The sequence below is a fragment of the Carassius auratus genome, unplaced genomic scaffold (genome assembly GCF_003368295.1).
Source record: "Carassius auratus strain Wakin unplaced genomic scaffold, ASM336829v1 scaf_tig00215962, whole genome shotgun sequence".
NCBI lineage: Eukaryota > Metazoa > Chordata > Actinopteri > Cypriniformes > Cyprinidae > Carassius > Carassius auratus.
The window spans coordinates 5,357-149,535 of record NW_020528337.1 but is presented as its reverse complement, the minus strand read 5'-3'; the positions used below and the strand labels follow the sequence as shown (position 1 = coordinate 149,535).

General features: G+C 37.3%; 3 protein-coding genes and 3 long non-coding RNA genes across 40 annotated transcripts in view; 3 read left to right on the top strand and 3 right to left on the bottom strand.

Moving 5' to 3' along the window:
* LOC113096513 (hypoxia-inducible factor 1-alpha inhibitor-like) overlaps nt 1-7,509 on the top strand; it is an 8,020-nt gene extending 511 nt beyond the window's left edge. The window contains exons 2-9 of one of the 2 annotated variants that reach the window (XM_026261940.1): nt 1,360-1,610; nt 1,790-1,938; nt 2,349-2,494; nt 3,071-3,177; nt 4,643-4,706; nt 4,801-4,911; nt 5,357-5,439; nt 7,148-7,509. In XM_026261940.1, coding sequence (XP_026117725.1) covers nt 1,360-1,610; nt 1,790-1,938; nt 2,349-2,494; nt 3,071-3,177; nt 4,643-4,706; nt 4,801-4,911; nt 5,357-5,413 — 885 coding nt within the window. In that variant the 3' untranslated portion in view covers nt 5,414-5,439; nt 7,148-7,509. Of the gene's footprint in view, nt 1-1,359; nt 1,611-1,789; nt 1,939-2,348; nt 2,495-3,070; nt 3,178-4,642; nt 4,707-4,800; nt 4,912-5,356; nt 6,891-7,147 lie in introns of those variants that run through there. The other variant, XM_026261939.1, reaches the window with a different exon arrangement.
* A 56-nt stretch (nt 7,510-7,565) lies between these two features.
* LOC113096514 (CUE domain-containing protein 2-like) lies at nt 7,566-10,694 on the bottom strand. Of its 2 annotated transcripts, XM_026261941.1 has the most exons (9): nt 10,528-10,694; nt 9,841-9,915; nt 9,605-9,748; nt 9,407-9,468; nt 9,175-9,299; nt 8,916-9,086; nt 8,360-8,424; nt 8,215-8,275; nt 7,566-8,130 (listed from the first exon to the last, which is right to left on the bottom strand). In XM_026261941.1, the coding sequence occupies exons 2-9, from the start codon at nt 9,912-9,914 to the stop codon at nt 7,984-7,986; spliced, it is 849 nt and encodes a 282-aa protein (XP_026117726.1). In that variant the 5' UTR covers nt 9,915; nt 10,528-10,694; the 3' UTR covers nt 7,566-7,983. The 2 variants fall into 2 exon arrangements, with proteins under 2 accessions (XP_026117726.1, XP_026117727.1); XM_026261942.1 differs by lacking the exon at nt 10,528-10,694 and having other exon boundaries at nt 9,841-10,519.
* A 38,247-nt stretch (nt 10,695-48,941) lies between these two features.
* On the top strand, nt 48,942-50,811 carry LOC113096510 (uncharacterized). The gene is made up of 3 exons (XR_003288531.1): nt 48,942-48,996; nt 50,232-50,388; nt 50,477-50,811. It is a non-coding gene; the product is annotated as an uncharacterized LOC113096510 (long non-coding RNA).
* LOC113096511 (uncharacterized) lies at nt 50,809-52,244 on the bottom strand. The gene is made up of 2 exons (XR_003288532.1): nt 52,186-52,244; nt 50,809-51,100 (listed from the first exon to the last, which is right to left on the bottom strand). It is a non-coding gene; the product is annotated as an uncharacterized LOC113096511 (long non-coding RNA).
* Nucleotides 52,245-69,481: 17,237 nt separating this feature from the next.
* LOC113096507 (paired box protein Pax-2a-like) lies at nt 69,482-96,887 on the bottom strand. 31 transcript variants are annotated; one of them, XM_026261906.1, is made up of 13 exons: nt 96,222-96,871; nt 94,413-94,593; nt 94,133-94,153; nt 93,454-93,651; nt 90,292-90,377; nt 90,032-90,202; nt 89,162-89,206; nt 83,432-83,607; nt 81,406-81,526; nt 76,351-76,560; nt 74,350-74,451; nt 71,909-71,995; nt 69,482-71,556 (listed from the first exon to the last, which is right to left on the bottom strand). In XM_026261906.1, the coding sequence occupies exons 1-13, from the start codon at nt 96,262-96,264 to the stop codon at nt 71,435-71,437; spliced, it is 1,563 nt and encodes a 520-aa protein (XP_026117691.1). In that variant the 5' UTR covers nt 96,265-96,871; the 3' UTR covers nt 69,482-71,434. The 31 variants fall into 31 exon arrangements, with proteins under 31 accessions (XP_026117691.1, XP_026117692.1, XP_026117693.1 ...); XM_026261907.1 differs by having other exon boundaries at nt 94,413-94,590; nt 96,222-96,866; XM_026261908.1 differs by having other exon boundaries at nt 94,413-94,578; nt 96,222-96,866.
* A 77-nt stretch (nt 96,888-96,964) lies between these two features.
* LOC113096509 (uncharacterized) lies at nt 96,965-112,791 on the top strand. Of its 3 annotated transcripts, XR_003288530.1 has the most exons (5): nt 96,965-97,088; nt 106,193-106,333; nt 107,967-108,280; nt 108,919-110,166; nt 111,640-112,791. It is a non-coding gene; the product is annotated as an uncharacterized LOC113096509 (long non-coding RNA). The 3 variants fall into 3 exon arrangements; XR_003288529.1 differs by having other exon boundaries at nt 108,984-112,791; XR_003288528.1 differs by having other exon boundaries at nt 108,919-112,791.
* The last annotated feature ends 31,388 nt before the right edge of the window (nt 112,792-144,179 follow it).

Genomic DNA, 144,179 nt, shown 5'->3' with positions numbered 1-144,179 from the left:
TTAACCAAACTCAAACAGCAGGCTATTAAACACATTTGTCTAATAGGACAAAACACAGATCGTGCTGGGATTATTGCTGCAACTTCTTAATGTTTTTGACAGAGATCCTTTAAGTAACTTAGGTCAGATCCCAATAAGCAGACAAATTTGATCAGTTATAAATAAGTTTATCCCTTAGTTACAACATAGTTCGGTTTGAAACTGCCATTTTAAGTTATGTTTTAAATGTAGATTAGTAAATTAGTAAACGGTTCGGTATTTATAATTTCTACATAACGTGAAAAGTTCGCGTTAACTTACATTATCTCAGTTAGATATCGTAATTTAGTGCATTTCCTAAAACAATTTGTTAACGTTTTAACTAGATGTTATAATATATATTGCATTTATTTATATTATTTAATGATAGATCAGACGTATACACATTTTATAGTGTTTTTACACGGCCTAGGGAGGGAGTGGTTTCCGAACCAAACAGAAAGGAAAAGTATTAAAACAAAGTAGAAAAATATCTTATCTTATAAATTTAAAGTATAATCAAAGTCTTAATCTGTACACAGAAACTACTGTGGTAGTGGGCTGTAATGAGATCAGTCGAAGCACGTTGTTCATGTTGTGTTGATTGCTGTCTCCTGTAAACAGTGACAGTGAACAATTTTAGCTGTTTACGAGAGCAATCGTTAGAATTCTTTTAGAATGAATGATTTTTTTAAAAGAATGTTTTATATATATATATATATATATATATATATATATATATATATATATGAACACGAGATCAGGATCATTCCTGAATCATAGTTCAATACTAAGTTGTTTAATAATTTTTATTTAATACCATGTATATATTAGTAATTTACATTTAAAAGTCTTTGGCGTTGCATGGTGGTTTGTTCCTGTAAGTTAGCGGTCGTCTGGTGTAGCTGCAGCGGAGCGCGAGAGCGTGGATTGTTCAATGCGCGTGCTGGAACAGTCTACGTTCTTCTGGTCACGTAGCACTTGCCACTTTTTTTATGCTGCTGCATCAGGATAATTCTGTCAAATAAACGGCGAGCCTTGGAGGGGTCACTGTGGCTGCACGACTCGGAGCGTATTTTTTGCAGTTCGGTTTAATGTAGTATTTAAGATGTTGTATAAATATTTGCGTTTGAATGCAACCATGAGTGTGATAGTGTGTTTGGGTCTGCAGGAAACATGCAGCAAAGTTAAAGGTGATTGCGCTTACAGAATGATGAACAGAAACTAAGAATGACTCACCAAAAATAGCATTCATATATATTACATATCTGTTGTTTTTAAAACCATTATGTCTGACTGATTAATCTTCTAAGTAAATTAATTTTTCTTTTTCTTTTGTAGGAGCCTGTTGTATTAACAGACACCAATTTAGTATATCCAGCTCTAAAATGGGACATACCCTACTTGCAAGAGAACATTGGAAATGGGGACTTCTCTGTTTACATAGCAGAAAATCACAAATTCTTGTATTATGACGAGAAGAAAATGGCAAACTTTCAGGACTTTGTACCCAAATCTCGTCGAATAGAGATGAAATTTTCTGAGTTTGTGGACAAGATGCATCAAACAGAGAAACAAGGTGGAAAAGAAAGGTGAATTTTTTTATTTTTTAAAGTGAAGGCACATTGATTTGTAACTATGTTTGCCATAAAAACAAAGACGGTTGCTCTGTCTTTTTTCAAAAATTCTGATAGGTAGAACTGCATTTTGAAGTTAGATTAAATTTGTGACATTTTTAATATGTGAAATGAAATTGCTGTGTAATTTGTAGAGTGTACTTGCAACAAACTCTGAATGATACAGTCGGCCGAAAAATAGTGGTGGATTTCCTTGGATTCAATTGGAACTGGATTAACAAACAGCAAGCTAAACGAAACTGGGGACCGCTGACCTCAAATTTGCTGCTCATAGGCATGGAAGGTATACAGTTTCAGTGCAACTTATTCTCTATATCATTTATTGGCATGATTAGTTAAAATATAATGATTGGCTTTTCCTCTTGAAAACTGTCAAACAAATCCCTTTTCTTTTTTTTTTTGACTATCCCGGTTTTAATGTCAGTAGAAAGCTCTTTTATGAAGTTAATTCACTTATTCAGCAACATTGTAGAATTTAGAATTTTTATTGTTAATTATAAAAATCTTGTGGTGTTTATTTATTTCCTTGGTTTTTGTGTTTGTTATTTGTATTTTTGAAATTAAGTTTTTGCCTTGGAAAAAAGCCCACAGATGCTGACATGACATTAAATAAAATGATACATCTACTACTACTTGAAAATTGTCTACATTTAATTTGGTGCAGTAACCATCTAATTTTTTGTGTCCCACCAGGCAATGTGACACCAGCACACTATGATGAGCAGCAGAATTTCTTTGCACAAATCAAAGGACATAAGAGATGCATCCTCTTTCCTCCAGACCAGTTTGACTGCCTCTATCCTTACCCAGTTCATCACCCATGTGACCGACAGAGTCAGGTAGTGTATGTTTGATAAAACTCTAGACCAGCAGTTCTCAATTTTTGGTATGTGTGATTACCCCAGAAGTTTAGTCTGCTCTAATTTTTTTTTTTTTTTTTTGCTGTATTATGTTTAGTAATCTATTGCATAGCCTACTTTGTACTTCAGCAATACAGCATGCAAACTAATGTTCAAGTTAACAATATTGACAAAAAAAGCTAAATATTATATTCATCAGTTTGTCACATGACTTTTTCCACTCCTCTACAATGAGTGGGCTGATTTGAGAGCAGTGAATGCAAAAACATTAAACAAACAGAGATGCCAGAAAATATGCTGATAATTGTGTTTGATTTATACTAGGTCCCAGAAAGCATTTTTTACAGATCTCAAATTAGCAATAACACTTCACAAATATTAATCTGCAGTTCTTCTCTCTATGTTGCTGGGATACCCAAATGGCCTCTAGACCGAATGTTGTACAAATGTTGTTTTTGGTATGAAAGGTTTGAGAACCATTGGCTGAAAAACTTTTTTCATACTCTTTAAGACTAACAATAAGATTTTTTTATTTTATTTTGTTTGCATTCATAGGTCGATTTTGAAAATCCAGATTATGACAAGTTTCCTAATTTCACAAATGCTGTTGGATATGAGGCTGTTGTGGGACCAGGTGATGTCTTATACATCCCAATGTACTGGTAAGATTGCTTTCAAATACATGGAAAAGATTGGTCACAGTGATTACTTTAAGATGAAATGTGTAATTTTGCCAGTCTGGCTCAACCAAATGTGGAGTTTGATAAGGAATTATCTGTTTGACCAACTAAAGGCAAACAGGATGAGTGCTTGGGAAAAGCTGTTAGGAATATTCAGCAGGCCTCTGGCTCTCTTCCTCCATGGGCTGCTGACTTAGTTTCAAGCCTGTGAGAGTGACTCAGCCATGACGGCTTGGTCTTCCAACTCCTTGCTCCCCCTAGTCACTGGAGGGCAAAATGATGCCAACCAGCTGTGTAATTCTACAGTCCATCCTTTTTCCTCATGGCTGCCTGAGTGTGAACACCTTTCATCTTCTTTTAACCTAGTGTTACAGAAGGGCCTCCGTTTGAATTAGAGAGTGAACACCAGAATGTTGTACTGTTTTTCAAATGTTCTCAGACTTTCCTTGTGTGTGTATATCTGAACTCTACTCTGACACATGGACAAAGAGTGGTGCACGGGGCATCATGCTGCATATGTACTTAAAATCAGGCAAACGTTTCAAAAGTGAAGCTTGTTGCTATGTAATGGTTTAAGTCTCTCAAAAACTTTCCTAGCAGGTTTTCATTAGCTGTGTAAGAGTGCAGTTTATATGTGTAAAGTGCACACTTTGTTAAGAGAACCATCACAGTTTGGCAGGTGTGGAAGGAATGTCCGGTGTGGGATTTGAATGGTTTTTCAGTTTGACTTTCCTGCAGGCATGCTGCTCTTATCTAAATAGTCTTAAACATAAATAGCAAAGGAATGTTATTGTATGTAAAAAAAAAAAAAAAAAAAAAAACTATTCATTTTAGAATAGTTTTAGAATATTTAGTTCTAAATGCATTTTTATATGATTAAGGAATGATAAAGCAATCCAAAAATGGGTGAACATATTTAAAAGTCAATTATTTAAATTCAGAAAATATATTGTTGTCCCCTACTGTTTAAAGGTTTGGCTCAGTAAGATTTAAAAAATGTTTTCGAGGGAGGTTTATGCTCTCTTAGGTTGCATTCATTTGATTATGAATTACAGTTAAGAACAGAAATTCTATGAAATAACTATTCAAAATAGTTTTTTTGTCTGTTTTTATTTTTATATCATTTAAAATGTAATTGAATCCTGTTATGGCAAAGCTGAATTTTCAGCACCTTTACACCAGAAATCCTGCAGAAATCATTCTAATATGCTGATTTGGTGCTCAAGAAACATTTTCTTTTCTTTTCTTTTTTTTCAGGATTCTTTGATGAATAAAGAGTTCAAAATAACATAATTATTAGATATAGATTTATGCGTTTTTATAATTAAGCATTCTTGCTGAATATGTTTTTATTATATCTTAATGACCCCAAAAGTTTTGCATAATACTGTATTGGTTTATGAAATTATCTTAAATGATAAATGTAGGCATTTTTCATTTGATATAGGTGGCATCACATTGAGTCCCTGTTGAATGGAGGAGTGACCCTCACAGTAAACTTCTGGTACAAGGTATGCTTTTGCAGCACCATCTCATCCACTGTCTTATTTGTAAACATGATATATCTTAGCACCAATCAACCAATATTGTACAAAATATTTCCAGGGGGCACCCACTCCAAAGAGGATAGAGTACCCTTTGAAAGCTCATCAGAAGGTGGCCATAATGAGGAACATAGAGAAGATGTTGGGAGAGGCCTTGAGGGACCCGCATGAGGTACAGAGAAGTAGAACAGTCAATCAAAGCCTTTTCCGTTTTTAGGTCCTCAGATATGAATAATGCATTAAGGAATTCCCTGTGTATTTTGACCTTGACAATAACCCAATTACACGTATATTTGTGGCTAACCTGCTTTAAACCTGAATATAATTGTGCACGCCTACATTTGACTGTGACTAGAGCAAAAATGAATAACCTTTTTCTTCCACTACTTTAATTGTTAAATGTATGTTTGTTCAAAGACGGGGAATTCGCCTTTCTACAAATTAAATGAGAGCACGAATTCTTAAACTTTTAAGGTCATGCCTGGCAGCTGTTGTTTTTTAATCATTAAATATAGTTTTATGAAAAAAAGGCACAAAAAACATACTGCGTGTCATTTTGCTTCTCATATTCTAATGAGGTATTCAAGATTATTTTTTTAAATCCCTGTTTTCAACAGGTTGGTCCGTTGCTGAACATGATGATCAAGGGCAGATATGATCATGGACTGAGTTAAAGGCCACTCTTTAGTGTGCTGCTAAGGTCTGTTTATATGTGTGTGTGGATATGAGTATATGCTTGTGTGTACATTCAGGCTGTTGAAAGAGGCTGTTGCCAGTGCATGGCAGTATTTTGGAAGTATAAAGACTCCTGCCTTTTGTCTGCTTTCATTTACTGGACCCATTATAGCTAGTTCTGTGTTGGTGTTAAGAGGGAAAACCACTGGTGAGGAATCTTGAGTGGATCTCTCCTGAACAAGTCCTTAAATTCGTATGTGTGCAGCATTACATGCTAAAAAATAGACGAATGCATTAGCAGAGACTGTAAAGCACTTTTGCACCACCCAGAGCGCCTGTTGTCAGGTTTTGTCCCATGTTGGGACAAAGAAGGTGCCATATGTCACGATTTAACTCCTGTGGTTCAGAGTCCGTGCAGTGAAACTGGCAGAGTGCCTCGAGCATATCCACAGAGGAGGATGATTTACAACTTGAACCCTACCATCAGCTCATTGACGGTTTTAAACTGTTGATACATTTTATGATGTTTTTTTTTTTTTTGTGAGTTTGCTTTTGAATTTGATCTCATGGCTTAACCTTGTTTCTGTTATGATAGAGGTAATGCAGAATACAACGGTCAGCCACAATATGTTTTTACAACAAAGGATTTCTTATCCTTTGGTAGCTGACTCGCTGAATTAAAATGTTGAATTTTTTTTTTTTTAGGTAAGTGTACTATAAGGCAATTGTTTTAGTTTCTGTGGTACCATTTCTGTATGGATTGTAACTTAGAATGAACTACACCTGCCAAGTGTTAGCTGTCACCATGAATTGAAAGGAAATAAAAGATTTGGAATGATTTGGTCTAGATTTAAGTCTTTGAAAATGCAGTTCAACTCTTTGGTTTTATCCTGTTAATTTCTTTTTTGTTGTTAAAATTTGTGCTTTTAAGATACAATTTCCACTTTTGTTCAGAGAAGAAAGCAAACAACACAAATGGCCACTTTAATTCTTTAATGAATATACAGTGTTTCAAAGTTTTCTTCATTACATACACATATTGGTATTTCATGGATGTGTATTAGCTGACTTTATATTTTGCCAAATTGTCAAACAGTGTACCATCAATGATAGTAGTCATCTTATATAAATTGCCTGTCATTAAGAACACACAATATGAAATTAATTCTAACTCTTGTTATAGGCATTCTTACAAAGATTACATAGGAATATAACATTTGGACAAGATTATTTGTTTAAGTGTTTGGCCTTTCACAGACATGTCTTTTAAAATAATTAACAAGTGTTCTAATATTGTTTGACGTGCTTTAGAGTGTGATCCAAGTAGTGTAAAAATAGAAGAGAACCGAACCTGTTACTTCAGACTATCTGCATGATCTTTAGATTTCTGTAGTTCTCCGTACTGATTTCTGAGTGGCTTAAAGTGGTTTTGTCTGTTCAAGTTTTTAAATTAAAACATGTTGTTTTTTTTTCTCACCTTTGTGTCTTTCAGATGTGTATATTCCTCCACACTAAAATTAATTTATTCTTTAAACACAACCTCATTATTCTCTTTAGTATACTTTAAAGGTAGAAAAATCAGTTTCAAAACCGCTTTTAGTTTAAAATCATTTAAAGTAGACAAATGAGGAATGACAACTTTCGTAAAACAATTATTTACTAGTTATTCTCAAAAACACCAGTACTTGAAAAATAACGCTAATATTTATTTGAATCTAATCACTGCACTTCAGTTTCAGGGTCATGGTGGTGGTGGGTGGAGGTGACCGCTAATGTTGACAGCGGATACAGCGATTCAGTGGCAAAGACAACATGGAGTACATCAAGCACAAACAAATCTTAAATACTGGTGTAATGTGGATATGACAATACAATTGTTAATAGTGAACACAAAGCACGTCCATTTCTAAATCTATGCATAGCAACTGCACAATAAATATAGAAGAAAAAAAAAAGTAACTAGAAAATATGCAGATGAAGCTTTGGTCTATCCAAAGCTTGTCCAGTGTATATGTGGAGCTGAATCCCGAATTAACAGGCAGACATTGTTAGTGAACTACATCTCAAATCAACTGTCACACAGACCCTGCTATTCTATAGTCTCTGTACGAACATTTATGGAGTCTTTTTATTTCTGTATATGAAAATAAACACATAATGCAAACACTGTTGTTCAACCGTTTCCTGCCACCGAAAATAATCATAACTGGTTGATTTTATAACAAAACAACCACTTTGCAGAACATGTCAATGACTTTCAGTAAAATTATGTATGTCATATGTAAACACCATGTTTTTAGGTATAGCTTAAGGCTTTAGTAAAAAGTAGTTAAAAAAAATAGAGTAAGATAAGGACTCACTGGGAGATTACACAGATCAAGTCAATTCAAACATCTAAACTCCCAAGAACCAAAACCTCCAGCACCATCTATGTAAATGGACACACATTTGGACCAAGATACATTTAAATAAAAACTAAAACATCTGTTTCCAGTCACAGATAACCAGACACAAATATCAAAAACACGGAGGGCTGACTCTGAATGGTCCATCAGCAAAATGCCTTTTATCAATGAAAGCGATATTTGCGTGCTGGTTTGAGACTAACGTAAGTCTTCTTCATGTCATCCGGTTCTTCTTTCTTGACTAGATGGTAACGCTCTCCCTTTGTGGTGACCACCTGACTGCCGTGATAGCGCACCAGTTTCTTAGGAGCCTGCAGATGACCATATAGGAAGTGAAAAGAATTAATATCTACATAATTCATCAATATTATATAATGTTATCACTGAAAACATACTTCTTTAGGAGTGACTGGTCTGTGCACTATCTTGTCTTCTTCACTATCAACCAGCATGTACCTGCGGGTCCAAACATTTGATTAAGCTTTTTTTCAGCTGGCAGTGATATCCAATATAAAAAGTGAGATCAAGGTAACAACTCACTTTTCTAAAATGCTTGCTTTAAGTTTCTGATCAACTTCAGCAGAAACCGTCTTCCCTTGGTTTGCCTGAAAATATACAACTTTAAGGCATCAGTGTTATTTTAGTATTATCTATATACTATTATAGTATACGTTCATATTTATATAATAAAATTTTTATTGTAATTTTTGTTAAAGTCAGAGTACTTTTGTGCTTGTTTAATTTTTTTTTTAAACTTTTTTCTTTTTAGCTTCGATTTATTTTTGTTATTTTAATACTTAAACTTTTTCTTTTAACAAATATATGACTAAACATTTAATTTTCTTAAAATTTAAAACGAAGTTTTTCGAATATTTATGTTATTTTAGCCTCATTTCAATTAACAAAAAATATTTTTTAACAGTTTTATTTATCATCACTGAACTGATTTGCAACAAAATATCCCTATAATACCTTTCAAATATATAAAAAACATTAATCTTGAATAATAGTTAAGAGGCAAAAAAAAAAACATTTATAGATCATTTTATCTATAAAATTATCTATTAAAGTTTTATGATGTACAAATTGAACTTACATCGAGAGACATTGAGCACTTAAGCTGGACATCTCCCTCAATAATGAGACGAACAGCTTCCTCCATGTCTCCTTTAGCAATCGACAATGCACTTCTGGCCTCAGTCACACTGCATTTAGGAAACATTTCAAGAAGATGTTGCTCCTGTTGGTCCCACGATGATTCAGTAACCTGAAAACATATTTCCAAACACTTATTCACTTGGCAACCAGCTGGCCAGCATCTTGTACATTGTGAATGTGCTTGAAAGGCCCATTACCTTAGCTGTGGCTCCCTCTGCCTGTACTGTGAAGTTGTGTGTCTTTTCTCTTGAACCTCCATGGATTAAAGAAGAGCTTTCTGAGAGGGGAAATTTACTTTCCTCTATTTTCATCTCTCCAGATTCTTTAACAGACAAGAATCATATTTCTTTCTTTTTTTTTTTTTTTTTTCAAAACAAATGCACCTAATACAATATAATAAAAAATGCAATGTTATGAAAGGAAAATGACCTGTATCTCGGGCTGAGGCCAACTTTGATGCCAGATTAAACATCATCTCACAGACTTTGACACTATAAGAAAAAAAAGTATAACAGTCAAAAATGCATGAAAATATGATACAATTTTAATACAAATTGAAAATAAAAAAATAAAACAAATTGTAAATCTCAGTAGGAGAAAACTGGAGAGACATCAGCCCACAGTTACCTGTCAATATCTGAGAAACCAGGAATGTAGGCCTCCAACATTTCAACAAACACCTCTACATCAAAGTTCTCCTCCACACTTTCTTGAAATCCCAAATCTTCTAGCACCCCAGTGATGTAGGACAAAATCACATCATCTAGCGTACTAATCAAAATAAAAATAAAAAAGGTCAACGATATATTTTCATGATTGAGGAGAATTTTAAATATTAAAGGTATGAAGTGACACGCCTTCACCTCAGATCCGCGTGAGGAATATATGAAGAAATGAAGTCGTGCAGCGCGTGGTGGATTATTTTTTGAAGATCCATCCTTCATGTAACGTTAGTCGGATTATAAAGGTGAAGCGATAACAAAGAAGAAATTACAATTTATCAGAGAACAAATACGAGAAGCTTTAATGCAGGTATGTTTCAGAAAACAAACACGATGCTAAATAACTGGCAGAATGCTGGAGATTGTGCTCAACATCAACTGACATCAAAGTGAAGGTTAAGAGTCTGTATCATTTGGTGCTCAAAAGTTAAACAAGTTACAAAAAGTTGAGACAAACGCATTTTTTATGCAAGGCCTAAATAGTCCAAAAACTGATTTTTGTTTTGCGTGCTTCGACGTGGATACGCGATTCAGTGCACCTCTTTAAATTAACGTTCCCAAATAATTTTATTACATTTGTTGGAAAACGTTTGCAAAACGGCAACGCTTGCACGCAATCTCTACACATTATTACGGCGTTTAATCATACGATGGTACAATCAATCTTATAGTTAACATTTTATAAACACGGTGGACAAATGATAAACATTTGATTCATGTCATTTGATTCCGATGTCATGGTTTGTTTATCTGTGCCCAGTTGGTAGCCGATGGCTAACTAGCATAGACCTATAACATGCAAAAAAGGCCTTTAGATGTTCATCTCACCTTTGGATCAAACCACACGGCTAAAAGAATGAAAATATAACAAAACTCAGCTCGTAAAAATGTATAACTTGTGTTGGCAAGCTGGCAATAAATCGTAAAATGTTTAGCTAATTCACTAGCCCTGCGCGCGGTCGCCGAAGTTCAAAACATTTGACGTCACGTCCATGTAATGTCACGTCCGTAATGTAAACACACCCGCGTGTCACTGTTTAGATTGCATTTATAGAGTTACAAAGGCATTTTATTCTCTTTATTCACTGTTCTGCTGTATGATACAGTTTATTAATCATTCAGTGTCATAGTACAGATTTACGCTTGGAGTTCAAATGTGACCCTACCTGTTTTGTTCTGCAATAATTGACTGATTTATTATGATTACTGTGATTCCAACATTTTTGTTGTGATATATTTTAATGGAACATTTCTTTTGTCATCATCTCATTCACAAATAAAGGCCAAGGTAAGTCACCCGTAACCAACACGTTTTACTCAACAAGTAGAGACTGAACAATGTTTTGTATAAAGATACTGAGGAATTTTAGGTTTAAGTGTCAGATAAAAATGCAATTTGTGATAGTTTTATTTCTACAGTACATTTGTCACTACATTTGTCACAATAATAAATTAAAATCAGACTACATTAATAAAAATGTAAATAAAATATATGATGGCTATTTTATGTATAATAATAATAATAACAATAATAATAATAAATAATAATAATAATAATATAATAATAATAATATAATAATAATAAACCAAATATGTTATATAACTAATAATATAAAAAAAATATTTTATATAAACTAATACATTTAATAAACTTGCATTAGAAATATTTTTATTTACAGATACATACACACTTGTTTTTTTTTGCTAGCATAACTACTACTATAATAATAGTATTGTTATTGTCCTCATCATTATTGTCATTTACATTTTTTTGGTTGTACATGGGAAATAATTTTTCTCTGTTTTGAGCTCTTTTAGGTCAAAATGCTATGGGTCTCTCACTTGAGAATGAATAGCTATAATGTGAATTGAGAAATGTATGCAAATAATACAATGAATTAGCTACTTTACCTGTGAAACTCTTGTTTTCTGTCAAATATGATCAAGCAAAGAATGTCACTTATTGGTAGACCCGATACTGATTAAGAATATCAACAAATAAATACAAATAAATCCGTTATTGATCCGTCTCTAATACCAAGTACTGTCTGTGGAGTTTTACTGATCTTTTATAAGACCCTTCCGCACATACATCAGCATCTGTTAGCGGACATACAATATAAGGGGCAAATAGAGCTCCAGTTTTATTACACTAGTGTATGTTGTCACGCCTACTGATTACAAATTGGTTTCATAGATGTTTAGCGTTGCGTAATTAATGCTTTATCGAGTGTGTGTTTTATTCAGCTGCACTGTGTCATTATTAGTACAGGAAATACAGTACATGAGGCTGATAATGAGTCTAGGAGAAGACGTCTCATCTTGGTTGTACTCTATTTAACCCTCTCGGTTCAGTGACATGTAGAATTGTCTTACAAACTGAGTGCATGAATGAAACCCATCCCTATTCCTTATATGTACACAGGCAGTATATAATAAGAATTTAGCAATGTATATATTGATTTTGACTTAATTCCGGACTTGTTAATTAAGCTGATGACAAAAACAAAGCCTAATCATATGGATAGTAGATGCTAGCTTTTAATGTGCATCAGATAATATGCATTCTTAATTATAAATGCATATGACTTATTCATAGGAAAAAAAGGCTGTAGGGTAAGATCATGATGTAAGTTACATGGTTCTAGAGGTGAATTAAAGCAGTACATTTGTGTTTTTACTGCGTGAAGGGAAGTAAATAAAGAGGTTAATAATCACTTTAAATTAGAGAAACATTTCATGAAACAGTAAAAAGTACTATTGTGCTCTATTGTTACATAAGCTATAGAAAAATATCACGATGCTTTCATTTTAGTTTGTGGCATAAATTGTAATATAGATTTGGAGATATTGAAAATGTTTGGTGAGATTCACGGTGTGAACACTAGGTGGCTGCATTGAGTCATGATGCACTTTTGCATCGTTACCCTTGACTTTAACAGAAACACAGAAGCTGTTCATAGATCGGAAAATCAAAAAATAGTTTTCTCAACAGTATCGCATTTAGTTTTTATGGGGTTTGCAGCAAAATGTTTATTTTCTAGTTTCTGCATGTTTGTTTTGTATTGCATCTAGAAATAGACTTTAGCTGATTTTCCTACAGAAACATCTTTTAATAATTAATTTAATATAATATTGCTTATTTATTAAATTAATTGATATAATTTATTTAGCATTATATATATATATATATATATATATATATATATATATATATATATATATATATATATATATATATATTTCCTGTTAATGTAAAAATGCTGTTTTAATTATGGATCTAGAAAATTATTTAATTTTGTAAAAGACAAAACATTAGATTGTACTAGTTTATTTTTTAAACATTTATACTGGTACTGGAGGGAGGCACTGTTATAGTTGGCCTAGTCTTGATTTGCATTCTTTCATTTTACTGGCACTAGAGAACTATTTTCCAGTTGAAGGCACGGTGTGTCCCATCTGCCAGTGTGCCAGAACCCTTGAGCTCAAGGTGGGTCACAGAGACCCTGTACTGAACCTGCAGGGACCACTGTGTCATGAAGCACATCCCATAACATAGCTTTAACATACTGTATGAAGCGCAATGCATTTACATATGTTCAAATGTTCTGGATGTTTGTAAAACACACCCGGTTGTTGCTCTGTGCGCTCAGAAACCAGATGAGAAATCAAGAACTCACAGCTGTATTGTGAAAATCTGTGTTATGCATTTAGTATCGAAATTTTAATTTAGGTTTCCCTCTAAAAATAGTTTTTACTCTGTTTTAAAAAGATTAATTTGGTAGTTTGTATTATATTATTATTATATCAGGATAAATATATTTTAGCTTGTCTTTCTAAAAATACACAGATCACTTTTAGTTTTTATATGTTTTATAATTGTATTATCTCATTTGTATGTTATAAATGAATAACTACATCTAAAACATTTTGCATTTAAAATATTAAAGGCCAATTAAAAGGTTTTCACTCATAGTTAATGGTATGCTCAATCATGTCGTTCAGCAATGGAAGGCCAGGATACACAATGTGCATATTTTGTTAAAAGAGAGAGATTTCCATTTGATCAGACACAATGGAGGAAGACTTGATCTCCGCTTTGCAATTTCCTCTCCTTCGTTAGAGGAGCCAAACAAAGTACGAATAAATTTACTGCCAAATTAATTACCTTTCCCCAACTTTAGACAATAATACCAGAAGCTGTCTATCGGAACACATCTCTAATTATTTTATTAATATTTGATTCACAGTTCAGGCACAGCGATTTCACATTTTTTATTAACTTTATTATACTTTGAAGTTAATGTGTATTATTATATATTAGACGATCTGAATTGAATTACCCAAGTGCCAAAATCAAATCAACAGATTTTTGTTTTCATCTCACAGATATGTTAAAAATGTAACACCTCTATTGTGCTTTTGAAGCCACCGAGTTTTATTAATGAGCTTTTTCAAGCTTTCATAATTTGCCTCCTAAACCACAAATGGTGAAAGAAATGAATAGAATTTAATCACACAGTCATAGTGCATGAAACTGTTTTCCATCAACGCTTAAATGGGAGGGAAAAAATCTGATTCAGTTTTTTTTTAAGAATATGTATACACACACACACACACACACACACACACACGTACAGTACAATACACATGCAGTTTATTGTTAAGTTTTAAAAGCAGTTTTTCCATATATATATATATATATATATATATATATATATATATATATATATATATATATATATATATATATATATATATGTACTATTTTATGTTATGTTTATGTTTTTATGTTTATTATTATCGTTTATAAATTAGTATTATTGTGCATTCAAACTTGTGTTTTGCCGGGGGATGATCTCTGACACTTATCTTTATGAAAGACTAGTAGCAGGAAACTCAATGTCAAACAGTAGCATGCATTCTGCAGGCATGACAAACATTATTTAGACCCGCTTCTGTGGCCAGGGTATCAGGCTTGGGGGTCTGGAGCTGTATCAAGCCATCAGAGCTGGCTTATCCGGACTCCTGCAAGGCAATGCTTGCCTTCCCGTCTGGCTCCTGCTTAGATCCTGTCTCAAGGAAATGGGCACCAGACTGGCCACTGCTCCCTAAGACCCGCTGTGAACAAGAAGTGTAATGCGGTTTTGTGCAGTGGATCTTGTCCTACTCTAATGTAGATGAGTTTAAATGCTTGAATAGACCACTTGACTCATGGTAAATGAGCATGTCTGAATTTGTTGATTCTGAAATTATATTTATTAGTTAAGCCACTACCATAGCTTGTGCAAAGCAGCATATTTTCTTCTTTATTAAGTAGCTTCCCATTTATCACAAAGGTCTTCTTGTCCTACAGTGAAGTCGTCTCTTCTCTTCTGAAAATCTCCTCTGGAATCGAGTGTACAGTGTATATGCATGCTACAGCATCTATATATGATAGATCTTATAGCTTATAATGTATGAAGTGCTTCATATCAAATGAAGACCTTGTTTCTGGCTCATACTTTTTATCAAGCCCGTTTGTGATATGACCCCAGCACTTAACTGGTTAAAATGTGTCCGCAATCCATCTTCAGGACCCCCTGCATATTAACATTGATCTGTTGGAAATAAAGAACAGACGTGTGTTATGGTTTACAGTGGGAAAATGTTTCTTTTCATGATAGATCTGGAGAGCAACATTTCTGACAAATGGCCTTTCTAATGCATTTTGTTTCCCTTCGATATTGAGGCTCTTCGCTGGATCGTGGATCAATTGAAGCAAACGCTCTTTGTGGAAGAATTTAAAGCGATAGTTCAGCCCAAAGCGAAAATTCTATCAGTATTCACTCACCTCATGTAGTTCCAAACCTGTATGACTTTAAATTTATGTAAAACAGAAAAGGAGTCATTTGGAAGAATGTTCAAGCTTCTCTTTTCCATATAATGAAAGTGAGTGGTGACTATGGTTTTGCCGGGGGAAAAAAATACCATCATCTTTTGTTTTCCATGTAAGAAAGAAAGTCACACAGGTTTGGAATGATAAGAGGGTTCGTGAATGATGACAGAATTTAAATCTTTTGGTGAACTGTCCTTTTAAGATTGCTCTTCAGTGATTTCTTACTTGCCTTTTTGCACAAACTTTGGCAACGGTACTTTGCTTTTTATGTGTTAATACCCCTCTGTGTTTTTGAAAAAGTCTGGAATACTCAATGGTGGGTAGTCCGTATGGGAGGGGGGGTGGTGCGTTTTTACCAGTGAACATACATTTTCAGGACTGTTTCCAGAGCTTTTGGGTGTCTCTCATGTGTGAGACTGCTCAGTGGAGAGTAGACTCCCCTCGGTAGAAACATCTGTTGTAGAAGGGCCTGTCACTTTCCCTTTTGTAGGCTCTGTCTCTTCCTCAGACTGAGACTGTCATCAGGTTTGATCACTTACGTGGCTCAGAGAATAATGTAGCAGAATTGGGCATGCGTTCATGCAGTCGAGTAACTTTGAGCGTACACGGGTTTCCTCCATCACACTCTTGTTTTGAGAGGAGATGTTGTTTTTGTCACCCAAACCAAAAATCTGAAGAGAGATGTCTTTTTTTATTGTTATTTTTTTAGAATTTTTAAATTGTAAGATTTTTGACAAGTTTTAACAATATACTTCATATGTTTATGTGATGAATTCAAGAAGCCAACAAACTTGACTTTAATCCTTCTTTATTTAGGCATTTGTTGTATTTTATGTCATGATTTTTAGGCATTAACATCATAAATAACAGACTTAAATATATGCACAGACAGACAGGCTCGTTCATTCAGCCTTATCTCAAAAGTTTTTCAAAGATGAGATGTGTCTGTATCTAAAATGGCCCGAAGGTGTTGTGTCTCTCAAGACAGACAGGAAATGTTTTGCCACAGTGCCACAAGGCTCTTCACCTCCAGGTGTCTTCAGGTCAACTGCCATTTATCTTGTGTCAGAGATCACCTTGAAGTGATTCTTCATCTTATCTTGACATTAGAGCCGTGTCAAAACATGATGTCTGTGCCACTGGAGGGAATTCCTACTCAACCTTCATCTGCATTTATTCATATACTAAGGTTCCGCCATCGCTGTGCGTACGCTGAAGGGATTCAAGTCTAAGGCAATAAGAATGAAATATGTGTCATTTTGGGATAGCTCATTCATGAATATTTAGCTGTGGAATTGAAATCATCCCTCTGCATCCCTTTTTCAGCCTAGTTACTGAAAAAGTATGTTTGTATGTTGTCGCTCACTGTTTGTAATGGAAGTCATTAGATTTAAAAATATTATACAATTGTCATTTGTAAATTTGACTTTTTTGCAACTGCAACTTTTTTTCTTGTAATTGCAATTTTATTCAAGTATGCCTACTTTATTTGTTACTTGTGGCTTTATTTCTCACAAAGTGGCTTTAATTTCTAACTTTATTTCATTATTACCTGTTTTATTCTTGAAATAGAAAATGGGGCTTCCATACTTTGTCAAGTGATATCTCTAATGAACCTTTTGTAAAGTTTAGCTCAAACAGGCGTCTGATTTCTGTTGGGAACATTTTTTCACTTCAATAAGACATTGACAAGGATTTCATTGTTACAACAATTATTGACACTTTAACAGTTACTTTATTAATAGCTCATGGCTGTCTCTGCACAGTTTGAGTAGTTTGAGTTGCCATAATTGGATTTGATTTTTTGCTCCTTTGTTTATTATCATTGTAAATGCTGGCACATATTTTTTCAGCACAAAAAGTGCACGGCAAAATACACCTTTCACAATTAGATTAAGCTCAGCCAGACCTTTGCAGCTGGATGCACAGGTGATTACAGGGTTCACCTGACCTCTGTAGAGATTGTCTTGCTTATGAAAATAAAGGTTATTTCAGGAAAACATGCTTGGATTCAGTCTAAGGGCCCTGTGCCACTCTTGCCTGTCACCATATTGCTCATCTTGCACAGCGAGTGGAATTCCAGCCCCGGTCTGCTCGCTCTCTCGCCAATGTGTGCGGTTTGTTCAGAGACTGTATTCCATTCTTCTAACTTTGTTCCATTGACTGAGTTGCCCCGAGTGAGCTATGAGAGACCCTGGCTTTCTGTGCCAAAGGTACGCTAGCATTACTGTCTGAAGAAAATAAAGCTTGCTGTTTCGCTTTGCTGCCACCAGATGCAATTCGCAGCATGAAATACGGGTGGTAGTCTCTGCGCTTTGCAAAAAAAATTGCAGGGTGCTTTCTACTCTAAACCCACCATTTTCATTTTCAAATGATAGAACAACGGTAGTCATTGTTCTTTTTTTTTGTATTTGTCTTTAACTCGTGGTGAAGCTCTGTATATTTTCTGCAGATAGTGTGATTTAATTAATTTATTTTTGTTTACTATAAAAGTGTCAATTTTGGGGGAAAATGATATAATTTGATCCCAACTTTGTGTTCCCATAATTAAAGATTTTGTCATCCTAATATAGAATGTATGAATTAGTTCAGCTCCATGATACTGTGTCTTTGGTGTGTTCTGAAGTTTACGCCCATTTAAGTGCATTGTTGCTGTAGATTGGCAAATAATTATAATGAAAAAAAAAATCCTGTCGCTTTTCTACCGCAGACAATCCCTTGACATACATACAGTCTTTTTCCCATGGCCAGTTAGACTACCAGATCAACTTTCCAGGCTTCTGGTTTGTGTTTTTCCACATCTGTGCTATAAAATGCTGAAATGTTTTCTCTTCACCCAGGGAGACAACACACAGTTACTTGCAGTTATTGTGAGTTATAAGAGTGTTTGTCCTGCAAGATATTTTAAGAGGTATAGTTGTTTTAGCCTCACTTTTATTGACACTAACCTTTACAATATTTATTGTTATTTGCAGTATTTTTGCTAAGGGCATTTGAACATTTTAAATGTTATTTTTGAGCTTTTTTTCACTTGTTTCTGAGATATACTGTATAAAAATGTTTTTTTTTTTTTTTAAGTAAATAAAACATAACTTTACAATAATATTCTACTTGAAAATTTCATGTTTAATATGGTACTTTGCCATTTGTCTTTCAATTTGTCTTTGCAATTGTGTAATTTACTAGCAATTCCTGAGGAAAATTGTTTTCTACACCATTTGTGCACATGTAAATATTGTGGACATGTAAATAATAATGTAATAGACAAATCATTTTATTGCAAAATAAATCATATAATTTTTAATTGACCTTTGTATTTTCTACATGTGTGTGTATAGACACACAGACACACACATGCACATTGTTACATTACAAGGTCAGTATAAATTTGTAAGCAATGTAACATTGTATTTGCCCCCCAAAATGTTCCTATGTCTCCATGTTGCCATTTTTGTTGTTTTCCTCAAAAATAATTAATATGGAAGCTTCCTCAAGGTGCAAGAGGCAGATCGGAGAGGCTTTTACATGCTTCCGATTTTCAGTGGAGCCCATGTCATTTTCATATTGATTTAATTATCTCCCCCTCTGACGTTCCAGCAATGAACTGGCCCCTTCTCTATCTTGGAGATATATTTTATCTTCCTCCACCATTCATGTACACATTTATTGAATGTGGAGACCTCGGGATTCATCTTTTGGCCACCACAGAAGCATAACTAATGGCAACATTAGAGTGGTTTTGTGAAAGAGGCGACCGGATGCAGGTTAACCAAGCAAGAAATAATCTAGGATTTTATATCCTGCATGAACGAGCTTAGGATACGCCAGGAATAAATTCATCCCCCAAAATAATTTTGGGGAGGGTGCGTTTTCAATGGGACGGTTTTTGGGGAGTCGGATTGCCGCCGCTGATATGAAAGGAAGGGACTCGTATACGCATGTGTGGCATTTCTCAAGCGATAATCGCTGTCAGTTTAATGTTTGGTCGAGGTCAAATAATCTATTTTGTCTCAGACCACACGTCTAGACAGCTGCCATTTAGAACTTCACAATTTCTTTGTGTGCATTCGAGACTTGGCCCGTTCTACTTCTCCTGCCCAAACAAGGATCTTTCGAGCGGTTGACATTGCCACACAAGCTGTCTGTGGAATCCCCTTTAATTAAAGTGACATTTGAAGCTTTTCTTGGCCACTAATAAACCTGGAAACCCATTAAGATCTTCCTAATTACTCAGTTTTGGAGGAAGGAGAAACACATGGGCAGACAGCACAGGGGTTAGCCCGCTGGCATTTGGCCCCAGAAGCTTAGAGCCACACAAAAGAAAATGTCCCCTCGGTTACCCATCCCTCCCTGCGGAGCTCTGCTCCCCCTTGTGTTTTTGCTCACGATGAATGGAACTATATGACATGTCAGTCTTAGAGTGTCCATTCATGGAGTTTAGGGAATGTGTGAATGAAGCCTCTTAATTAGAGCGGCCTCGGCAAGTCACCTGACTCGTCATTAAGGTGGCATTAAGTGAGCTCTCTGTTTTAATATAACCAGGGGAGGGAGCGTTCCTCTTTGTGTGCGTGAGTCAAACATGACTGTGAAGCGCTTTGAAGGAGATGAATTGAAAGGTAGTTGAATGGATAGTTCGCCCAAAAATGTAAGTTCTTTCGTCATGAACTTACATTCATATTGCTGTGTGACTTGCTTTCTTCTGTGCACCACAAAAGAAGATATAGATGTATTTTTTTATTTTATTTTATGTTTCCTATACAATGAAGTCAGTGGGGTTCAGTGTTTTTTTTTTTTGTATCCAGCTAATTTCATTAAATGGCAGCCATATTTCTCAAAATTAGTTTGTTTGAGTTCCATAGAAGAATGTTAGTCATAAAAGTTTGGAACAACATCATGGTGACTAAATGATGATAAGACTTTGGTGATCTATTCCTATAAGGCAAGGTTTCCCAAACAACATTTTTTTTAATGTGCGTTTGGGCACACAATGTGTGCTATGTTGACTTTACTTACATTCACATAATTGACAGGATTTTACAGAATTTCACCAATATTCTGCCAAAATAAAAGCTTAAGGATTTGTAACGTAAAAATCTTAAGTGTTCGGACATTTGAAACGGAATCATTTGAGATGTAGACAGTTGTATCGTAACTTGTAGTGGTATTTCTTGTAAAGAATACACTGTTTGGTTTGTTACATTTTTATAAAAAAAAATATAAAATCTCATAGTTCTTCAAGAGTTTTACATTTAAAGGGGTTTTGCTGACAAAAAAAATGAAATAAATACATTTGGGAACCCCTGGTTTAAGGAATTCTATATCCGTTGGAATTAGAAAATGATACTAAAACCATGTTTATATAAAAAAATAAAATAGTGTGTGTTTTACCTTATCTGATGTTTTTTTTCCCCTCAGGTTAAACTGTAGAGCACCAAACGTGACTCGTGAACCCACTTGTCTCCTAAAAATGGCTGCTGCACAAACAAATAAAGATGATGAAATTCTCTTATTGTCATTTCTCCGTGTGAAGCTGGAGTCTGAACAGCCCTCTGGTGTTTTCTGGTACAAACAGGCTGATGTGTGTTTAGTACATGTCCTAGTCGGCAGATTAATGACATTAACGAAGTTTCCATTAGGCCAGCGATGGGGGGAGACATGGGCGTCCATGCGGAAAGCCACATGACTGAAGCACTGATAAGAGAAAATGAAACACATCTCCGTGGGCCAAGAGGGGCCAGGAAATGCCACTCCAAATTAGCCGCCGGCCCAGTTTGTTGTTACTTCATTAGCCCAACAGCCTTGGGAAAAATAAAGAGGGAGGTTACGACCTCTCCCGTGTCCAAATGGGAGGCCCATAAGAGAGACTCTCCAAAGTTTGCCTCTCTCCCTCACCCTGCTGCCGCTCTCTTTCTCTCTTTCTCTATCTACAGACAGGTGGCTGGGAGGGATGTTACTGGCACCAAACCAGAAATGACAAAAACCACACTAGATAACAATTTATTTAGCGCTCAAACACAGGCCTGGGGATAGCCATCAGGTAGCGTGCCACCCAGCGCCAACACGGAGCAACAAGGCCATCGACGCTGAGCTAAGAGCAGAGCCGAGCCGAGCTGCTTGCTTTTTGTTTTTTTTTTTCATTTTAAAAAGCTCAAGGTCCACAACTAAGCTCTTTGGTGTTGCTTGTACAAAACCACTCTACACCAGCTAAAACCCGAACAACCTTAGCCTTGAGTTGTGATCAGGTTTCTGTGTTTTTGGGTCTGCATTAGCTTAGCATATTTGTGGAAAACAGAACCCCTTGAGGCATAGTGCGGCCCTTGTTGTTGGTAACGTGAGTGCGATAGCAGCTCCTCATTTAGCCGTTGGTGACTTTATTAAAGTGTATAGTTTCAGACCCCTGGTGCCTTAGCTATTGTATTCTCACCCCTCTATAGCAGGGTTAAGTCCTCCGCTGCCTGTGAATACACAAAACACCTCTCAGCCACATTGACTGCGTTCTAATGCATTCAACTCACACTGAAGGAGAAGTGATTGTTGCTCTTATTTGTCCTGGAGTTAAACGACATAAATGAAAGTCTTGATACCGGTCTTCTATTGTGTATGTTTCAAAATTCACTTACATATAGGGTTGTCAGTTTAACATGATTTAACAGGAAATAACGTGCTCCTGAAATGTTCCAAGTTATTGGTTAATTGAAGTAACACCATTAATGTCTTTGCAGGTCTGCCATCAGCACAGGCTGATCAAAACAACAGAATGCATGGGGTCTTGAAGTGTTTTTCAAAGTAACTACTTTTAATTTGACATGGCGTGAAAAAAATAAGGCACCCATGGGGCAAAATGATGAGACGCAATGTAAGAATGTGTACATAAACCAACAACAAATCAAACAATTTCTTTTCAACCAGAACAACATACTAATATGTGATTTGATTTAGTTCGCGGTCAATACATTTAAAAAAATGTTTTTAAAAGAAGACTCCCATGCTCACTAGGGTGCATTTATTTGAACAAAATATAGTAAAAACTGTATTTGTGGCCTACATTTCAATATGATTTTCAATTGTAATATATTTTAAAATCTAATTTATTGCTTTGATGACGAAGCTGAATTTTCAGCAGCCATTTCTCCAGTCTTTAGTGTCTTTAGAACTCATTCTTATATGATGATTTGGTGCTTAATAAACATTTTGTATTATTATCAATCTTGTAAAAAACTGTGCTGCTGTTTGCATGATAGGACTGAGTGTTACTAGGTGATTCTTTTTTCCAAGAATTCTTTGATGAATAGAAAGTTCAAAAGAATTATTTGAAATAGAAATATTTTTTTGTACATAATAACCTGTATTGATCAGTCATTTTTAATCAATTTAATATGTCTTTGGTGAATAAAAGTATTAATTTCTTTAAAAAAAAAGTTAAATCTTACCCCGAACTATTGAACAATTGTGTAAATCCTTTTATTTGAAATACAATTTTATAAAAGCTCTAATTGCATAGAAAATAAAGTTAGATAATTTAACATACAATTAAAATGTGAGTCTGGACGTCTACACTCAGACATATTGAACGAATGTACATGTTTATCTGTTCTGCTCACAGATGTGGTTGTCTGAGGTGAATGAGGTGTAGTTTGTACTATGTTTGCAGAATTTTGCTTTTTGGAGGGGAAGACGCACAGCATGTCTGATCTTAGGTGCTAAGTGAGCATGTAATGTTCACCTCTGGGCTGAAAGGCAATCAGCGGCCAGCAGTTGGGAAATTACAGTGATGAACATAGCAATAACACTCTGTAACACTTGAGTGTGTGTATGCTTGCTGTATAAGTCGTGCACTATACTTAAATATGCTGTGGATGAGTTGCTGCACTTTATGGTTTTTATTAAAAGGTGATGATATAACTGTAATTCACTCTCTGCTCATAAATTTGTGGTATTGATAATGCTTAATTCTTTGAGGAATCAGCTTTTAATGATGATTTTGGGTGTTTGCATCTATGTCAGTATATTGTTTATCATACACAGTGATTTGGGAGTGTAAATGAGAAGTGTGAAACACTCGCTGTGTTTTAAGCTCTTGTGTCAAAATGATCATGACTCTATATTGTTTTTAATGCAAGATATATTGAGCTTTTTCAATTCACTGTTGATTTTCAATGTTTTGCATCCTTTAGAGGATTGCTGTAGAGTTGGAATTTAAGTATTAAGACGCAGTACATATTAATATGCCAGAGATTTCGAGATTCAGTCTAAAAATATCTGATGTTTTGATATGTGATATATTTGGTGGGTTTGTTAAATTGAGGAAGCCATTAAGAGTTGTTTCCAGGAAGTGCATTTGCAGTGATGTAATATGCAATCTTTCTTTTTTAATGTTTTTTTTTATCTTTGCTATTGATTTACTTAGTTTACCAACATTTTTCTGATGAAAAATGTATTTCAGATGAATTGTATTATTAAAAGTACTTATTTTGCAAACTAAAATCTGTTCATTTTTCTAAAAAATAACAAGGGGATTCAGATGGCAAATTTGTCATCTGTTACCTCGAAAGAGGCCTTTACCCTGAAACATTTCTGAATCAAAGCAACTCCTAATTGTCAAGGCCATTTTGTGCACCAGTGCAAGTATTAGTGCTGTTTCCTTTTAGTTTCATTAGCTCCCCACTGGAGCCAAAAAGCTCTTTAGTGGTGATGGCTATTGTTGGTGCCCTGGTTAGAGCTCCACTGAGCACGCAATAACATTTTATGTGCTTGAGACGAGACTCACTTCTTTGAGTGTTCCTCAGGAGCCAGTGAGGAGGTCATTTATACCCACCGCTCACTCTGGAGATCTGTACCTCTCCAACTCAGCCTTCCTCAGCATTTTGTTGAACAAAAGCAAAGAAAACAAGTTATTTTAAAGCAGACATGGTCCTCAGACAATATCTTGAACTGAAGTCTAAGTCATGGGAATGGCGCAAATTAGATAAGTTTCATTCTTCAATTTCTTTCTTTTTTTTTTTTTTTTAAATGAGGATCTTATGAATAAAGCAGTTTTGGACTAACACCCAAGCAATGCATTTTGAAAAGTGCACAAACAAACAACAACAACAACAACAGATTTTCCATGTTAAAAAATATTGTTGTTTTCTCGTCCGCCCACTGTGTAAAATGGCTAATGCTGATTTACAGAGTGCTTACCATGCTGTAATTTCCAGACACAGGTAAAGACGACTCCTTAGAATACATTTTTACATTTCTTATAAAATATATAATATTATGCAATCACTATTAATAATTTCTTCGAAAACGGTTATTTTAAACTGTAATAATATTCCACAGTATTACTGTATATTACTGTATTTTTAATTGACTATATGCAGCCTTGAACATTGCTTCGTTCAGAAACATACAAAATCTTACTGACCGCAAACTTTTGAATGCTATTTCAATCATTGTTCACTTGTTTACCCAACAGCTAAAGCAAAAATATTTTGTTTTTGTAAGATGTAATTTTTAAAATGTAATTACAGCATACAAAATCACTGCTAATGAAAACAAAGTTTATAACAACTGGACTTTTGACTTAACCTTAACCTAATTGATGTAAGGCTCTTGTGATCTTTCCCATGTGCCAGCTACACTCAGTTTCACTATTAAAAGAATGTTACAGAATTATAATTACTATGATATCAAGTACAATCTTAAAAACCCACCCAAAAAAGTAGGTAAAGGTTTAAAGAGCTTGATAAATCTGGCCGTGAGTGGTGTGTGTTAGCTCAGGTCTGGCGTGGTGTGGGTGAGACTGCGATTTGAGCGGCAGCGACAGATGCTGTATGGTCGGTGGTATTCCCAGCAGAAAGAGACGCCCCTTGGGTCTGCTGACATCTGACAGTACATCAGGGATCAGCAGTGACACTCTCATGTTCTGATGCCACCATATACAGTATGTCAGTGATCACATGTACTGGCCCATGCTGAAACACACAAGAGTTGGTGTCATCTGTCTCCTGATGTGATTGGCTCTTCACTGTTTAGTGCACACTGAAGATGTGTTATTCTGGAGCTGTGAGGTGTGGACTGAAACCTCTAATGTGTCTGTAGCAGTGATGGGCTTGATTCCTGCCAGAATGGAAACACGAGCATGAGACATCCATGATTTATGGAATTATAGCAGTGTACAGTAGAAATGTAGTACTAATTTCAGGTGTGAAAATCAGTTTTCATTGAATTTGCTAACAAACCAAGGTGTAAAATCTTTCAGTGTCATCTAAAATAATGTTTAGGCATGAGTATAATGGCTTGGTATAAAGTGAAATATTTTAGAGGGCAGTGTTTAAGGAACTGCATTGCCTATGTTTGACCAGTTGAGGCCATGCTTTCCCCAAATTGGGCAGACACAGTGAGACCGGAGGACAGGGTAGTCTACATCTGTTCTTCTCAAACAGAGAAAGCCCCTTTCTGTCCTCCTCTTCATTCTCATACAGAGCCACTGTGTTCCTGTATGCAGTCAGGTATAGTCAATCACATTATTTATGCAGATTAAAAAGAAAAACAAAACAAAAAAAATCATAATTTTATCTTATTTTGTCAAGTTTAAATGTAATTTTATTTATTGATTTATTATAAATGAAAGTATTTTTTGATCAGCCATGCATCAATATTATTATTTTTACGCTATATTATTTGTTTTTTTATTAATGATTATCCATGATTTTGTTTTGCCTTTTAGTCAATCATGAATCAATTTCGTTTTTTTTAATTATTATCAATTTAATTATTTACATTTTTATTTTTGAGGATTATGAATTATTTTATTTTTTGGTGAGTCATGCATTTCTTAATTATTATTATTTTTTATATTTAATTTTATTTATAATTTTTTCCCCCTTTTGGCCGATATCATTCATCAATTTAATTATTTTCATTTAATTATTTATAATTTATAATTTTATTTATTTAAATTATTTTATATGTTGATTATCAGAAATGACTAATTTATTGCTTTTTGGTTTGCCATAAATTCTCAGCTATGGCTGAGGTATAGGACCCCCATGCAGAATAGAGGATTGGAGACAATTTCCATGTTGAAAGGTGGTCTACCTGTGCATGCCGGGGCAGGGGCAGCTGCATGTAATTTTTGTCCCAGCCAGCCAGGGTCTGTCAATTAAGGGAACACAGGGCAATCTGTGGCCACTGAAAGAGATCCCCTCACCCTGCTTGCTGGCAGAGAGATGGGCCTTTGTTCACTGGCATGTCTCACATACTTTCTGAGGCCAGATAAGCCTGGGCTTCATGAAACCCGGCTTTATATTTGGCCACTGTAATGTCCCCACGAGGGCAGAGCATAGTTAAGAAAGCACAGGCAGTGAAAAGGTAATATTCTCCTCCTCATTACGGGGTCAGCAATAAAAGCCACAGGTTAGGTGGTCCTGAAGTCTGGCTCGGAATATTTGCTGAATGATGCACCCCCGCCTCACCTCCTCCCCCTGGCGGTGTAGAAATAAGCTGGGAAGCTAGAGGGCGGCTTGGTTGTTTCCTGAAATCGGATTAGCAGCTACTCTACACTTAGATCTGCAGGGAAAGGGGCTTTATTTGAGCCCCGGCTCAAGACCACCCATCAGGTAAACAGGTACGTTAACGTTGGCCTAAAGAGAAAGAACAAAAGTCAAGGGGAAAGAGAGCGAGCGAGAGAGGAAGAGAGGAAGACTGAAAGAGTCGGTCAGTGATAGGGGGGCGGACTCCATTGAGGCTAATACTTATATTTTTCCCGTTGATTTCCACAGAATGTTTTTAATCCAGAGGGACTGCAGAGGCAGGTGCAAATGTCGTCTGATTTATAGAATTCATAAAACAAAGTTTAGAATTTTAGTCAGTTTTTTATTACAGAAAAAGTTCACCCAAAAATGAAAATATACTCACCCTCAGGACTTTCAAGATGTAGATAAATTAATTTTTTCATTGGAACAGATTTGGAGAAATTGGTATTATATCACTTGCTCACCAGTGGATCTGCTGCAGTGAATGGGTGCCGTCAGGACCAGAGCAACTGATAAAAACATTAAAAGAAATCACAAGTTATAAACACAACTCCAATGAAGTGTAAAGCGATCCAGTCATCTATAAAAGTCATATATCCATAATATTACCTTCTCCAGTGAAAAGGCTTCTAGTCTGAGTAATGAGAGAAATATGCACAGATCAAGCACAGTTTACAAGTCTAAATCCGTTCTAAACAAATATGACAGTTTTTTTTTTTTGGGGGGGGGGGGGGTTCATTAGTTAACTGTTATTATGGATTATTAACTTTTGGCCATACGTGAGGGTTTAAAGTTGTATGTGCAGTAATGATGGATTTGTTTGTTTCATTAATAAATGGACTTATGTCTTATGGATTATTATGATGGTTTTATCAGCAGTTTGAACTCTCATTTTGATGGTGTCCATTCGCCTTTAGAGGATCCATTGGTGAGTAAGAGATCTAATGCGAAATTTCTCAAAGCCTGTTCCGATGAAAAAAAAAACTGACTCTTATGGTGAACAAACCTTTAATGTTCTGAGGATGAGTATATTTTTTTGGGGAGAACTATTCCTTTAAATTTAAAAAAAAAGATCAAGCATTCTGGATTTTTCTCTTGTCAAATTTCAGGCTTTTATTTTGGTCATTTCTATGCGATGCACCCCTAGATCCCTCATGCGCCATGATATCTAAAGCCTGCCATGTCGTAGCACCACAAAAGCATCCTAAGGAAATCCCTGAGTGCTCCTGAAAATGAGTTTTTGGCAAGTAGCTTGAAGACATGCTCTTCCCTGCAAGCCACCCAGGCTTTGTTAGCATTGCTGGCCTGAGCCTGGAGCCTTCAAGACACCTATTATGCCTGATTCAGTGGGGCAGAAAGCGCAAGAGCCTTTTCTGCAGTCATGTGGCCACAGTGGCATTATACACAGTTGAGTATTAGATATTTTGTGAATCATATAAACAGTGCAGAGGACTGTGAGGCTGCCTGGAGAGGTTTTGATAATTGGGAGTTATATAAGTGCCCAAATCCTCAGCGGGGGTTTGGAAGAATTTTCCCCTCCCCCTTTCTTTCCTCCTATTATGTATTTTTGAAAAGCCAAGACGGCCTCACAGTGGAGGTGACAAATCCTTTGACATAAACTGTTGTGTAAAGGTTAGGGGCAAAGCAAAGTCCTCAGGAAGAACGCTGCTAATTGCCTCGTCCGATTAGAATTTTTTTTTTTTCTTTTTTTTTTTTTTTTGTGGTCTGTGTTTTACAAATGAAATTGCCGCTTGTGTTCACTGCTGAGCCTTGTTTGGTACTTAATACTATTGTATCCACGCTGAATGGTTCACTCACTGATGTTGTTGTCAACATCCACAGACGAGGTATGTGCCGGTTGGGTGCCAGCAGGGAGAATGGAGATTTTATTAATCAGTGATGGGCAAACTGCAGCACGGTCAGCTGTCAGGAGGGGTTGTGTGGGGGGGCTTCCTTCAGGAAGCAGACAAAACACTCTTATTTTTCAAGATACTGTTGCTACAACATGGTACTCAGGAGCTTTTGTGTTTGAAATGCGGATATACGCTCTGTCTCCCTTGTGTGTTAATGCATGAACTGTTAGCAAGACCTTGCTCTTGCAATATGTGATAATGAGATTCAGATAGGTAAAGAATGCGGGTGTAATTTAGGACAGTTTTGTTATGTTCATAATGTCTCACTGGAGACGGAAGCCCCTGGTAGACATTTGAAAAACTTTTTGCATGAATCAAAATGTACTTTTCTAAAGTTCTAAAGAGCTGAGGTGGTATATTAATTGAAAACAAATTTGGCTTTTGTTGTCTGTACTTTTGTCCTATAGAGCTACTTTTAAAACATTCAGTGTATATTCTTAAAAATGTAAAATAAAATATTTTAATTTTTTTGTTATTTATATTTTATTTAAACATATCTATCTATCTGTTTGTCTGTCTAGTATATAAAATATAAAAAATATTCTAAAATAAAAATGAATTTAATTTTTAATAGATTTTAAACTTAATATATACTTTTAAAATATGTAGTAAGGTTAACATTTATATTTTTAAATATTCAGTGTAATAAGATTTGAATAAATTATGTTGTAAAATGATTATGTGAGTGTGTGTTAATATAATATAATATAATATAATATAATATAATATAATATAATATAATATAATATAATATAATATAATATAATAATTTTCCTTTAATGTTCACTGTCTTGTCTTGTTGATTTTCATTTCCCCTTTTCTTCATCCCCCTTCGGTTGTGGCCCCAATTATAAACAACAAGAATTTTTCCCAAAGCGGGTGCATCCTCCTGCCCTGTACAGCTGGCCGGTGTGAAGCTCTGCTCTGTAGCTGTCTATCCCCCTGCCACCCAGCTGTGAGAGAGGAGAGTGGCTGGAAAAGGACGGCAGGCCGAGGCACTCAGGCATGACCCTGACCATGTCAGACCGTGTGTGCCGGGGGCATAGAACTGAGTGCCTCCAGCAGTGTGTTTTACCAAGCCCACAAACAGGGATTTAGTTGCCAGCAGAAACCTCTCCACCTTCTTTCATATACAGCCCTGAGAGATCTGGTTATCTCTCACACAGCTTTGCATCTCTAGCCTTTGGGATGTGACCGACAGCAACAACAGAGCCTGTTTTAAGTCCAGTATCTCTCTAACCAAGTTTTTTTTTTTCTTTTTTTTTTTTTTTTACATTGACCGTTGAACATTTTTAGTACTTTACTCATCCACATGTCGTTTCAAACCTGTCTTTTGAAAACAAATGGATTTTTATCTAATTTAAATGCAAGTCTTTTCTATACAACAAAAGTTCATAACACTAATCGTCAAATTACACAAAGGGCAAAAAACACCAAAAAAGTGGTCAATATGACACATTTGACTATATTTTGAAACTTCTTAAGATGGCTCAGTGTGAGGAAAGCATTGGATTTAAGCCATTATTGACTAATTAATATCCTCTTTGTCCTCTCTGAAGTCACTGGCTGTATTAAGGGTTAAATACAGCAGTCTTTACACACCTTCCACACCAGATAGTGTAGAAGTTTTTGGTCATTGTCCATTTTAATTATCTGCGATTTGTGCAGTTTTCACCCAAAAATGAAAACACTGTCATCATTTACTCACTCTCAAGTTGTTCCAAACGTGTATGCTCTGTTGAACACAAAATAAGATATTTTGAAGAATGTTGGTAACCAAGCAGTTGCTGGTAGCCATTGACTTCCATAATATTTTTTGGTTGCACTTTATTTTACAGTACGTGTACTAACATGTACTTATAGTGTACTTACAGTGTATTTATCTAAGAAAATTCTGGTAATACAAGGTAACTACATGGGGTAGGGTTAGGTTTAGGGGTAGGTTCAGGGTTAGTACCTAGTTATTACATAGTTATTGTTATAATTATAATAAGTACATAGTATGTACATGAGGAACAGGACTGTAAAATAAAGTGCTACCTATTTTTTCATACTTTAGAAGTCAGTGACTACTAGCCTGAGGATGAGAAAATGATAACACGGTATTCAATTTTCTATGAACTATCCTTTTAAGGCTTGGATTCCATTGTGATACACGATTGAAGCATAACCGATGCCTAACTTGCTGGTTTTCATATAACTTCTTTGGTTTTTGTAATAATACATCTTGGTAATAATTTAGTGAGTTTTATGAGGTTTATGAGGTTTTTTCTCTGTAGACTTGTCTCTGCGGGTGGTTTGTATCACCCGTCTTTGCTTGGCACGCTGGAGAGGAGGCCAGCCTGGGGCAGAGGCTACTGGTTAAGCATTTTCATGGTGGATTTGAAATCAGATTAGATATGGGTCCGCTCAATTGACTTAATGGATTTTAAGAGACTAGATCCTATTAATAACAGCGCCGCCCCTGAGGCCACTCTGCCACCAGTATCACGATAATCTAGCATGCAAATTAAATCCTACCTCAATATGCTTGTCTATTTAATGTAGTCTGTTACTTCCCCTTTATTTGTTTCGATGTAATATTGTTTCAGATAAGGGGCCCTGTAGCTTTAGCCAACCCAAGGAGCAGCAGTAATTGCTCAGGAAAATGAAGTGTGTTTTTTGGCTCAAGACGCCGAAGGACGAGCCCTGATCATCATGTAGGAGCCAGTCATATTCTGTCATTTCTCTTTCTTAGATCGACTCTCATTTTCCTTCTATTCACCACCGTCTCTCAGTGGGGATTAGGAAACGCCAACCACTTAGGACTCTAATACAAGCAAGTGCCACTGTTTGCTCTGTAACTGATCTTATCCTGTTTTTTTCTCCTTCTTCTCCTTTCTCACTCTCTCTGTCTCCCCCGTCTCGCTCTCTCTCTCTCTCTCTTTCTCCTTTTTTAACTAATGAGTGTACTTTGCCTTATTTCTTGTTACTCTCCGCCTTGTTAGGAGTCAAAGGTACACAGCCTCACATGTGGCATATACGTTAATCGGCTTTGGTCTTAATGATGATGGAGATTATACAGCGTATAGAGCTTTGACTTTCAGTCTTTGGGTGGTGTCCCAGACTCACCTGCCTGGGGTTTGAGCTACAGACACATACTCTGATCAGAAATTAAAGTTTAACTCGGCCGGAGGAGGAAAATCCACAGAAATGGTAGAATAAATGGCTGCACATTATCTTCCTCTTAGTGAAATGCCTGGTTTGTGCGCAATTTATTTGCTCCTTATGGCTGGGAAATTATTTCTCATGTTTTATCTGCATCACAAAGTAAGGGGTTGGTTTTTCCTAAAACACTGTTTTAAGATTTTATTCATTACATTGAATAGAGAGGTAAAAGTTAAATGAGTTGAATTGGTTCTTTAAAAATAAATGCTTAATGACTTTCATTTTGAGGTGTAATCGAACCATGTTCCTTTTGTCATTAGCCATTAGTAGAAAGTGACTGTGATAACACGTTTTGCCAATTAAGTTCTTAGAGACGTAGATGAGAACTTCAGATACATTTCAAGTATTGACAGATTGAAACTGAATAATCACAGCTCCTGCACTGGTTAAAAAAAAGAAAATAATTATTATTTTCCTGTTTCCCAGATATCAACATCCGGCCAAATAAAAATAAAGAACCACCTTTCAAACAAAGGTATGCTCGAGAGTGTGCACCTCATTTCAAGCACAATTAACTTGAAATGGAGTGCTGTAGGATCAATAGTCCCCAGTTGATCCAAGGGGGCTGTCACTCTGTGGAAATGGCACACGTATGGTAATACCCCAGCTTAACAACAACTTAGAGGATTTACTGTTGCCGTTTTCAGACCAACATGAATAGCAAACAGTCGTCCACCCCCTGGGAGCCATTTTGTTTTATCCCAGCTTCAATTAATCTTTCTGGGGGAGGATACCATTTAAAATAAATAACAGGGGGAGCTAAGGATGATGTGTTGAGGAACTGAACAGTAAAGTATGCTAATTATGAAAATGAAAACCTTTTTTATGTAAATGAAATACTTTTCTTTTAAGCTGTACTGTGCGTCCTAGTAAGAGAACGAGAGAGATTTTTCCATTGTTATGCAGGAAATAATTATTTGTAGCCTAAAGCCCTCCTCAGCATAGGGAATATTTATACCCAGGTCAGCTTATGATAATGTTTGTATATAATATTGTACTCTTGCACTTTCCGGTCGCATTGCTTAACAAGATCCTGAATGTTCAGCAATTTAATAGCGAACAGTATTCAAAGCATTTTAAAGGTGCATTCAGTAGTTTGTCGCTAATTGAGAGAGTTTTACAAATTAAGAAATAAACTGTATATTTGTGAAGACTGAAAGATGTACACTCATTTGAGACTCTTGGAGATTTCTGTAAAAAGTGTTTTAATTGTAGGTCACTCCTAAGTGTAATATTTCATGCTGCAATTACATGACACACTACATGTTGGAGAGAATCTTGAAGCTTATTGACTGCCGCATAGATCCATTATTAGCATAGTGTTGTTTAGTAATGGAGCATAACTCCTGAGAAAGAAAAGCATGCTTAACCACGATAAATGGCGGTGTAGAGTCTAACACCTTTGTGGTACTGCTACGTAAAGTATGATTAGAACAGTGATGCTAATGCTAACTAAAGACCTACTGAATGCACTTTTAAGGTATCATACAACTGCCTCAAGTGCAAGCATAATTAAGATACCTTTTAAGATTTTAAACTGTGTAATTACGTTTCCTATAGAAAAGACATTCCCAAAATGCATTGTGACAAGCTCAATCAAAAAAAGTTAAACCAGGATGAGATGACAGAAATCTACATCTATACCCAACCAATAACCTGCCAACACAAGAAAGCTTTTATAAAACTTTTTTAAAAAGCAGCTTATTTCCCATTATTGACATTGAAACACAAACATTTGTGTATCTGACTCTGATTATTCCATTTATTATGTGAAAAAAAAAAAAAAAAACAGTACATGCATGTACTTTCTGAAGAGCATTCCTAATCATTTTTGAGGTTCCATTTTGCTTAGTATGTCTCAAAAGGCAGCGGTGCAATTCACTGGGTTTTGTAAAGGAGCATTGCGTAACCCAGACTGATTCTGTGTGATCTTGAAGCCAGCCCAATTCCAGTACTGAGCTGTGCTGATGAGTGCAAAAGCAGACAGGCATATAAAGAGGGAATATCACCCTGGATGATGAGAGAGCTGAGGTCAATTCCAAATTGATTTCCTTCAAGTGCTGAATTGATGCATTCCATTTGATCATGAAACTTTGCCATTGCGATTGAAAATCTGCTTCAGGGGCTTGTATTAGAATTGACTATGGTGTGTCGAAGTGCTCTCAAACCAGGTGTGCTATTGAGCCACGTAGTGTGTATGATCGGCTATCAGCCAATGTGCCTAACTACGCTGTCACTTGGTTTTAAAGTCATTATGTTGATATTGAGGTACTTTAAGGAGCTCAATCTAGACTGAACCAGCGAAAGTGCAGTTTTCCCTCTGTGTTTACCTGAGGCTGAAGGCCACTCTGATCTGAGGCAATTCCCTGTCTTCTTTCCCTGGGAGTATGTTAAACCAAATCTGAATTGCTACTATGATTTCCTCAGTAGCCCCTGATGGAAAGCAAGTGATGTTGGTAAAGAAATGAATAAATGAGGAGTGGTTCATCTCTGGGGCCAGTTCTCCGAGCCCTTGCCTTTCTCATGTAAATCAGAAGACCGGGAGTGGGTTAGGAGGACAATTCCCAAGCTGCCACTTGGGTGAAATGCAACTTCCACACAATGAGGAATTTATTTGGAAGATTCAGTTTTAATTTAAAAGGAGTCAGCGACTCGAGGGAACAGTTGTGGCGTATGTGCGTTAAAGACAACTAGGGCAGCCACTACCGGTTTCTCCCTAGTGCACCACCTCCAGTCCATCTATTGTGTACATGTGCACATATACAGTAATACATCTGAGGTTTTTCAGGAGGGGGAATTTATAAGGATGAAGAAGTGCATCGGTTTTGCTTATTATGTTTTTAAAAAATCATCTCCAGCTCCCTATGAGGCAAAAAAAAAGGGAAAAAATTGCTCCACTAGAGGAAGTACCTTGAAATTGACAGCTGTTATCTTGCTCCATTGTGCGGCACCATCTGCTGCTGATGCCAGACAACAAAAAGGGTTAATATTCTATGATGTTTTCTGTTGGCACTGCCACCACAACCAGTCAAAGTGTTGTGTTCTGTGCCAGCAGATTGTATCAACCAATAGAATACAACTTCTATTACCTGCATGCTACTGTTGAGGATGTGGTTCACTTAAAGGGTAAGGAATGCTTGGGATGGTGCCAGAAATATACCTGAAGGTGCTATTTAGATGTCAAACATTATATTATTGGGTCTTTGCATTGGGGAACCATGTTTGAAATCTTTAATATTTGTAATATGAGTTACACAGAAAGTTATCAGCCTATCAGTGTTTATTGGGCGCAGATACACCTATATTAAAACAATGGCACACAAGCTCTCTTTTTGATAATTTACAGAGAGGATGGAGCCTGCTGACATTAATAGGCTTCCTGTAGCTTAATAAGCAGTGGTGAAATAACACTAAATGTCCCCAGATAGTTTGATAGACAGGAACGGAGACTCAGAACAGCGGGTAGTTATTATACAGTGTTCTAGAGAGGGACATATTGGAGACCTCGGGTCCCACGTCAAACCCATTACAATACAGGGAATCACTTAGAGAGGGCCGAGGCCAAAGTCAAAGCCTTCAGTGTGTAATCATTTGTACTGTTTTGACTCAGAAATTGGCAGTGTAAACCCAAATTGTGAAAGAACTCCAAGACAAAGTTGAGCAGAACTTTTCTTTGAGCAGAAAAAAAAACACATATGGACACTCATTTGCCCAAAGGTTTAATGTTTGACAAAATGCTAACAAATATGTCCATAAATATGTGGTTTAGCTGGAAGACAGGCTTTTTTTAACGAGTTGCTCATTTAGCATTCTGGGGGACCGTTCACAAAATGGTCCAACATAGAAAGTGAGCAGCAGGGGGTAAATTGGAGCTCAGAGATGAATTATCATATAATCAAAATTCCAGACTGCGCCAAAAACAAAATACACAACATAGAGCGAATCACATTGCTGTTTCATTGCTCTGTTCCTCACTTTTAGATTGTAAGTTAATTTTTTTCTCCTATTTGTTGTATTTATTTACATATAAAATCTGAGGAGTGATTTGCACTCAGAATTGCTGATTTTCAGTAATCATGTTAAAGTTATTGTTCTCGTAGCACTGTTGCTATGTTACAATTGAGTGAATTCAAATCCAGACATTACAACCAACAATAGCTTTGTTTAAATTTTTTTTTGGTTTCATTGGTCTCACTTTCATGTTGTCAGTGTGCATGTGTACAGTTAGACCTTTACAGAGGTCGATAAACCTAGAAATGAAAATAATAATAATAATAATAATTATGGTTAGGCAGATATATTTAACACAGTAAAATATAATGTAATCCCACATTACCACATTATTTCTAGTTTCTATTTAATCACAAATTAATGTTTAATCAAAACCAGATTATTTAAATGTCCATGACACACTGAAATGTTTTGCTTTAATCTTTATTTGTTTGTTATTACGTTCTTTGTTCTAGATATACATGAATAATTTTCCCCTCAGTGGTTTATAGTACATGCTTGCTGTGAGCATTTTCCTTTTGTAATCAGTCTTAGAAATAGCAGACTGATATTTTAACATAGGCCAATAAATGGATCATTGTTTTGAAATATAAAGCAATATCTGTATCAGTCAAAATTTACATATAGTTTTGAAAAGTTTCTGTTTTGGTTACGTAAACACCAAAAATATTGATGAAATATTGCTCATATTTGTCATTTGTCACTTTTCTCAGCACATCATGAAGGATGGTTTGGTGTTTTTCTGTACACTAAAGGTCGATGTACTGTAGGTTTTAGAAAATGACACACATCTCAGATAGTAAGTAATGTATTTGGCAGTCAAAGGGCATAATTAGTAGCCTACTCCTACTTTATTTAGAGAATAGATTAGAAATTTGCAATTGGATTACCGTTTTTGATCAGTTTTCTGTATTTACATAAAAAAGCCATAGCCAAAAAGAGACAGCGAGGTTAAATTAGTCAAAAGCAGCAAGTAAATGTGTCCAGTGATGCTAAAAGAAGCGTTACCTGATAACTAAACATGATGTCCGTGTTTCTACAGAGTCTTCTTTATGCTATAGCTACTCTGCATTATGTGTGTAATTCGGCATTTGAAGTGTAAAATGTGGATTAGGTGCTTCTCTTCATGGCTGCAGGCTTCCGTTCTGGTGATAAAGAAAACAGCGGGGCTCGGGACGCATGGTGAGATGAGACTTGTGAGATGGTCAATAATCTATTACCACACATCGGCCTCCACAGAGTGACAAATGCCCATCGCTGAAATAGGACTGCAAAGGTCAGTGTTGGTCTGGTGACCTCAGCCCCAACTACAAAGAATGGAGGGGTTTTACATTTGCAGCCACAGTCTCCAGGGGCAAAGACAGACACACAAACAAAAGAGCTCAGTCTTTTGAGTCTGAAATTGGTGGAAAAATCAGAAAGGCTCAACTCATGTACATTATATACTATATATGGCACAATTAATACAGTCTGTTAACATTGATCATAAATTGTTTCTACGGGTTATATCACTTGCTATTTTTAGCATCTTGCGTCACAAGTGCACCAAGACACCATGTCAAGTTAAAAGCTTTATTCTTTTTTGCCTCCATCTGTAACATAAGAACACATCCTATATGAAGGTTTGTTATTAATAGCTGTCTGTGGACTAACAGAAACCTTTGTTTAATAATCGGAAATAATTTCAGTAAGAATTTAAAATAAGGTTCAATTCATTAATGGCTTTAATGGCCATCAACATCATTTTTGTCTTTATTATTATTTCAGGCATTCACTGATCTTAGTTAAGGTATTATGAACAAATATGAATTATCAATAATTTATTTTATAAAACAGCATTGAGTTAATTTATACACCTTGCAATGTTGTTTCATGTTAGCTATGAACTAATATTATGAAACAGAACTATTGTAAAGCCTTACCATAATTGTTAATTATTATTCCCCCCCCAAAAAAATATAACAATAAAAGATTCATCATTAATGGCCCTCATGTTGTTCCAAACGTGTATGATTTTCTTTCTTATGTCAAACATGAAAAGAAGATATTTTTTTAAAAAAATCAATAAGTCATTGAGCACTAAAACTGTTTGGTTACCAACATTTTTGTGTCCACAGAAAAGAGAAAATCACACAGGTTTGGAACAACATGAGGGTTAGTAAATGATGAAAGATTTTAAATGTTTAGTGGGAACTTTTCCACCATTGACGAGTTGAGTTAGGAGGAGCTGTGGCAGATTTATATTGAAGGGAAATCTTTAAGGCTCAGTAACAGGTAGAACATCATTCCAGTGCTCGTGTACCAGTCAATGTGTGCTACTAATTCTAATTCACAGCCACCCACGCATCACCCACTGCCTCATCTTCTCTAAAACACACCCCCTTCTCTCACACACTTGCTCATGTCCCCTCCAGTGCTGTTCAATAAACACTACAAATACGAAATATTTGCCTGCCAATGTTGCATGTGCAACAAATCACAACTGTTGATTATAGTTAGCATCCATTTAGTTTTTTGTTTAGAATTTAACCGCAAGAAGTATGTGGTCAGTTAGGGGGCGAAAGAGTAATTAACTTACCAGGTAACAAACTAAGGCTTAAAAGTGAGATGATGCATGGATTGAAGAAACTAACAATATTTAACGGCAACCTGCAACTCTGAGCGAGATTAGAAAGGGTCAGTATGTTTTTAAATGCATTTCAAAAATGTAATGTGTAATTAACATTAGTTTCAGTTCCTCAAGCTTCAGCGAACAGAATATGGTGCAAAAGTATTGACTGTTTAAATGGGTTTCCTTGCCACTTACTTTGTCAGCCATTGGTTGAGCCAGTGTTGTGTTGAGCTGGTTGGGTTACAGAGAAATGTTTAAAAAACATCACAGAGGCACAGTGTTTCATTTTTGGGGAAATCAGATATTTACTATAGGCTTACTTCTATTGTTAAGAAATTATAAACTTAAAATAAAATTAAATATAAAACAGTATAAAACAGTAATATTGTGAAATTTTGTAAATGCAAATAAGTATTTCTATTTTAATATATTTTACAATGTGTTTTATTCTTGTAATGTCAAAACTAAATGTTTAGCTGTCATTTCTCCAGTGTCACATGATCCTTTAGAAATCATTATAATGTGCTGATTTGGTTCTCAGTAAACATTTATTATTACTATGTGTTAATTTCTTCAAAAACTTTTTCTGACTCCAAACTTTTGAATAGTAGTTTGTGTGTATGTACGGTGTATAATGTTCATTTTATTTTATTTGTATTTTTGGTTTTCAACCTACCCACTACAATAAAAAAGGCTTTAATTTATATAAAGGTATTATATTCTTTAGCTCATGCTACAATGTACCATTCAGCTTGTTTTTGCTTTGTATATATGGCAGGTTTATGAGGGGGTCTTTCAAAAACAGGATCTCAGCGAATGTAGTCCTATATATATATTCATTAGCTTATTTTCTTGTCCCAAAGAAACAGGCTGACAGAGGTCTTGAATCCAGGGGGCAAGTATAAAGGAATTAATCCAGTGTTTCATGTTGTTTTTTCCCTATGCTAAAGAGAGCACCTTGAGCCTGAACTTGTACTTTGATGTGTTGGGTCTCTGCATATTGGCATTGTGGCTTCCATGTAATAATGATAAAAATGGACGTGAGGCATTTAAGTAGCAAATCAATAGCAAATTACATTTTTCGGCTCTAAGGCACACTTTCACAGTCACGTGTAATTAGCCCTGACAGTCCATCCCGGGCTGAATTAGATTGCTGCCTCTTGTCACGTAACCCCTTTTTTAAGTCTACTTTGGAAGGGGGCACGTAGATGCTTTATGGTGCATTTCAGTGCCTCACGACAAAAACAGTGGCATGGGTGTGTTGTTTATCAAAGCTTCAAGGCAAGAACATTTGTCCCAGTGTAAGGCATCTGCCAAGAGAACATTGACATCAACTATCAGCATACTGTAGACCAGTGATCCTCAAATCTGGCTCACGAGATCCAGTTTCCTGCAGAGTTTAGCTCCGACTCCAATTAAACACACCTGCCTGTGATTTTCTAATGATCCTGAAGACACTGATTAGCAAACTCATGCGTGTTTGATTAGGGTTAGAGCTAAACTTCGCAGGAAAGCGGATCTCGCGAGCCAGATTTGAGGATCACTGCTGTAGACTCTTAATTAAAGGGTAATGGACATATAATCCCACTAAGATAGCTTGTTTATAAAAAGAATCGTCTTACATTTGGTGAAATGCATTTGTCAGAAGTTTCCGAACTGCATGTCTTTGAGATTTTAAAAAAACTGAAGAGACAGATTGTTCTCATTGTCATATCACATGACCCAGAATGATCACGATAGCTCTATATTCTCAAGGAGATCGCATTGGAAGGGCAAGTCTTGAAGACTCCACATGAAGTAGGTTAATCAGAGAACACATGGCTCTTGCCTGGTGGTATTGGGGCAAAATGGGCTATAACCTGATTTAGATAAAGCATGATGACCCACAGGCACTCCTATATAATGAATAGTGTTACGACAGTGTCCTCCAAAATGCACTGCTTGCTGGAGACCATTCTTCATCTTGGAACTCCATATGAATAAACAGGGTCTGTCTAATTTATCTTTCCTTCATCTGTTTGTAGGGCATATGGTCCAGACTGTGCGATTGCTGAAGTGCTCATTCATTCAGTTGTTTTTTGTTTAATTGTACTCATTTAAATACATGGCTGTGCATTTACGATCTTCAACAAGCAACCAAAATGATCTTATTTTGTTTTCATAATCTTTATGCAGTCTATCGATGCTTTTTGAATTAACTGCACCTGACTGACACGACAAACAGCCTCAATGGGCTTGAAATCTGCAGACAAACCCCCTTTTAATAGACTTACACCTCATTTGGCCTCTAAAGCCCATTGAAGGGTCCCAGAGGAAGGGTGAAGGCAGGTCCCCTCAGAGACCGAAGGCCGCCTCTCACTCCTCTGTTGCAGGAGTGAAAAGGGGAGAGTCCTGATTAGAGCATGCATCCCAGCCAGAGGAGACTACAGCAGGACAATGCCGCATTTTCCCTTTCAAAACAACAGGCCAGCCCATCTGACCTCTGTCACCGCCAATGTGTGTCACTGTGAAGATGACACATGCACACACACATACAGAAACAACAGAGCAGAGGTAGGCCTCACTCAGTAGTTTTTGTATTATGGTAATGTGTTTTTTGAGTATACTTTGCACATTTTACTTTGCATTCGCTGCATGGTACAGTGTTTGATCCTTTTCTTTTTTGAAGTCTTCAGGCAGAAAGTTCAAACAAATGTCCCACAAACACTTACAGAGATCTTATTAATCGCAAATTACATTTGGCTCTGAAAATACCCCAAAATGTTAAGGGGGGGGTGGGGGGGTGAAATGCTATTTCATGCATACTGAGTTTTTTTACATACCACATTTAGCTCCGTCCACACGTCACACCTCCAGCCACTCGTGTTTTTCCGGGAAAAATCGGTACAGACTATATTTCTCTTATGAATATAATAAAACTAAAGACTTTTTGGAGTTATGAAGGATGCAGTACTACTCTATAGGTACTCAAGATTAACAGGATATTGAGTGAAAACGAGCATTTCACCCCCCCTTTAAATGAGATAAAATATCAAGTAGCTATTACAAAAAGTAGCTTTATAAAGAGACATTTTATTTGATTTAACATAAAATTTATTAGACATAAACCTTTAGGCTAAAACGGCCTAATGTAATCTATGCAGCATTATATCTCGAAAAACATCAGTATTTTTTGTTCAAACAATGAAACTCATATGTAATTAAATCAGTTTGGTTACCACCAATCTTCTTTTTCTTCTTGTTTATAACGTTGGAAACACATTCCATAAAAGTAACTGATACAGGTTTGAAATGACATGAAGGTGAGTAAATGATGAAAGAATTTTTATTTTTGTGTGAACTATCATTATATTATTTTTATTTATTATTGTTATGTTTTTTAACAAAATTATACTCTAAATAAGAACGTAAAACTGCCTGTAGGAAGAGGTGAATGTAAAAAGTCATTGATTCATTCACTCTTTCAATTTGTTGATACTGCTGATTCATTCAGTTGGCTCTTGTTGAAAATTCGTTTTCTATGTGTCTCTCCACATCATCGTAGCATCATTTTGGGGAAGATCCGCTGAACGCAGGCAACGTTCGCTCTTCTGTGTCAGCCGCGCTGCACGGATGTGCTGTTTTCATTCAAATCAAAGCATAAAAACACATAGAAAACGTATCCTTGTGTTATGGCTGACACAGAAGAGCGTACACAGTTTGCGTTCAGCGGATATTCTCCAAAATGGCACTACGGTGATGCGCAGAGGCTCAGAGGAGACGAATTGTTGAATTTTTTTTTTCTTCACAAACAAAAAATACTTTTGTTGCTTCATAACGTTACGGTTGAACCACTGATGGCAGATGGACTATTCTGACAATGTCTTTCATACTTTTCTGGACCTTGACAGTATAATTTACTTGCAAATCTATGGGACAGTCACAGGCCTCCTGGCTTTCATCCAAAATATCTTAAATTGTGTTCCGAAGATGAACAAAGGTGGAATAACCCTTGAAGCTGAATTTCTATACAAGTAGCAGTTAGAGGAAAATGCTTTGCGGGAAAGACTGCAAGGAAAAGCCTCAGCCTGGCTTCCTCCTAAAAGCTCTTCTGTACAGATGTGTAGGGAATTCAATATCCATGGTGTGTGCAGTATATCACTGAGCTGGACAGAGATAGGAAACGCAGCTATAGCACTGCCGAAGAGGCTTTTGGGGGCTGAGAGTCTTGGAGTGTCACTCTGTATTCAGCCCCCAGCAGAATATCTGATAGAACCATGAGCTTTCGTCGCTACCAAACAGAATACTAATGCACACTCTGTGTGGGCTTTAGCCACAGAAATCCACCTTAGATAAGGTTAGAACAGTTGTATTTTTTTATTTAAACCAACAACATGTAGATAAAACAAAACAACCAAAATTATAATAATAATAAAAAAAAGCATTTGTACATTTATCAGACTCAACCAATGGCTGAGGCGATTGCCTCACTAACCCTGCTGATGTGCAGCAATATGGCAAGTTTCCACAAGTCAGGCCTGGGTGAAGTGGTCATTAGAAACAAACATTGTCATTTGGAATGGATCGTTACTCATCTGAGTATTGTTCTCTCGTATTAATATGGAGATGACCTTCTCAGGAGGGGGCTTTGCTTAGCTGCAAATTATGATGAATACCAATTGCTATTTATGATATGCCGCAAAATACTTATGCATCATAGTGTCATATTCAAATTGGTGCCCATAACCTTGCGATCCCTAAAAAGTCATATGTTATGAATTTGGGTTGGTGGCATTGTTTATGCTGCATTAATCATGCAAACATCTATTTGGAAAACAAATGGCTTGTGTGTTTTTGGAAATGATTCAAAAAGGTCTGGCTCTGGTATCGCTTGCTCAAAACACGCAGAGAAAAAAGAAGACGTGGCCGTGGAATGGCTCATATAGACACTTTATTTTTGATTCTATTTCCTTTAAAAAAACAATTTTGTATTGATAGAATCTGCTTCATGCTTTGCTGACACAAACGTGTAAGACAAGCTGTGTGAAAGACCCATCAGCCTGCTGTAAGTATAAAATAGAGTAAAGCCTGAAAGTGTGGTGAAAGTTTTTTTTTTTTTTAAAGGTCTGATGGCTTCCTATAAATATAAAATAGTACAAATCTGTCACTTTAATCTAAATCAATACTCATAGTACTCAAAGGCTCTGAAAGTGTGAAGAAAATGATTCCTATAAGGCTTAAAAAAAATGTGGACTTCATTTTACAGTGGTCTTCTCTGAATTATTTTTTTTTTTGGCTGAAGATTATTATTGCTGACATTATGCATGCTGTCGATTATGGGACGGCTTGACCTTAGTTACCTAGTTACCCATATTGAATGCAGGTCAGTAATTGAATACCCACAGCAGACGTGCTGCTATTTTTTAGCGAGCTCAGCTGCTGAATGAGCTGTACCGTCATTGCCGTCCAATGAATAGGTTACAGAACGTCTGAATGAAGGTTATTCTTGGCTGGGACAAATAAAAGGATGCTGGTGATTTCATGAATCATAATGAATATGTGATGTGCACATTTTTGAGAGCTTAACCAAGCACAGCCTCGGGTTCCTTTCTCTCCGTCGCTCCGAAAGGTGACATCCAATGTTCTGATAAGGCACTTAATGTACATGAAGAGCCCTTGCATAGCTCATTTATTCATTGGCTGTTTCAAAAGCATCCTTTGTCTACACACGGGGCTTATTGTCTCCATATTAACTGGGGTTCTGTGAAGATTTGAACAGCATCTTGACTCCCCTAAGTTGAAGTGCGGCCGAGGTTAAGTGGTCTCCGTGCTCACAGCACCCATCTCCACTCCTGCGTGACAGCTGGGGACTAGGCCGTTGCTATGGTTATCGCTCCTTCTGTTGCATTGCTGTGCCCCAGACTGCTCATTTGAGACAGAAGCAGTCCACCACCCAGATTTTCAGATCCGTAAACTTCCAGACGGGCTGATTTCTTGCCATTTGCCTCCCTCTCTCTCTCTCTCTCTCTCTCTTTACTTTGCTTTTGGCATTTGGCTGTAACTGTACTTGCTTTGTTTTCACGCGTTTGCAACTTTTAATTGCACACAAATGAAAGCAATCGCATAAAGAATGGAAAGTCATTTTTGGAACACTAAAAGTAAATTCCATTCACTCGAGACATCCTTCCTCCAGTTTATATTGCTCTCTCTTAAAGAGCACAGTATTGCAGATGGAAGCTTTCCAATTGATAGTGAGGCCACTGATCAGGAAAATCATTTCAAATAGTTTTCACCAGTACTCTCCCCACAGCATTGGCCTTTGTAATGGAGCAGGAATAGTGAGCGTGTTTAAGGATGTTCTGTGATGGGAATTTATTAAGATAATTATAAATGTAGGCATATATATTCTAGTGAAGTCCTATATAATAATATTGATAATTTGTATTATTAGTCTTAATACGTATAATATGTTTTAATTTGTTTTTATTATACTGTGACTTAGTGTATGATAATAATAATAATCATTTATTATTATTATTATTGCTGTAATATTTATAATAATATGTTGTTGTATTATTATTATGATGTATGTATGTTGTATTTTTGTTTTCTTTTGTGTGAATTAATTTAAATATTGTTTTGTAATGCAATATATTTTGAAATGTATTATATATTTGATTTGCATTAAAAGAACAGTGACAAATTAAGTTTGTCCTATATATATATATATATGTACAATATTATAAACATTTCATTTTTATTTAATTTTTTAAATAGTTTTTTTAGGTTCAAACTCAATGTGTGAAGTGCAAATGCATTCCACATTTTGCGTAATAAAAATCCAGTCTGGATTATGTATAGGGATCTATGAACAAATGAGTAGATATTAACTCGTTCTGGCATTTTATTTCTAGAAACACTGTTATTTCAGGGGGTACAAGAACATATGGATTAATTTTTGTCACAGCTGTCAAATTTAGCTCCAAATTAGTACATCCAACCTCTGTTTGTTGGAAACCCTGAGAGAGACGGCACTCCTTATCTCAGAATCTTCTCAAATCGCAGAGCAACACAAGCAGACAAACAAAACCATTTCCTCTAGTGAGAGGCTCGTCTCTTGCAGGGTGAACATTAACAGCTCCGTATGCAGCTGTGCTTGTAATTGTGTTTTTTCTTCAGAGAGTAATAAAAATTAACTTCAAAGGCTTGGTTTAGTGCTTTACACTAAACGAGAAACATTCCGATCCCAATGCGCTCCTCTTTCTCAATTACAGTCGGTTCATGACTAGATACTTTTTAAACTGATAGGTTAGATGAGGGTTACTTTGATCTTAAGTCTCAAAAGTACATTCCAAACCTGTCCCACTGCAGACGTAAATAGAGCAAGTGGACATCATTCTGGCAATTTATAGGTCTTCAGTTACCCCAGATAGTCGTTGGCATGCCTAAACTCTGAGCCTGGCTCTAACTGTCAGCACCTGTTTGTTGCTGGGCCAAAGTGCCTGGGCCGTGGAGCATCTGGAAGTCCCCACAGCATTAACCTGCCTTTAGCACCTCCTCCGTCATGCTGCCGGCCGGCCTGCGTGAAGGGTAAATTCAGGCCGTGTGGCGGCAGGCCCCACTGGAGCCTCCGACCAGCAGGCTCACATTAGAGGACATTTGTTCCACAATATTGCTGCCTCCTGCTTTCCCTAGGCTGGGCTCGGCGCAGAAGGTAGAGGCAGATATTTGGGTTGTGGCCAAAGCATCTCCATAGCCACCTCGCTAGCACTGCAGGTGCAGAGCTGGGCTCCCCACTGCTAGCGCTCAGGGTCTAGAGCCCACACCGCCTGATGGAACAAATGCAGGCCGCACGCCGAATAAACTTATCTTGCTTGCATGACAACACACACCCTCGGGTTAGAGCACTGCGCTAGTTTTGCAAAGCAAGCGGGGTCAGGAGCACATCTTCAGCGCTAGGGGGAGGAGGAGGAGGGGTTCCTCCGCAGTCAGAAGAGAGGATGAAGGATGGCGTCCTTCTTGCTTTCATATTTGGCTCCAATATGCATTTTTGATAAATGAGCAGATACAAAGTGGCTCTTTTTAAAGGAATAGTTCACCTAAAATGAATATATGGGCATTGTTTATATCCTTGTGTCATTCCAGACTTTTATGACTTTCATATGTGAAACCCAGAAGAAGATATTTTTTAAATATTCCTCAGTGTTTTTGCCAATACAGTGAAAGACAGTGGGGTCCAAAATGTGTTGGCTTTGAATGTACATGCTCAGGAAAAAAAGCTAGAAAAACTGCCACTAGGGTGATACGCTTTCAAAAGTACACCTTTGTACCTCACTTACCCCTAAAAGCTGTGTATTAGTATCTTAAATATACATATTCGTACCTAAAATGTACATATTAGTACTTTATCAAAGGGTAATTTCTCGGTGAGAGATTTTGTACCTTTTTTATGAGAGTGAAAAAACAACAACAACAAAAAAACTTGAAACATTCTTCAAAATATCTCTTGTGATGATTACATAATTTTAGATTACAATTTTAGATTATTTTTTGGGTGAACCAAACCTTTTAAAAGACACCTTGTTTCCAATGCTCCCCTGCCAGAAAACAAATGTGCACAAATTGTACTTCTCAAAGTATAATAGCGTGTCACTCAGGAAGTTAAGGGGTTAAAAAGAAAATGTTGTACCTTATCTGCCTATAAAATGTGCTTATTAGTACCGCAGAGTGATAATAAGTACTCCTTAAGGTGCTACTATGAACCTTTTAGTGGCAAATAAAGTACAAAGAAAGATGTGCTGCGTCAGTGAGTGACAAGAAACACATTTTGTACATTTTTGTGTATGAAGTGTATTTTTTAATTACGGAAGCCCTGAACCGCATGGTGGAGAAAAAAAAAAAGGAAACTTATATCGTTATTTCGAGTTATTAAGTCGTTATTTCGACATAATAACTCGTTATTTCGACTTATTAAGTCGTTATTTCGAGTTATTAAGTCGTTATTTCGACATAATAACTCGTTATTTCGACTTATTAAGTCGTTATTTCGACTTATTAAGTCGTTATTTCGACTTATTAAGTCGTTATTTCGACATAATAACTCGTTATTTCGACTTATTAAGTCGTTATTTCGACTTATTATGTCGTTATTTCGACATAATAACTCGTTATTTCGACTTATTAAGTCGTTATTTCGACTTATTATGTCGTTATTTCGACTTATTAAGTCGTTATTTCGACTTATTATGTCGTTATTTCGACTTATTAAGTCGTTATTTCGACTTATTATGTCGTTATTTCGACATAAGTCTCATTATGTTAAGGCTTGTGTTTAGTTCAGTATGAGCCACTAGAGGGCAGAATAAGACCGCGAATCAAAGAACGCATTGTAGTTATGTTGACCTACGGTTAAGCACTTTTACAGGTGGGTGCTCCAAAATCCCAGAAGTTTATCATTGGAAATTGCATTCATCCCAGGAATATGCATTAATTTCAGGCTAACATATATTGAGGTGAAATTTATGTAGCCCATAAATGCAATATTACCGTAAAAGTTTGCCATAAATACACTAGGTATAGGCGTTTATTCTATGTAGTTTTCATAACACTGGATATTCTACTAATTCATACTTTTCTAATACATTGCCTAATGGGCAATTAACTTATTTAATAAGTACATATTTTGTGCTAATTGCTAGTATTGTATGGGGTCAGAATTGTTGCATTATTCCAAATAAATAGATTATTATCCATAAATAAATGTACCGAGATTCACAAAAATATATCAAATTCACAAATAAATAAAATGAGATTTGCAAATAAAAAAATATATATTTACAAATGTGTTTAATGTCACAAACCCAACTCTACCTGGCATTTATTTGTGCACCGCTGTCTGTGCATTTGTAAATTACTGCACGCATTTGTGGATCGCTTCCTGTGCATTTGTGGATTTGAAACACTTCTAGCGTCGACGTGCAGATAAATCCACAAATAAGTGGACTCCACCCACCGTCTACTTAACCCAATCAGACAACGCCCATGTTGCACTGACCAATCGCAGCACGCTCTCTCTCCAACCAATCACGTTTTGCCTAACAACCAGGGCGGGATCAGACACATGAACGCGAGTCACTCGCTACAGTCTTCAACATGGCCGATCAAGAGGAGTAAAGACAGGTGAGTGATGCTAACACAGTAATTAACTGAAGTTTTACCAGGTTCTTGATATGTCATCATTTGTCATAACTAGTGAGGTAGTTTGACAATTTACACCATGATTTAATAAGTTATTATTTGCTCTCAAGCACCATTTCGAAGACTGTCGCATTTGTCTGCCACATACATCAAGGGTGTCTTAATTCTAAAATGGACCATTATTCATTGTGAGGTGTAAATTGTTGTAATTTCTTTACTTTTGAATTTCTTTACTTGTGGCCTACAAAATGCGACCTCCTTGAGAAAGCAGCCATCGAAACAGTCAGCGGATTTATTTTACATTTAGAATTACTGAATTAGTTTATTAGATTAAATAAACTATTACTTAATATCGAGTTTAAGATGAAGAATATGTGAAGCTGCGGGTAGATTCGATGTGCGCCTGTAGTAAGGTTGCCAACTGCCCTAATTATACAGATATACGTTTGGGGTAAGATCTTCCACTGCATATTACATGAGACTCGGTTTTATTCCCCCTTGTCACCCCCCGCAGTGGCATCGTCTCAGATACTACGAGTATGTGTGAACTGAGGGTCATAAGCTGTTGTTACGTTACCTGGAATGCATGACATGTTAATTGAAATTAACTGTCGAAAAGAACCAGTTTTCGAAAAAAGAACCTGACTTCCCATCACTAGTGAAAAGTTGGCTTTCCTCATTATTATGTTCCCTTGTATATAACTGGAACGGTTACTCCATGCACCTTTAAACTACAGTCTGTTCAGTTAAATATTTGACTGCAGTTTGTGTTTACTTACTGTTTGTTCAGGGCCTTTCTGCACAAGGTGAAAGTGCTGCTCGGGCATTAGTGCAGATCATCGCCAGGGATCTGACACCAGGGCCAAGCCGCTCCACTAATTACTATTATATATAATGCTCATTACTGTAGTAACATCCAAAATAAAACTATAACGTTATTTGTAATTTAACTAGTGTTTCCCAGTTTTCTACCTCTCTGGTGTTTTCTGAACCCATCCGTCCGTCTGTGTTATTAATTTTTTTTTTTTTAAGGTAATTAAATGACCACTTGGTCATGTAGCATGTTACATTTAAAAATATTGTTGGAATATTTGCTATCTGCTAAAAATAAAAAAATCTAAAGTACTGTGCTGTATTTACCAATTAGACTAATATTTCATTGTGAACAAGGTTTATTTCATTGATCAAAATGTTCTGTTTGTTATTATGCATTTTAGGACAGTGAGGCAGCAAATGACAGACTAATCCACTTTCTGAAGCTTGGATTACCCCAGGAAAACATCAGTAACATTTTAGGTGTCACTCATACAACTATCGTTCGTCGGATGAGAGAATGTGTTTGGCCAGAGAGAGAATCCAATAATTAACCCTGAGGTAATTATTTCTTCTTACAATGCTTTATTGGTTTTGCTCTGTTAGATTAACCCCCCATATTTAAAATGATTTATTTGTTTACCTTTAGATGGAGTATTCAGACTCAATGGCAGTTGAACAAGATGGTGGAGATGCTGACCATGTTCACTTTGCAGTCAACGTGCCTGTAATTCACAGGCCACAACTCACAAATGAGCAAATTGACCCACTGCAAGTGTCTGATTCATTTGGAGTAGATGTATACCTCAAGACTCTCACATATGTACAGACTTTGATTGAATAAAGGGATATTTGAAGTTTTATTTCTGCTGCTCTAATTTTGACAGCAAGGTTGTAAATGTGTATATATAGTTGTATCTTAAGTAAAACTTGTGGAAACAAACTTTTAAGACATGTAAAATAATTAAATTTATTTTAAAATGTTATTGAAGTACTTTTTTTATTATTATTACTTGTACATAGAATTTTTTTTTACATAGAACCAGTGTCCAGAATTAAATGAGTCCAAATCCAGTGGAGGATGTGTTAGCACAAGCTTGCAATGAAGATGCAAAGTTATCCATTGTGGTTATTTCAGCTGGTATCATCAGGGTCCTGCTGCAGGTAGAAGCCTTGAAGTATCTTCCATTCCAAACATTTACCTGGAGATTCTTGGATGGGACTTCCCATCCAGTCCAAAATGATGTAAGCTTTTGTAGCTGGTCTGTAGTAACTGTGTGGAAAAATAATCAGAAGATGCATACAAACAACTCTTAACATTTTATGGAAGGTTGTATGCATTAAAACTGTCAAACTGCAATGAGTCTTAGAATGAGAAGTTTGAAAAATACTTTTTACAGGATTTATATTGTAATTAAGCCATTTATAATACATATTAAAACAATAAATATCGCTAATTTGATTTGCAAAGTATTAATAAAAAATATAATCTCAAGAACATCTAAGTGTACTCAACTGTGCTCTTTTGAGACACCATAAACTAAAATGTGCTTTTAATATACTACCTCTATTTAAAACAATATGTATTTAGTTACCACTTGTAGTACAAGAAGTTCAGTTGGACTATAAGTGGTAACTAAATACATGTTATTAATACTTCCAATCATAGTAACCTGAACGACATACCAATTTTTCCTCAAATGTGCTTTATAATAAATTACAATAAATCTATGAACAGGCTGTGGTCATGTCATGCATTCCAGGTAACGTAACAACAGCTTATGACCCTCAGTTCACACATACTCGTAGTATCTGAGACGATGCCACTGCGGGGGGTGACAAGGGGGAATAAAACCGAGTCTCATGTAATATGCAGTGGAAGATCTTACCCCAAACGTATATCTGTATAATTAGGGCAGTTGGCAACCTTACTACAGGCGCACATCGAATCTACCCGCAGCTTCACATATTCTTCATCTTAAACTCGATATTAAGTAATAGTTTATTTAATCTAATAAACTAATTCAGTAATTCTAAATGTAAAATAAATCCGCTGACTGTTTCGATGGCTGCTTTCTCAAGGAGGTCGCATTTTGTAGGCCACAAGTAAAGAAATTCAAAAGTAAAGAAATTACAACAATTTACACCTCACAATGAATAATGGTCCATTTTAGAATTAAGACACCCTTGATGTATGTGGCAGACAAATGCGACAGTCTTCGAAATGGTGCTTGAGAGCAAATAATAACTTATTAAATCATGGTGTAAATTGTCAAACTACCTCACTAGTTATGACAAATGATGACATATCAAGAACCTGGTAAAACTTCAGTTAATTACTGTGTTAGCATCACTCACCTGTCTTTACTCCTCTTGATCGGCCATGTTGAAGACTGTAGCGAGTGACTCGCGTTCATGTGTCTGATCCCGCCCTGGTTGTTAGGCAAAACGTGATTGGTTGGAGAGAGAGCGTGCTGCGATTGGTCAGTGCAACATGGGCGTTGTCTGATTGGGTTAAGTAGACGGTGGGTGGAGTCCACTTATTTGTGGATTTATCTGCACGTCGACGCTAGAAGTGTTTCAAATCCACAAATGCACAGGAAGCGATCCACAAATGCGTGCAGTAATTTACAAATGCACAGACAGCGGTGCACAAATAAATGCCAGGTAGAGTTGGGTTTGTGACATTAAACACATTTGTAAATATATATTTTTTTATTTGCAAATCTCATTTTATTTATTTGTGCGTTTTATATTTTTTTGTGAAACTCTTTACATTTATTTGTGAATTTGATATATTTTTGTGAATCTCGTTACATTTATTTATGGATAATAATCTATTTATTTGGAATAATGCAACAATTCTGACCCCATACAATACTAGCAATTAGCACAAAATATGTACTTATTAAATAAGTTAATTGCCCATTAGGCAATGTATTAGAAAAGTATGAATTAGTAGAATATCCAGTGTTATGAAAACTACATAGAATAAACGCCTATACCTAGTGTATTTATGGCAAACTTTTACGGTAATATTGCATTTATGGGCTACATAAATTTCACCTCAATATATGTTAGCCTGAAATTAATGCATATGCCTGGGATGAATGCAATTTCCAATGATAAACTTCTGGGATTTTGGAGCACCCACCTGTAAAAGTGCTTAACCGTAGGTCAACATAACTACAATGCGTTCTTTGATTCGCGGTCTTATTCTGCCCTCTAGTGGCTCATACTGAACTAAACACAAGCCTTAACATAATGAGACTTATGTCGAAATAACGACATAATAAGTCGAAATAACGACATAATAAGTCGAAATAACGACTTAATAAGTCGAAATAACGAGTTATTATGTCGAAATAACGACTTAATAAGTCGAAATAACGACATAATAAGTCGAAATAACGACTTAATAAGTCGAAATAACGAGTTATTATGTCGAAATAACGACTTAATAAGTCGAAATAACGACTTAATAACTCGAAATAACGACTTAATAAGTCGAAATAACGACTTAATAAGTCGAAATAACGAGTTATTATGTCGAAATAACGACTTAATAAGTCAAAATAACGAGTTATTATGTCGAAATAACGACTTAATAACTCGAAATAACGAGATAAGTTTCCCTTTTTTTTTTCTCCACCATGCGGTTCAGGGCTTCCGTATTTAATCATCTGAAATGATTCAAAATCACAATGGTGACTCCATCCTGTCAGGTTGCAGTGATTAAGTAGGTTTTAATGTGAGATCAATGACTCCAGTTGAAGTATAACAGTGTTGGCTTGGCATGTGTTGAGTTGAATGGCTCACTTCTCCCATGCTTTAGAGCCCAATAAGATTTCATCAAGACCCTGATATAAGGGTGCCACAGGCATGATTGATCACCCCCAGCAGATTGACCCCCTAGTCCCGGCTGCGACCACCAGAGGCCAGCCGTGTTTGGGCGTAATGATTTGCGATGATCAGGGGTGAGGAGTTTGATGATGGATGAAGCTTTCTTAAGAGGTCAGGCGGTCACAGGAAAAAGAGCATTGACCATACGGGGTATTGACACGGGCCGGGGAGACTGAATAGCACTGTGCCGTATGTCTTTATCATAATTAAGTGGGGATACTTAACCCTGGAATGATGTGGTTCCTCTTGTCCATTGGGAGGCATGAGCAGGCCTCCTCAGGGGAAGCTCTCCCACAAAAGCCAGCCATATTGTCAAATAATATGCTAATGGCAGTGACCCCTGTTTCGGAGAGACTATTCCCACATCTGAGAGGTTACTCTCATGAACTGAGCCCACTTAATGAAGTTTAGGATGCCTTTTTATTATTTTCCATTTGGTTAATTTGTGTAATGGAAAATGAAAGCTATCAGTAAGATTTTATTTTGTTAATCATTGACTATACTGTTCTAAAGAAAGTTTAGGATCTTAATTTGATAAATTCCTCCCAGATCCATGTACAGATCTACAATTAAAACATCTCTTAAAGGCTTTCAATTAGCTCTCTCTCTTTTTTCACTTTATATATATATTTAACACACACACACACACACACACACATACATATATATACATACATTCATATACATACATAAAAATGCACAAATATATTATTATTATATTATAAATTTCATTTATACTTATTATAAATTGCATTATTATAACTAAAATGCCAAAATAAGCCTTCAATCTGAAACAACATAAACATCTTTTTTTTTATGTATCCTTGCTGTTCCACATAATTCATTGATTTTCTCAATTCATACATCATTCATCATAGTTTCATTTCTGGTTTTTGGTTTAAAAAGTCATGCAGATAGCAACTGATATTGATACAGTCTGACTGTACGAGTTTTATGCAGCCGATGCCTAAGAAGAACCTTGGATTTGGAAGGGTCGTCGCTGGCACACACGAGTGCATGCATCAGAGAGCAAGAGTGCTCAGCCAGCTCCCCCAAAAAGCCTGTCCCTCGGTACGGGGAATTACACGACCTCTCTCAGCTCACCGTAACCTCCTCATTATACACACACCAATGAACTCGGATCATATTTTCCTGGGCAGTGGGAAAAAAATGGAAATGGGAGGGAGGGTGGTGCCATGCATTTGAACAATGCTTTGCTGATTTTTAAAATGACTCCGCGGAGAAGTTCAGATCTCGTGTTACCGTACAGACATTCCCATTTGCATTTTCAGTATTTTTAGAGTGCTTTTATGCCCCCAATTCCTAAACCACAGAGAATAGTGTAAAACTGGCTCTGATTAGGCAAAGTAAATGTTGCCTTTTTTTTTTTTTTTACCAACTTTGACTTAAATCAAAGAAAATGCTTCTAAAATACTTCTATGTTTGTATTTTTACTTAGGAATATTTCTCAAAATAATATGATTATTTCTTTATTTTTTATTCTACATGTAAAATAGCTTCAAAATAATTAAGTAGTAAATGATTATTTCTTTATTTTTCATTCTTAATTGCACATATAAAGTAGCTTCAGTTTGAAAAGAATAACTGAAAATCATTCATCTATTTTATTTCAAATTTATTTTCGGTTTCTGAAAAGCGTGTTTGGTCATTTGAAAGCAAGAAGGCTCATTGTAGTGGACACTGTTTATGAGCCTCCTGTGCTGTCTCTGTCTGTGGTCTCTCTCTTTCGGTCCCTCCATTCATTTTCAAATTAACCTCCTAATAGACCTCATCTGTCCTTGGAGAGCCTATTAACTAAAGATCTGTTTTCATCTGCTGGACAACTTAGGACAGGAGAGACCCCTGCCACACAGACGTCCGCTCCCATGCAGCGAGCAGCGTCAGAAACCAAAATCGAATAAAAATAAAAGAGGTAATGAAAGGATTTCATTACATATAGTTAATTACCTCCCAGGCCTGGGCCAACCCTTTCCTGGTGAAAGAATTAGAGAAACTTAATTGCTTTATCACCCGGCCTGTGATTTCCGGCAATCAGGCGGCTTTCATTTAATTCGGCTGCCAGGGGACAATGGGGTGAGCTCTACTCTCTACCTGCCCTGGAGCACAGCTGCACATGGGGTGGAGTAGTGCGAGCCCCAAACTGGCAAATTTAGTGTCTGTGAATTAATGAAAATCAACAGCGGCATTTGACGACTGCCCCTGAGGTGCGTGTCAGTGGAGGACGCTGTGCTTGAGAAGGAGATGACTAGTGAAGGCCTGTTTCGGTGGTGGTGAGAAGGCAGGGAAAACCTCACACTGGTCGCCTGAGGATAAACTAAGTAACCGGGGGGAATTGGACAGCTAACAATATCCATGCAATTAACACAGTCTGTAAGAGGAGGAGGAAACCTGACAGTCTGTTGAATGTCAGTATGATTAAAAGGTATATATTAATTAATTAAAGACGTGTTGCTTCTTTATAATAAAAGGATTATCATGTTATGTCTATGAATATGTTTTACTCTTAGGTCTAGTGGGAAATTATTTTATGTCTCTGTTACTGTCATAAATGTAAAGACATTTAAAGGTTTTCAAATGGCTTGACGAGAATGTTTTTGTTTGTATTTGCTGATGAAACAAGTCGAAAAATGTTTAGTCACTTTCTGAAATATTACAATAGCTTTTTGTTTAGCAACTTATAGGACAACATTATAGAATTCAACTTCATGTCTTCAGTTTCCTGTTTAGTAGCGATAAGATGTAAATACAGTCCGGCTGGTGTTATCCTGCACGTCTCCATTTATCCCTGTGGTGATAATAAGGCCAAATTTAAATACGAAATCCCTGACAGTACATTTTTCTGACACTGCTACCTTTAGGTTCTGCATGGCTGTTTGAATCAAAGAGTGGTTATCTCTTATATTGAGCTGTTCTAACCTCTGTCCAGTCTGATTAAACACAACGCTGTGGATTTTCTTGTTATTCAGGACCAGGTTTCAGGGTCACTTACTATCGAAAACAAAAATGCATAGGCTAGTAAAAGACATTACGCATGGTAAAACAAATATTAGTCCTTACAAAGTTTTGATTCAAGTTTATGGGTTGGCATTTCTATTAAAACTGGACTTTTGGAGTTACTGTTTTGTTTTAATTAGAATGTATTGCAATAACACTCTCTCATGATGTGCTCAGGGTGAACTGTTGTTACATTTATTGGATTTTAATTTATTTATTTGTGGGACGAGGCAAAGGGTTATAATTGTGTTTTTGTGCTCCTAGTACACCTCCTAGTACACTATATATATATATTGTGGAAAAAAATATTTTAAATGTAACTGTTTTCTATTTTAATGTATGTAATTTATTCCTGTGATCGATTATCATCTTGGTCACGTGATCTTATTTAATATACCATACAATTTAATTTACATTTTGCATATTACATTTATTTATATAGTAGTTTATACAGTACAGATTATAATTTTATTATAATATATTACATATTTTATTAATATAATAATAATAATAATAATAATTATTATTATTATTATTATTATTATCATTATCCTGTGGAATATATACATAAATATTTATTTACTAATCTTTTGAGTAGTACTAAATAAAAAAATTACAAATAGTATTCTCCTAATACAATAATATTTTTTTCTTTCACTCTCTGTATATCTATTGCTTGTGGTTGTTTTGTTTTTTAATTCACATTTAAACAGAACTCATTACCCACTCTCTTCATTTACTATCACCTTCTTTGTCACCGCACTAGATAACCTTAGATTGTCAGTCCTTGATTAAAACGTTGACTTTTTTACTCCGAATTAACCTGATTATTGTAATTGAATGTAAAAGCGTGTAGCTCAGCACAGAGCGTGATCAGTGGAGATGGATTAGGAGAGAAGGCTTTCAAATTGAATGCAGTTTTCCCCTCTCAGTCCAATAATTGTGCCGTTTACCACTACCTGAGTAAGTGACCAGTGCTATTTAGTTTCTCTAATGATGATGCACAGTGGGCTTGGGTTAGAGATAATTAAAAAAAGCTCTGCCTCTCTCTCTCTGCCTTTACTTTTGGCACATTGACAGCTGAGCACAAACAAAATATTGAGCTGTCCTCTTGGCAGCATCCTGAATGCCAGCATCAAGTTCTTCAAATGGTCTTTCGTTCTATTTCAAGAGATAAAAAAAAAAACATAGGGGTCTCTGGTCTTTTACTCATGACTGACAGAAGTCTGTATATGCATTTTGGTTTTTGGCTGTGTACCTTTCACTCAAATCCCATGACAAAGTTTTCAAAGTTTTGAGTATATTTTTTCTTTTTATTTAAAATGTTCTTCAGAACAATACATTTTCTGCCCATATTATACTTTTTTTCAGCTGTATCCTTTTTTACAGTAAATTTTTTTTATGGTAAACATAAAAAATATATATTTTTGCCGTTTGTAACATAGTTATCCTTCAAGTTAAAAATTGCATGATAAATAAAGATATTGTCCCTCAAAAAAAAACATCAGGTCTAGAAGACGAGGTGTTCTGTGTTGTGAAAGCAAGTTTGTATTGTTTTCATTGCCGGAAGATGATGACGTGAAGACATCACGTAAAGTACAACTTACTGTACCAAGTTTACCAAGACTGCATCATTATCATCCTCGGACTTGGGCTCATATTGATAAGTTAATATCGATGCCATTTTTGTAAGCTTGAAGCAGCTTATGGCATCTTTGTTTACAAGTAATCTTTTTGTTTTCGCATTGCGTTGCATACGGAAAGACCAATCACAGCAGTTGGCCAGCTGACCAATCAGAGCAGAGTAAACTTACAATATGGAAGGGAAGAGTTTACAGACCTTAACGGGATACTCCATCTCAAAATGAAAATTTTGTCATTAATCACTTACCCCCACTCGGAACACAATTTAAGATATTTTGGATTAAAACTGAGATTGTCCCATAGACAGCCAAGTAAATTACAGTGTCAAGGTCAAGAAAAGTATGAAAGACATACATAGGCGTAAGGGTACGTAGTTTGCTTTCAGCTGATGACAGATGGACTATTCTGACGATGTCTTTCATACTTTTCTGGACCTTGACAGTGTAATTTACTTGCTAGTCAATGGGACAGTAACAAGCCTCCTGGTTTTCATCCAAAATATCTTAAATTGTGTTCCGAAGATGATATTATGCAGCATAATAATGTGATAATGAGATGCATTTTAGGAGATTGTCTGCCAACAGTAGTGACAAACTACACTCATAAAAATAAAGATCCTAAAACGGGGATTTTCACAGCAATGCCATAGAACCATTTTGGTTCCCCAAAGAACCTTTTAGTGAACAGTTCTTAAAATAATAATTGTATTTATAGTGTGAAAAACAATTTGATGAACCTTTTTCCTCTCTTAAAAACCCTTTGTTCATCAGAAAGATTTCTTGGATGTTAAAGTTTCTTCATGAAACTATAGAAGCCAATAAAGATCCTTTATTTTCAGAAGTGAATAGGAAGAAGAGAAGAATCTCATTTCCTGATGACCCTTCTGAAATCTCTCTCAATCTTTTCCTTCCGTCTCAGCAAGTCTTTTGCTATTCCACACATGACCACAGGCTAAATGACATCAAGCCTCATTATATTCATCACATGCCACATTTGTAACCTGTTAGGCGAGTAAATTGTGCTAAAATCAGCTGATGCCCCATCCCTATACCCACTCTCACAGAGATGTTCTCTGTTCTGAGAAGAGCAGCACAGGGTTAATTGGATGGCTTTGGCCCTGTTATATTCTCTGCCGTTTCTGCCATGATGCCATATCTTACACATTTCAAAGCCTGACATGAGAATACATTGCATCTGGATGAAAACTGCAGTTCACTGATCTTCTTTGCAGCAAAATGTAGAATGTGACATTTATTTGGAGAGGGTGGTCGGAGGTGCTGAACCTGATCTGTAGTAAACAGATAACATGAACGGATGAGTCTGTTTAATGAACTCATTTGGATTTCAGCAGAAATGACTTTTTAACCTGCTTTCTCTGGAGTTCTTCTCAGTGAGGGATACATCTGCTGCTATCATGTCTTCTTGTTGTTTTAACCTATAGCATTTTGTGTTTTGCTGTTAATAGTCTTTGTGTCAAGAGAAGGCCATAATTAAAATAGACTAGTATAAATGCAACCGTGTTTACCAGTGTGTTATATACATAGATCAGTAAACAGCTACAAATAACACATTTTACTACACATGAAATGCACATCAGTAATGCAACACTTTGCTTAATCTTGCCTGGTTCTACAGTAAAAATCTAAACATCTTTGAAGCATCTTTAAAGTGTGTGTGTATGAAATAAAATAAAATATTATGCTACTGTAATTGATTATAATATATTCACTGAGACCCAGTCTTATCTTTGCTATTCTGCTATTTATGTAAGATAAGATAAATTTTCAGAGAATGTATCAGATTTTTCAGATATTTTTTCATACTCCACTGGAATAAAAAAAAAAAAAAAAAAAAAAAAAAAAAAAAAAATTGTATATATATATATATATATATATATATATATATATATATATATATATATATATATATATATATATATATATATATATATATACATTTATTTATTTGTATTTTTTTAATAAATAAATACACATTAAGTATAATAATTTGTATGTTCACTGAAAGCAAATCTTATGCTATGCTGCTTCCCAAGAAAATGCATCTTGCTCTAAGAATGTTTTGATATAATTACTGGAGCACCCGTGCGCACACACACCACACACACACACACACACACACACACACACACAAACAAACAAACAAACAAACAAACAAACAAATAAATACATGTTGATTTGATTATTTTAATATAAAATAATAAATGTAAAATTATACAACATCAAGAATAGAATAGAATGGATGCATTATTCATTTTATTAATATTGTATGTTTATTTTAATTTTAATATTAAATTAATATCATGCCATGATAATCTCCATATTCAGGTGTGCTGGAAGCACACTGTGTTTCAGTGAGTACAGGTGGGCATAAAAGTAAGAAAGTCTTGTCATCTTGATTTTTAAATATGAAATCTCACTTAAGTTCTCCAGAGGGGAAACATGCTTCACCCATTCTCTGCTACAGCAGAAGAGAGAGAGAGCAAGAGAAATTAATGCCGCCACCGGTGCAGAGCATATGCTGGAATAATGAGGGGGGGGGGGGGGGATCTTGCGCTTATGCAAACTTCCAATTGCCAAAAAAATAATCTGTCTCAAACAAAGGAAAGACCCCTATGGTGCTGAGGTCTATGGTTTCTGTCATACCTATTCCTTTGGGGTTTCACATGACAAAATGCAGAAAGTTGTTTTGTCCCTCTTCCTGTCATGTTACACCCCTTAACCGGAGTATTTTCCCCCTCTCTTTCTCTCTCATCCTCTCTCTCTCTCTGTCTCTCATGTTGTCTTGCTGTCTGTGCTGTCAGCCCATAGCCTGGCACCTGCTCTCATGTTCCTAATTAGTCTCATTTAATTAATTATATTCTGCTGCACATCTCCTTATCTTCCTCTCGGTTTAGTCTTTTTTTTCTTCATTAACATTATGCTAAGAAATGAGCTGCCCAGCTTTGTGTGGAGAATTTAAAGAAATGTAGCCCTTGTAACACCACTTCAAATATAAGGAAGTCTAGTGACTTTTTCGACAGTAACCCTCTGTTGCATGAATTATTAAAGCACTTGGGAATAAAATGTCTTAATGTTTCTTTGTACTTTGAAACTATTAACAATACAGTATTACATTGCACAAAATATTACTTAAACATGCATTTATGAACTATGACCCACATTACTATTTTGTTTTGCAGTGGACATATATAATTATGAGAAATACATTTTTACATATGTTTTAATTTATTTATTTATTTTTCAGTCAATAATATATTTGGAGAGTTTTCTGTCGACTGCAATATAAATTAGAATAGAAGAATATTGGTAAGGGAAACAACAAATTTTTTTTTAAAACAAAAATATTTTAGCAATGAATGACATCCAGGGGGCAGTTGCATAAACTTAACCTCTATGTTAAGACAATGTCTTAAAGGGTTAGTTCACTCAAAAATGAACATTAGCCCATAAATTACGCATCTTGAAGTCATCCTAGGTGTATATGACTTTCTTTTTTCATATGAATCCAGTCAGAGTTATTTTAAAAGTTTTCTTTGATCTTTCAAGTTGTTTGATGCCACTCAGCAGGATTTGCACTGCATCGGTTCACAAGAAGTTAAATAAAAAGCACAGCCATTTAAAAAAAAGTGTCTCACATGGCGCCGGGGGGTGAACAATGGCCTTCTGTAGTGAATCAATGGTTTTTTTTGTATGACCAAAAAATCCATATTCAAAACGTAATAATCACTTTAATCTAGCTTGCATTCACTGATGTAAAACGGAAGCAGTTCCGGGCGAATGAGGTATGAGGTCAGCGTTGCGCATGTGGTGGTGATTCTCGTGAAAACCAGTGTTTGTTAACAGGAGCATAGGAAGCAAAGCTTCCTTACTTTAACTTAGTCTCCTCTCTGCTTATATCAAAATCCTTTGACATTCTTCTTTACAAATCCACATTTTGTACATCTAATTAGTAACTGTTGTTTTGTTTTGATCTCTCCGCTGTGTTTCCACGTGTGTTACTTTCACTTTGCTCATCCCCCGGAGTCATGTGAGAAACTTTTTTCTGTTATCAAACAGCTTTAATGAACAAAGACAATTTTTTAAATAACTTCCAACTGAATTCGTCTGAAAGAAGAAAGTCATATACTCCTAGGATGATTTCAGGGTGAGTAATTTATGGCTTAATTGTTATTTTTGGGTGAACTAACCCTTCAAAGAATGAGTTTGACCAACTAGCTGTCAGCCCAGGGGTAATCAGTCTTATTTTGGCCCCAGATTGAATTGTCATTCAGCTCAAATCCATACTGATAATGCTGTATTGTTTTGTACTTCTAAGCCTTTTTTTGGTCCCTCTAAATTTTCCGTGCCAGTTTATTCATTTGCCCATTTGCCAGTCACTTAGAGTCAATCTGATATGTGCCCTCCGTCAGCAATCCCCGTGCTCAAGGCCTCAGTGCTTCGCATTTAGTTACTGACACACTCATCCGCCAGCTCTTTACCTTACCTAAGAAAACAAGTCAACTTTAAACACGGCAAGTGAGCCGCAGTCAGGAGCGCACTTCAGCAAAGACAGTTTACCTAAACACCTTCTTTCTTCTCGGTTAGTTTCTCTATTTCATTTGTCAGATTCACTCAGCCTGCATGCCGATGTTGTCTATCAGGTTTACCGAAGGAGTAATAAATAGTGTTTTTTTCAGTGGACTGGACTGTAGAGGAGCCAGAATTCAGCCGGGCCTAATGTGCTGACTTAGATTGGCGAGGTGCCTGGGTGATCACTCATCATTTGATCTGTAAGGGATTTTGGTTAAGTTCCAGTGGAGTTAGAGTTCAGACAGATCTCAAGATCAGTTGTTGAACTCCGTTGGGAAAACAATTTCTCAAGTTACTTCATTAAACTCATAAACGGCTTGATCCCGTGCTGTTGTTTTCCTGATAATCTCTATGTTTTCGACTGTAATAATGTCTTCTGCATATGGTGAAGATAAACCACAAGAATTTCATGTGGTGCTTCCATATTAGACACACAAAATAAATGTACTCCACTTTTTGGCAGATAAGTCCTCAATATTTTCATTTAACTGATGGCTATGGAAGACCATCCAAGGTACCTGGGTTTTCATTCTGGTGGTGGAAAAAGCTTCAAATTTCACTTCCTGCTGGTTGAGATGGGGTGTTCTACAGATGCCTGAGTCCCAGCGCCTCGGGTAGAGAAAGGGCACCATCAATAATTCAGCCTCTGATCAGACCTTCCACAATGGGCAAGAACAAACTTTTGGCATGACGGCAACCACGACACACTGGTAGTATTTCCCATGCTTCGATAGCTTTGCATTGACCATATGGGCATCATAATTACCAGTGGGATGAAGCAACAGTCTCTTGATCACCAGGCCAAAAATCACACAACAACCTTAATCAGTTCGGGCTGCTTCAGATCCCATCCTGAGCTAATCTGGTGCTGTAATGATGTTTTCTGATAGGCAGGATACCATAGGTACTAATTAATTCTAATCGATTTTTGGAAATGTGCAAAATGAAAATGAAAATGTGAGTGGAGAAATTTCAGTCTGTGACCTAATTTGAATTTTTGTTTATCATGTTTTAAGCTTTAAATTGTTTAATACGTAATTACTGAAAGTCATTTGAAAGTCAAAAAGTAGGTGTTTCTTCAGTCACAACATATATGAATAATTAAATGCAATATTTGGAATTTTCTACCAAATTTTTTTAGTTTTTCTAAATTTTAAGTTTACTGTAATGACTCCTCTACCGTTCATGAATTCTGTGCAGGTGTGTAGTATGAAAGCATTCCAGGGCTCCAGATTGTGGTTAAAATATCGCCAATTTAAAAAAATAGTTACAGTAAAATAAAATCTAGTCACCAAGGTGATAGTCAGTTAAGCTTTGTGTGTGTCTATAACAAACAACACAGCACAGGGCAGGATATCCGATTCACAAACAACTGACTCTTATGATTCTTCAAACAAACTCTTGAGTTTTGGTTTGAATTAGGTACAGAGCATGAACAACTTACTCCATGAATGAATCATTATTTGGTTCTGTCCGAAAAAATAATGAATCGGCTATAAGGGAAACTTTTTTGTTTTTCAACGGACAAATATTCTTTTCAAAACATTTTTAAATGGCATCATTTTAGCACAGTACTTATCAACCTAACTAATTTTTCAACTTTTTAAATCTGGCATCTCCTCATGGAATAATGAAGTTTCTCAGCGGAAGCAGTAAAAGTCATTTGGGTATTTTTCACCTACTGTTTCATGAATCCTGTGTAGTCAGACATTCTACTCATTTGATGTGCTGCTTTTCACATACTAACATGGTATGAAAGAAAGCCTACCAATATGTTTATATATCCTGCTGTTTTCCCAGACCTGTGATTAATCATGAAATCGAAACAATCAGCATGTAGAGTAAAAGGTTCCTCCTCTCCTCCATAAAGACATTTACAATACATATGGCAGTGGCTGTATACATATGTAATAAATCAAAGCCTGTTTTCCAATAAAAGAGTAGTTAAAGTATTCAAAACGATGGGGTGGGATTCTGTTCTATTAACCTGGGTGCAGTGTTAAAGGATCTGTTATGGAGAGGAAATGACAAGAAATGGGGTTGACAGGCCTGGAGTGAGACAGTTAAATGCCCCTCGCTGCTTTGGATAATTAATAAATAAAGCACCAGGGGAGCCCTGCCATGCCTTTCTCTATGACAGGGGCTGTCTCCAGTGCGCTTAAGCATTAAATGACCAATTTCTGTCAGACTAACTTCCACCACGCACTCTCTCTTTCTTTCTTTCTCCCTTCTCTCCATGGCTTCCTCCTCCGGCTCTCTCTCTCTCTCTTTTCCAAAGTAAGCTACTTTGCTCTCTTTGCACTGAGTTTTTCAGCGACTGATGGCTCTAGTTCATTTCTGCTGAATTAATTGGTCCCTGAATGAATTCTGTTGACAGGGCAATTCATCATGTGTTTGGCCTGACAGTGACTGGGTGTTGGGGAGGGGGTGGGGGTGTAGAGAGGAACACTGAGCCAAGGGGAGGTTGGGGTTAGGAGGGACGTTGGGGGTTTGGTGCTTCTTCACTTTCTCTCCTTTTTCTGTCTTTCTCCATCTCTGTCTCGCTCTCTTTCTCTACTCAGACACTTAACGGGTGAGATGAGCCTCTGCGTGGAGTCTTGAGGACTGTAAAGGGGGATTTTGTGTTGTTTTAGCCTCTCTCTCAGACGTTAAGTGTGCCCTGGGGTTGCAAACACACAAACCCCCTTAGGTAAGGCTTTCAGAAGATCTTCACTTGATTGGACGGTCAGGTCCGAGGAAATCTCTCCACTCTAGGCAGTCTGATTTCTCATTTCCTTACGGGCTAGGTGACATAATCCCACAGAGAAGCAGATTGCATTAGCATTTAATTACATAATGTCTCACACAATGGCCATTAGAAGTGATCATTTAGCCAATGAAAGAAATGAGATGTGGCTGCCGATGGAAAAGATTGCAGAGGGTCTCAAATCCAACGGGTTTCTGTAAGATTCCTGTGCTTATAATATAACTAAAAAACCACCCCATTGTTTGGAGCAAAGGCCAAACCTGGTAGCTCTCAGTGCCACCCACACAGCGCTTTTTACAAAGCAAAATCAATCAGTGCTTGCTCATTAGGGCGCTCACCAACTTATGTAAGCGTCTCTTGGATGGGCTCACACAGCTTGAGTAAAAATGACCTCATAATCACAGCGCAGCCATCAAGACAGCACCTGAGCGTCACAGCCACTGCGATGATGCTAGGAATAGTGCTTTTTTTATTCCCGTCACGGCCACTTTCAATAAAGAAATTTGTTAAATGCAAATTGAAACACTGTCATCACACTGTTTATAAAGTTTCGATTTAATATGTATATTTTATTGTATGCAATACATAGAATAAACTCAAGTAAAACAGTAAATGCTATATAGAAAATCTTTTAACTGTATTATCTTACAGCTCTCTATATAAAGCTGGATATGTACAGTATAATCAGTACAATCACGTAATGCCATATATGCTAAATAGCGAATCTATTTATATATATATTCTTCTTCAGTTGTACAGATATGGTACAAGGATCTCTTGACAAGATTCACAGCTGTTCAGATGTTTACACTCACGGATGTTTTGGATAGAAACAGGGCATGTAAAAATATAAATAAATGAAAACGAAAACTTAAATGCATGCAGTTCGGATGTAAGTACCAATAGTGTCATTTGTGTAAGTGTTTTTTTTTTTTTTTTTTTTAATAGCCAAAGATTAGTAAACTGATTTATACACATTTTTTTTTTTTCCCAGAAGGTGAAATTGAAATCTGGAGAAATTACTGGAAGCTTGCTTGTTCAGAAACTTTGTGGGACTGTGTTATTTTCATAAATGTTTTAAATTGCACACGCTAAGCAGCGTGGAAAATCAGTTCTTGTCATCTCACAAACTACACTTGTACCTAAGAAAGACTCCATTCCCAGAAAATTTCATAATTAGCGGTGTCCCTAATGAGGTGGATTTGATTGACGGCCCCAGGTTGGCCTTTCCCCTCACCAGCATCAAATATGACAGCAGTGATGATGACGAGCACATAGATGGCTGACAGGACTTAACAGTGAATGCTGTCCAGTGCAACTCCTCTGGTGCTCCTTCTCTCTCCAGTGTGACACCCCATGACAGATGATGCTGTTTTCTCCCCATTCAAGCCTCAGAAAACACTAGACATTTTTCCATTTCTTATGAATAATGTGTCTACAAATCTTTATTGTATGTAGGAAATTTACATAGGACTACATGGGCACATTTGCCGTGCGATTACCAATGTGACTAATGCTTGATGAGATGCAGGCAATGTCACGCAAGCCTGATAAAGTGAATGTTTCTATGTCAGTGATCAGGTTATTCTTGTAAGACCTGAGTAATACATAGTGCCATTGAGGATTGTCAGATAATAGCACTTGCATGTGCATACATGGAGTAAGTTGCTTATTTAGGACTGAGGGTTTCATTTTACTAATTAAAGTGTATAATACTGTGAGAATTTTATTGAATGATAATTGTATTTATTAATTTCACAAGTGCATATATATATATATATATATATATATATATATATATATATATATATATATATGCACTTGTGAAATTAATAAATAAAATAAAATATATATATATATGCATTTATATAAAGTGTAAACATATAAACATTGAAAAACTATGAACTGGTATTTAAAATTCACTTTCCAAAATTAGCTCATGTAACCTCAAATTTCAGTTAAGAATGAGACTAAACCGTCATGCAATTGTTTGTATAGTTATCTCCAGCAGAACTGAGCTCGGGCCCCTCGCAGTGTTTGAGGAGCCGAGAGGATGACAGGTGCTTTTTGTAATGCCTTGCTGATGAGAGCCAATCAGCTGATTCCATTCTGCTGCTTTTTTCCCCCATCTCCCCTGTTGTCATCTGGCATGCTAAAGTAAAGATGAGCCTGATTGACAGATGCATCCGGGTTCACAGTTTATTGGTTCCAGCAAAAGAAGCAGATATGCCAATTTAGACAGGGGAGTGACAAAAAAAGTTTCCATCTAAATGGAATAATTTTACCACTGGGAATTCTCAGCTGGGGGAAGAACAGAGGCAGGCCTTTTTTCGTTATTTTAACAAGGGCTGCATGACAAACATATACGACAGTAAGAGGCTGACAGAACAGCAGCTTTTGATGCTTCACAGGGGAGCTATGAAATAAACAATAGGCAGAAAAATTGAATTACAGCAGGGTAGGATTGTCTGCTCGGGCAGGAGGAGAGCTGCTGCAGGCAGCAGTCAGCTGCAGAGGGAACCCAATGCATCATTAAATAGTCCACACTCTGCTTTACACCCTCACTGTGACTCCTCTCTGCTTGCGTTCATACGCTTTTCCCATTCCTTGCTTACGATTTCCCTCTCTCTAAGACTCTCTTTCCTCTAGTTCTTCCTCAATTGAACTTTTAGGTTTGCTCCCCGCTGTTTCGTTCTGCCTTAAACATCTGTTTTTACACTATTTTATTGTATTTCTTTTAGTATAAAATAAATTGTATATACATTAATTGTTTAAAATCAATAATGTATGTTTAAAAATATGAGTTTATCAAATAATTTGGATTATAAATTGTATATTATCAAACACATGAGAAAAATATGCATATACAATTTACTTTATATTAAATAAATATTAATAAAATATAAAAACAATATATATATATATATATTTGTTTATACACACATTGTTTGTTTTTTATAAATAATATCAGTTGTAATAGAATTTAAATTTTTCTATACACATTTTTGTAGTATATATATAAATACAAATATATGTAAATAATGTAATTTTTTAAATATTCTTAATATTTTTAATTCCCTGCCATCTAGATTTTACTGTAATTTCATTTGCTTTATATTAACCAGTGTGATATGTTCATAACTAGTGTTAATACTTACAGCTCAGCGTATCCTTGAACTCTGAATGACTTTTTCACGAAAGGGTTAATAATCACTACTACGGTCACAGGCTGACATACAAAAAAATTGTATTTCTCATATGCACGAAAAAGAAGAAAAAACTAACTGGACAGACAGGTGGAATAAAGGTAATGGCTGAGGCCATATTGATTTTTGTTACATATTTTTATCATTCTGTTTTGCCCGTAACAAATGATGTTTGTGATCCAGGACATACAGTTTTAGAGAGGAGAATTGTCTGTGATTCTGCTGCTGTGGGCTTGTTTTAAAATGAATTCTGTCAAGAAAACATTTTCAGAATTCACAAACAAATGAGGATTGCAGTGAGTGGGTAACAATAGCTTCTTTCTAAATGAGAAAAGAGCAAAATCATTTATTTAGTTGTTTTTTGTTATTGTGTGAATTACAACTTGTCCTGTGTGTGCATAGTTATCTGTTGACTTTGATCTGGTTTCGATCTTAGAATCTGGTCCTGCAGTAAAATAACTTTAACTTGATATTGGCAATAAAAAGCTTTAGAATTATGAAGTCATGTATTGAGTGCAGGGGGCTTCAAAGTACAAAAACAATCCATGAAACCAGGCATGTGAAATGTATTTGTTCAATTCTACAGACTTATTAGGGATCATTTAAAATGAAGGGTAAAATTGAACGCAGTAGTAAAGGAGAATACAAAATACCATTTTACTTGATTTGCATAGAGACTTCAACAGTATGAACTAGTTAAGTAAAAGTGAGCCAAAACAAAACATACAAACAGCTGCACGTGGTGATATCATCTGAAACCCAGCCACCGATGCAGGACGGGTTTCAAACATTTTGTTGTGCATCTCTGCAAAGCACAACACATTGAAGACACAAATGTAATGTCAATCTTTTTTTCCCCCTTTCATTTCTCATATCTACAAATGGAATCAGTAAATTAGTAGGATTCTGTAACGGTGAAATGTAAGTGATCTTATATACACAGAAGAACTGTTTTCACATTATACACAAATCATTCTACAAAGCAGCATTTTGTTGCAAATGACATAGGTTTAAGTAACAGAATTCACCTTTTTGTGTACATTGCTGTGGGGCTAAGATGGATCTTTTCCTTTTCGTTCACCATTACCACATACAATCAGTATTGACTACTATTGAAACATAATACTGTTTTATTGACAGATACAGCAAATAAAATATTAAATATCAAACTAAGTCTTTGGCAAACGTGGTATAAAGTACATTCACTTTACATTTCCAGGAGTGTATGTTTGGACCGTTTCCATTTCTATCCTCGGTGTCCCAAATAACATTTGGAGGAACGTTTGTTCATCCACACAGAAGGGTTACATGCATGTCTACCTCTCAGGACCATAGCCAAACCATAAAAAAAATTAAATTAAAAAAGCTGTAAGGCATTTGTTGAACTTGTTGTACAATTGACTGCTAATGATTACATTGGTACTGAGCCAGTCAGAGTCGTTCTGTCTCAGTCACCCGATACAAAAATGGTCCTTTTGAGGAAGTTTTTTAAGGAATCCACACAGAAAAATGAATATACTAGTTTCTAGCATATAGCAAATGTTTTTTGTCCCATGTTGTGGTTGCTTTGTCAATTCGAGATGACCTTTTTACTTAAATAGAACATGTAATCTGACAAACTTTCAGAGATAATTGCAATTCATTGTACTTATAAATCCAGTAATGCAAAATAGTGCAAACGAGAAAAGAGCGGCACCCATCATGATATTGGAGTTTACACATGATAAAATGGAATATCCCGAAAAGGTATGACACACAAATGCACACACAAACCATCAGCTAAACCAAAACAATAATTTAATATACGGTTTTCTTGTCAGGTCATATACAGCAACAGTTTACAACTTATTCAGTGTCTGACCTGTTTTATCTTTTTTTTTCTATTTTCTTTCCCCCATTTTGATTGTGTATCACAGAAAATGTTAAATCATGTTGGTAATTTCATACCACGAGTCAGAGATGGCTTCTAAGACTGTTACACTTGTCTGTTTGACAGAAGATGGAGCAATACTGCAGTTTTCTGCTCAGCTGACACGTCGCTGTTCCGTCCGTGAGAGGTAAGACACTAGTGAAATGGTGTAGGACAAGGGCAAATTACATTAAAGGCCTCAGGCAACCTTGCTTGTGTTTGATCTGTTAGTTTTACTAAATACAGTATGTAAAGGAATGTATTGATTGATTTAAAGAGAGAACAAAAACAAAAAAAACAACAACACATCAATTGTTACTTCGTACTTCTTCACACGGTTCGACTTGTTTTATATTTTGTATAATATATATAATTTTGTAGAATCTTTCAAAGTCTTTTCAGGAAATAGTTCAGTCATTGTTCAGTGATTTAGAGAATGAGAGCCTTAGTGATGATGCTGCATGAGGGGGGTATAGTCGATGTCTGGGAGGGGGTCGGGGGGGACCCACTGTTGCTTGACCCTCCTAATCCGATCTCGGCCCTGTGAAACTGAAGATTGCGTAGCCATCTTCAATCCCTCTGACCTTAACGCCATTCAGACTGGTACGATTTGGAGGCCGCGGCCATGGTCCTGCAGTTTGATTGGGTTGCCATGGTAACTAGTGGCGGTCATAGGCAGTGGCAGCAGTGGGAGGGGCGGAGCCCCGTGATGCGGCACTATAATAATAAGGGGAACCTGGAAGTTAACAGAAGAGCGGAGCGTTTGAAACCACAGCAAGAGCAACACTAACGTCCACTCTTAATTTTTTTGCTTATGTAAAAGACTGTCAGACTATTCTATTAGGTCAGAAACTCCCTCGGCATGCACAAAAGCACTTGCGAAGGGCTTATGCACGTCTTAATTTTGAAATGCAGTGTGTTATGACCTCGCTAATCAAAAAGAGAAATAAAAATGTAGCTAGTTTAGTAAAGATGTATGCAAATAATGTCATTGTAAAATGTGATTATATTAATCCCACTTTAAAGCGACTAATCCCATAAGGGATAAGCAAAAAGGGTTAATACTCACTTAATAACGCGGGGTTGCTGAACCGCCAAGCTTCATTGTAAGTTGTGTACTGCGGGTGAGAGTAGGGATTTCCTGAAAAGTCGCTTCCTGAAATCAAACACAAATGACAGGTTAGCAATGAAGCAAATTGTGTATCTTAAAGGCAAATTCATGTGTTCGGGATAAATTAAGCTCAAACTGTCAGCATTTGTGGAATAAAGTTGATCACCACAAAAAATATATTTAAATAAAATAAAAGGCAAAAATCAAAGTTATGATGCAGAACTTATGTAAATATTTTTGAAGCCAATTTGATTTGAAAGAATTTAGCAATTTCTTAAAAGTACTGCATTTGAGTTTAAAGCTGTTCAAATCTTTTTTTTTTTTTTTTATCTCTTTAACACACAGAAAAAAAGTGGTTTAGGATTTACTTTGAAACAATTTCTGAAAAAATTGCTTGTAAATTTCTCAAATAATTTACTCCCCCTTTATCCCAAAGAAAGCAAATTAAATGTATAATTCTGAAGTGAAAAGACTGAAAAAAATTTTTTCTTTGTAAAATCTACTCCAATAATGGTTGTTGTTGTTTTTTTTTTATAATTTCAAAACATACATTTTTACAGTGTAATTCAAATTCAAAGGAGGCACAAGTAGAAATAAATAAATAAATAAATAAAATAAATAAACTTGTACTGAATTAAAGTAATGCTACGCTTGAAACATTGCATGGTATTAGTTTAGCACATCAGAACTAAAGGAACTGGCATTGTTTCACAGCACTAGCTAGGCAGATGGCTCGCCCTGTCCTCTTTCCTACGCCCTGGTGCTTGGCCATTTTGGCTGAATTTGTTACATTAATCCTGAGCTGGGTTTTGAAGTTTCCTCTCTTTGATTCTGCTTTTGCGCTTTTAAGATTCTCTATTCTTTGGCCGCACCAAAGCCCGTCTTCAAAAACCCTCCCCGATGGATTCATTCTCACTCACATTTGGCCCTTTTTATTCCACCGAGTTCTGCTTTCAGGAAGCGGCCCTGTCCATGTCAGTGAGCAATGCTGTTGGTCCCCCACGTTTCTTTCTTTTATGAGACAATAATGGCTGGGTTTTATACGAAGCTGGTGAGGAATGGCTTTTGCTTTAACAGTGTTTGGGGTCTGTCACTAAATCTTAGTCGTTCGAGGGCCAGATGAATGGAAGTGCACACAAAACCCATGGCTCTAGGATTTAAGAGGATTTCTCAGCCTGTGTGACCAATGAAAATGAATCTTTGATGAAAACATATTTGATGTACCTGTAAAGATATGTTTGCCCAGCAAATGAATCCTGTCACTGAATTAAATTTGCCCCTGCGAACTATTCATGTTTGTGGGCTGTGGAAGCCCAAGACAGACTTGAATCTATCTGAGGCACTCAACGGTGACCGAGAGAAGAATCCCTCTCTGTGTTTGATGTAAAATATTTGTTTTCCAATTTTCGCACACTGCATGTTTGTGCTCGGACTTTGTGAGCGCTGATGTTATCCCCTGGCTCCACGTACAATTGCATTTACACTTTTGCAACTTCTCTGCAGCACCTCTCTGACTGTCTGTTTGCATACGTATGTGTGTTTGTGCTGTTTGGGGAGAGGGCACCGGTCTTGCTGCCAGATTGCATCCTGTCCTGGCAGTGAAACTCAAGTCGGGTCCCTCTGAGAGATAGTGATTTAAATATTTACAGGCCTTCCCGCCTGCTGTTTTGTGACCCTTAACTGTTTGCTGTGAACCTGAACTGCAGGTTAAGTAGAAGGGAAAAGAGATACGCTCTGCAGCACTGGAGGCAGGGTGGAGAAAGCTGTGTTTATCGATGGCCTGTGAGAGCGTCGACCGGTCAGGGAGAGCGAGGGAGGGGCATAATGAGTGCTGGAACCCGAGTGGAACTGAGAGGAATTGTCCTATTTCCCGCACTTATGTCCCTGATCACTTATTGAGAGGTGCTAATTTTCTCCTCAGCTGCCGATAAACTGAGGCTACTTCTCAGGTTATTGACGAGTCGGGATCGAGATTCACGCTGCCCGCTGTTGTCTTTGCAGCCATCCTGCAATTACGGCTCCTCATTAATCTTTTTCTCATTAATATTATGCTCCTCATTAATATTATCCTGTTTAATAAACATTAGCATCACCAGAAATGTCATGTGCAATATGCTTGTGTCACTTCTTTCACAACTCTCATTCTTAAAATGTTACCTGGCATTCTACACTAATATATTCAAGCAGGAAAGGATGCTTTGGGCCAATGCTAATTGAATTTTAATGCAAAAGTGCTATCAAATGACAATTTTATTTTCTAGGCGCAGCAGTGGAAATTCAAGTTGGCTTTGCATGACCTCAGGTTTCCTGAAGATGAGCAATTGCCGAGGACTGTTCGCTGAAAATATTACGAGCTCTCTTAAAATTAACGTCCTCATAAAAATAGTAATTACACTTACCAGGGACCATTCCAGCAAGTGTAGAGGTGGGGTAGCTGCCCTGCCCAGTGGGGGGAACGTGAGGTGGGTATCCTGGTAGGGTTGTGCTCGCCATGTCTCGACCTGTAAAGAAAGTCAAAAGTTGTGAGGGCAGCTCCACACAAACACACACACCAAAACAAAAAAAGCAAAAAAATTCAATGAGCAAAATTAAATTGGTGCTGGATATATGGTTATCCTAAAATCTTTATAATAATAATAATAATAATAATAATAATAATAATAGCATTAGTAGTAGTAGTAAAACAGAAGATGAAAATCATCAAGTATTTAAGATTTGTATGATTTATATATATATATATATATATATATATATATATATATATATATATATATATATATATTCAGTATTTCAATAGTTTCTTTCAGATATTCTGCAAAAAAAAAAGCTACAGTAACCTTCACATCTTTTATTACATAAAAAATTATGATACATAGAATAAAGTGGAAACCAACCCATGCATTAAGGTGTTAAACCATGCACATTAATAATAAAAATAATCTAATATTTCCTTAAAAACCCAACCTTGCAACCCTTTTCAGCTTTTTTATTGTAGAAAAATTAATAACTAGAAAACCCAAACATACAGTAGTTACTAATCACCTCTCCTTAATAAATTCACAACTTGAAAAACTGATGACCTTGCAGAATCTAAAAACAACTCTCTGCTTTTTCTCTCTTCCAGATCACTCTGCCTTTTAACTTCCTCTATTACACAGAGTGGCGCTGCTGGACTGTTTTGACTGAAAGATTTGAAACTGCTCGACAGAGAGAAGCACAGAATGCCCTCGGCCTGCTGGTGGCATCACTGCTGCTAAAACAGCCCAGAACATCACGGAAGTGCAAAGCACACACTGCCTCCATATTCAGTTCTGTAATTGGAGGTGACAGCTAGCAATCCTGCTGGATGTGCTGGCGCAAACTTTACAGCACGTAGGCCTTCGTCAGTCCCGAATGGGCCCTCGCAAGGTCCTGCATCATTGTTTGAAAGGGCACCAGTGAGGGATGGGGGGGGGGGGAGCGCTACCCCAGTCCAGTTACTAATAAGAGAACCGCCAGTCAAAGTGGCGTACTAGGATGGTAAGCAATGTGAAAATCTGTGTTTTAGTGTGATATTGTGCTTCTGGTTTAATTAATAGGAACAAAGGGCAAATTACAACTGAGTTGTTTTTGGTCATTAACTAAAAATATAAAATATGAATGCATGCAGGCAAGTATGACAGACACACAATCCCACACACACATTAACAAGCATGTTAGATAAATAAAATCTAAGTATTTTAGAGTAAATTAGATTTTTTAAAACTATTAATGTATTTTGAAAATGTAGTATATATACACTTTCTTTTTTATATACTCCATACCTTTCAAATGTTTTGTGTCAGTAAGCTGTTTTTTTGACAATAAATAAAAATTAAATTACATTTCTTTTCTACAAAACCTTTCTAAAAATAAGTTTCTATTTTAATCTATTTTGTAAATTGTTCACGTAAATGTCAGTAATTTCTTTGATGACAAAGCTATATTTTCAGCAGCCATCAGTCTTCAGTGTCACATGATCCTCCAGAAATCATTTTAATATGCTGAGTTGCTGCTCAAGAAACATTTCTTATTATTATCACTGCTGAAAACAGTAGTGCTACTTAATTTCATATAATTTTTTTTTTAAGATTCTTTGGTGATTAAAAAGTTAAATAGAACAGCATTTATTTGATATATTGTTTTCTACTGTAAAATAATGTTAAATACTTTCCTGTCTCTTTAATCAATTTAATGCATATTTGCTAATTAAAAGTATTGATATAATGTCTTAATTTGTGTTGGGCAAACGACCTTGGATTGCCATCGCTGCCCTGCGCCATGACGCATTTGGCTGTTTCCCCCTTTACCAGCACAGGGTACATTTTCTAATCTTTCTTTGTTATTTAATTTAATTTAATTAATTTTTTATAGGGCTGTACCTGCTATAATAGGCTGGCTTGCATACTGGACGTAGCTTGGGGCATGATGGGCATAGGCACCGTAGCAGGGGGTGGAGGCATCTACCGACACGCTGGGCTGGAGGGACAGCAGTTCTGCTAGGCCCGAGACTGCCAGTGAGGAAGGGGTGAAAGGAGCCAGGGAAGCCTCATGCGGCTCCTGCTTAACGCACATGGAGGATGAATATGACTCTGCCAGGTGAAAAAATAAAACAAAAAAAGCCACACACACACAATCAGACAATGCACAATCACTCGCACTCAGCAAAAAAAAAACACAAAGATGAATCATGACAGATGGAAGTACTGAATGGAAGCGGTAAAAGAAAAAGGAAAATGAAGTGTGGCTGACAGTGTTTGGTGTTGTTGTGATGCTACATTGCGTTTAGTAGGAAAAATAGGATTTATGTGAAGTCACAACTTCTGTGGTGTTCTGACTCAGTTGCTCAGATGTTTTCAGGAGTTTTAACAGAGCCTCCAGAGGCACACGCTCAGAAGACAACATTTCTACATGCACGAGGGGATTTGGTCATTAAAAGCCAGAAATTTTTTATGTATGAACCCTGATCCAAAAATAATTACATCAAAGATGCTTTATAACTTTTGTCGCCTTGCCGGCTATATTATTTATTATAAAAATATATTTAGCAATATTTCGGTAAAACTATATTTTTCTTTCTTTGACAAAATAATTATTTCTGTTTTTAAGCATATTTACAGCTGGCAGTGAAAGCATCTCTCAGGGAAGCATCACTCACACAAAAACAGGAATGTGATTTATTTTTTGGTGAAATAACATCTAAACAAATTCAAAAGTTTCAACATAAATTAAATAATATGTTATAGTATTTATATGCTGTAGTCACTGATTTTATCTTCAGGAGATTTGATCCACTCATATTGTAATATCACAGTTTTTTGTCATTTGCATTTTCATCAAAGCCTAACATTTTGGAAAGTTACAGGCCATCTATATTTTACTTGCATTTTACCAACTTGGCGAGTGTTGGCGAGGCTCTTCTCACTCACACTTACAAAGAGAACATATTAAAAGTGATTTTTATTTTTAACAGATCAGATAATTCTTTGGGGTCATAGTTTTTTTTTCTATACAGTTTATTCTCAGAATGGAAAGCTACATAATTTGCTCCATAACAAAGACTTTCACAGTCATTTATCAACTTTAAATTTATATCTAAATCTAAATGAAGCGACATTTTTATACAAACCCTTGAAATTATTTATCCATCGAATGAGCTAAAGTGAGCAAATATGAACAGGTAAATCACTCTGAAACAATATCTCTAGAATAGCATCGGCAAACAGCAGCTTGGCTTGTAGATCAATCAAGCTCAAATACAGAGAAATTTCCCTAAGGTTTGGAGGTAAAATCCAAAAAAGCCTGCAAACTGCGACACGGCCCCTTTGCATCGCCACTTGTAATATCATTTGGCTGATGAGGTTTGGCAGTTTTCATCTTAGCGGGTTTGCCTCTGCAGCTCGAGCAATCAATGTGAGCTCTGTCTTCATCTCTCCCTCCACTCATCCTCTTTAACATCCTCTGCTGTTAACATGGTCTGTGGGGAGGGCTCTCACAGCTTCATGATAGCCTCATTAGCTGTTTCCCCACTATTGTTGTTTTACAACTGAGCTATGTGCAGAGAGTCGCTCATTAAGATAAGGCCTCCTTGTTGTCAGACTCAATCCTGACAACCCGTTCTGACCCTTACGCCAGGAAATCAGGCAACTTAACTGGCCTCTTTCCCACACAAATCAATGCCAGAATTTCCTTTCCGGGACTAACAGCCAAATCTTCATACAGCAGGATCAGGATAAACATGGCGTTTTTTAATTGAGAGACACATACAGAAACGAGGCAGATAGATGACTATATTTCAGAGAAGAAGATGACGGCAATAAAGCCTAACTTCAAAAAATAAAAAACCTTAGAGGCCAATAAAGGAGAAGAGGAAGAGAGGCTGTCGGAGGAATTAGGCCTCGCGTTTTCACGGCCTCTGCTTTGCCGCTGTAAAGCAGACAAGGGCGTCTGCTACACTGACCGAAGCCCAGTGTTCAAGATCACTGAACTCTGAAACTAATCAGAAGTGGTGTTGCTTATTGTCCTGGAAACACGCCAGACCTGCAAAAAAAGGAAGGCTGTCAACCTCCTGATTACCGAGATGGAAGATAAACACTGGTCTATGTGGAGGCGCATCACATCTCAACACGAACCAGAGGTATAGAGTTCTCCATGTCTGTCTCGCGCTTTCATGAATGCACGGTTTCACATGGGTGCAGAGAGAGCGAGATGAATGACTTAAGAAAAAAACAACAACAACCGCTTCAGCAAGGTCACTTGGCTTAGAGAAAACTTATTATCACAGGCGCTTTAATGTTTTGTAACAGTACTGCAATCTTTGACCTCAATTCTCAACATTTTGTCACAGGGAAAATGGAATAGACTGCTTCAGCCTGATCAATTACAGCAATGTAATGTTTGGACGGCCAGATTGCTTAAATCCCCAATATAAGTTCCTAAAGTCATTCATTATCAAATGTGTGCTCAAAGGTTAGTGTGCTCTTATGAGTGTGAAATAAACATTAATTTGGGCTCTAGGGCCTGCCGGGGCTTCTGGTGACTCAAGACAGAGGCAGTTTGTCACTGGGCCACACATCAGATACCTCAGTCTAGCCGGCAGCGTGTTGTTTGCTGCTCACTGGAGAATAGCGGGCCACATTTAAAAAATGGCTCTCTGGCGGATATATTTCAGCCGGAGTTCATCAGCAGCATAAGTCGACACAAAGCAGTCTTTTCTTTCACTCTGCCTGCGTATGCTGCTTTCTTACTTTTCTTGCTTGTTTTTTTTTTTCAGACATGGAGCTCTGTTGCTTTCAGGCCCGGGTGCTCATTTTTCCTCCCTCTCCCCCCTTCTCCTCTCCTCCCATCTCTCTGAAGAGATTTGGAACAAGGGGGATCCCTTCAGCACCTGCTCAGGTTTTCAGCGGATCGGAGGGGTGCCTATTTACACGGTACCATCCTACTGGCACCAGGAAGGCTTCCATTATATGGCTCGGCAGGGACGGCGCTTAAGAATCCACACTAGTCATTCATTGTGAAGGTATGTGCAAATGGCCTTTTTAAAAGGCTAGCCATATCTGGACAGCATCCAGACTTTTTACTGCAGTTTGAATAAATCATGCCACTGTTTTTTCCCTCTACTACAGTTAATACATGAAAGTGTGGAATGTGCATGACGCATAAGGGCAAGTATTGCCTCTGATAAGTCTGAAGGCCTTTAAAACAACAGAACCACAGATTAATCCTACAATGAATCTAACTGTACGTTCTAGGGTTTTATATTATTTATTTTAAACAATTTTATTCATATTTTAAAGTATGCATCTATTCCATTATTTAAAGGAATGGACTTTACCGCAAGTTTTTTATTTATTTAATTAATTAGATTTCATCTGGCATTATACATTTCGGTCGAATAGACAAGCTATTTTCAAATGCATTTTCCTTTAGGACTTTAAGTACAGAGAGAGCTGTAACCCCTAAAACTAATTGGCTAAACAGTTAAGACAAAAAGCACGTCTCCTATGCCTTGTAGTGCCCTTAAAATTCCAATTTCTGTTTTGTAATGAAGAGTTCATTAATCATTCATCTTTAATAGATTATGCAAATAACACGACATAAAATCAACAAGATCAATGGCAGCGTGAATTTTAATTGGCTCAGGAAAACATTGCTGGGAATGAGCATAATCTCCAGCTCTCTCCAATGAGAGGGGGTAATTTATTCAGAATTGGCTCTCCGTGTAAATGCGTAGGGTAATTTAGCACCTCCTTTAACTCTGTCCTTATTCTTATTTCCAGTTTATCACATGCGAGTACATCATAACATTGCACTATTGCATCTTTGAACTGCTTTCCTTGCCTTTTTTTTATTAAATGAAGTTATTACTGTCAAAAATAATTTAGAATGCGACACGAAACAGTTAATATATAAGACTGTCATTTGAACCTCGACATTCTGAAAAAAAAACTTTCGAACGTAATTACATATTTATTTATTTTTAAATGCTGAATTTAGGTTGCCAGGAGAAAGTACCAACACCATTGTGAAACTATTAACAACAATGTAAACTTAAACAACCATTTGGAAATCTCTACCAGAAGCAAGAGGTGGTCTGCACTATGACCCCTGGTGTGTCCCGTCCCAGGTGCAAGAAAGGCCACCTGCCATGAGGGTGCTCCCTAGACCGAGACTGCTTTCATACAAAGGACAAAAACACACCTTTCTTCTCCAGAGGCCCAACTTTCTGGAGGGAACTCTACCTCCCACATATTACAGAGGGGGGAAAAGCCCTTTCTTTTCACATAACATTATCCAGCTATCATTTGAGAAGGGGGCACAGCAATTTTCAATCATCCTGTCCTCCGCCCACACAGAACTCATTGGCTTTGATGGCTCCTGCATAATTATGTGAATTTTATTAAAAGCTCAGCGTATTAATCACAGCACGACAGTTGACTATCAGTAAACTTAACCTTCTCTGAGGTAATAACAGCCGCAACAATGAAACAGTATTTCAATTAGCCAGGCTGACATTAACCACCGCATACCACGAGAAAAAACTAAACAAAAACACTGCAACATTAAAAGGCCAAACTGTGTTAGACCGCCATATTTCTTTCTGGGAGCTTTGAGCTGAAGAAAATACTTTGGTACTGCTTCGGTGGTATAGTAGAACAATTCATCAGTTTTTGAGCAGTGACACTGGCCAACAATTCTCCATAATCACTTTGAACGCTGGCTCTTGCAAGCAACAGCGCTTGTCTGTTTTGATCGTTCCTCTCTTACACGGTCCCTCAGAGCAGGCAGCACTAATCCATCCACTATATATTAACATGTCACATTCCACTCTCACCTGTCCGCTCACTTTCCCATATAAAACAGTCACATAGTCTTGAATATGAACGTCCTGCCAGTATTCTAATAGTCAGCCGGGATGGTGGATCCAGCGCTCTTACCTGTCACTACCGGGTAGCTCTGTGACACGCTGGAGCCCAAATCTGAGCTGACGCTGGTTGACAGACTGGGCTTGACTTCATCCAGTCCAGGGTTCAGTGCTGGTAGCGTGTATTCATTAGCCTGCCAATGAGGGGAGGGGGACACTTTAAGTAGATATATCTTGGGATCCAAGCATCACTTTTAAGGTGTCCAATTAGAAAGCTTTCTGCCTCTGAGCTGCCAGTCCTATGTTTTTTTATTTCTGTTCTTTTTATGATATTTCTTATGATTTAAGGAAAATGTTTTACACCAGGGATTTGATATAGTGGCTGCTCAGTTACTGTGGCTTTGTAAGAGGGCACCTGAAATCCAGTTCTACTAAACTTGCACATAATTTTTATTTCCCCCAGTCAGTGCGTGTGGGTTTTGAAGGAGTTAATGTGAACTGTGTGTGCATACATTAAGGATGTGAGCGGGACAGAGAGTAGGATTTGGAACAGACTGAAAGGAAGGGGTGTCAGCTGTCTCTTTGTGCTTGACTGCAGTCATTCCTCTGACCAGCCAAGGGAGGAGACGGGTCTGCTTTGTTCGATTACCAACATGGCCTCGTTTCGAGACCATTTGTGATTGTTTTCTTTAGGATGAGAAAATGATGACACATACATAATCCCAGAACATCTTTCTATTATTATTTTGAAATGCTAAAACATTGACGCTTATATTTTCTGGACTTAAGTTGGATTAAGCTGCATTTGTGGTACTATGACTTTTTTCAAATAGATTTCTTTGTAACGCGACAAATGAGAATAGATTTCCGGCTACCATTGTTCCTCAGGTATTAAAGTGCGAGCGTACATATGTCCGTATACGTCTGAGTGTATGTGTGTGTTCGTGCATCTGCGCACCACAATAGGGTCGGTATCCCAATGGGAAATGCGGTGACCCCAGACTTGTCTGTCTCTATTCCAGATAAACTCTTATTGTCTGCTACAAATGTTCAGTTGGCCAGTAGCGGATGTTCCTCTCTATTTGGTCTGGCCTCAGATGCACAACAGCTATTTTATCATGCAGATAGGGGCAAGAGGGGCGTGGGGTTACTGAAGAGCCATCTGAAAAGGATGACCAAATGGCAGGCAGAAGTGTGGGAGGGGAGAACCCATTGAATTTAGCATTTCCAAAATGGCTTTTTAATGCCCGGCCTCAAACACCAGACATGGCTAATAGGTCCGCTCTTTCAAGAGTTAAAAAGGGGGCACGAAAATGGACCAATACATGGGAATGTAGTCTGATTAATATTACATTAAATTAAAAGTGATTTTCCTGGACTGTTCCAGGGCTGTTTTTCCCCCCGCGTTAAGTCATTTCCAATTCGTTTTGGTATTGATCTTCCAGTAGAAATCAGTTTGGTAATTAGCTGCAAATTAGGCCCTCTACTAGGGGTGAGTGCTGTCCCCCTGATTTATCACCAGTGTAATTCTCTGCGATCGGAGAGAAATTAAAATGAACTCAATTAGGCCACTGCTTCTTCTTTATGGGCCTCTACTTGGGAGTTTCAAGGGAAAAATTAATAGTTACTGGTTGTTTGATAGTATAATGAAAGTAAATAAAGCTTATATCCTGTAATAAGCCAAAAGCTTTAAATAAGAGCTTGTATATACAAGGTGGTGTTTTTTAATCCTTTTTCACAGCATAATGTTTCATGCAACTTTATTCAGACTGATATTTGTATCACTGGATTCATTTTGATGTGCAATTATTAAAAACTAAATTAATCTGGCTTTATTGCACCTTACATTATTTAATGCACATATTTGTGATGCTTGGGCAAGATGTGTCAGTTAACATTTGTCTGGGATTAAATCGTATGGTGACTTGATTTCACTAGTTCATCTTAAGAAAAATAAACATTTGTCAGTTCGAATAACCTCTGCTGTCCACTCACACTTTGCTTTAAAATTAGCACTACAGACTGTCCAACAATCTCCTGATTGTTTGTTAAAAGTATTAGTTTGTTAGTGTTCGTCCATTTGCCTCAATATTACTAACCTGCTCTGGCTTGATGTGTTCTGACGTAGGGAAGACGTCGGGGTATGACGGCCGCTCAAACACTCGATCCAGAGCCTCCAGCTGCTGTTGAGTGAAGGCATCTGCCCTCAGGTGCTTCCGTAAACTCTCCACACTACCCTGAGAATCACTGTTTGGGCCAGAGCCATCTGAACCATCTATGAGAGGAGAGAGGGACAAGGCCACATTCTAGTACCAGTCGTTATGGTCTCGTTTCTCCCCAGGATAGGCACCCCATCCCTCCCTCCCCGCACACCACACAACAGCTACGTCTAGTGCTGGAGTGCAGCTCTCAGCACCACTAAATGAAAGATTGGAGTATATCAGCTCAAATTCAGTCAGCGCTAGCCTCAAACTGATCCTAATGGCTGTGGAAAGATAGAGCACTTGAGGCTGGGAGAGAAAGAGAGAGGGGGGAAAGATGTGGACGGTGCAAAGTGGGAGAGGGAAGACCCACACCTCCCCCATCCCAGATCAGCATCAGCACCGTCATCATCTGATGGGCCTGCAGTAATTGATGGATTACCTTCAGAGCAAATATATACTTGTTGGAAACACCATGTGTTTTAGCATGAGCCAGCTTGTTCTCTTTCCCATCAGTAGGCTGGTGGAAAATGGAGAGCTATTATTTAAAAGGCACAATTTCCTTTAGAATGTAATGCTGCTCTCACTTTCAGATTGCTTTTCCCTGGAAAAATGGGAGGCTAGTCCCGGCTGGAATACAATTACACAGTTTCTACTGCCAGCTTATGCATTGCCCTCCATCTCCCTCTCTATAAACAAATGAACAGTTTCCCCTCAGACCGTGACCTCATCACCCTGCTGAAGCAGGTAGCCTTCTTTCCACAGCGCCTCATTTTGCTTTTCCGGAAGCCCTTCCGCAAACATCCCACAAACGCGGCAGTTGCGCCAAAAGCCTTGTGTCTCTGGTGGTGGAGGGGCTTTTTTGCTCCCTTACAAATCTGTCATTCTAAATTTGCAGCAGATTATGTTCTCTCGTCGGCGAGAGCATAGTGATATATGATATGCAAGGCCCTTATTGATTGCCTGATCTGGTGGCAGGAGAGAAGCGAAATGAACTTGAAATGAACATCATGCCTCAACTCATTGTGCGTATAATACTCTACTTAATCCCACATTTTTCTGTGGTATGGAATTCAATTGATCAATCATGTTCCACTGATAGTACCATTTCAGGGGCTTTATTGCCATTCTACCCGCCAGCTTGACCTTTTTTCAATGGCTGAGGCCAGAGGATGAACTGCCTTTCAGGAGAAATAGATCCACAGAGAGGTCTGATAAGAGACTGGGAGATATTATGTGTTTTGGAGTGTGTATTTAAGCTACACTGAGGTGACATTTTTTCTCTTCCTATTAATTCCAGTTGTGGTTGTTTTGTTGTGTTTTTTTCTCTCCACATTATCTGAGTCATTCCATATCTGAACGCAGGCATTTTTTATAGACAGCTCCCTTGGGGGCCTTCTATAAGGCTGCGTGTTGTTGCCGTATAAACCTCAATTGTTCTCTTTGGTACAGAAGAAAATAGAGTCATTAATTACTTTCTATCAGCTGGTCTTAGTGCAAACTGCGATCAATAAGCAGGCGTTTGTCATTTGCTTCAGTGCAGCATGTTTCCCATACTCAAAAGCCCAAAGCGTAAAGGGCCGCTAGTCGACACAGGGGATGGAGCTGCGCTTTGAGCTGTGGGGGGCTGGGCTGCTCTCTGTTACGTTACATTTAGGGAGATTTAGGTTAGAGCAAGTATAGATCAGCATTTCTGACTGGAATTTTTTGAACATTTAACAGATATTCAATGTGAATGCAGTGATGTTGTCTAGGCTATGTATAAGGCTCCTGTTTACATCAGTGCTCATACTACAGTATATTGATTTCATTGGAACACTTGAGTGTGTTTGTTTTGACATCCCACTGCATTAGCACTCTGGTGCTATGGGACTAGAGCTTTGTCAGATCAGATAACCAGAGTCCATAAAAAAGGCCTCCCCTGGGCTTCCTCCTTTGGAGAGTCCAGTTCAAATAAAACTAAGAACAAGAGACAGTCAAGGGCTTATTATGGTGAACTTGTCATTGTAATACATGCACTCCGTGTAGTTTAAGTCTGTGCTTTTGAATATTTTAAAGTGAAATGTCCCAAATATGTAGAAAATGTTAGGTTTTTGGAAAAAGTGTGTGTTTAGGGTTGACCAGGCAGGTGTGACATTCTTTTAAGAGAACAGTGCTGAGTTTCCTGCTTTCATCTCATCAGATAAGGCTGGCTTGGATGAGAGAGCTTTTTAAAAAGCAAATGAGGGTCTCGTGACCCTCATGACCCTTGACCTGGTATCACACATCCGCTCTTATAAGGGTAGTTTAAACAAAAATTAAACTTCTGTCATCACTCAATCCTATAAGACTTTCTTCTGTTAAAAATGATTCAAAGAATTGTTTTTTTTTTCATACAATGAAAGTAACTGGGGTCCAGTGTTGTTTTGGACCTAATTGACCTAAAACAAATCATAAATGATGTAGAATTAAGTCTATTTTTTTAGGTTCCATCAAAAAAAATGTTATAAAAAAATCTGATTCTACAGTTTTATTTATTTATTTATTTATTTTTATCTAATGAAAAAGTAACATTTTTATATTTGCTCAAAAACTAGGAATTTGTGTGGGTGTGCATGAATTATATAGGCTGGAGTAGCAAAAAGAAAAAGAGGTTTGGCACTTCTATTTATGAAATTTACAGTGAGGCAAGGCTGCACAGCACATAACTAAATCAGAAGAATATGAGACAATAGGAGAAAGAACAAGAGAGAGATGTAGGGAGAGAAAGAGCCAGGTGGCAGCAGCACAACCGGGGCTGTTAATTTCCTGTTATGTTACAGCGTGTTTAAAGGCTTTATTAATTCAATTTAGTGTTGCTAAGCGGTGTGCAGGCTGCCAGTAGGAGCTGCGCTTTCTCTCCTTTTGATTTTTTCTTTTCTCAGGCTACCACTGTCAGCATGGGTTTCTCCTCTCACCTATAACACATATTCTTTACTGTACTCACACCCGGTCCGTCATTTAGCATATCGGCCTCATGTGACGCAGCGTTCTGGAACGCGATTAATGAATGCGTATCTCCCTCGCTCTCGCTCTATTTCCTTTTAAAAATCTGTGTAATGTGCACCACATTAATTCTCAGCATCAGCATTCATAATTGACTTTTCTCTGACACGATTCCTCTTCGAGCGAACCACCCTGTGCTTAGATGTTTTTGTGCTGCAGATTTTCACATTTGAGCTATCGGCCAAGCCGGGGTGGCGGGTCTGCTTGAATGCAGATGTATCAGCCAAGCGGGGGCATAGACCTTTTGTGTCCTTTGATAAGGAGCCCGGCACCTTCTTCTCTGCCGGTTACGCTCTGCAGCCTTTCTCAAATCTGGTCTTTCTCTCACACAGAGGCCATCATCATGATGAGATCGGTGGGATGTTCTTATTCGATTTAGACTGAGGCCAATCCATTTCTTGGTTTGGATGTATTTCATTTCTATTCTTTTAAAAGGTAGAATCCATATTGACACAATAGAATCTCACAAGCCATGAAATGGAAGCATTCTAGCTGTGGGCCAAACTAGTATAAACAAGTGTGTCGTCGTTCACTCTCAAAGCAATACTTTTAGATGAACAAACAAGCTATTGTACCATGTTCTTATACCACGATGACACGGATATAATATCTTTATCGCACTAACGTCAAATAAATACGCAACTAGGCCTTATAAATCATCCCATTATAATTTATTTCATGTGAACGCATGCTCCCACAGATGATTCAAGCCTCAGTCTGTGTTTTTGCACGCAATTTATCGCAATCGGCCCACTCCCTATGTAGGATGTATTTGGTTTCATACAGATGGAAGAGAGCCGGGTCACACCAACCTGCTAATCAGCCAACGCAAGGACAGGTGAAAACGAAATGGCATGGAAATACACGACTCGTGCCTGTACTAATAATTAACTCAGTTCATTCATTTGTGTCATTTTGTAACAAAGTATTAACTTTGACAAATGAGAAATCCCAAACAGGCTTAATTTCCCTCTTTTGCCATTAATGCATTTGGCAAGAGAGGCATTCTATTTTCCATAATGAGATACACAAATAAATCTGGCAATGGATTGAAGGGCCTGTGAAGACAGCAATAAGGTTGAAGCGCATTTTCTGTGCTGGCATAATTGGTATCACTGCTTGCAGACATATAAACCAATCTTTACACAGATAGGGTTTTGTCTCTCTCTTCCCCTTTAGGCTATTTCTTTTGTCACCTCAATAGCTTGCACATTCATGATAGAGGAAGGGGGTGCTAATTTGTGAATTAATAGCTTTTCTCTGCACTATTGCAAATTCTCTTAAATGTCACTATGTTGCTATTGCCACCAAAGAACTAATCTTGGGAGGCTCCCCCCAACCCCTACCTCCCTCTCCGTCTCTCCCTCTCTGCGATGGTCCGCACCATGCCGAACGTCACCCATATCTGGTGAGTAACGTGCTACTTTTAATTTGCAGTAACACATGAAAATGACAGATTAATGACTCTTATGACACCTGTGTCCCTGAAGCTCCTCTTGCAAAGGCCTGCTGTACATAACACGTCACACTACATTATCTCCATATCAATCTTGTAATGGGGACCTTTTTTTAAAGGACACTAGCATCATCAAGTATAAAGACTGCAGAAGCCTACATCTTTTAAATCAAATGCTAACAGATTACACCCACATTTTTTCCCCATAACTGGCAGGTTTCACATATTACGTGTTTCAAAGTGCATCTGCGCAGCCCTTCCTAAAATCGGATTAGCATATTTCTGTTATGTCATCATCTAATGAAGGGAAGATTGGCTGCACCCAGCCAAATAAGGCTCAGGTAGCCCAAGGCTGCTGGGCCGCTATGAAATTGAAACCATACACTGGCTGTCGCTCTGCCTCCCTGATGTCTCGGTGTGAAATAAGGGCTAAGTTTAAATAACACAAAGCTTTTAAGACATTTGGCACTGTATCAAATTACCAGACATGAGCTCTTCATCAGGGACATGGCATGACATATGCCCTACAAATGTCTTGGTATACCTTGAGAGACCTGCTTAAGATCGTGCGATGCCAGAGGAGGGAAACATATTGGCAACAATGGGAATATTTACTCTAGTCGTTGTAATGAAAGGTAATCCTTGCTGAAGCGCTATTAAATTTGATATTGCGCGGGCAAGTAAACTCGTGTTTTCCCGCCTAGTGTTTTATGATGCAATTACATTCAAGCCTTTCATCCACTCTTCATGTCGTGTCAGTTCTAATCAAACCAGGAATAACTACCGCCACTGCCGTTTGGCTGGGTAATCCCCTCTCGCTTATGTTATGTCCCTTCTCTGTTTTTAGGAACAAACGGTCTATGACAGTGAAAGGAAAAGCCCCACGACAGTCTCGGTAAGAGCATGCTACACTGTAGCAAATGTGATTTGCCACAGTCACTTTCTTGCAGTGTTTATATATGATCCAGAACTCTTGCCATGAAGATATCATTAAGTGTCAGTGCTCTCCATCTCATCCCCCTCCCCTCGAAACACAACCCCACACATGCACACACACACACACACACACACTGTCACAGAGCACTTGATCAGACTCGAGTGACTTGTGATTGAGCAAGCAAAGAGAAGGTGGGCTAACGGGAACTTACAATATCCTATTTTCCTCCCATCCAAGTGGTTGCCACTCCAGAGAACTAAAGAGATGGAAACATAAAAGAAGCAAGTAGCCCTGCTTTGATAAATGTTTTAAGAGATCATTTCCAACCACTTCAACCTCCCTCACTTTGACTACAGCACTTTCTGTGTTCCCGTTCGGCCCGGTGCCACATGGATGTTTATTCACTAGCATTCAAAAGGCGATTGTATGAAGAACCGATCAGCCATTAGGCCTTAGGCGGAATGTGCCCTCTCATTTAGAAAAGGAGAGAGAATGTTGGCATGTGCAGGTTGGCAGCCCCATTTCAGTTCTTCAAAAGCAAAAATACAAAGCTAGAAAATTGTGAGAAATTGAAATGTCAGGATATGTCTTTAGATTATTTCATTATTTTCTGCATTTCCAGTCTGTTCTGAGCACATTTTTTTGCCATTTCATAATGCATCTCTTGTATTTATGTTGCTGATTTCTTTGTCTTCATTTTGTTGACCTGTATTATTTACAACAGCATAAAGCCATATCCCTGATGCACTACCTAAGCATTATGCTGTCATGATTTGGACCGAAGGATAGCATGTAGGCATATTCTTGTTTGTGCAGAGCTACTGTATCATCAAATAAAATGTGCAGCATCCATGCAAACACCATAGTATCAAGCGGCTGAATGAAATAGTCCAATCTGCTTTACTATATAACAAGTCACTTGAGAGCGCTCTTTTTTTCTTTTACAAAATGCTTTGTCCAGTGCTATCAAAATGCCATCTTTATCTCCCCACACAAATTGGAAATTACAGGGGGCTGTATATAGGCCTAAAAAAGGAGTGAAAGGGGAATAAAAGCGATGGAGAGAAATCCAGTCTCTTACCATCATCGCGTTTTCTCTTTTCGCCGTTGGAGCGAGGGATTCCTAGGATGCCATTAATAGAGTAGGACCCCACGGGGTCATTGGAAGCGCTTGACACAGGTGGGGAGGCTGTGCTGGGCACTGAAAGAGCACAGGAATAGGTTAACGTATATGGAGTGCTCTCAAGATCACCTTAAAAGAGAATAAATTAACATTAGGTTACAGGCGTAATTGATGTCATTACGATTTTTTGTTTATATGCAAAATATATGCTGTCTCACCTATAGTGTGTCCCGCTGTGGTGAGAGGTGTTCCTGTGCCGTCAGAGGATGGATGGAAAGGCTGTTGAACTTTGGTTCGAATTATCCTACGAAATGGCAGTTAAAAGAACACGGTGAGTTAAAGATGCAGTTGGTTGGCTGGATCACTTTTAGGTAATATTTTCCATAACTTTGAGCTTGATGTGACCCATTACGTTTGTAAAACTCTAGTGTTGTTTTAGGGCCTTCCTATATGGATGCACTGATTCTGTCACAAATAACCAATCTTGGTGTATTAGGACCAATTGTGGAGTAGATGTGCGAGGCTGAGTGGGAGTTACCGCGGAGAGAGCGGATTCAATCAAATGGGATCCCATCTTTAGAAATATGATAAAGTCCCACTACCTTAAAGGTGTGATATGGGGGAAAGTCTTCATTGCACTTTGGTCTGAATGATCTTGCAAACAAAGCATGAAATCACATCAATTCACCTCAATGATGAGCTTCACTGCCTCGAACTAGCCTCAGCTTTAATAATCTCCCTCTCTCCATCTCTCCTTCTTTATCTATCTCAATCTCTCCCTCTATCCTCCTCCTCACTGAAGCAAGTGAAGATTGCTTGTAAAGTGTGGATAGACTTCCCAGATCCGACATTTTTTTCCTAGCACAAACATTCAGGGGTGCCAGTGCGGATGAGCCCCTATTGATTGGGACTTGGGGATAAAAAAAAAAAGTTGTGAATTAGAGGCAGAGAAGAACAGATGCAAATGGAGGGCTATAAATTATATGTGACAGGAAAGCAATAGTGTCTCATTGTTTCACCAAAGCCCTCTGCAGCATCTGATGTCTTTAATCTGGGACACGCTTCAGAGAGAAGAAGCTGTCACCTTATTCCAGGAACACATTTATACTCGTTGGCTACACATTTTCACATTTGTATAAACTATAATATGGTTGTAAATTTCATTACTAAGGAAATCCTCATTCCATGTGTTTTGATGCACTTAGAAGGTTTAATATGTGTATGTACATATATATATATATGTGTGTGTGTGTGTGTGTTCCGAAATGTTTTTATTTCTTAAAATTTTTCTGCAAGCAAAAAAAGCACATAAGACAAACACCATATAAGTATTTTGTGAATTCTTTAACATCCAGCCAAAGCAATGATTTAACCCTGCAACTTCGTTAGCCATACAAATTCAATAGCTTGGATCCATGTTCTCGCTATTGAATGAGCTATTCGGAATGTGTGAATTAATGGCTTGCCAGGGTGCTGAGAATTCCCTGTAGAAATATTAAAATATGAATCGATGCTATTGAAAGGACGCTTAGGATTCAGGGCTCAGAACTGGTTGTGTGCCAGTGACTTCATGCTGTGAGGAGGACACAGAGAACACCTCAGACACTGTGTAATCTTTAATAATTCATGCAGAGAAAATGTGCTTAAAGCTGGGACATCTTCTAATGTCAACAGAGCAGAGGTCAACCTCTTAAGCGCTCAGTGCATCAGGGTCCTGTCTCTGAAGTCTGCTCACTGGTTAGGGAATACTTTTTGACAGGGTACAAAAACACCTGTTTGAAATTGTACAAGGCTTACAGCTTGATAAGGCAACTGCGGCCTGTGTTAAATGTTCTGTTGTAATTATTGAAATGTTAAAATATTGTATTTGCATTTTGCTTGTACTTGCCTGTTTTCAGTGTAACCCAGTTCACTTAAAATACAAGCCCTCACTGATGTTTACTGTAGCAAATCCAATTTTATTAAATAATACAGGCAAGTTTTGAAATTATTAGCTCAGGTAGGCTAGTTTTATCCATTATGTGTTGCCTGGGCATTGAAAACCCAACACTGTACGATTCAGAATAGCAGTCAAAATAAATTCCTGTTACATCATTATACATATTAATTTTATAAATAACAGAAGTCCTTACAATGTCCTCCTCTGAGATGACAACTTGAACAACACTGGAAACGAAGGTGTATTGGCTCTTCTTTCATGTCATTAATGCAGATTAAAAATGTACCATATACATGTGTTGAGACCTGTTCAAATTGCCCTTTTTAAGCAGCCATAGTGCATGAAATGAATTTTTTTCAGCCTCTCTCTACCCTGTTTTTTTTTTCTTCTAGGAAATGTCTTGTGTGGGTCGCCCATGATCTCTCTTCAGCTCATGAAAATGTAATGCTGCTGGCCAGCTCTATGGAACAGTGCCTCCTAACCAAAGTTCATTACTCCTGCTTGCAGGTAGGCCTTTTTCACCTTGTTCTTCCGCTCTTCCACCCCCTCCCACCACCACGACTCCATCTTACTTGGTACAGTCTTGCTAGTCTTTGTATTTTAATAAGAAATAAGAAAAATAATGGAAACTAATGGTTAGGACTCTTCATTTTCAACTAACTGGTTTAATGTAGGGCATATAAGTAAAGTGGGGTTGATTATGATCTCCCTACAAGAACTACAAGACCTGTTGTTAGTCCTTTAAGTTTAATAGCACACTGAAATTGCTGAGGTAGTAGCACAGTTAGTTACGCATCCACCAAATATTCCATAATTTTACCACACAATTCTTCTTTAATCATTATTATTTTAATACTTAAAATAAGTTGAAAAAAAAAAATAATAATAATAATAATATTGCCTCTTTTCAAAACCCGTTTCAAAACTTTAACTTTGTCTTGCATACTGTACTTATTTAGAACTACTGAGATTTCGTATAAGGCAGTGATGTCTTGTCGCGTGTTTCCCAGTGCTACTGGATCTTGTTACAGAGTATTGATTGGTTTTCATCGAGACAGATGTGATTTTCGCGACCTCGATATAGATCCTCTGCTGCCTGTGGACAGATTTGGGATTGAATTGCACATTTTGAGACCACCCCGAGAGCAAGAATTAAAAAAAAAAAAAAAAAAAAAAAAACCCTTCTGCCACTGAATGCGCATCGTCAAATGGAAACGATACGTAGTTTTCTGTTGGCTACAAGGCCTCTGAAGGGTTTTCAAATTAGCTGATGATGATGACAGTTTGGCCGCTAGTGTTAGGATTCGCTGTTTTAATAACAGTAGGCTACTGCTGAAGTTCAGTAGAGAACCGAGTTAATAGTTCTGTTCTGGTATGACATCATTCTTTTCAAATAAATTTGAAATTTCAAAAGTGAAAATCGAATTTCAAACGGCTTTACCTGTTTATAGATGAAACACTTGGTACTGTGTCGTTGTCACAAACGCCCTCGGCCAGGAGTCGGTCTCTGATCTCCCAGGCGAACATTGTGGGATTCTGCCGCTTGTAATCTGCGATTTTATCCACAACTTTGGGTGTTGCCACTTTCGGTTTGGAACCCCCAATAACTCCAGGTTTAATACTGCCGGTTTCATAGTATCTAGAAAAAGATGAACGATAATTCGTTATTTAAAAAATTCCTTGCATGTCCGTTTTTTTTTTTTTTTTTTTTTTTTTGTTACTAGTGTGGGGCATTGAGCATATTTATAAACAGTGCATTATGAATAGGCTACAGGCCAAAATAGTTATATCATCTGTTTATTTAATTATTATTATTATTATTATTATTATTATTAGCCTATTAGTTTCAAATTATAGCTAAATGTGATTTTCCCCAAACCCTTATGTGTCGGGAAATGTGCATTATTATTGTATTATTATTATTATTATTTTAACACCTACTTTTAATATGTTTTGCGTGTTTAATTATGAACATTCGTATGCTGCGATCTAAAATCGGGATCATCCATTTATCAAACGGCTTCTTTAGCGACTAATTTATGTCCCATGCACCCCACGATTAATACATGCCACCAACACATATCTCATATTTTCTAAGGAACATTTAAAGTGCAGAATACCTTATAAGATCCTTTTGATAGCTGAAAAAATATTTCAGAAAATTCAAAAATCTATAACAGTTTCCTAGAAAACATATCCTTTCTCTTCCACAATTAATTTAAGGTCAGAAATGTGTAATATTAGACCTTTCACTAAAAGGGAAAAAGATACTAACACGACACATAACAGTACAATAATGTTTAAGATGTTTATTTACATTAAGCAATAACATGTCATTACTATTGTTATTTCTACACGGGTATAACTGGACAAATTCACCACATCTGTTCTTTTTCGTACCTTCCGAGAATTTTGCTGACACAGCCATGGCTGACCCGTAGTTGTCTTGAGATGTCACAAGGTCTGACTCCTTGGTGCGCGAGCTCCACGATTCTTTGCCTGACCACGTCAGGTAGGGGTCTGCCATTCACAAACACCCCTCCTAGCTGGTTCACACCGCCGTGCCCTATATGGGATACAACAACATAGACACAAAAAGCATAACATTACATACATACAGAAGATAGGCTGCGCCGTTAACATGGCTACCACACAAAAGCGTTTAATTTTCTCTTTCTCCCCTAACCCTCGCGCTCTCTTTCTCCCTTTAACACTCTCCGCATGGAAGCGCGCGCGCGCGTGCACACACACACTCACACACACTACCTGTGTCCATGTGGACAACGATAAACAATACGTTAGTTAGGCTGTAATGTATATATTAGTTAAGAAACATGATGCAAAATATATCCGTAAAAGGCCTTGACGTCTTATCTTTTTTTTTTTTTTTTTTTTTTTTTTTACTGTTTTTGTACTTTGACAATATAAAAAATAGCCTGTATAGTAGCGTATATATATAATCAAAATGTCCATAGGGCTGCAGTTAATGTTTTCCTCATACATCTAAAACTAATACATTTTGCACGTTTGACAGTAGTTTTTAATGTTTAGCTATAGCTCAGTTAATTTCTTTGTGCTTATAGATAACTTTTGTCAGCACAATATAGCATGATAAATAACTGCTATTGTCATATTATTAAATTGCTGTATTGATAATAATAATAATATTCCACACATAACAATTTTTTATACACACTCAATGATTGTAAACAATGGCAAACGTCATGTGCTATTCTAGCCACAAGACCCGCTGCAGTTAGGTAGTATTTTCCTCTACTATTCCATTGCAGCCAAACACATGTCGCATAGATTATGTTTCAACCTGTTTAATTTTCCTTACACAATTATTGTAAATAATTAAAAAGAGCTTTGATAACTCATATTACAACCATGGAGTAGGCTACTGCAAAATAATTAAGAATTAATTATTTAAATTAAACCCAGGCCTTTCGTCATCTTGTTACAATACGGTGTTTTCAACAAATATTGCACAAACAACTATTTTAAATTATTATTATTATTATGCCAAACAGCAAGCATTTTCTCTCTGATTTTCAATATGTAGATTTATTTATTTATTTTCATTAAAAATGTATCGCTTTAAAATGCGTTTTTAAAGGCAGGTGTTTTTTTTCATAATTTAATATTTTGCAGTTCATCTGGTATTACTGCGTTGACACATATTAGACATTTCTGGCTATTTTAATTTATATGTATATTCTTGCTGTAACTATCTACATTTCTTTCCAGCCCACATGTAGCTATACCAGTTATTTTTCGCACTGAACATAAACATAATAAATCTGTTGTTTGAAATATTCACCAAGCATTTACGTTTTACATAAAGGCAGAATAGTTTATTTTAAATCACGCTAAATATTGTAATGATTTTTCTGAACGACAGTTTGTCGGAACAAACGATTTAAAGGCCGCTACATATAAGAAGCGATCATATTTTATTATTATTTTTTTCCCCGCGGGACTACTTTTCTTATTCGCTTTACTAAGCTTGAAGTATAAAACATTTAAACAATCATTTATACATTTCTTGTAAAAGCTTTAGAAAACTTAGTAAGAGTAAATAGCTTAATTCGCACAGGTTATATAGTCTTACAAAGCCATCTCAACCGAAACGATGAACAATTAGACTTTATTTATTCTAACCAAGGTAGAGGTTTTTAAGGGGGACAAAAATTATATTTTACTCACGGTGCATCGCCGAGAAGGGGTCTGCTTTGCAGTGAATATCCATGGGATAGCAAAGAAAGGAAAGATAATCGACTGAGGTCGCCGTCTCGCCTTGATTATGTAGCTTTAATTTGAATTAATAAAGATCGCTATCCGTTCAAAGCGAAGTGCTTCCGATTCCAGTGTGCAGAAGTTCTTCAGCGCGCGACGAACTTTATCTCGTGCTGATCAGTCCATTTAGTGAAGACAGGAGTCTGGTCAGGTGCAGATCATGTCCTGCACTGGTCTCTCAAAAAATATTTTACGCAGGAACGTTAGCGTAAATCGGTCGTTCAGTTAATATTTGTTGGCTACATATTTAAGGGAACGCAAGCATTAGTGGTTGCGTCTCCTCCAGTGTCCTCTGATGAAACTGAAGTGTAAATTCCTCGATATGGAGAAGCGTTTCTGCTAAAGTCTGAGGGGTACAGTCAGATTCGAGCGGGGATGACAGGAAAAAACATGGACACGGCGAGTGTCTCTCGGTCCCCCTCTCTTCAAGAATGGGATGTGCCTGTTAGAAGCTTTGGGCTGAGACTGAAACCCCTCTTCTCAGTGTGTCTGTTTCTAAAAGCTGCAGTCCACCGCCCCCCTCCTTCCCAGATCCCCCCTCGCATAGAGATGGATGACATGTCAGACAAAGGCAATAGATTCCAACACTTTGTGATTCGCCAACGCAAAAAGCTGGAGCACCAAATGAGGAGGTCTCTTCATCTGACACTTCGGAAGGGGAGGGATGCAAACAGGGAAATGAGGAGAGATGGGTTAAAAAAAATCGAGGAAATTAAAAGAACAAGTGGAAAGGAAGCGGTATCACCAGCGGCCCAGGCATCGTGGTATTTCTAAACTGTATGTTGTCAAACATGAATCATGTCTGAATCATATATGTGACCTAAACGTAGACTGAATGTAATAATTAAGTTTTTTATTTTTTATTTATTTATTGTGTGCGTGTTTTGTTGATGGGAATAATGTTGTCAAGATGAGATAAGTTGAAGATGAAGGAAGGTACAATATTTTACATTTTTACTGTTTTCTTTCAATGAGGCTAGGTCTTGTCGGGTGTTTTTACGAGCATCGATTATAATGTATTGGTGTTAAATTGTTAAGCAATATTTTGCCATTTATTTTCTAAAACAGGACAAAGGTTGATGCATTTCTTTTCGCAAACAGGATATGTAAACAATAGCTTACTATGAAGTATTAAAATGCGCAGTGTGCAGATAAATTGGCCTAAATGTTCACTCTTAATTTCTGACAAATAGGCCTATTTGCTGCATTTTACTGCAACATATGTGACAATCGCGGATTAATGTATTATCATTGCTTCCGATACTATAACAACACTACTAAGTTCGCTGGCCTGTCACATGTTAGTCAAAGGATTGTGTCTTTGACCATGTTGTTTAGGCTGCTGTATTATATGTATTTCTGTAGATGGCGCTGCTTAGTTTGCTTTATTTGACTGAGGGAGGCTCTGGAAGGTGTTTTATGGCTCTCCAACTAAATTCTTGATTGTTGACAAGTGGTGAATAATCTTTGTTAGTGAGTTATAGTTTTATTGATGTTTCTACTCATTTTATTTATTTATTTATTACTTATTTATATTTACTCAGACGTATATTTTTAAAAAAAAGTTTTGTAAAACTGAGATGGATGTTCATTGTTGACTCGTGGTTTTGTCAGTTTATTTATGCTAGTTTATCACTGAGTGTACCCATGTGCTTCACTTGTCGCTATTTTGTTTGAACTTATTTTTTCGCTTTTTATTTTAAAACGATCTATCTATCTATCTATCTATCTATCTATCTATCTATCTATCTATCTATCTATCTATCTATCTATCTATCTATCTATCTATGAAGGCTACATTTCTAATAAATCGATATAGGCTTAAATGTTTAAATATTTGTCTCAGAAAAAAATGTTTTTCAGAAATGTTTTTAGATCCTGGAACATACTCTGATCCTGTTTACTTTTTATCTCTTCTAAAGCATCTTTTTAGATTTCATAATTTTTCTGAGAAAATGTAATATTATTATTTTTTATTATTTTAACTTAAAATTTAAATACAATTGTATGTACTCATTTTACGTATCGCACGTAATTATAATCACACTATTATTGTTGGTGCCATTATTATTATTATTTTTTATTTAACTTTTTATTGTTATTCTTTTTTTATCAAATGGAACGTACGCACAAATCTGAATTTAAGCACCCTTAATGCTGTGTTTAAAAAACAAAAATGCTTGTAGCAATTAGTAAAAAGTGCAGGCTTTGGCTTGACAGAAGACGGCTCTTTACACATTTATGAAGTGTTCGCACTGTGACCGTAGGTTCGGCTAAAAGAACAGGGGGCTATGTTATGTTATGCCTCCTGGCTAAATTTGGGGACGATTCTTCTTTTTGTTAGTATTTTTGGAGGGAGCTTCTGGTACAATATGTAACACCATGGCCATGGGCTGTAATTTCACACTCGACTACACATTTCCCTTAAAGCTGCTTTTATTTCCCCGCAAGACCCCAGATTTTTGCCTCCACTCCCATTTACTATATTAGTTACTTCCTCTGTTAAATGAAAGGAAAACTAATTGCAACTGATCATAGTGGTCATTGAATACTAAAGGTGGGATACTGGAAGTGTTTCTATGTTACAATATAGATTTATATTTCATGCGGCTCCTGCATTATTATTTATTATTTAATATTATTTTGTTTTCTTCTTTTTACATTTTGTATTCTTTTCTTTAGACCAACCCAGGAGGTTTTACTCTTAAGAGAACGATTGGGAGAGAGTGATCGAACGTGTCAAAGGGAGAGAAAGAGAGAGAAGGTGCAGTGGTGAAGTGCATCTGTTTTGACAGCTTCTGCTGTACGCTACATATAAGTTTGTTAGTCAAAGTGAAAAGCCATGATCGTCCAATGAGAACGTAGAAAATCACTTCTATTCCTCTATCCAATATTTCTATTTCCACTTTTAAGAAGTCCATAATTTAAATCTCATTCACTGTAATATTCTCAACGTCACCAATCGATACTTTCCACTCCACTAGACCTGCTGTCCACGTTAGTGTGCTATAGCTAAAGCAAGTATCCTTAGCTTTTACAGCACGAGTATCCCGTTACGGAATTTTAAGAAGTCTGCTTAATCGCTTAATGCGATTTTAAGTCGCAGGACTGTTTGAAAATAGCGTATTTAGTTATCACAAACACTGAAAAAATAGAGAAGTCGTTTTTTTGCCCAGTGTGGCCAACTGTTTTACCTTGGGGAAAAAAGTTACAACTGAGAAGTTTAAAACAATCTCTAGTCAAGTTTAGATTATTATCACAGAAATTGGATAGGTTACATTTTGAAAATAACACTGGCATTAGCTATTATTATTATTGATAATTTTATGTTTCGCAAAATACCTACAAAAATAATAATTAACAACTTTTGAGATGTTTTAAAATCCAAATACTTCAATAAACCAAAATACGAAGTTTCCAAAAATGTGACCGCTGTAACCAGAACAACAAAACTGCATTCACAAAGCCAGTCATGATATCAGCTGTGTCTTTTGATTACCCATTCATGATGTCTACAGAGTGAACAGATGGACCATCAATTGAGTTCAGTCCACAGCATCAGAGATTGATTTTGTACTTGTTTTTAATTTTTACTATAATTATTTAGATTATTACAAGTGTTATATTGATCTTCACATTTACACCCAAAATAGAAAGGTGAATTAGCATATGATCCATGTTTTCAATTAACCGAACAGCATAAACAACGAACACCACAGTACGAATGATAACAACGACAGTAGCCTATAGTAGCCTAATAATAATAACAAACATTGGGAATATTAAATTATGTTATGTAAATATTGCCATAAAATAATGCGATCGCAGAAAGGCGGAGTGTTTGGAGGAAATGAATATTTGATTGACGAAATGGGAGATCCCGCAGTAGCTAATATGGATTACAGTGAGCAGTTATGTCCACACACGGGCCCAGCTAATAAACGCATAATAACATAATGCCAGCGTGAATCAGTTGCAACTCTCAGTAAATACAGATTGACGAGGCAAATGTCAGATTTTCAGCATGCAAAGAACTAACGTAAGAGCATACTGCGCTTGCAACATTAAAGGGCGGTCAATAAAGGCTAGTCGCTGGTCAAGTTTGCGTTTGTAAAGTACACCTACTGTATGTTCTTACCTGAGCTGACGGCGACTCACCCCTACCGCTAGAAAATAATCACTCACACTGTTTGGTGAGACGAAAAGAGAGCCCTGCGCTTACCTGATCGACCAGAATTGTGAGCCATGCTTTTCCCTGTCTAATGGTCCGTTTCGTCGATGCAGCCCACTAGATCTGTCCGGCCTCCTGCGTTCCCTCCTCGGCTGGGCGTCCTGCCTCTCCCCGCTGCTTTTCACAACCTTTGACCGATCATCCAAAACTAAACGGGTTAGACGACGACAAAAAAAGGAGAGCAACCTCTGCTCCACTGAACTAGATTGATAAAGGAGGGAAAATAGCAATCAAAGCAAATAAAGCGTTGCAGGTGTTTATATAAAAAGAATAAAACTTGTCTGCTGGAAGTAAAGTGGGGACTAAGAGTATGGAGATATGCTAAATCCACACGCAGGCGTTTACGCTTGTAGGAGACTTAAAGGTAGGACATGCCGATGAATATTCATGATCATTTGAAAATATATCTATATGCTTATGTGTGCACTTATCAGCTTGAAATGTTCCGATCGTGAACTTGTATGAAGTTTGCTAAGAAGTTCGCGTAAGGGCTGTGTGAATGGTTGTGATTCGTGCTGCTCATTGGCTGAACTTTAAGGTGAACCTGTTCTCAGTAGGAGGGTCTGATTAAATAAACGAACTAATACGGAATTCTAAATTATGTTAATATATACGAGGTCAGATTAATTACATGTTGTTATATTAAATGGCTAGTTTTGACGTGTTTTGTAGAGATTAGTGATCTCAATTTTTTGTTTATTTATTTTTTTGTGGGAGGGGGCGTATAGGGGTTGGCTTATATATATATATATATATTTCCTAAATGTGGGAATTGTAAAATTGATACACTGTTGAATATTTTACATATTAATTAGAAGGTTAATGATAATGCAATTAATGCATTGATGTTTACATTTATTACTGTACACTATATTTAGTTACCCATGAATACGGCACGCCAGTGTTTCATAAGTCTTTGAAACGGGTTAAGAGACTACAGCCACCTTACAGCACATTAATCCGTATCAATACCAGCCTCACCAGCCCGCAGAAAAAAAGGAAAGGCCAAACTTTTCAGTTGAGCAGTCAAAGGTGTGCTCCCCCCTGTCACGGAAGCAAGCAAATACTCTTTTTATTGGGGAAGGTAGTTGGTTATATTTTAAACAATTCTAACGTTTTCTGCTTTGCTCTACAATAACACTGCAGTTCGTAGCCTACATCATTTACAGGTTTATTGTATGATTATACATATTGTTAATATCTTAATAAATATTGTACTAAAAGTCAGTAAAAATAAAAAAATAAAAAAATCTGAAAAAAAAAAAAAATTGTAGGCCAACTCCGCATGGATAATTTTCAAAGTTTAAAATAACATGTGTCGCTAAGGGATTCGATTTATTATATATATATATATATATATATATATATATATATATATATATATATATGATATATATATATATATATATATATATATATATATATATATATATATATATATATATATCATCTTGACAGTGCAAAATCTGTATAGCCTTAAGTCTATTATTTTAAGTCTGAATTAAAACACAAGTCCTTTCTTTCTGTATCTGGGTTTATTGCCTGAAACGTTATAATAGTTACACATCTCTGTCACGTAATTAACATTCAGGAAAATTAAATTAGTCTGATGCAGGGCATTGCACATGTAGCAAGGCGTCCACCCATGTTTTAATGAAATCGATTTCTCGGGCCCTCTCTGACTTCCACAATTCTGACGTTTTGGATCCCTAAACTCAAACAACAGCTGATTCACAGAAAATGTGTGTTAACTAGGTGAAGTTGAGGCCATAATAATTTAACGCACAATTTTATGGCTTTTCTACGCTCTGTCGTACTTTTAGATATTGTAATACGACATATTTGCAAGTTACTTGTCTGTTAATGTTCCAGTTAGACTTTATCATCCCTTTCCTCTTTTCTCGATTGCTCGCGCTGTTAAGCTCTGGCTGAAGTTTCCACGCATCCGCTCTACTTATATGTGCATTCGTGATGGGGCTATACATGCATCTGCATCGAACATTTGAACCACATTGCTCACAACATAATTCCGTGTCATTCTGCTACTTTAATGTACTGACGCCTTGAGTGGCCGCGCAACTATTCTCCACGCATAGCTGGTATTTTGCAATAAACCACATCTATGGTTTTTATGTCGAATCAGATGAATAACCGTGTTATTCGTTGTAAGAATCTTTCAGTGCACAGCTGATCTAAAGAAATAAATCCATTCCAAAAGTACCGAGTTTATTATGTAGTTTAGACATAGATACAATTATTTTTCAGTAACGGTTGATCAGGTACTATTATTTATGGATAGTATAGCTTATGAACTTTTTTCTTTTCTTTACTTTTCTCTTCTTTTTCCTTCCCTTTTCTTTTCTTTTGATTTTTCGTTTCTTTTCTTTCGGTCTTAATGATGGGATAAAGCAAACGCAAAAATCATATTAATTCATGTTTTTGTTTTTGATTCTTCTTTCGATTTTTGAAATGAGTGATTTTGGGATATGTGTGTGCTTTTGTGAAACTCATAGTGGATTATTAAAATATTGTATTGTTTGTAAATGAATGAAAAATTATTTTAAACATATTTTCCTTTTGATTTATGAAACTATGTGTGTGTCTTATATATGTACATACATGCATACACTTTAAATGTGTGAGGAAAATATGAAAAAAAAATATCTAAAATATATAATTTCTCATTAATTTACTAACAAAGTATTTTAATATTTCTATATAATGAGTTTCCAATTGCCATTTGTGTGTGTGTGTGTTGGACCCTGAGGCAGCCCAGGGTGCTCTCAAGCCAGCTGCCACTGTTTAAAACAGACAGGAAACAGCTTCCACTAACATGACTGCAATATGGAAAGCAGCGACCTCCTCAATGCACCCCATGGCATGATTCTAATATCCCTCCTCTTGTTCTTCAAGCACACACTCACATACATGACTTTTGTTAAATGCGGTGTTAAATGGTTTAATATCTTACCTTGTTTTGTAGTTTGAACAGTATGGTATGGTTGATATTTTGGAGATAATTCATAGGACCTTGACCTGTTTCGGCTGTTTCGGCAATAACTCAGAAGCATTTTGTAATGTGTGCCTGCAGTGTGATAGAAGAGACATTCAGATTTCCCTATGCCATAGAGATGCTTTGTTTCACTGTAATGGTGTGTGTGTGTGTCTGTGTGAGTGCATATCTATTATCCTTCTGAGAAATACAGAGCCTCTCGGCTCCCACACTGGCCTCTGATCATTGCCCTGTAAATGCAGCCTGTCACCTTCAGTGGTGTAATGATCACAGAAACAGTGACCTTGATCTATGGCAAGCCATAACGGAGAAGAGAGAGTGTCTCCCACACTCCTCACTATGATATAACAGTGAAACACTGCATACAGGGAAACCAAAGGAGGGTTCAGAACAGGGCCATTTGATTGGCAATAAAGGTTGTTGGAGTGTCTGTAATGGATGTGAGATCTCTCCTGTTATCATCCATTTGGATAGGGCATCGACTGAAGGCGACGTGATTCCAGATTGAAAACTCAGGGAGTGGCTGATTATGGTTTTATTGCATAGTCCATTACACTGGTCAACACTACACACTGTTTCTCAAAGCAGTGACTGTGGTGGATTAATGGGGCAGCTCTTCTGTTCTCTCCAGCCCCCTCGGACATACAGTCTTTTCCTTCCCTTCAGCAAGGCTTTTTGAATATGTCCCAGTTCCTGCCACATTTAGCTTTAAATAAGTTTCACCCTCCCTTCTTTTTCTTAGAAGAAGGGCACAGTGGGTTCACGCACCCTATGAGTTCAGCACTCATCATTTATCATCCCTCTCTTTTTGGAAACGATGAACAATACAGTGCCATAGACTCCTCTTGTGATGCAAAAGGAAACTTCTGGAAACTGTATGTGAATCTTATTCCATGTGAGAATTTTATTTTAATATTATTATTATTATTATTATTTTTGGTAAAGGCTGTATAGAATTTGATAAATGTTAAAGGAATAGTTCACCTAAAATTAAAATTGTCAACATTCCAAACCTGCATGTTGACCTAGTTATTTTTTTGAATCTATTTATTGTTTTATTAATTTACGTTTGGTGAGCATAAAATACTACTACTACTAATAATAATGCTTTATTGTTTTATTAATTTATGTTTATGGAGCACAACACATAATAATAATAATAATAATCGAACATTTCTCTTTTTTTATGTAAATCACAAATTAATAAATATATAAAAACACATAAATAATGATTGAAAATGTCTCTTTTTTTTGTCCATACAGTTTACTGTATATACATTTATTGAGATTAATTTAAATTCTTTTTTCTAAAGAAAAGCATCAAATGGGTTTGGCATAACAGTCTATGATGACAGTTAAAGGTAAACTGTCACTTTTTATATATATTTAGTTTTAATAACATATGTTAATATGAAGATATTGTATTCAGGGAAATTCAATATCTCAAAATCAGACATGGTGACGGAGTCAGCAAGATGTATCCCGGTAACCCAGCATAACGGTGAAGGGCACCAAAAACAGTTGTAAGAGAAAAATAAATAATGTAGGAAATTGTAGAAAATTCTCCCTGTGGAAATCTGGACGCTTTTGTGAAATCTGGTCCCCACAACAGCGAGCCCCATCAACTCATCTCCCCTTGCCAGCTTTTCATATTTAAAGCCAGTACGGGTTTAATTACCAAATGATGACAGTGTCATATGGTGCCATGATGGCACAGGATATGTGCGAGACACTGACTGACAGTGGGAAGCTAGAAAGCAAAACGGGGGAGAAAAAAATAGCTGAGACAGTAAAACATCTGTAATTTGCAATTCACTGGTGTTCAGTGGTTGCTCATGGATTAAAGATTAAAAACTATTGTCTAGCAGATGGAAGAGAGAGAGAGAGAGAGAGAGAAATAGAGAGAAACATGGAGGGAGGGGGAGCTTCTAAGCAGCCCATTTACATTTGTATATAAGCAGCACTGTTAGGATAATCACATGGAAAAAATAAGCTGTCTACTTCACACACCCAAGGCAATGCCTCCATTAGCCCCATCTCCAGATGCAGATGCTTCTGTTTTCAGAACGATTTGTGGTGACAGCATGTTGCCCTCTGTAACAGCTTGGCATATAGTTTGATGCGAGTACAGAGATTATCTTTTAGATATTGTCTGAAGGATGCCACTGTAGTAAATGCTAAATGCAACCATCTACACTCTTAAAATAAAGTTTTTTTCATTGGCGTTAATGGTTCCATGAAGAACCTTTAAAATCCAAAGAACCTTCCAAGGTTCTTTCTAGTGGAAAAAGATTATTTAGATTATTAAAATGTTCTTCACATTAAGAAAAAAAAAATATATTTATGATATTGCTCTGACAGCAACCTTCCTATATTATGCAATACTTGAACGTGTCTGGTTGACCAGTGTCTAGAACACAACGTTAGTTTTTCTCTTTTGGTGATTGAAGACAGCAGCTTCACCTGATCTTTTTGTAATTGTAATTAATTAGTGTTTTGTTAGTCTTGCTGTGCCTTAATTAGTTAGCACTGCCCAGTAGAGAGAATGAGAGGCAGTTCCTGCTACACAGCAAATAATTATCAGAAACCACTATAAGCTAATGCTGTGAAGTTGACCCTACTTTGATATGCTCATAGGTTCCTTTTGATGCATTCCGGTGTATGGGGGTAATGGGCAGCTTATTGGAGCATGGCAGACCACCTGAGAGTTGTTTTCTGGACTCTGGGAGGTCACCTGACACCAGTGCTCTGGAGAAGGGGCACCGCACTGGATTTCATGTGAGTTAAAAGACCTCTTCAATAAAACATCACCAGCTTTCAATGGTGCATGCTTGAGCTGCTTGTGTAATTGACTTTTTGACTTTTTTTTCGGATTTGCATGGACTCTCCAATAGTAGCTCACCTGGCAATTATCACTCTGGTCCGGAATTACAGTAGTGCTGCTTTATGTTACAAATAAGAAACATTCTCCACTGACCACAGCTGCTCAAACCATCTTAATTTATAGTCACCTCTTTTTTTCTAAAAATATATTTGTGTATGTTCCACAGATCTAAATATCTTATAGATTTGGAATGACATGAGAGAGTAAGTTATGAAAGAATTTCATCTCTTTCATATATTTTAATAGCTGTAAATGCCTCTCAGATGAAATATGAGATTGGAAAATTGAAATAAAGCAGGAATCATTTCTGTTCTGAATGGATGATTCAGAGCCAGAGGTGAATCATACAGGGGTTTGTTTGTATCTGTGCCTTTGATCCCCCTCTGATAGTCCCTACACCTCGCAACATCTGTCACGCTGCATCCCACAATCGCTCACATAGAGATTTAGGTGATGCTGGTGTATGGTTATTCCTGGCGCTTGGTGCAGATGGGCATCCCCAACGCCAGCGCTCATTAGCAGGCAGGTGGCGTAAGAGATTCGACTGGGGCCGAGACTAGGAATAGAACCTGGCAAACCGGGTTGTATGTTCGGATCGGGTAATCCCCGCCAGATTGCCAGGATATCAGAAGTGACATCACAAAGCCAACAAAAATTAGCATCTCTAATGGTCTGCCAGGCCAAACATTATTCTTCATGATGAGAAGCAGTCATGCCTGCCCAGGGTTCCTGATGATTTGGCCAAAAGCGGTGGAGGCCCCTAAGCTCTCAGCTCCAGCCAAAACCAACAGGCTCTATTCTCCAACCCATGACGACCAGTTCTACTCGACCGCAAAGGTAGTTCCTTAGGAAAATCTTTGGTACAGTATATTCCCAACATACCGCTGATGTCTTCAAATTCTACTAGATCCTTGGAAATTACTTGAGGTTTGTGGCCTAAATGGAAAGGAAGAGACTCTCACCTGGCAGTTTATAACCATTGAAACACCTTGACTAGATTTAGAAGCTAAAACCAAGAAAGATCAATGAGAGGAGAGGGGGAGAGTGGCAGATTTAATTAATTACTGCATATTAGAATGTTTGTTTACAAAAGTGAACAGTTACAAGGGGCCTGATGGTAATTAATTTAAAGCGTACTTCCCCCATCCCTGCCTCGTGTCGGCACTAGACGTAGTTGTTTCATGGCAGGTAAGCCTACGTCTCATTGGATTTCCATCAATTGCTCAAAGGTGTGTTTGAAAACAAAGATGCATGGTACACAAATTAACCTGAATGGTAACATGATTGCATATTAAGAAATCTAATTAGTATTCAAGGGAATCAAAAGGGAAGAGCTGCATGATGTTGTTATAATGCATATCTAAAATGATAGTTCCACCATTTTCCACCTAAACCGTATTTGCTTTTTAATTCTCTATAGTGTTTAAATGTAACTTAACATTTTAAACAGATGTGTAGTTTCTCTCTGTGAAGATGACTTTATTTCCCCAACAATGTCACAGTGGTTGAATGTCTGTGTGTTTTCAGCTGTGGTCAGGAAAGTCTCTCGAGGTCCCCCTCCAGGACAATGATGTATTTAAGTCCCCTAAGAGGTCAGATGGTCTCTGCCCAGAACATCACCTGCAATCAATAGTGTTGGTAAACCAGGCTCAACTGAGTGGCCATGAAGACTCCCCTTATAAACACACTCACAGAGAGGCCGGCATGGCCCATTGCTTTGCTAAAACCGCAACCAACATTCTGACACACACATACACACATACACACCCACACACAACACATGCCAGCACTCCAAAACAAGTGTTGATGACAAAGAGAAGAAAAATAACAGCACCTCAGCGGTAAGTGTAGAGCCTCCAGGGTGATGAAATCCTCTCTGAAGTGACACAAAATTGAATCAAATTGACATGCATTTATAAATGTTACAATCTTGAGATTCATGTACTCAACCTATTCATAACAGGATTATTATCATAAACTGAAATTTAAACTAAAACTAAAATAATAAAAAAGTTAAAATAATTAAAATGTAAAAAAAAAACAAATAATATTACAAAATTACTGAAACAACTTTAACTAAAATAAACTAAATAATTAAAACAAACTATAAAAATAAAAGCTTATTCAAAATATTGATAAAAACTATAATAGTATATAAACAATACTAAAATAACACTGATTGAAAACGACTTTAAGCTTAATTATTTTTGTTATTTTAATAAAAATGCATGAATGTACATTTGCATTATTTCTTTCAGTCATTATTCTTGCTATTTTTTTAAAAAGGTATGTATTTTAGCATTATTTCTGTCTGATAAATAAGAAAAATATAAATTGCTTAGTTTAAAACTGGAAAAAGAACAGTGTTTTAATGGACAGTTTTTACACTTTTAGAAATCTGTTTTTTCCCCCCAAAATTAATACAATTTAATTTTATTATAATAATTCATGTTTCAGCTTTTGTATTTTTATTTCCCAGCTATACCCTTTGCATTCATCTTCACTCTATCATAGCAAAGGCTGCACATTCTCCTTAATGCACAGGTGAATTGGGTGCGCTGCTTCAATCAAGGCTTCACCATTGGGTTTGAGAGTCATCTGAGCCCAGACAACAAAAGCAAACGCTACAGTGAGTGTCTCTACTGTAAGTGGCTTTTGAAGAATTGGCACAGTCATCTGGCGAACACCTCACATCTCTCACAAACAAATGAAGACCTGGCGCTTCAAAGTGAGATTGATATCTCTCTCTGAACTTCAACCAGAATATTCTGAATATTGAGAGAGGTGCACTCCTCCCACGGGACTGCCAAGGCGCCTCTCTCCTCCCTCGTTCCGCCAAACAGGAGGAAAAAGATTACCCTTGTAGATCTTCCATGTTCATCAATATTCACTTATATATTGTGAGCCATGGCAGCTGAAATTTGCCCTAGGATTGCTGAATGGATGACCCAGGGATCCACTTTGTTGCCATGAGGTTGTCTGCAATATTGAAATATAGGGTTAAAACAGAACAATGCACAATTTTATGAATTTCAGACTCATCTATATATTTAATGTGACAGAAAACTTCTCAATTTGCTCTGCAAGTTCTTAAGAGTAGCCATCCCTTTAATAAGCCTAGATAGATCTAGTTTGTTCTGGTTTATAACTGTTTGCCAAATATGAAATTGCTTCTTTTTTTACTTGGAAATATTTTTCAAATAAAATGAAGGAAACTACTGCTAAAGAAGGGTGCCATGAATCAGTATGTATGGCTGAGCTCGCGCACAGTACTTAAGCAGCATAGTATATCAAAATGTACAGAATTATTGTTATTAAACTGAACTTGAACTGAGCAAAAGTAAATATGTCTTAAATGTCTTTGCAATTGCAATTGGCACGCAGAGAATGCAATATGTATTATGTACCATGTTATGTACCATGACAACACAAATGATTCAGAATTTTTTTTTTCATTATGGAAATGCTTAAAAACCAAACTACATTTTTCTTTTTCTTTTTTCTTTTTTCAGTTTACTAAAACATCCATTAGGAAAATCTATTTTACTACAAGCAGAATGCACCGACAATCAGGTTTGCTTCTCTGTTAGTGTATCCACAGCTATATGTCTCTATTAGTTAATCTTTCAGAGAACTCCTTAGTCAAATGAAGAGGTAAACACAAATGATGATGGCGATGGTCATGACATACATCGCTGAACCACTTTGAGAGGAATACCTGCTTAAGGTGAGGAAATCTTTTTATTTAGAATTTTTCCTGCTCCATTTGTTTCCACTACAAACCTGTAAAAACAATCATATGTGAACAATATCCCAAATAACAAAAATATGTTATAAATATGTTCCTTTTAATAACATTCCCATTAAGTTACAAAAACATTATTTCTGAATGTTCTCTTAACGATCAAAATGTTCAGTTTATTAAACATTAAAAATATTTTTTTTTTTTTTTTTGCCATGCAAACATTAAGGAAAGGTTCCATTCATTTTGAAAACATTATGGGAACATTACTTTTGAATGTTACCCAAACATTCTAAAACAAATAGTGAATACAGTAGTAACATTTACAAAATGTTAGACTAACATCCAATTAAAACGAAAAGAAAAAAAGATAATTTCAAGAATGATGTGTAAATATATATTTAACCTTTTGTTAACATTTAATATTACTTCTAAATAAATTATAAAATAAATATAAACTTTAAATACATTTTCTATAAATTTTACTTGGAAGAAAAAGAGTCTTGACAGAACATTGGCCAAGGTTGTGAGAATGTTCACTGTTAGCTGGGATACAGGACTACTGTAAAATAAGAGTAAACTGCAAAATAGTACTTATTAAATTAGTACTAATATTGTCCATCATACAAATCCCAACTCCAGGTAAACCACAACATTTTAATTTCCAGGTGAATTTTGATGTGGAAATCACTATGGAGTCACTATGAAATGTGACTGCAATCTCTACATGCATGCATGTTACAATCTTCGTAACGCTCCACAATGATCTCCCCTCAGAGGTAAATCAATAATTGCAGAGCTACAAAAGAGTGTTTTATCCTAAAATGGTAATTAGCATGGGTCTTGACCTCCCTCATGGCATCTCTCAGTCGCCCATCTGAGAGCCAGGGCATGTCCAGAGCTGACACTTAATGACGCTAACATTACACACTCGCTGAACATTGTCGGGCTTTTGTCTTCATTCACATCGAAATGAAGTTCTTGGGGCCCACGTTTATCAATCATGGTGGGGCTCCAGCTGTTCGCCAGTCTTTGGCCTGACTTCAACAGCCGTGCTTACAAATTGTCTCTGAATAGTGTGGAGCTCTGCCTCCCCACCCTTCCACCCCCTTTTTGTCACTGTCTCCTGACAAATGTTCCACTGCAGCTTTTCCCAGACATGGCCGACCCTACCTTCTGCTCCTCGCCATTCAGAGGGGGGTTCTGGCCTCATGTTCCTCTCACAAGATGAGCATGGTAATCTGCAGTGGTAGCCATTCAGACTATTAGTTAAATGCATAATGTTGCAGTGCTGAGGTATTATTTTTATACTGGTATCATGAATAACACTGAAAGAGGGCATAAAAAGCTACATCTGATGGAGATACTCAAAATGAAGTATTCATAACAGTCCTCTGATGCATTCATTATCAACTGCTTGATAATATGTTTTTATGATCTCTCTTTACTACTTTCTAGATCTCCTACTACCTGACGTCCATCAAACTTTGCTCTTGCTCTTGAGTTCAGCCGGCAAAACTTAAAACTAAAAATCAACATGGATGAAGAGATGCGGCTGCCACAGAGGGATGAATGACTGATATTGTTTCTCTTTCACTGTGCTCTGAAAAGTGAAATAATTAAGATAGATGGGCAGATGAATTAGTTGTCTTCCAAGGTCAAACGCTGATTGCCTTATTACTCTATTACTCCACTGTTGTGAAACTGTTACCGCTGACACTTTTTCATGATATTCTTTACATCCACAAAAGAGAAGGAATGAGTGAAGGAGTGAGAGACATACAAATTGATTGTTTGGTGGCCAAATCAGTCATAGTCATCTTGGGTGGAAGGATTAATGGGTCTGATGGCTGTTGCAGGTTCAGGCAGGGAGACGGGCAGAAAACAAGAGAAATTGGTTTGGGCCCCTGGGAGCTGAATCGATGTGAGTAGCATGTAAGCAGTGCACTGTTGTTTTGTGTGTGTGGAATGAGAGAGAGAGATATAAGGCTATGACATATTTTAGTTTTTTAATAAACGCATACAATTCTGCAATAGTATAACACAGAAAATATTATTTTGGGCATAATTGGCATAAAATGTTATTTCCTCTTGTCTCTTTTTGTAAAAAGAAATATATCTATCTATTTATCTATCTGTCTGTCTGTCTGTCATCTTAATAAACAATCACGGTTATGGTGAATCACTTACAGTGGAAATAAAGAAGGCATTTTGTAGAATTTAAATGCATGAATGAGAAGCTTATAATTTTTTTATTAAAACACTTAAAACTTGTTTTATTTGAGCTGTGAATTTGTTCGTGTCATGTTTATGGTCATTTTACGTTCCTAGGTGTATACTATCATGCTAATGACGTTGTAAAAATACACTGAAAATGATAGTAACCTATTTTTGTCACATTAAAGTCAAGTTAGTATGCATAACTATTGAAATAGTGAGTATTGTAATGTTTATGGTTTTGCATCATTTACGGTCTCATTTTTTAAATTCAAATGCAATTTTGTGATAATCAGCATTGTACCACAAACGCTGTCAATGAACTTGTATAAAACTTGTATTCATATATTTCTTAAAACTGAGAATTGAATATGAAGGTTGAATATTAAATGTCCCCTCCCACTAAATTTTGGGTAGTGTTCCATATTTTCAAATCTTATTTAGATTAAATCCATGATTCTGATTTGTTTTTCTGAGCTCCAGGTTTCCTCAAGTCTTCCTGAAATGGGCCCAAGGAGGTTACCAGCTGTGACAAAAATCAAAATCCATTTTCTGTGGCCAAATGTAATGAGGACCAAACGGTGGATGTTCCATTCATCTCTCCAGCCTGTCTGAGCACTCTTAGGCCACAGGCAGCATGCTTGTGAAGGCCTGTGTGAAAGCTGCGTGGAGTCTCCCCCATGATGGTCCATGCGCAGGCATGGCATTTTATAGTGTTTTTCGTGGATATCTAGTTATTTTACATATTTATTTTATTAAATCACCACATCTATATGTGCGTATAAGATAAATTGTCCTGCTTAGAGGTCCACCTAATCAGGCATCACAAAATAAACTCTATTCTGGCTTCAGGAGTGGACCGCTGCTCCCTTGAAATTGTTCCTATTTGTGGACAAAATAGGGTTTGCTTCGCATACTCAGAAAGATCACATGAAAATTGCTCCAGGATTATGACTGAGAGCCCCTCTTCAATCTTCAGAAAGCCCACCCACACAAAATCTGGCTGAGCGATTCACTACGCTGAAGTTAGACCTTGTGTGCTACCAGAATATATTTCCCTCCTTTGCAACCGAATTTGTGTAAAATTAATCAACTACCCACTGTAATTCCAAATATTTGCCACGTGGATTGGGGTCAACGGCTCAATTCAACATCAGGAAAGCGCAGACTCCGCATCATGATTGATTGCCAGCATAGTCACACATATTATTCAGAAATGAGTATATTAGCTTTGAATCTACTGGTTACGCATCTCTGTTTTTAGGGTCTTGTGCTATTTTCAGTGAGGCAAGCGTGGATCAGAGAGTCATGAACGCTTGATGATGCCGTTTTGAAACTCTCACTTGGTTAATCTGGCAAGAGCTCTCGTTTCAGTGGTGATAAATAGTCCCGAACTCCAGGAGAGTTCTGCCTTTGATTTGTATTTAGACTGAACACTCGGGACTCACTAAGCACCAGTCAAGGCTTGTTATTTCCTCAGATAAACAGGCGGGTCAATCGGAGACCACCAAGCCAATTCCTAAATCTTCCGTTTTGTGTTTTTTACCATATTTATGTTGTAATCTTCATTGCCATGATTTTGCTTGGCAGTCATAAATCATAATTGCAAAGACTGTAGAGGCACCAATTTACTTGTGGATAATAAGGTCTTTGTATTTATTGCTACGCTGGCAGTATATTTTATGGTTATGATCATGTGCATTACACCAGTTCATTACAATCAGCATTAGCTTGAGCTTTTTAATAGAATAAGAAGAGTGCCAAATGCCTGTCTATTTTAACCTGCCTTTCTATTAGCCATATGAGTCTGATAACTAAGCAAAGAGCTTGGCGGTAATGAGTCATGTGACACCTCATGGGGTTTTCCATAACTATTTGAGTAAATGTTCGCTCTCCACCAACAATTCCCTTTGATGACCCATTAGATATTATGGGGTAGCCTGCTGTGAGCTCCATAGTCATGATCTTACCAAATTTGTGTTTAATGCCCAAGAGACAAACAATAACTAGATTTTAAAAACTTCATGACATTATCTCTCATCTGAAAGTCTAACAAGTTTTGTTGTGAGTGACACTTAATTTTTAGATATTAGTGATATTGTTGTAGCTAGTGGACAAAAACACCCTCAAGGAATTTTTATTGGGGGGTTGGGGGGGGGGGGTCTGAGGTATAAGAGACAAACCAATACTTATTTCTGACAAAATCAGAATGAATCCTTTTTTTTTTTAATCAAAAATTTAGATCAGATTTATTTTATATAGTACGTTTTTTATGTTGTATTTTAATTTTGAATATTATTGTATAATTTAGATTTTACATTTAAACGGTTACCATGTTTTCACACATTCCTAATTTTTAACATTTTATAATGTTTTGGAGACTAATCATATCCCTATGACATCTATTTGAAGTAGAGAGTGAAAGAGAGAGAGAGAGAGAGAGAGAGAGTGAGAGAGAGAGAGAGAGAGGGGGGGGGGGGGGGCTTAAAGGGTCTGTCTCCATTTGTTTTGAGGTATATTTGTTTCATTGAAGCCTTTGCCACTGAAACCTGATCAACTTCCATTGCAGACGCTTGTCAGCTGGGGAATATATAAAGATAAATGGTATTATGTTAAATTCCACTTAATGACAGATTTTTAATTTTCTGAACACGGTCATTTTCTGGCTTGTGAATCAAGTGTAAGGAGCTAATTATGTGAGGATCTGAGCAAAAATAACTCCTCATCTCAAGGATAATGGAAGAGAAATGTTGTAGATTAATGGCACTATTTATCTTTTTTAAATTTCTATCTTTCTCTGGTGATAGCTGTGCTCCCCAAGGAAAATATTCATAAAATGAAATTGAAGTCGTAACTTAATAGGTTATTAAAATTTTTGAGCGCATATCACTTCTTCTTTCGCGGCGCTGTAAATTTAAATTGAAGTTTGTGGCGTTCGGAGTCACCAGCAGAGTTTTTTATGATGGCACAATAGAGGGGGAACATGCATCTTTGTCAGGAGGTATTTGCTATTCTAATTTTATGGCAGGCCCGATTATCAAAAAGGAATGTCGTGGCGTGGGCTGCTGACAACACTTCAGCCTTCAGCCATGTGTTTCCATTAGGTGACTGAGCCGTCCGGGGGTTTGTTCGTCCCATTATTTTCCATTTCTGTCTTTTATCTTGATTTAAAGTGAGGCTCACTGCATATTCCTGTGCTGTCATTTCCTTTCCTCTGCCAGAGCCTGAGATTGGGCAGCACAGGGCTCCTCAGCACAGGGGCTCGCTCTCTCTCCGGGGGCTGCATGGAGAGCGATTCAAGGTGGAATATCTTTAGCCCGTCTGTATGTTTGGAAACACTGCGCGAATGAGAGATGGTGATGGAAAGAGAGAGGGGCCATCATCACCGCTCTGGTGTTTTTTCCCTCAAGGTCAGGGGGCCAAATTTATTTATTTCCCTGAAAGTTACGATGAAATTTTACTGACTACTTTGCAGTAATGATGAGGGACATCAGCGGCCATAAATTTCTCTTGCCATTTGTTCGGCAATGATGAACCATTTTTTATTTAGCTTTCAAGGACGTTACTTGGTATTTGTATGGAAGCGGTGTTATATATAATGATATCCATTTCATGGTGTCATATAACCTGGTGGAAAAATTAAAAGCAAAACTGACTGGGGTGCATGCTATTCATATTCCGCTGGAGCTATTGAAATAAATAGTGAATGTCAGACACAATTTGTGACTTCCTTGCACCCTCTCCGAGGATCTTAAATCGTTTTTTTTAAGAACATAAATACTTATATATGAATAATTAAATTTAAGAGGGGGGGGGGGGGGGGCAATATTAAATATACTTAATTGTTTAATTATTTATTTATTTTTGTTGGGCTTTTGAACTTATTTCTATTGACTTGAAATGTAGCTTAACAATATCATCAACTTGTATTTATTTATTTTCAGTCCCTCCAGAAAACCACAGATTTCTTCAATCTAAAGGTCATGTGATTAGCATAACATCATGATGCCTTTTATTGATTGGCTATTTAAAATCCCATTGTAGTTCCGGGAGTAATGTTAATGGGTAGAAGCCACACCTCTTTATTGCCTCTATTATGATATCCCATGAGCCCTTGTGGATATTCCTCAGTGGGCACTCTTTTGTAGTTCATTAATGGTCAATTACTTAGAGCTCATGGGCCCCACTGTGTCATCAACAGCGACACTAGCCAGCCCTCTTTCAAGCCTAACCAATCCCTGCAGCCTCCTAAACAAATAATAGAAAACCTTTTAATGCACAAAGGCTCAAATCACAGCCTCTTAACCAGACGATGCCAGAAAACCCTGCAAGTTCCTGGTCCCTAGTTATTTGAAAATTAATACCATTTTGTTTCTCAATTTCAGGATGTTCAGTGTACATTTGTCATCTTAGAGATAGCGGCCTCCATTGTTCCCCTAAGGATATTTTCCCTCTTTTTCGCCCCTCCCCAGTCTCTACTTAGAGATTCTGCATGCTGAAAGCTTAAAGTATAACATATTGGTATGTTCAGACAATCCGGATCTGTTTATGCAAGCAGAGTTGATAGGTTGTCAGGCCCCCAGCGAGAGGGCCCAGAATGAGGCGAGCTAGGCTTTAAACTGCCTTCCTGATATTTGTGGATAATAAAATAAATAAATCAGACAATAGGCCTGAATATTTTATTTGTTATCCAAATTCCTTATGGGAAAAAATGATACAGAAATGTAAAACTAGCAATTTTGCCCTTGCCCCTGAAAGAATTGTAACGCAGCTGCTGCTGTTTTCATGTCTAAAGACAAACTGCATTCTTGCCACTTGGCTAGCTTGTGCTATATATGCTTTAACTCTATTCTGCAGGCTGTTATCGTGTTTTTAATGGGGTCTTGGCTACACCTTAAGCCTCCTAGAATGTCATACTTTCCTTTTAAAGTGCTTTCTTACAGTGGTTGGCTGTTTGGTAAATGTCAGTGTTACAGTATCTTATCATGTAAACAAGAACCTGAGGCCTAGCCGGGTCCCACTGACCAGTGTCCGTCACCTATTGCCCTTTATTTAGCATCTCTTGACTTGTTGTGCCATGCTGTGTCTCTGTGAACGATGCCTCCATCAGCAGAATGGTGGTGACAGTCAGAGGGGAATGAGCTCGTGAAGTGATTACGAGAACGAGTGGCAGTCATTCAGACCCCCGAGATGACAGCACATTCAGAGGAAAAGTGGCGGTACTGGCATTAATCCCGGGAAAATCACCGGCCTCCAGGAATGCATTGTGGGCCTGATAAAATGGTCGCTATAATATGCACTTAATCTGCAGGTCTCCAAAGAGCCTGCTTGTATTTCCAAACTGGAGGGAGCCTTTGTTGTGAGGCCTGCAAGATCAGGGGCAAGATGGTAAGGTTTTATTATATTCTAATGCAAAACTTGGCTATATCACACTGCACCTCATCTGTGCAAAGGTATAAAATCTTAGACTTATATAGAAACATTTAAAGGAAGAATTCTGTCATAATTGGCTCACTGTCATGTTGTACATTTCAAAAATGTTCTACACTGTATTAACAACATTATTGGAGTATGCTTTACAAAATAAAACTATTTCAGTCCTTTTACTTCAAAATGCCACAGTTAATTCAATATTTTAATTGCTGTTTTCCCCCCTTTAATTATTTGTGAAATGTACTAACAATACCTGAGTGTTGTTAAGAACAACATGAATATGAGTTTGATAAAATGGTTAACTATCCCTTTAACCTGGCTGTATAAACATTAAACTAAAACACATATAAGATAAGAACATGAGAAAATTCAACAGAGTGAATGTGAAGCTTGAGATGAAAGGCAGAGTTCCAGCAATAAACCAAAGGCGATTTTCTATGCCAAAGAGAAAGAATGGTCTATGTTGGCCACTAGCTGATTTTGTCCACTCAGCACATTGTCAGAGCAGAGCTGACAGTGCCCCTTTCACTCTGTCATTAGGCCATTTAGGGGTGAAAATATGGGGCTGTTCTGAGCGGGAGGAGTGCACTCTCTGCCTGTTATTATCAGTTTTACCCTGACAACACCCTGGTCTGTAACTTTCACCAGAGAGAAGGAAAGATGGAGGTCCCTGTTGAGAAATGGACCATTGACTGAGGTGAAGTTTCATATGACTGTCATCGGCAATGCAATCTAAGTGCTTCTCTTTTAAATAGTTCATGCAGGTATTATTCTAAAGGTGTCATACATTTTATTTTGAAATAATTTCTCATATCCCATTTTAATATGCAACTACAAGACAAGAATTGGTTGGTTCCCCTCAAAACAGCCTGAAATAGCAACAGTTGCTCAGCCAATTGAGTGAGTTTGGGGCGGGGCTATTGGTTTATTTGACCAATGGCAGATGAGGGATGTGTTTGGGAAAACGTGTTTGAAACAATAACATTTTTGCAGGTCATTTTGTTGGTGACACAGAATTTACACGCTTCAGCTTTACTCAGTTTAGTAAGTAAATAGCAATCAATGTGTGTTTGTTTGAATGGTGTAACTAAAATCCCAGTTAATCAGTTTCTTTATATTTGTGACTTTTCAATTATCTTCTCATCTTTTAGAGTGAAACACACTGGAGCAGGTGTTGGGAGCTAGTCTCTGCCATAAACTCTTTAACTGAGCTAGTTGATGATTGATTTTCATGCTTCGCTGCTGGTTCTATTGGTCCATGCCATATAAATGTTGATTAAAAAATAAATATCACATACCTCCCACTGTCATATGAGCTCACCACTTGTGTTTGCCAGTACTGGCCCATTAAAAGCACCAACATGCACATTCTCTCCAACCTGTGACGGCAACATCGCTGGCAAAAATGGGGTCGCTGATGTAAATATGGCCAGAGTTCTTGCAATGTGGGTGCATTGCTACTCTGATTATTAATGATGGCGGACCAGTATGGAGTAAGTGATGAGAGACCCAGGTGAGCTCCAGGAGAGTTCGTACACCACACCCTAGGGTCCCACAAATATCACCCTTGTAATTTCATGCCTCTGATTATTATTGCACACTGTAGCTCCAAGCACTGCTCCTCCACCCATTCTCCTTTCTTCCCCAGCTGAGCTGCTGTTTTAACAGGACAAGCCCACCTCCTGCGCTGTTCCCACACACACACACACACAAATATGGGCATGATCACCTACTGTATTCACTGACTCGCTCTTTTTATCTCTGAAGCACTTACACACGCTTTAATCTTTATTTTTTAATGTTTTGCCTCCCTGGACCAGTCATGAGCTTTCTCATTTCTTCTTCTCTCATTTTCTGTTAATTCGCTACCATCTGCCTCAGCATCTGTTTGAGGAGCTAGAAAAAGTGTCTGCCAAGATGGAAAAAGTCTCTGCTCTTTCTTTCTCTTGTTTCCTTGTAGTAGCCTACCTCTCTCTCTTTCTCACTTGCTCATTTGCATGCCAACCATAGATTTCTCTTCAGTCTTTGTTCGGGTCTCTGCTCCACCCCTTTCACCCGGACTCATTTTTAGCATAATCTCCTCAAATGCCTTTTTGCGCCTTCACTCTATCTGCAGTGAGTAAACCGGGCAGCCTTCTTCCTCTCTTGGCCTCAAGACAGAAGAGGGAGTCATATCCTTTCCATGTCAGACTGCTTACTTAATGTCCACTGTCAACAGGATTAGAAAAAGTGCAATTGTAATGCTCAAACAATACTTTCACAATGTCCTCCCGACATCTTCCCCTTCCCCCTGAAGCGCTGTACCCCCCAAATTCCTCCCAGCCTGCATCTTTGAGGCTCGCCGACAATAGCAGCGGGCCTGCTGCAGAGCAGAGCCCGGGCCCAGCATCACCCCCAGCCAACCTGCAGATTACAGGCATTCTTTTTGAGGGCCAGGGTTGCTGCGGTCCCCTCTGAGGAAGAGGCAGTGGCAGAGGCTGTCCTGCCTCAGGCTGCATTCTCCTCTGTTTAGAGAAGTTATTGTGCTCCCTCAGTTTGAGTGACACCAAACCCATCATAATCTTCTCCCCGCGGGGACTTGCGCCAGTTGTCTAGCAGACCTTACAAACGGTTTCAACCCCGCGTCCTCTATTCCGTGCAGCATTAGTGTCATTTAATTAATTCAGGCTCTCGTTTCATCTTCACTTACATCTCCCTGGTGGTGTCACGACAAAACACACACAATTTTAATAGATATAAATATATAGAATGCAAATTATTTTCCAAAGGAAACACCGTGCTCTGCATGTTCTTGTAAGCAAATGTAATTATCTTAAGTGCAATGTTGCTATAATTAAATTGCTGCGATAAATTGTATTGAGCGTCATCTTGGACCAATATGAACTCTGGGGCTGTAAATGGAGACTTCGTTATTTTATGCAGATGTTTAACATTTTAAATTTAAAATTATAATCTGCAACCTATTAAGATTATTTTTCTTGTGGTGACACTGACTGACCATTTCTGTATGATCCTTTAGATAATAACTCTAATAGAGTGGATGCATTTGGCCTAAGGTGCTAGTGCTTGGCATTCATTTCCCATAATGCCTCCCTCGCTGTCCCTCTTTCTTTCTATTTCTCCACAGGGAACACTTTGCTGATAAGTTGCTGCATTACATACTAACTTTTCAGCAATAGCTCTGCATTTGACTCCTTTATGGTCCAAGTCCTAATGGTTACCCTCAGGCTCTGCCTCTGGCAGTCATGTCACAAATAAATAGAGGCTGACACAGTCATTTACTTAAATCTTCTCTCTGCTTTTGCACCATTTCCCCTTGGAGATTACGCCTGTAACAACAGTTATTTGAAATTTCACTGATTCATGCCTCCAGGCCATAGACAAATGAACATTATAAATCTATTAACACCTATACATATTTAAATATTTGCCAATATATATTTTTATACATTTTTTACTATAAAGATTTAAGATAAAAGCATATTTATTATTATATAGATTTATTATAAAATCCAACAGTCTATGTTCATAAGTCTAGATCTTATACTAGAGCTTATTTCTAGAACTTAAATAAACGTTGCTATGAACTGTGCAGACTGTTTTGTGTAGCTATTTATTTACACTATTAATTATGTTTCCCACCCACCTTTCCAATTAAAATTCTTAAATACAGTTCAAATTCTTACACAAATATATAAATTAATTACTTAGCTAATTGGTTAGTCTATTTTCATAAGTCTTTTTCCTAGATTCCTAGAACTTTCAGTATATGTATGCATTTTCATATTTATTTACTATTACATTCTTTTTAACTACATTTACATCATATTTAATAAATTATAATTCTAAGAAAAAAAATGATATAGTCTATCAATAAATATTTGCATTTATTTCCATATTTACTTTATTTAGCCAGATTTTCCTAAGTTGCTTATCAACAGAATCTGCAGTATATGTAAATGTACAGTGTTGAATGTGTTGTAAAGGTGGACTGAAAAGATGTAAATTATAAAGTAAATAGCCTATATGAATACATATATATATACATTTATTTACTTATTTTATTTATGTTAATTAGCGAAAGCCTTTTGTAAGTTGCTTATTCCCAGAACCTGCAGTATTTAATGTATTCATATAGGCTATTTACTTTATAAATTACCTCTTTTCAGTCCACCTTTACAACACATTCAACAAGAGAACTCATTGTTCTCCTGTGGTCTATTGTAACTGTGTAACAAGGCTTTGTTGATGTCTGAGTGTGAGGTCATCTTCTTTAAACACTCTGCTGCTGTTTTGATGTTTCAGTATCCGTGGTGATGAGGAGATCTGCTGTGGTGACGCTGGAGTTGCCTCGGGGACTTTGTTTGTGTTTAATTTCCTCGCTGGCTATTGTTTAGCGTGGCCGTGTCTAGAGAGCAAGGGGATCTGAGGCTTCTGTCACACAAAGTCGTTCTACATGACCTCCTTTAACCTTTTTTCTGGCCTTCGTGGCATCCTAACATCCCTATTGACCGCCTTAGCTGATGAAGATATTTTCACATGCACATGCATAACATCAAATAGGTGAAGCATATTAATGCACAGATGTTACAATCATGCAAAGGCCTATAAAGAAGGAATAGGAGTGCAAAAGGTGCAATGAACTGGCCAAATTGTAATATATGGGTAAAATAAAACATTTGTAGGGCTTAAAATCTTTACATCATACTTTTTTTTCCACAGAATTAAAGTGCACCCAGTCGTATTCCACTATGGTGCTGATGTCCACTTAAAATATAATGATATAATGATATTGCTCACAGTATCAATCTATTCCATTTGATTGCTTTTTTGAGATGGGCTCAAAATCCATCTAGGTATAATAGCACTATCTAGCTCTTTATATTGCATGTATTTGTTACCTTTAGCCCAGTAGCAATAAATTCAATCTAGTCTGTTGGATTTGGACCACTGACCACTAGGAACTGGTCACAGTGAGCTACCACAGACCACTTTACGTCCACCTCAACGCAATGACAGCACCACAACACACACACACACACACACACACACACACACACACACACACACACACACACACACACACACACACACACACACACACACACACACACATTTATAAGATATCAGTCTAAATCTTTTTTATGTTAAAAGGCAACAAACCTCATTAACAACAAGTGTTTAGAAATGCAATATGAACACAATAAGTACATTGTACTTATTTTTTTTTGTTGATGTAATTACATAGTAGTTAAGGGCACTTAATATAAAGTGGGACCGAAAATTGTTACTACACCATTTTCCTTAGTGTATCTGAATATTGAGCAGCCATTAATCCAGTTTTCAGTGTCACGTGATCCTTCAGAAACCAATCTAATATGCTTATGTGGAGCTTAATATACTTTCCTAATGATCATCAATGTTGAAAATAGTTGAGCTGCTTATTTTTTTGTGGAAACCGTGAATAATTTCTTCAAGGAGAATAAGAAACCCCATCTAGTTCCTATAGTCATTGTTTTAAAACTATAATACATTAATATGGTAACTCCTAAAAAATATAATTAATTTCCCCACTTGGAGTAATGAATGATTCTTGTTACAGAAATACAGTTTCAATTTTGCAGGGTTTTCTGTTCTGTTTTAAACTGAGTCGAGTGGTTGCATGTGGAATGCGTGTTGCATGCAGAAGAACACCACAACTTTACATTTAGGAGTCAAAATCGAGTGAGCAAATGATCTTCTCCTATTATTGCGATCATTGTTTAATATGTCTACAGGGAACGTGCGTCTCTGAGCATCTCACTCATTCATTTTTAAACTTCGCGACATATTGTTTCCTGCAAGTACAAACATTCAGAAAGTAAATTGCTTATGAGTGATTACTGTCTTTCATTACTGTTCCCACGAGAGCTGCTAATGGAGCCCAGATGGCAAGTAAAGCCACTTTAAGAAGAAAGAAAAATCAGTTGCTATGAGCCTATATACATACATTTCCCTTTTTGTCCTATAAAGAAACTTAAATGTTGAGTTAAATTGTGGTTATTTGGAAAGGTGATCTTTAGAAGCTTTTCATTACGACTACCTGTTCTACACCTGTTTAAAATTACTTGTCAGTAAAAAACCTTTGAAATAACCTAGTGTCATTGAGTATCACAATTGAATGCTTGGTCAATCAGACAGTTTAAAAAGTCAAGGTTCCAATATTTTTTTTTTTTTTGAGAAACTGCTTTTGATCTCATCACATACTGTAGCAAAACCTCCTGAAAAACTAACATGACAAGGCAAAGCTGATCCCCACACTAAACTATCCCTTTCTGGTTTTCCTGGAAGTAACTAGCACAGAAATTAGAATGCTTGAAAAATTCAGTGACTCCCGTGACAGTGATGTATTCTACATTGAACATCCTCAGTAATTTTGACTTGCTAATTAATCAACTTTATTTATGCGGTAAGGAAAAAAAATCCTAATGATCAAAATGCCTCAGCAATCCAGACGCGCTCAATCATATAAACTTTTAGAAATATGCTAAATATGTACATACTTTTACATAAAATAATTAACCATTTTTAAAACAGTGTAGGAACTGTGGAGAACCAGAGAAAGGATAACATAGGCTACACTTGAGAGACTTTGACCAGCTTTTCATTAAGATGGCTGCTTCCATAAAGTAAACTGAATTTTTTTATTATTATTATTATTATGTAGCAAAAATGAAACTGTCCATGCACAACTTGACAGAGCACTTTGTCTCTTAATATCTGACTCTTTTTGAAAACATAATTCAATTTAATTTACAGTTTTTTTCAATCGCTAACAAGCGCTTAACCATACTTCAGATACTTTTTCTAAACTCTTAACACAGACTCACACCTACAAAACACAATTGGCCAAATGGATAATTTTCTTCTCAAAAACACATTTTGTTAAATATATACTAAATCTTCATTTCAAAATAGAACGCATCTTTCTCTGCACACACCAACTTTAACAAAACACTGGAAATCTGACTCAAAATTAAATTATTCTGTCAAAGAATAACACTTGTTTTCACCTCAAAAGGTACATGCAGTCAATCAAAGTACACCAGGTTTCAAAATACTGGCTATTGTTGACATTACAAAAACTGCATTGACTTTTCAGTCTCAGTTTTACAGGTATTTGCATGCAAAACATGCAATTCCCTGTTTTAAACTAAATTTCTTGATTAGGAACTGTATGTCCAAATGTACAGTAATGTTCACATTCAAAAGCATTCCAGTAAAAAGCTATTTTTTCCTTTACTGTTGCATGATTCAACAGGAGGTACAGTAGAAACACGGTATGATACAACAGAAAAGGTTTGACAGTATTGCTTACAGTGAACAAAATATCCATGAAACACATAAGAGCATTCTGAACAAAAAAAAACAACAACAGCAAAAAGCCCAGAATAAAAAAAAAGGGGGGGGGGGGGGGGGGTAAAATAAAAACAATCTCTTACTGCTCCTGCTCCTTTCATTGCTCCTCTCACTGCTCCTCTCACTGCTCCTGCTCCTCTCACTGCTCCTCTCACTGCTCCTGCTCTTCTCACTCATCCTGCTCCTCTCACTGCTCCTGCTCCTCTCATTGCATCTCTCACTGCTCCTGCTCCTCTCACTGCTCCTGCTCCTCTCACTGCTCCTCTCACTGCTCCTGCTCCTCTCACTGCTCCTCTCACTGCTCCTCTCACTGCTCCTCTCACTGCTCCTGCTCCTTTCACTGCTCCTCTCACTGCTCCTGCTCCTCTCACTGCTCCTGCTCCTCTCATTGCATCTCTCACTGCTCCTACTCCTCTCACTGCTCCTGCTCCTCTCACTGCTCCTCTCACTGCTCCTGCTCCTCTCACTGCATCTCTCACTGCTCCTCTCACTACTCCTCTCACTGCTCCTGCTCCTCTCACTGCTCCTCTCACTGCTCCTCTCACTGCTCCTGCTCCTCTCACTGCTCCTCTCACTGCTCCTGCTCCTCTCACTGCTCCTCTCACTGCTCCTCTCACTGCTCCTCTCACTGCTCCTGCTCCTCTCACTGCTCCTGCTCCTCTCACTGCTCCTGCTCCTCTCACTGCTCCTCTCACTGCTCCTGCTCCTCTCACTGCTCCTCTCACTGCTCCTCTCACTGCTCCTCTCACTGCTCCTGCTCCTCTCACTGCTCCTCTCACTGCTCCTCTCAGTGCTCCTCTCACTGCTCCTGCTCCTCTCATTGCATCTCTCACTGCTCCTGCTCCTCTCACTGCTCCTGCTCCTCTCACTGCTCCTCTCACTGCTCCTGCTCCTCTCACTGCTCCTCTCACTGCTCCTCTCACTGCTCCTCTCACTGCTCCTGCTCCTCTCACTGCTCCTCTCACTGCTCCTCTCACTGCTCCTCTCACTGCTCCTGCTCCTCTCATTGCATCTCTCACTGCTCCTACTCCTCTCACTGCTCCTGCTCCTCTCACTGCTCCTCTCACTGCTCCTGCTCCTCTCACTGCATCTCTCACTGCTCCTCTCACTGCTCCTCTCACTGCTCCTGCTCCTCTCACTGCTCCTCTCACTGCTCCTCTCACTGCTCCTGCTCCTCTCACTGCTCCTCTCACTGCTCCTCTCACTGCTCCTGCTCCTCTCACTGCTCCTCTCACTGCTCCTCTCACTGCTCCTCTCACTGCTCCTGCTCCTCTCATTGCATCTCTCACTGGTCCTACTCCTCTCACTGCTCCTGCTCCTCTCACTGCTCCTCTCACTGCTCCTGCTCCTCTCACTGCATCTCTCACTGCTCCTCTCACTGCTCCTGCTCCTCTCACTGCTCCTCTCACTGCTCCTGCTCCTCTCACTGCTCCTCTCACTGCTCCTCTCACTGCTCCTGCTCCTCTCACTGCTCCTGCTCCTCTCATTGCATCTCTCACTGCTCCTACTCCTCTCACTGCTCCTGCTCCTCTCACTGCTCCTCTCACTGCTCCTGCTCCTCTCACTGCATCTCTCACTGCTCCTCTCACTGCTCCTCTCACTGCTCCTGCTCCTCTCATTGCATCTCTCACTGCTCCTGCTCCTCTCACTGCTCCTGCTCCTCTCACTGCTCCTCTCACCGCTCCTGCTCCTCTCACTGCATCTCTCACTGCTCCTCTCACTGCATCTCTCACTGCTCCTGCTTTTCTCCCTGGGCCCCTTGCTCTTACTCTTCCTCATCCATACATTACAGTGTTTGTCTTTTTCGGTTTCTGTTTCCAAAAATATCATTCTTCAAAGTCCTCCTTTTATTGTATAAGTGTCAACGTAATAGAAAAAAATAAACCCTGCCATTGAGTCTAAGCCAGATTGGAATCAGCTGTGGTTGGCCCAATTTACACAACATAAATCAGCTTAGATATATTTTTTTTTAACTGATATCATTGCAGAAGCAGAGGTTTTTATACTGTATCTAAGGTTTGGAACATTGTTTTTGCTATTGTGGGATGTTGTGTGTTAACATTTGTAAATACTACAAAAACGATCCATAATTTTGTTGGGAGATATAGCTTGTCTGTTCAGAAAATGTAAGCATTGTGGAAATGTGTTCAATGAATCCATATTGTGTGAAAACGACATGAAATGTGTGAATGGTATGGCCACAATAGACAGATGCTGTGCTTATTGTGTTTAGAGTTTTGAAAATGTGACAACTGCTTGGACAAATGCTTGTTAGCGACTGAAAAAAACTGTAATACTGTAGATTTGTACTTTACAAACATTTTTTTCTCCATCCAAATGTATACGTTTACATTGCATTGCTTTGTTTATTTATGTCACATGCACTTTGTGTTATATTTACGCTGGAGTTAAAAATATTGGAAAACTAGCCAAAACTACTGCAACTTACTTTGAATTGACTTTAGCAACATCTCTTGAATTATTGATAATATTTACAAAATTTACCAAAAATAAATATATTATTGAATATCTCTTCAATTTAAACTAACTAACTAGTTTACTGGATCAATGAATTAGTAGTCTTATGTGAAAGTTTGAAATGCAATATGCTAAATGTGACAATCTGGTATTGAATCTGCAAGATTTTGTTACATACTTTTGAAATACAAGCTGATGAAGGAATGACAGTAAATTTGGCACTTTTCTCTTTTCTGACTACTGTAATCCATCCAATTTAGTTTCTTTGCATTGTTATGTAAGTGTTTTTGTGTGCATATTTTGTCTATTTTGTGTGTGGGAGAACTTCAACATTTACAGTGATCCATGACCAGGCTTGACTTCTCAGCTTTGAGTGAGACTTGGAAATGGGAAGAACCTCAAGGCCTAGCACAATTTTACTCCTCAGACTCTCTAAAAGTTTTTTATAAATTGTCTGTCACTTAAATTGATTAAATTGATTAGACCCCTGTAATTGATGTACTCCAGATCAATATATATATATATATATATATATATATATACAGTAAAGACCAAAAGTTTGGACACACCTTCTCATTCAAAGAGTTTTCTTTATTTTCATGACTATGAAAATTGTAGAGTCACACTGAAGGCATCAAGGGCTATTTGACCAAGAAGGAGAGTGATGGGGTGCTGCGCCAGATGACCTGGCCTCCACAGTCACTGGACCTGAACCCAATCGAGATGGTTTAGGGGTGAGCTGGACCGCAGACAGAAGGCAAAAGGGCCAACAAGTGCTAAGCATCTCCCGGGGAACTCCTTCAAGACTGTTGGAAGACCATTTCAGGTGACTACCTCTTGAAGCTCATCAAGAGAAGCCAAGAGTGTGCAAAGCAGTAATCAAAGCAAAAGGTGGCTACTTTGAAGAACCTAGAATATGACATATTTTCTATTGTTTCACACTTTTTTGTTATGTATATAATTCCATATATAATTCCACATGTGTTAATTCATAGTTTTGATGCCTTCAGTGTGAATCTACAATTTTCATAGTCATGAAAATAAAGAAAACTATTTGAATGAGAAGGTGTGTCCAAACTTTTCTGTACTATATATATATATACTACATGTACATATGCACACCCTCAACCCAAGGATCTTTGCATTGGGCAGTCCACTGTATTTTATGCAGTTTCTCTTGCGTGTATTTGCATTTTTATGCAAGGTTACACACAGGGGCTCAATTACCATGGTGAATAGATTAAGGAAACTATCAATCACGTCTCTTGTCAGACACAATGAAACAGACACACCACTTACCTTAAAACTGGAGTTGTGGACTGATGAGTGTCAATTCGTAGAAGGATGACCCCAGTTTTGATACAAAAAATGTCTTGCAAAGTAATGCTTACGGGTGAACTTTTAGAACTTATTATGAATATCAAGTCTTAAGACACAGATGTTGGAGAAACTTATGGTATCATATTAAATTAAACAATATAGCTATGATAAAAGCTCACTTTGTACACAGCGTTCCCTGTTTTTTGCTTCACTTTATAGAAGATGTTGCTCTGTAAAAAAAAAAAAAAAAACTGCATTATTTCTAGGCCGAGAAGGCTTAAAACTTCAGGCTAATGATAACAAATGACAGCTAATGAGTTGTCCAAACATAACAAATGAAAAGAATTAAAGGCTTAGGAGCGCCACTGTTTCATTAAAATGCAATAAGGAAAGGAAAGATTAGGTTTATGGATGAGTGAGGATTTTTATTGCTAAGGTTTGGTTCGAAAATGAAAATTCACAAACAAGGGTAGAGTCATGTTTGGTTAGCTGATGGGATGTGATAAGCTTCTATGCAATTTAGCCTACTTTGGGATATTCATGTACAATTTGGCCTACAAATTTTCCAATAATCTTGGGTGATTCTGGAAGTCTAGCTGCTTTAATGTATCTTTTTCATGGTTTTTGGACATCGTTTTCTTCCCCCAAAGTCTTTGCTATCAACATTGAGCACAATATCATTTATCTTTATGATTGTATTCCTTGAGTAGCAGTTTTCTTAACAATAATCAATATTGAAGTCGCCATTGGCCAAAGCGACCAGAAGAGCACACAGCTGTATGAAGAAGGGGGAGGTGAGGGAATTCTTCCACTGAATTGACCTTGTCAATGTAACAGTGCTGTTTGAGTTTGGCCCTGAGCATTCAAACACACTCTCAATCACCCCTGGAACCCAGCAGTCCACACTTGGCTGCAGTACTAGCCCTTCGTTATGATCTCAATTTGTATGTTGTCTCGGGCTGTTATTACTTGACATGGAAAAATGAATGGATTGATCTATCGTTTGAGTATATATCCTTCCTGGAGGCGGGATAACTTGTTTTTGAGACTTACGTAAAGAATAAATAATTGGAATGAAACACCACAAAACATCACCAGACGTCTTTAAGTCTGATTTTATAAGAGGTTAAACTAATTGGGAAGAATAATTTGAAGAATGAGGATTATTATGCTTTTTTTTTTTGTCTGTATTATCAGATATTGTTTTTTTTTTATCCTCTGATCCTAACAGGGAAATTATTGTCTTGTTTTTGAATAATTTAGTTAGAGTCGTGCTCAATACAGTAGATTATTATTCAGTTTTGCTCTATTTGCTTGATTTGCATAAATTGAATTTACATTGATGTATTTTGTATATTTTTCACATTGCTAGGCCCTGCTCATTTGTGTAATTTGGTTTTTATACCGCAGCAGCTCTACAAACCATATAGTCTCTGCCGAAACACTGTTTTAACTCTTGACTGCATTACATCTGTTAATGAGCTTGTATTATTCGGAATGCCGCCGTGAATTACTTTGCATGTTTTTTAAATGTTCGGCACAGAGTGGGTGCTGTGTGCTACCCATCTTCCTGCAGTCTCCCATAGGGAGTGGAGAATTACACTTATGTTTACTGCAGAAAAGGAGGCGTGCTCACAATTAGATTGCAATAGAGAGCCCAGCAGTCTGCTAGACTTCATGCCAGGATTTACAGAATGAATACATTCAGACTTTACACGAAGTCAAAAAGGGGTTCATTGTGAGGGCTGGTTTGTAGCTCAGTGTGATGGGTCAACATTGGATAGCTCAAAATAGTGCAGCATTACTATTCATAATCCTATGGTCAGATATACCCATTTGATGGTTTGAAGGATAAAAATGCTCATCATGATGGGTCACATGATGCACAAAAACAAGTGGTGTTTTACGTTGATTGACAGTTCTTGTTGCCATATTTGATGTAATCTGTGAATGAGTGGATAATTGGTTTTGGTATGATTTGAAGGTGATTTATGGCTTATATTAAAAACAAAGTGAATATGTCAGTGATGTCACTTTAGAAGACTGAATGCCAATTAATTTCACACTACATTCATGTCCTTTTTGAGAGCTTGAAAATGTTAGACTCCATTGCAGTGTTATTTTAGAATTATTTAAATTATTTAAAATTTAGAATTATTTAACATTTTTAGAATTTTATTTATATTCATATTTTGAATTATATATTTTTACATTTTCATTTTAAGTTTTAGTGATTTTATGTGCTTTTGTTTATGTGATTATTTATTTATGTGTGTGTGTGTGTGTGTGTGTGTATTTTAGTTAATTTAGAATTTAAACTTAAACTTCTTTCAGGTAGTTGCCAAGGCCCAAAATTTTAATATATTTTAATCTTAGCTTCTCAAGTTTTTCATTACATATTTATTATTTTATTTCATATATATTTCCTTTTAATTCGAGAATTTACTCACTTTCTCATGGTTGACTCATTGTATGGACAAAAGCAGCTAAAACATTTTTCTAAATATCTTCTTTTGTGTTCCACAAAAAGAAGGAAATAAATATGAGTTTGGAATGACACGATGAATAAATGATGATAGAATTTACTTCTTTAAGAGTACAACAGACATAAGTTATCATTTGAGTTTCAAGAGAATTACAAAAGTATGTTTTTGTAAATATGTGTGTGTGTGAGGATGAGAGAGCCTATATTAGCAGTCACTAAATCATCCTGTAATCAGCTCTCTGTGCGGATCCATCCATGCATGTTGAGAGCGGAGTCTTAGCGTGGCCTGCCTGTGAACGCAAGACCCCGCCCCCCCCTCCCTTAGCCGACCCCATCTGTAGCCCATCTCTTTCTGCATTATCTGGAACCTATAAAACTCCTGAGCGGCACAAAAGAGTTAATGATTCCTTTTGTTTTGTGGAGGGGGGGACGGTGCACGGGCAAATGACAACAACAGATCCATCAAACTTAGCGGCGCTGGGCATATCAGCACTTTCTCTTCACCGCTGAAGTGCACATATTGCGTGCTGCCCCTCCCCCAGGAGTGGCAAGCGGACCGAGGGGACAGGGCAGCCCTTCGGTGGCCAGCCAGGACTTGATAAATGACTGGAGCAAACTTCCCTGTCGCCAGCTGGAGAGGAGCCCCCCTGCAGTGAGCTACATCATCCTAACAGCATTATTCTTTCTATGCTGTTTGTCGATAAAGCCACCCTCCCCATGATTGGCGTGGTAACATGGGCAGGTTAATTGGAAGGCTGAACTGTGAAATGGCACGGGAAGTGCACAGATATTGTCCCCACACCATAACATATGAAGACCGTGTATCTGTCTATCGATTACATACTGGGTTCACGGCACCACCGTGAGCCACAGATGATTGGAGATGGGTGATAAATGTATGTGGGGGACAAATGGACACTGGTGGCATTGAGGCAGACACTAGACAGCATTGAGGCAGACACTAGACAGAACTTAGTTGTAGCATTTGGGATATATTTGTTTTATGTTTTTATAGTGTTAAAGGGAAAATTCACCCAAAATGAAAATTCTGTCATCATTTACTCATTACTTTAAAGTAATATGATTTGCTTTCTTCTGCTATTTGCTAGAGGTCACAAAAACATCAGTCAGATAAAAGTAGTATATCTTGCGCATGTGATTTAAATAGACTAACGAACTGGAATTTATGTTATTATTCTGTGAAAATCTTGACATCTGTCCAAGTTCATGATTTAGTTAATTTGGTTCACAAAATCACTGAATGATTCGTTTTACCAGATGAACTGATCCGGTTCTCAAGTTCAACTCATGGCTCAATAATCTGGCCCGATGATAACAATTCACTGGATTTCTCGATTATCAATAAATAACGAAAGATAATTAAGCCCTCCACCCCACAAAACTATTGTATGAATCCATAAGACTAATATAAAGAATAGTATACAGTGCATAAGGATTGAGATACTATTAGTTTTTCTATTTTTGTTTTAATTATTATTTCTTTTACTTGTTATTAGTTTTTGTTTTATTTAATATATTTGTAATACAGTATATCTAAAGAGTTTGGTTTATTTCAGATTTAGTTACTTTAGTACATTAAGTAAAACTAAATGAAAATGATAAAATTTTGCTTTGGCAACTAGCTCCAAAAAAAAAAAAAAAAAAAAAAAAAGTATTCACTTGAAGTTTATTTTATTTCAAGTTACAGAATGTTTTTATGATTTGGGTTTTGAGTTTATCTTAACTAATAATATTCAACTACTTTTATGATACTTTTGCATTCTTTTTAAAGTTCCAGTCCCCATCAGTGTAACTGTGCCTGAATAAAGATCATTATATAAAATTTCTCCTTCTACCTGATGCATTTTACTTGTTATTATCATTCTTTAACATATACTTGCTATTGTCATTTTTTTACATATATTATTTTTATTGTATAAAAAATTAATACTATTTTTTAAAAATGTTCTACTATTATTTTCAATTTCAATTTCAATTTCAATTTCAATTTTATTTGTATAGCGCTTTTTACAAAACAAATCGTTACAAAGCAACTTTACAGAAAATTATGTTTCTACAATATTTAGTAGTAGCTAGTTGTTTGTGCACATTTGACAGGATTTTAGAAAAAATAATAATAATAATACAAGACGTAGTCAGCTAGACGATGAACTATCAATATTATTAATTAAGTTATTATATGATTCAGTCACACATTTAGCAATAATTGTTAGTTCTGTTTGTTGATTCAGGGTTAGCATCATCTGGGGTCCTCATTTTCACTGTATAGTGTTTTTTTGAAAAACATCTAAACTTTGTTTTATATATATATATATCTATGTGTGTGTGTGTGTGTGAACTGTCCCTTTAAAACTGAGTGTCTGAAATACACTTTGTTTTGACTCTGGAGTCAATTTATCACAAGATCTATTGCATGTAAGACAGTGCTGAAAAAGCATTTTCCCAAGGGCTTAACTGCATTTTGGACCAGCACTAGTGGCAAAGAGGCATGGCAATGTTTTGTGTCTGGACTCTTACCTGTAGCAGCTCTCTTTAGACAGTGATCCTTTGCTTCAGGAGGCCTTTTGATCAGAGGGCCATGCCTAACATCAGATGGAGGACACTTGATACCAGACAGAGGAGGTAATACAACACAATGTCCTCCTCTAGAACTTTTGCTCCCTGTCTTGCGTGTCTGGCCACCCTGCTGCCTGATGCTATCAGCACGAAAGAAAGACTGACAGTAGCACGGTGCCAAAGGATAGGACATAGGCTTTTTACAAAGCTTGACAGGGGTCAGGTATTTAGTTGCTGTGCATTTTTTTTTTTTTTACTGGAGAATTTCCCAACGATGGCGTAATCAAAATTTGATAGCCTCCACATGCATGTCATTTGGCTTGTGTTTGTGTGTTGGTCCATCTAAACTTTTGTGTGTGCTGTATGTTTCCATGTGTCTGGCTGATCAGGTTTGTTTGTTTTTCTTACCTTAACATGTCTATCTGTTACCCAAGTTATCTCTCTTCACATAAATGAAGCATTACGCGGTCAAAGTGCAAGCATCTCGGTGTGTTACTTCAATTACCTTCCCATCATTCCAGGTAGCACCATGATTGTTTGGGTATCAAGAGTTTCATTACTATTATTCCTTAGCCTAAATATATAGCTGTTTTTTATTTATTTTTTCTGGTCAATTTATGTCGTTGTAAATGAATAACTAACCCTGTGGCTATCATTTTTGATGCACAAATAAAATGTCTTTTTGCTATATTTATTTATTATTATTATTATTATTATTATTTTTTAAAGTAAATGTAAGAATAAATTTTATTTTGTTAGTAATATTTCAACACTTACCGGACTGAAGCAATGTATGTTATCCATACTTTATTTTTGGAAAAAACATGTATCCAAAAAATTATACATAATGCCTTACAGTAACAATTATTTGCACATCTTTCAATCATGATTGTATTGCATTGCATTATTTGTTTTGCAAACCACAATGAAAACTACAGAGCTTAGATCATAAAACAAAGCATGTATATATATCAAAATCAATGTTGATATGTATTTAAAGTAAGTAGTGTGCTATAATGCAATAAAGATCTAATTTATTTACATGACAAACTATAAGAAATTATTCTTACCTTTTCGGCCATAAATACTTGCAACTGCAACATATTGCATATCTTTTTCTCAGTTTGGGCATCAAATAGAGTTTTATTCTCCTATATCATAGTAAATGTGCCATTAAATCCTGATATATCAAACATGATATATTATATTATAGAGTTCTATTCATATACAGTATATATATAATATGCACATTAACAGTAACCATGTTAATATGGCTAGTTGGTTGCATTTTAAGGATAAAGTATTTCTAAAATTGACAGAATATATTTTTTATGGGCTCTACAGTCACTTTGCCACACACTTTTCAAATATTCTAGATGTTCACAGTGGGACAAACGAACAAACAAATTGCTTTGACTTTCAGATCAGTGTTGTTGATGCAACTTCTGTCAACTTTTACTTTAGTACATCGTCAGATATTATCAGCAAGACAACAATCAAAGCATCTTGCACTAGCCTAGAGATCCATGTGTCCGCTTCATCTCCCGCGGTCTGCCCCTGTGAATGGGTGGAAGGCTCCAGCAGGCAGTGTTCTGGCCGCCTCCGTGCTTCCTGGGCCTCCTGGGGCTGGTTGAGTCTGCCTCCTCTCTGGGTGGATCGGAGGATAAGACCGTCCCTCGCTGCACAGTGCTGGGGTCCAGATTGCTATACTGGGACAGTCTGGAGGTGGGCTATGGCACTCCAATTCATCTCCTGCTGTAGCTCTGCGACGAAAGTGCCTAGTGCCCACTTCTCATCTGTAGGAGCACTCAGGAAGATGGATTGGTTGGCCGGACCATCAGAGGAGGCAAAGCGTGTGGCTAAGAGCCTATGTAGCACGTGGCTGCTCTCATATGCAAGTTTGATGAAAGACATTCACAAACAGAGTCTGGGGAGCTTCTTCTGTATCAGATGTCTCAGAGTGGTGTACACTTTAGAGCGGGCGAAAGTATGAAAGCGGCGCATGCTGGCATGAGCCATTCATCACTTGCTTTCCACTTTTATGGGGTACTTTGAATACGATGTTCAGCGATGGCTTTCACTAGGTTGGAAATTAAGATGCTTCCTTAAGTCTGTTTCAGTGCCTTAGCACGTTCCACCTTGCTCGAGCCGCTGCTCATAATTACATGGGCATGTCCAGAAAGACAGACTAAATTACACACAGATATAAGATGAGGTGCTTTCGGTAATATTCTTATGATGCTCTTATTAATCAGCTTGGCTGGTTTTTATTACAGTCCACCCAGCCCACCGCTGGCCAGGCAATAATCAGAAATACATAAAGAAATTCTATCGAGCCAGGACCCAGCTTTGTCTTATTATGGAATAAACCTTGTGGAAAATATCGGTTCATCCCCAGAAGCGGCTACAAATTGGTCCTGCGTGCCACGCTTGGAATTTCCGCCGCATTCCATGACCTAAAACAAAAATGACATGAACACTGACAAATTTGACAAAGAAATTTGTACAAAAAACAACCTCTATTTGGTCAGCCAAGCAGCAAATATGTCGGATGATATGCTTTATTAAGCAATCCATTTTTCAGCAATAGCGGTGCCATCTGCAAAGGTTAGCGTGCATCAGGCTACAGAAATTTCATCTGCCTCTCTGGGCCTCGGCAAACACTCCAGCACATTTTTCATGTACATACAATTTTGGATGCAAATAGAATACTTGATGAAAGGGATGACCTTCTGAAGTGACTCTTTGGCAGTAAGGTAGGACGGAACAGGCAGCAGGAACAGAATGAGTTACTGCCCTGGCTGATCCAGCAGCACTGTAATATATGACTACTGTTCACACACAAGTGAAAGCTCACCCCCACCCCACTCTGCTTCATCTCGTTTTGCTGTGCCTGGATAAAGAAACTTAGCAGAACTTAAAGGTGATATTCTTCCAATTTTGCCTACAAGACCCATAGAAAGTTTTTATACTGTCTTTATGAAATCGTAAATGAACGTACATTGCATATTGTCAAATTAAAAACATTATAAAATGCATAAAATATAGATACTAAATATAAAATACATATGCAAAAAAACCCCATAAATATATTTCAGTAATATAAATGTAATTATAAATGATAAAATATACATTAAAAAAAAAAAAAAAAAAAAAAAAATGCTTGTTAACACTGGTGTTACACATTACTTACTATTATAATAACAATTCATTATGCATAATTACATGCAAGTAACTCTAAGCCAAATCCAAATCCCAACTCTAACCATATAATAAGCACTTGTAGTTAAGTAATATCATTCAGTACTTATGTGTATAATTGCACTGTAACAAGAAGACCTTAAAATAAAATGCATTAATAATAACAATAATAAAATATATTTTATTGTATAAAAATATTTCTATATTTTCCCTGTGATGGCAAAAGCTGGATTTTCTGAAGTATTTTACTCCAGTTTTGTCATATAGACTAAATGGATAGTGAATGTATACTTTGTTTAACATTTTTATTTAAGAAGCAGACTGCAGAAATAATCTCAAATGCTGTCTCTAGATTTGTAGAAGAGATCTCAACAATATCTGCCGCTCAGCCACCAAAGTCTTCAACTTAAAAGTCTGATATTGCAATACCTGAGCTATGCTATCCACATTCATTTTAGCTCTATATAATTGTATATTAACAATTGGTTATTTTTTTGTCCTCTAGAGAAACATCTAAAAGCTAAAATGCCAAAGCTAATGCTGTACTTGAATTGACTCTAGTACAATAAATGAACTCTAGTAGAACTCTACAATGTTCCTGTAGCTCAATTGGTAGAACATTGCGCTGTCAAGGTTGGGGGTTTGATTCCCTCGGAACACATGATAGGTAAAAATTGATAGCCTGAATGCACTGTAAGTCGCTTTGGATAAAAGCGTCTGCTAAATGCATTAATTTAATTTAATTTTAATTTAACTCTAAGTCTCGGGTGCTATGTAAGAGACAAAAAGTAAAAAAAAAAGTCTGCCATGACTACAATATTTCCATCCATAAATTGGTTACCAAATCTAAGCAGTTTTTTTTTTCACCATTGGTTGTGTCACCATGTAAGCAATGTTCTAGCCACTCTGTCTTTGTTGTCAGAGGTTTAACAAATGGACAGTCAGACAGCTAGTGTTCCACTTACTCAGAGGCGTTGGTCTCATCTGTATTGTGGCTGGCAGCACAGTCATCTTCATTCTCTTTGTCCTTACTGAGGAAGGTGATCTATCAGACCACAGACATCATGGTGAATCTAGCTGGCCTCTGCCTTCTCCCATTTGAATTGAACACACAGTGTTTTAGTGCTCGGCAAGCGTTCCTCTAACCAGGAAAGGATTGAGAATGAGTGAGCTGTCCTTGGCTTGTATTACTGTCCCAATATGATTGAGTTCCTTTGCTGGAATTGAAGAAAGGATGAAAATTGAGGACTTGACTTTCTGAGCTGTGTGTTTCAGTAGGAATCAGTAATCTCATTTCCATCTAGGTCATTTTACACATTTTTTATATTATGAGTAAGGGAGTGTTTCATAAAAACTTTATGGAGGATTTTAAGCTGACATTACGGACAAGATTAGCTTTCAGAATGTATATAGTCTCATCTACTGTGAGCACGAAACCATTAGGGTCTCATTTTATTACAACAGCTTCATTATTGTTTCCGTTGTTGTAATTTAAGAAGTTTTATGCATTGAGGATATTTAAAATATAGTTAAGACACAGTAATTTAGTACTGATCAAGAATGTATGTTTTGTTTGTATTCCCAAACAGAACAAGTTCTGGCAGTCTGAGTCTTCATAGTGCGACAATTTGACTGACTAAGAAGTCCCTGCTTCAGTGACTTTGTCCCACGGAGGGACGCGACTTCCAGACCCCTCAGACTGATTGTTTGCTCGGGAGCTCAGGGAGAAGAGCATCTAGTTTCCCAAGGTGAGTGTTTTTTCCAAACACCTGCTGTTAAATAAGCAGGGCAGACCTCTGGCCGGCGCTCTCCGGCCAAGGGAATACACTGGCTTTGTCTCTTTGATGAAGAACTAGAGCTATTTATCCAACCCCCTATTCGCTGGATGTGTCACCAGCGAGGTGCTTAGGCTTGAGTGTTGTATATAGACTTCCTCAGCCTCTAAATAGAAATGAAATGGAATTGCCAGTGTTTTTGTTGGGCCAACATCGGAGGACAAAAAAAATTAGAGATCCGCTCACTGTGTATTTCATCACCTGCAAAGCCAATGAGGGAGAGCGCCGTGTGCGTGGCGACTGCAAACTGCGCCCAGGTTACTGCACGCTACAGTAGCCAAGAATGTGTGGTTCTGTAGATGATTAAATCAATACAGTTTTGACAAGACATGTAGGAACATGCCTCTTTATTTTACGCAGTTCCTTCCCCACCGTCAGGGGGCATTTATCACCCAACCCTGGCGCCGTCATCTAATGGAGATTGTTCTTTAGACTGCGCTTGATCGAGAGGCAGGATTATGATGCATGTCGATAGTTTACCGAGATATTGACACAGGGACAAAGAGCACAGCCTGCAGCTGCTAGCCCATCTATTCCCAACACGCAGCGACATACGCACACAGTCATCGTGGAAGTATCCCCCGTGGATGATTCCCATTGATATCCCATTGACGAATCGGCCCAAGCAACCGGGTGACTGGAGGCGGTCGTTAAGACCCCCACAAACTCATTCAGCTAGCGATTAACGCTGTGAATGTCTGCCGCGTTTCTCGTCTTTATTTACCCTGGTCTGTTTCTCAGTGTGTCTCCCTGTCCTCCCACACAACTCTTGAACACATCCTTGGGACCTTTATCGTGGGCTTCTCACAAAGGGTTAATGATAAAAGACAGCACGTGAGGGAAAGAACGCAGGGGGATAATGAATATGAAAAAGGGGGGCAGCATTGGAAAGAGGAATGAGATGGGGGGGGGGGGGGTGGCTAATGACAGGTGTAGCTGTAAATTCTTCATTCTGCATGGGCTGATGGGAAGCGCTCGGCTGTGCGCTCGCCTGTGACTTTACAACTAATCCTGTTTGTAAGTTATTATTTATCTTCAGCAAACTTTGTCAAACTTGGGCTTTGATTTTTATTTTTTTTCTCCTCCCTCCTCTGATTCCCCTCTTGTGGCTCGCTCTTGCACATGCTCCCCACATAATTTATGACTGCCTCTGGTCCTCATGACAGATTATTAAAAGTAGAATTAGTTTTTTGCGCTGGATTTTTCCACTGGGAATTGGGAAGGCAGTCCTCTCAGAGGAAGGTCTCTTACGAGGTCTCCATTACTAATAGAAGTTTTTTCCCATTTTTTTTGATGGGGTGAGAAGACTAATGATTTGAATTTACTGTTGCAGGCGTCACGTGGTTGGAAAAGCATCAGCAGACGACACAAGAGGTTAAGTTCTTCCCCGTAGAGAGCTTTATTGGATTGTTTAGCAGCAGAAGGATAATGTTTTTGTCAGAGAATGCCGGAGCGCGCTAGTCTGGCTACGGAGAGAAGAAAGATGATGAGACCGAAAAAAAGACAGAGTGAGAGGCAGATATGGGGAGACAGAATGTTATGTGGGTGGTTTATAGATAGAGGGACACAGAGACAAAGTGGAGCAGAGACAACATATTTTTTTTTGTAATGCGACTGGACAAACTTGAGGTGCGAATTGGAGATTTCCAAACGCGATCTGTTTCCTCTTTTTGTTCTTTTATTCTTTCTGTCATGTGCTCACATGCAAAAAAGAAAAAATGCAGGATAGATGGGCACACATGCACACACGCACATACACACACAAAGTGCTATTTCCATTCACCTGATGGCCGTTTGGAGCTTGTTCTCCCAGCATGCTACTGCAGCATGGGAACCAGAGGGGAGTCACAGCACAGCTGAGAGCCTCGGCTTAATCTTATGCATCATTAAGCACTCAGCGGCAAGCCAGCGCTGTTCATATACATCATCCACGCTTAATAAACATAATGATGACATAAGATGTAATCTAGATGAATTTTCATTTTATAGGGAAATGGAGAATTCCTGTAGAAAGGAAAAGAAAGAAAAAAGTAAATTATCAGGGAAGTACAAAATAAATGATGTTTTTTTCAGCAAGATGAATAGCGGTGTTTTGGGGCTTTAAAGTGGGAGAGAGAGTGTGATGCAGGAAGGGGATCAAGGGGCTGTGGAGGTGATGGGGGGGGGGCACCGGCCATTTGTACGTTTTAATCGCGGGAGTCTGATAGACAGTCTGAGGGAGTCGGAGCGGGACTCATCCATCATGAGCACTGAAAATCAGACGTATGAGGGGTAGAGTTTCAGCTCGGGTCGCCTTACAGGGGAGGAAATAGGGTTTCTGATGAAAGTGTGAGGGGAGAGTGGCCCTAGACACTTGCAGGGCGACCGGGGTCACCGAAAGTCAGAGAAGACCTGAGATTACCACATCTGCTAAGAGAGCCACCCAGTCTGGACCCCTCTCTTGTAACACGGCCTATGGCACAGCAATGAGCGTTACCCATGAATTAATGCAGAGGAGGGAGATGAATCGCTCTTTGAAATTAGTGAGCACTTTGAATTCCGGCGGAGTTGGGCCGGGCAAACTACTTCCCCTCTATCAGTGACTCTTGACACGGTTAGATAACAGCGCAAAACGAGCATCTACAAATCAAAGCATAATTATGACTGCTGGCGTCCCATAAATGCTTTAGTCAAGATGGCCGCTCGGAGCTGTGCGCTGTTTGTACAGCTGTGTGAGCCCAAGCTTTAGATGAGGCAGAGAAGGAACGCCAGCAAGTGCACAGTTGCATGTCTGCCAAAAGGCTGAGGAAGTGAAATGCTCTGCTTCTGTCTAATGACTAAATAGAGCAGATCAGCCCCAGTGCAACCTCCCTAATGCAGAACTGTGGAAACATACAGTAGAAGAATTAGTTTGCCTGTTTTTCTTTGGCATCCAGCTGTCTTTTATCTAATATTCAATCTTTATTCATTCCATTTTCGGTACGCTCATAAAATCATGTATAACATATATAAACATATGTAAGCATTGAAAGGATCATAGTTTAAAATGTAAATATATAACAAAAGAAATATATATATATATATATATATATAATATATATATATATAGATATATATATATATAAAATAGAGAGAGAGAGAGAGAGAGAGAGGAGAGAGAGAGAGAGAGAGAGAGGGGAGAATAGATAGATAGATTATTATAAGATAATATATATAAAATTTACAGCATCAATTAATCAAAAGTCAATACATTTCTAGTTGTATAATAGATATAAGTTTTCTATTTCACATAAATGCTGCCCTATTGATTTTTTATTCTGCAAAGAATAAAAAAAAAAAAAGAAAGTATCATGGTTTCCAAAAAAAAATAAAAAATAAAAAATATTTAGCAGCTCAACTGTTTCAAACACTGTTAATAAAAGGGCACCAAAAATCAGCGTACTATAATTATTTTGTGAAGTATCATGTGACATTAAAGACTGGAGAATACAGTAACTGCTAAAAATCAGCTTGTCATTTACTTTAAAAACATATTAAAATAGAACAGTTATAATAAATTGTAACATGTTTATTAAATTATAATTATATGTGTGTGTGTATGTGTATTTATTCTTAAACCTTTTTTAATGATTTTTATAATCAATTTAAAATAATTTGTATAAAAAAGATTACAAAATTTTGGTGCAATTGTGAGTTGAGAAAATATAACTGTTTAGCCACTACTCTGTAGTGCCAGGACATGTCCCAGTAAACTGCTGCCCATGTCAATTGGAATTTCCCAGGATCAAGTCCTGTTAATGTGGGAATACAGAGTTCTCAGAATGTATGATTTATGTAAATCATGAATATATTAAGTGCAAAAAAAACTAAACAAAAAACAAAAAAAACAATGGACAAATAGCAATGTTATAGGCTAGTTCACATCTTCCCCCTAAACCACTCCAACAGTTACACTGCAATTAATTTGATTTAGAGCATTTATTTAAAAATAATGGTATCAGAATAATGCTGAAATCTGTTTAAGAATGTAAGTGAATCTTTCATGGTTCTGAGGTGATGTCATTATACGAAGCACCTGTTATGGAACTTCCCGACAGAATCGTGTAATCATCTATTGACCTCTATGCTGTGCTGTGTAACTCAGTGTTAATGGCTAAGCTTTTGATATAATCTTGCTCTCATGAAGTATAGAGCTGTTCCTGGCACCACTGGCATACTGCATCTTGTTCCCCCAACTATTAAAAGTGTCAGCGGTTGTCTTCTATTGCTTTTATATGCTATTATTAATGACACAATGCTAACCGCCCAGAGTGTACATCTAATTAAAACCTCCAACAGTTATAGCGAGGAATGAATCCAAAAGATATGACATAATCATAGCAAATAATGCAATTTTTTTTCCCACACTGCCTTTGGACGTTGGGTTGTAATGGGCTATCTGTATTCACACTGTGGGTTGTGAACTCATTCAATGATTGTTATAGAGCACTGTAAAAGTTGCGGGTTCCTGCAGCAGCTTTTATTACTACTAGCTCTCTTATTTCAAAGCCTCTTTTTATTTATTGCAGATTGTTTATTTGGGAATGAGGTTAATTATTGAAACCTAAACTTAAAGCTTTGTCACTGTAGTCCACACCTGTCTACCAAACAATTAGCATCTTGCTAGCAAGTCATGGGTTTGCTTCCCAGGGAGTACATGAACTGATCAAACGTAGAACTTGAATGCAACGTAAGTCTCTTTGGAAGACAACATGCCTTGTGAGATCACAAGAAAATTTAAGAGCCATGTATATATTTTTATACGAATGTGATTTTAGATGACAGTCTGTGGGTGATATAAATGCGTCTTTCTGCTGTAATGCATTTTTGTCTGGTTGGCCGGGGTCTCAGAGTTCCCCCCTCTTTCATTCCTGACCTCTGACACAGTCATCTCCCAGAACCGAAGGCTGTTGGCCTGCATTCAAGCCCCCTGTCTTAACCTGAAGAATTATGTGTGCAGATAATTAGCTCTTATAGGTACACTTTCCATTTCTTCACTTCACTAAGCACATCATCTTCCTTCCCTCTTTATTGTT

Coding starts and splice junctions, on each gene's coding strand:
- LOC113096514 (XM_026261941.1), bottom strand. CDS start 9,914: ATGGATCTTCAAAAAATAATCCACCACGCGCTGCACGACTTCATTTCT. Junction 9,469..9,604: donor GGTTTCTCAGATATTGACAG/GTAACTGTGGGC, acceptor TTTTTCTTATAG/TGTCAAAGTCTGTGAGATGA. Junction 8,425..8,915: donor AGTGCTCAATGTCTCTCGAT/GTAAGTTCAATT, acceptor GTATATTTTCAG/GCAAACCAAGGGAAGACGGT.
- LOC113096507 (XM_026261906.1), bottom strand. CDS start 96,264: ATGGATATTCACTGCAAAGCAGACCCCTTCTCGGCGATGCACC. Junction 81,527..83,431: donor AACACATCAAGCCAGAGCAG/GTTAGTAATATT, acceptor CCTCATTGGCAG/GCTAATGAATACACGCTACC. Junction 71,996..74,349: donor ACTTGCTGGAATGGTCCCTG/GTAAGTGTAATT, acceptor GTTTGATTTCAG/GAAGCGACTTTTCAGGAAAT.